This window comes from Bufo gargarizans, chromosome 2, assembly GCF_014858855.1.
Source record: "Bufo gargarizans isolate SCDJY-AF-19 chromosome 2, ASM1485885v1, whole genome shotgun sequence".
NCBI lineage: Eukaryota > Metazoa > Chordata > Amphibia > Anura > Bufonidae > Bufo > Bufo gargarizans.
The window spans coordinates 2,769,436-2,913,614 of record NC_058081.1 but is presented as its reverse complement, the minus strand read 5'-3'; the positions used below and the strand labels follow the sequence as shown (position 1 = coordinate 2,913,614).

Here is a 144,179-nt window from a genome sequence, read left to right as displayed (position 1 = left end):
ACTGTCACATTTAGGCCAGAAAAACATCTTTTTGCTTACTGGGGTGAAAAAACCCTCTGATATACTGCAAACCTGGGATTAGAGGTGCAAAAGTTACTGTGAAATTTAGGCCACAAATACCTCTGTCATATAGAGTTTAAAAAAAAAAATAATTGAGTGCAATACCCTACATCAGGGTTTGTATTGGCGGTTAATTAATTTTAACATACTTAACCACTTTTTACTTTGCTTTGTAAACGCTAAATATGAGGCAAACATCTAATAAGGGAAGTAGTCGTGGTGGTGGTGTTGGTGGAGCCTCTGGTGCAGGGAGAGGACGTGGCCGTTCTGCCACAGCTACACGTCCTACTGAACCTACTACCTCAGGTCCCAGTAGCAGCCAGAATCTACAGCGATATTTGGTCGGGCCTAATGCCGTTCTAAGGATGGTAAGGCCTGAGAAAGTACAGGAGCTAGTCAATTGGGTGGCCGACAGTGGATCCAGCACGTTCACATTATCTCCCACCCAGCCTTCTGCAGAAAGCGCACAGGTGGCGCCTGAAACCCATGCCCATAAGTCTGTCACATCAACCCCGTGCATATCGGGGAACCTGTCTGAGCCTCAAGTCATGCAGCAGTCTCTTATGCTGTTTGAAGACTCTGCTGGCAGGGTTTCCCAAGGGCATCCACCTAGCCCTTCCCCAGGAGTGGAAGACATAGAATGCACTGACGCACAACCACTTATGTTTCCTGATGATGAGGACATGGGAATACCACCTCAGCATGTCTCTGATGATGACGAAACACAGGTGCCAACTGCTGCGTCTTTCTGCAGTGTGCAGATCGAAAAGGAGGTCAGGGAGGAAGACTGGGCGGAAGACAATGCAGGGGACGATGAGGATTCGGAGGAAGAGGCAGTGGTGAGACCGAGCCAACAGCGTAGCAAAAGCGGGAGCAGGGTGCAAAAGCAGAGCAGCCATCGCCAAAACTGTTTGCCTGCTACTGGTCACCGTCACCAGGGATCGGGCATACCAAAGGCCCCTCCTGCTCCCTCTTCTGCTGCTGCCTTGGCCTCTTCCTCCGCCTCTGGAGGAATGTTGGCACCTGCCACCCAGCAAACAGAGGATGTCCCACCAACAACACAACCTCCGTCACCAAGCATCTCCACCATGTCACACGGAAGCGTTCAGCTCTCCATCTCACAAACCTTTGAGAGAAAGCGTAAATTTCTAAACTTTGAAATGCTGTCATTCAGGCTGGTGGAGATGGACAGCTTCAAACAGCTCATGTCGCTTGCTGTCCCACAGTACGTCGTTCCCAGCCGCCACTACTTCTCCAGGAGAGCCGTGCCCTCCCTGCACAACCAAGTATCGGATAAAATCAAGAGTGCACTGCGCAATTCCATCTGTGGCAAGGTCCACCTAACCACAGATACGTGGACCAGTAAGCACGACCAGGGACGCTATATCTCCCTAACTGCACACTGGGTAAATGTATTTGCGGCTGGGCCCCAGGCGGAGAGCTGTTTAGCGCACGTCCTTTCGCCACCAAGGATCGCAGGGCATCATTCTTTGCCTCCTGTTGCCTCCTCTTCCTACTCGGCTTTCTCCTCCTCTTCTACCACCTCCTCATCTGGTCAGTGACAGACCTTCACCACCAACTTCAGCACAGCCAGGGGTAAATGTCAGCAGGCCATTCTGAAACTAAGGTGTTTGGGGGACAGGCCCCACACCGCGCAGGAGTTGTGGCGGGGTATAGAACAGCAGACCGACGAGTGGTTGCTGCCAGTAAGCTTCAAGCCCGGCCTGGTGGTGTGCGGTAATGGGCAAAATCTTGTTGCAGCTCTGGGACTAGCCGGTTTGATGCACATCTTTTGCCTGGCGCATGTGCTGAATTTGGTGGTGCAGAAATTCATTCACAACTACCCCGACATGTCAGAGCTGCTACGTAAAGTCTGTGCGTGCTTCCGGCGTTCTCATCCTGCCGCCGCTCGGCTGTCTGCTCTACAGCGTAACTTCGGCCTTCCCGTTCACTGCCTCATATGCGACGTGCCCACCAGGTGGAACTCCACCTTGCACATGCTGGACAGACTGTGCGAGCAGCAGCAGGCCATAGTGGAGTTTCAGCTGCAGCACGCACGGGTCAGTCGCACTGCGGAACAGCACCACTTCACCACCAATGACTGGGCCTCCATGCGAGACCTGTGTGCTCTGTTGCGCTGTTTCGAGTACTCCACCAACATGGCCAGTGGCGATGACGCCGTTATCAGCGTTACAATACCACTTCTATGTCTCCTTGAAAAAACACTTAGGGCGATGATGGAAGAGGATGCGGCCCAGGACGAGGAGGAGGAGGAAGAGGGGTCATCTCTAACACTTTCAGGTCAGTCTTTTAGAAGTGGCTCAGAAAGAGGATTTTTGCAACAGCAGTGGCCAGGTACAAATTTGGCCAGCCAGGGCCCACTACTGGAGGAGGAGGATGAGGATGAGGAGGAGGAGGATGGGGATGAAGCATGTTCACAGCGGGGTGGCATCCAACGCAGCTCGGGTCCATCACTGGTGCGTAGCTGGGGGGGATACGGAGGACGCAGATGATATGCCTCCCACAGAGGACAGCTTGTCCTTTCCTCTGGGCTGCCTGGCACACATGAGCGACTACATGCTGCAGTGCCTGCGCAACGACAGCAGAGTTGCCCACATTTTAACGTGTGCTGACTACTGGGTGGCCACCCTGCTGGATCCCCGTTACAAAGACAATGTGCCGTCCTTAATTCCCTCACTGGACAGTGATCGGAAGATGCGCGACTACAGGCGCACGCTGGTAGACGTGCTCATGAGAGCATTCCCGACTGATGCCGGGGGACAAGTGGAAGCACAAGGCGAAGGCATGAAGAGGTCGCCAATGCAGCTGTGTCAGCGCCAGCACCTCAGAAGGCAGGGTTAGCATGGCCGACATGTGGAAAAGCTTTGTCATCTCGCCGCAACAACCGGCCCCAACTGCTGATATGGAGCATGTTAGCAGGAGGCAGCATTTCATTAACATGGTGGAACAGTACCTGTGCACACGCCTACACGTACTGACTAATGGTTCTGCCCTATTCAACTTCTGGGTCTCCAAATTGTCCACATGGCCAGAGCATGCCCTGTATGCCTTGTATGCCTTGGAGGTGCTGGCCTGGCCTGCAGCCAGTGTACTCTCTGAACGTGTATTTAGCATGGCAGGAGGCGTCATTACAGACAGACACAGCCGCCTGTCCACAGCCAACGTGGACAAGCTCACGTTCATTAACATGAACCAGGCTTGGATCCCTCAGGACTTGCCTGTACCTTGTGCAGAATAGACAGTTCCAACAGCCTCAACCATCCATCCTTGTACTCAAGTGCGCTTATTCCTTTTTTTATTTTTTTATCTGTCCCAATATTTTGGGGGATACCCTTATGTAAAAATGCTAAATAACACACATCTGTGTTGGCTACCTATTCCTCCTTCGCTGCCTCTAGCTCTTTCCATGACATTTTTACAGCCATTTTAGTGCTCAAAAGTTCGGGTCCCCATTGACTTTAATGGGGTTCGGGTTCAAGTTCGGGTGAAGTTCGGGTCCCGAACATGAATTTTTTTTTCAAGTTCAGCCGAACCTGCCAAACCCGAACATCCAGGTGTCTGCTCAACTCTACTCAGCAAACTATGCTTTGCTGAGACTACTGCCACTCTCTGGATTTTATCTGTCTCACCCATCTGAGGTACCTGAAGTGGGACAACACACCTTCCAGCATTGTTCACATTACCACATATCCCCCCCTCTTCTTCAGACAGGAGGTCTGGGGATTTACCCACATCGTACCATGCCCTCTGGAAGATGTGGTCAGTATCACATATTTCTCTCTATTCTGCCACCCCCAGGCTAGCAGAGCTTGGTTTTTCATAAACACTGACTTTCTACCTAGCAGACAGTGTCTAAGGGACTCCTTTTTCTTAGCTTTCTGGCTTGCTCCTTTTCCAGATTTCTTCTTAGGTCCACGACCTCTAACTTCTGCAATCTTTACAGCTGTGTTTTCCACGGAGAGCTCCCGCCTCCTCCTTTTGTTGGAGATCTGGCTGGTCAGTATTATACCACCCTTTAGCCGCTCTGGTGTCACCTGGTGTTCACACTCGCTTTGTTTCTTTCTTCTATCAACAGATAACACTTCTCTTTTTCTTTACTCCCGACAGGGTTTAGCTCCGGTTTGGCTTCAGTTTCAAAGTCTTCTGCTTCTTCAGTAGCTCTGCCCATTTCGGCAGACTCTTCTTCAGCCTTATCTTTGGTCTCTGGTACATCTGAGAATTTCTCCCACTCCAACTCATCGGCCTTAGCTTCTTCAGCCTTTGAGTCTCTTTTGGAGTCTTCATTCCCTTTGTTGGCCTTCTCATCTTTCTTGGACACTTTCTCCCCTCCTCCTCTTTCTCATCAAGGTTGGAGGTACTGGAGACACCAGGGTCCTCATCAGACTCTTCATCTTCTGGCATTCCCTCCAGAGGGTCACCTAGGATACTGTTCTCCTTTCGGGCAGGCTCTAGGAGAGCCATCTCACAGTAGTAGACAACATCTGTATGCTAGCCGTCTGTCTCCTCATATTTCTTCCCCAGCAGACCGCTGGCTTTCTGGAAGGCATTGACGGTAGAGGGGACATCTTTCATGACCCGGTCCTGGCTACTCACTGCCATGAGTGTCTTGACTTTTGCCTCCACATAAGCTTCATCAACTTGTTCAGAAGAAACTTCTTCCTTCTTCTCTGCCTCAGCCGACAGTGCAGTGCCACCATCTTCAGGCCTATTCCTAACAGGCTCAGAATTTTTGGCATCTTTCAGAGGATTCTCCTCTTCAGGTTTCTCATTTTCCTTTGATTGAGCCAACCTATCATCTCGAGAAGCTCTTGCCTCTAACTCTTCAAGCTTAGTTTTCTCCAACTTATAGACGTTCTTTCCAACGTCATCCTTTGAGCTCATGAGATCCTCCATCTCTGCTCTGAGTTGCTTGTTCAGCCTCCCACATTCTCCTTGCTCCTCCAGCGCTTCTTCAAGGGCTCTAACCAAGGAGAGGGCCATGGTCTCCTTCTCCCGAGCATCAGCCTCAGCTCGCTCACGTTCTTCGGCATATCGGGCCAAGCCGTATTTCTCTATATGAGACATAATTTGCCTCTGGTGGTCCAGGTCCACCATCAGATCATCCAATTCTCGCTGAAGTTTGTTCTTGGTTTTGCGCACAAACGTGTTGGAAGCGCCCCGCTCTTTGGCTTCCTGTTCCAGCTGCTCCCCGCTTTGCTCTGCTGCAGCAGCAGATGTAGGAGTACCACCATTCTCTTTTGGACACCCTGTGGGGGTTCTACCCAGAGTCTCTTTAAGCACATTGTCCGTGTCTACCGCAGTTTTCTGTGCTTCTTTGGAGCCTTTACACCCTGGATATCAGGCAGTAGATCCTTCAGCTCACTCATCTCTTTCTGATTGCAGCTTTACTGACACGTCTGGTCATCTACCACTGCCTCGGTATAGGTCTCAGTCACTAGGCTGACGTCTCCCCACTCAACTCTAATCACGTCAGGTACAACTATCGTCTGATTACTACCCGTAACTACGTCAATTTGGCAAAACCTCGACATGGCAGCCTCTCTCTCTGAGTTGCTATCGGCCACGGCACATTCGTCACTTATATTACTTGTGTCATCATTATCAGCTCTGACCTCTGACCGATGCGCTAATCCCCACTTTGGACACTTCCCCAGCAACCATAAAACTCAGTGGGTAATGCATATCCACCTCTGGTACGTGTGATACACCCTCTGGGCTCACAACATTAACCAGCATTTTTGTATCACATATATTTTTACCAGGAGGGGGCACTTCTCTCCTGATCACATCCTGAAAGGGAAAAGGCATGTCATCATCATATACTTCACATGACCTCACATTTTCATTTTTCACTTCAACTACATCACTGTTTTCAATGGTCCTTTCTCTTACACATTCACTTATTGGGACAGGTACAAGTTCTGCAGGAGTTTTTGCACTCTCTGCAGAAGTGTCACCATTACTCCACAACTCCCAAAACAAGGGGAAATCATGGCCCAAAACTACATCATGCGCAAGCTTGTTTGCAACCCCCCCAAACTTATTAGTTTCAGTTCCCACTGGAGACTCACACTCAGTGAGAGCCACCTGATAGTCCATACTATCCGCATGATTGTTCCTCACTTAGTCCCCAGCTACCAAGCTGGCATGTACCAGGCTCACCTGGCACCTTGCATCCAACAACGCCTGGACTGAACTGCGATTCACCACAATGTTGCACATTTTCGGCGCAGTCTCTAGTCCCAGTGTCTCAACACCTCCTGGCCCAGCATATAGCAACTGCTGCCGGCTCACACCACTGTTCATGGTCTCTAAGGTACCAGGGCCCCGGTCAGTCACATGCCAGAGCCGTGCTCACTGTCACGTGGTCTGCTACTCCAGCAATTACAGGAACGATCTTACCCATTGTCGCCTCAAGTTCGTCCCTCTCACGTGCGATACGTCCATCTCCACAGTAGACATCATCCTTTTCCAGGATATTGGGAACCTCCCATCTTTGATTCCTGGTCATAGGACAACCAGGTGCACACCTTTCCACTTGGCGACATCTCCAGCAGCACTCTCTCTGTTGCCGGACAGCTGCATGCTGTCGAGGTTGGTTGCTCTTAGCAACAGCATTACGGCATCTTCGCACATCCTCTCTAGGACTCTGTACACCAAGGCAGAAAACACTTGAACTCTTGAGACTTGCACTGCTCTCCATCTCACTCTCTTCCTGTCGTTGCCCTTGGCAACGGCATACACCACTGTGAAGATATGTGTATTGTGTGGCCTGTAATTGTACCATGTAATTTGTGTATTGGGTAATTTTCGTGGGTTTATTGTCTGGAGATAGTTAAGTTATACAGTGTCTGGACTAATTATCTCCAGGCAAACAAAGGGAGAGACCAAACTGTAAAGCATGTACTATTGGTTGTTTCTTGCCTCCCCCTGGGAAGGCCCCCCCCTTTCAGGGGGTACAGTATAAATACAAGTTCTGTTCAATAAAGAGAGAGTCTTTTTACAACCTTCATCACGTTTCGGCTGATGTTTGGGTACCTGTGATGTGTATGGGAGTGATACAGCTGAGATTGCTGGCTGTTATACCTTGGGAATCTACCGAACAAGCAACCGAACGGAGGGCTATACTCACTGCGTGCTTTTCCGTTCAGGTAAACCAGACGAACCAGACGCTATTACTACGGGGTTCGTTACTATTGGTGGCAAGCAGAGGGATGTCGTATCCTGAAGGGACGTCCCGAACAGGAGAATAAGTGAATGGCTCAGCAGTACGAGCTACTAAAGAGAACCACATTAAGAGACCTGCTGGAAGCTCGAGGCATTGCGGCAAGTAACAAGTCGAAAGCTACACTAATTGCCGAACTAATGCAGAGTGACGGAGCCAGCAATATGGAGAGAGGGAATACGGAACCAGATGAGCTGGAAAAGAAACTGCAGATGTTTATTCGGCTGCTAGGACCAAATCCCTCGGAAGGGGCTGTGGTACAGGTGATTGCGGACGCCCACAGTGCACATGTAGCGCAGCAATCCAGAACCGGGTCAATGCAAGGGGACTCGCTACATTCCCCTGGATTTACAAATGGATATCCTAAAAAGGTAAATCATGCTGCTTTTAAAAATTTTGATGACAACGGAGCAGATATTGACGGCTTTTTAAAAGACTTTGAACGCCAATGCATGTTAGAGGGAATGGAGGAAGAAAGATGGGTCTTAGTACTCAGCAGCAAGTTAACTGGGTGGGCGGCAGAGGCTTATAGAGCAGTACCGGACGAGGACATTCGCAATTATCAAAAGATAAAGGAGGTACTGTTGTCCCGATTTTCCGTCACCCCAGAGGCGTATTGCCTGAAATTCAGAGAATTAAAAAAGACTGGGAAAGTCTCTTTCACCGAATGGGCCTGTAGGTTAAAGAGGGCAGCACACAACTGGCTGCAGGGATCTCAAGCTTCTACGTTGTAGGATGCTTTACAGCTCCTCACGTTGGAACAATTCTATGATGATCTGGAGAAGGATCTCAGGCATTGGGTGAGAGATAAAAAAAAAAAAAAAAGTAGAAGAAGCAGCAAAATTGGCGGATGAGTATCAGGACACCAGACGGTCGAAAGTCAAAGAGGTATGAGCCAGCTCCAAACCGTTTGTCCCTTTTTCCCCAATACAAAAACCTGTACCCTACCAAGCAATTACAAACCCCAGGCATCAACTCAAAGTGTGTTTTCTGTGCAACCAACCGGAGCACATTAAGCCCCATTGTCCACTAAGAAACAGAGGGGGCTCACCAGCTGCACATCCTTACAAGGTCACCGCTCACTGTTACCAGCATGAGCCTAATGTCAACCCTGCGTCCAGTGAAGAACAGTGGAACATTTTGTACGAGGCCAATACGGCACAGGCGGAAACTTACAACCGGAATCATCACCGACAGTGGGTTACCGTAGATGGGGAGGAGGCCAAAGCTCTACGCAACACTGGGGCCACAATTACACTCATTCAGCCGCACAAAATTCGGCCGTCTGCCCGCACCAACCGCACTGTGGCAGTTTGAGTAGCAGGGGGAACTATCCATAAGCTTCCTACAGCGAGGGTGCTTTTTAATTGGGGCACCGGCAGTAAACAGATGGATGTGGGCATTATGCAAACTTTGCTGGCCGAAGTATTGTTGAGGAATGATGTGGGTTGCCTTACATCCCATTTGGCTGGCAAATCTCCAATGGAAGGGTTACCCGTTACTACCAGGGCTCAAGCACGGAGGGGAGAACCTGCGCACCTGGAGGAACCTCATGTAGGACATTCGTCCCTATTGCCCCCCTTGACCCCTACTCCCTTTTGGGATACCCCAGCAGGGTTTGAGCAGGCTCAGAGGGGGGATTCCACCTTAGCAGGTTACAGGAGGGAGGCAGAGAAACCCATGGAAGAGCAGGGGGGAGAACGGTTTAGTTGGGAAAAGGGGCTGTTGTATAAGATAACGGGGGAGTTGGGAAGGGAGATACCCAAGTAGTTAAACGGCAACTAGCAGTACCCCGGAAGTTTAGGGCGGAACTGCTAAAGCTTAGCCACGATATTGCGTTGGCTGGGCATTTAGGAGTGACCAAAACGAAGGATAGGTTAACGCAGACCTTCTTTTGGCCAAAAATTTCTCAAGATATTAAACTATACTGTAGGACATGTGAGATATGTCAGCGGACAGGTAGGAGGGGGGAATCGCCAGAGGGCTAAACTTCACCCCCTCCCTATTATTGAAGAACCCTTTAGCAGGGTAGCCATTGATTTAGTAGGGCTGCTCCGCAAATCGGCCACATCTGGAAAGAGCTACATCCTCACGGTGGTAGATTTTGCTACTCAGTATCCGGAGGCTGTGGCTCTGTCCAATATAGAGGCTGAAGCCGTGGCTGAAGCTCTAGTAAGGATCTTCACCCGAGTAGGATTCCCGAGGGAAATTCTATCGGACAGAGGGACGCAATTCACGTCCCATCTGACCCAACAATTATGGAAAAGTTGTGGCGTGAAACTCCTGTTCAGTACACCCTATCACCCGCAGACGAATGGACTCTGTGAGCGGTTCAATGGCACTCGGAAACAGATGCTCCGAACCTTCACAGCGTCCAATCCTCACTGGGAAAGATTCCTACCTCACCTCCTGTTTGCTTACCGGGAAGTGCCCCAGGCATCCACTGGGGTTCTCCCCCTTCGAACTTCTTTACGGAAGAAGAGTCCGAGGACCCCTGGATCTCGTACGGGAGCACTGGGAGGGCAATACAGGAGAGGAGGGGGTACCTATCGTCCACTATGTGCTGGAGTTTCGGGACCGGTTGCGGGCGCTCGCCGAATCTGTTCGCGAGCACCTGCAGATGGCTCAGACCCGCCAAAAGAGATGGTACGATAGGGGTGCCAGAGATAGGGTCTTTGACATAGGTCAGCAAGTCTGGGCTCTGAAGCCGGTTAAGCAGGACAAATTACAGGCCTCTTGGCAAGGCCCTTTTAAGGTAGTAGAGAAGCTAAGCGACACTACGTTGTCACGGCTGAGGATGGGGAAAACCCTCAGCCGTGCGTTGCCGGAAAATGGTCGCTGCTCGACCAGGACGACAGGATTAGGGAGCAGGTCACCTCCTAAAGCGTCCCTAACCTGACCCTAACTCCTAGCTGCATGGGCCGACCTTTAAGGTAGGAGGACCCATGCTCAGGAACCTCGGATCCCTAACTCACCCTCCGACCGGTCCCTGGACTAGGAGTCAGGGTAAGACGGCCTGTTCCTTCTGGACATGGAGGAACAGGAGTCTCACTGGCCAAGCTGCAGGGAAAAGGGGAACACCAACAGTCTTATGGATATGGCAGGTGAACAGTACAAGTTCCACCTACCTGCCACAGCCTTGCTGACTGGATCCCTGTGCTGGCAAGCTGATGTCCACACAACCTGAGATGAACCCAGCAACCACACATCCACGCACAGGAACCCAGATCCATAAGCTGCAATAAAGAAGCATAAAGACAAACACATCTTCTAAACACCAAACGACATTATTTTTTATGACCAGAAGGGAGGCCCCCACTGGCAGTTGGTAAATAGCCAGGAGGATGTCTCCAGCAAGCATGGCTGAAGCACCCTCACTGACTACTGCCTTCAACTGATGCTTTATAGGGCCAAGAAGCCACACCCAACAGTCAGACACACCCCGTGACTCACACACACAGAAAGGGAGTTAACCCTTCCAATACCAAAGAAGGGAAAACACAACTTACAGGGAAAGTGTCCAACTAAGAACACACTGTGACTGTTGCCGCAGGCAACGACATGGGTGGCAACCATGTCCTGGGAGTCAGCCCGAAGGCCGGGACACTGCCACCACATGTACACATACAACCAAACGTTGCCACGGGCAACCACAGTGAAGGGAAGGTGTCAGTGCACACCAAACATACAGGGAGTGCAGAATTATTAGGCGAGTTGTATTTTTGAGGATTAATTTTATTATTGAACAACAACCATGTTCTCAATGAACCCAAAAAACTCATTAATATCAAAGCTGAATATTTTTGGAAGTAGTTTTTAGTTTGTTTTTAGTTTTAGCTATTTTAGGGGGATATCTGTGTGTGCAGGTGACTATTACTGTGCATAATTATTAGGCAACTTAACAAAAAACAAATATATACCCATTTCAATTATTTATTTTTACCAGTGAAACCAATATAACATCTCAACATTCACAAATATACATTTCTGACATTCAAAAACAAAACAAAAACAAATCAGTGACCAATATAGCCACCTTTCTTTGCAAGGACACTCAAAAGCCTGCCATCCATGGATTCTGTCAGTGTTTTGATCTGTTCACCATCAACATTGCTGTGCAGCAGCAACCACAGCCTCCCAGACACTGTTCAGAGAGGTGTACTGTTTTCCCTCCTTGTAAATCTCACATTTGATGATGGACCACAGGTTCTCAATGGGGTTCAGATCAGGTGAACAAGGAGGCCATGTCATTAGATTTTCTTCTTTTATACCCTTTCTTGCCAGCCACGCTGTGGAGTACTTGGACGCGTGTGATGGAGCATTGTCCTGCATGAAAATCATGTTTTTCTTGAAGGATGCAGACTTCTTCCTGTACCACTGCTTGAAGAAGGTGTCTTCCAGAAACTGGCAGTAGGACTGGGAGTTGAGCTTGACTCCATCCTCAACCCGAAAAGGCCCCACAAGCTCATCTTTGATGATACCAGCCCAAACCAGTACTCCACCTCCACCTTGCTGGCGTCTGAGTCGGAACTGGAGCTCTCTGCCCTTTACCAATCCAGCCACGGGCCCATCCATCTGGCCCATCAAGACTCACTCTCATTTCATCAGTCCATAAAACCTTAGAAAAATCAGTCTTGAGATATTTCTTGGCCCAGTCTTGACGTTTCAGCTTGTGTGTCTTGTTCAGTGGTGGTCGTCTTTCAGCCTTTCTTACCTTGGCCATGTCTCTGAGTATTGCACACCTTGTGCTTTTGGGCACTCCAGTGATGTTGCAGCTCTGAAATATGGCCAAACTGGTGGCAAGTGGCATCTTGGCAGCTGCACGCTTGACTTTTCTCAGTTCATGGGCAGTTATTTTGCGCCTTGGTTTTTCCACACGCTTCTTGCGACCCTGTTGACTATTTTGAATGAAACGCTTGATTGTTCGATGATCACGCTTCAGAAGCTTTGCAATTTTAAGAGTGCTGCATCCCTCTGCAAGATATCTCACTATTTTTGACTTTTCTGAGCCTGTCAAGTCCTTCTTTTGACCCATTTTGCCAAAGGAAAGGAAGTTGCCTAATAATTATGCACACCTGATATAGGGTGTTGATGTCATTAGACCACACCCCTTCTCATTACAGAGATGCACATCACCTAATATGCTTAATTGGTAGTAGGCTTTCGAGCCTATACAGCTTGGAGTAAGACAACATGCATAAAGAGGATGATGTGGTCAAAATACTAATTTGCCTAATAATTCTGCACTCCCTGTAAAATAGAGTGCACACAGACATACAAAAGTGCATACATACACGCACACAAACTCCAAGGCAACCGCACACATAACTGTTGTCCGCGGCAACCGCACCTGAGGCAAACAGCAAAATGCCTCCAGCTGCGGTTGACACAACAACCCAAAACCGCGGGCAACTGTATGCGGCTCCCAAGGAGTCACGGTCATAAACATGGTCGTGACAACTACATACATAGTGTGCAAGAGTTCAGATGAGAGGTTCAGACGTGCCTTTCATGTGAACATGTTAAAACCATATTACGAACGGGCAGAGGATATAGCGGCGGTGTGCGCGCCAGCAGGGGAAAATAGTGAAAACTTACCCCTGCCAGATTTACTCACCACTGACCCTATCTCTATTGACCAAGTGCAAATAGGCGAGGGGTTAAACCCTGAAGAGAAACAGGCAGCCTCTCAATTACTACAGAGATACAAGGAGATGTTTTCTGCTGTCCCGGGGTATACCTCTGCTGCAGTACACCGAGTAGAGACTCAGGGAGACACCCCCCTGCGACAGCAGCCTTACCGTATTCCTGTAGCTGTTCGAGATAATATGTTAGCGGAGATACAAGAGATGCTGCAGCTAGGGGTGATAGAGCCATCCCAAAGTCCTTGGGCCTCTCCGGTAGTACTGGTGCCAAAGCGAGACGGTACGACTCGGTTTTGCGTAGGCTACCGGAAGCTCAACGACCGCACTATAACAGACGCATACCCCATGCCTAGAATTGACGAGTTACTGGATAAGATGGCTGGGGGTCATTACCTAACCACTCTAGATTTATGCAAAGGCTACTGGCAAATCCCTCTGGAGCCAGCAGCCATTCCCAAGTCGGCATTCGTCACTCCATTTGGGCTATACCAATTCAAGGTTATGCCCCTTGGAATGAAGAATGCGCCGGCTACCTTTCAGAGAATGGCTGACAGACTTCTGGAGGGGTTTCAGGACTTCGCATGTGCGTACTTGGATGACATTGCCATTTATAGTCGCACATGGGAATCCCATCTAGAACACGTAGCCAGGGTCTTAGAGCGCCTCCAGACTGCCGGACTAACGTTGAAACCGGACAAATGTCATCTAGGAATGGCAGAGGTCCAATATTTAGGGCATAGAGTGGGGTCAGGTAAGCAGCGTCCCGAGCCGGCCAAAGTAGAGGCCATTGCTAATTGGCCCCGTCCTACTACCAAGTATTAGCGTTCTTAGGAACGGCGGGGTATTACCGGAAATTTGTCCCAGAATATAGCGCCCTGGCCAAACCCCTGACCGACCTAACCAAAAAAGCCCTTCCCAAGCTCGTAACCTGGTCTCCGGAGTGCGCAGAAGCGTTCCAGCAACTAAAGTTAGCCCTCTGAAAGGCACCTGTGTTGGCAGCACCAGACTATAACAAAACCTTTCTTGTGCACACAGATGCCTCCATGTATGGGCTGGGAGCCGTGCTGAGCCAGGTGGGGGAAGATGGGTTGGAGCACCCAGTGGCGTATCTCAGCAGGAAACTTTTACCCCGGGAGGTCAGCTACGCCACTGTGGAAAAAGAATGCTTAGCTCTGGTGTGAGCCTTAAAGAGGCTCCAACCCTATTTGTATGGTCACCCCTTTACGTTGATGACGGACCACAATCCGCTTGTATGGTTGAACCGCGTTTCAGGGGACAATCTAAGACTATTACGCTGGAGCCTGGCCTTACAACCGTACAATTTTCCTATGCAGTACAGTCCAGGCAAACAACATGGGAATGCGGATGGATTGTCCCGTCAACCGGACTTGGATACATAAAAACTTTCGTTCTTCGGATATCTCTGAGCCAACCCGACAGGGTCTAGGCGGATATGCCGACCCATGGACTTAGGGGGAGCCATGTGAAGATATGTGTATTGTGTGGCCTGTAATTGTACCATGTAATTTGTGTATTGGGTAATTTTCGTGGGGTTTATTGTCTGGAGATAGTTAAGTTATACAGTGTCTGGACTAATTATCTCCAGGCAAACAAACGGAGAGAACAAGCTGTAAAGCATGTACTATTGGTTGTTTCTTGCCTCCCCCTGGGAAGGCCCCCCCCCCCTTTCTGGGGGTACAGTATAAATACAAGTTCTGTTCAATAAAGAGAGAGTCTTTTTACAACCTTCATCACGTTTCGGCTGATGTTTGGGTACCTGTGATGTGTGTGGGAGTGATACCGCTGAGATTGCTGGCTGTTATACCTTGGGAATCTACCGAACAAGCAACCGAACGGAGGGCTATACTCACTGTGTGCTTTTCCGTTCGGGTAAACCAGACGAACCAGACGCTACTACTACGGGGTTCGTTACAACCACCTTCTCTGGAACTCCAGGTACATCACCAACATCTTGGACATTTTCAAAGTGTCCACTCTGCATTGAAGACTTTCTCTCTAGGGCTAACTGCCCTTGCGCCCTCAAAACTTCCCCCTTTGCATCCAACCGCATCCTGAGAACCTGCAGTTCTTGGCTCCTGGTCACGAGGTCAATGCCCAGTTCCTCCGCACAGTGGTTACCATGGGAAACGCCTTGGGTTAAGACGTCTCTTTGTCCAACCCGCACATGAGCTTTTCCTGCTCCTGTTGCCACATCATTTGCCTTTGGCTAGCCTTCAGATTGGCCCGCATAAGCTGCTTGGTGAAATCCTTCATCCACCCCATAGCAACAGATAGTCCTCTAGCAACACAGCAAAAGGGGGGGGGGATTATTATTTTTTTTTTTTCAAACAGCTCAGTCGCTTTCTGGGCTTCTGGCCCTTTAAGTCTCTGCACCACAGCAAAAATAGTCCACAATAGAACGAGCAGCCCCTGCTCCACCGAACAAACAGGCTTCCGGCCCTTTCAACTCCAGCACAGCAGGATTCAGCAGCACCTGCTCTTTCTTGTCATTGCCCCAAGCAACCGACCATTGCCCTTCTCTCTTGGACAACTTGCACGCATCCGACACCATATGTAAGGAGTATCTCTCTTTCAGGGGGTCACACTCACAGACATCTTCATGAACACCAGGATTTAAGGGCCAAAACTGTGTTTTTTTGCGGCACGTCCGCGTAAACATAAACAGTTTTACAAAATAAACTCCTGCCCGTCTGGGCTCTACCTAAACAAATAAGTTTACCTGACTCACCTCTAAGTACCGCTTAGTGTCAGGGTCTCAAGCTCCAAGCCTTAGCAGGTTCCACTCATCAAGCATCAGTCCACCCAGGGGAGAGATCAGGCTTCGCCTAGCCTTGTGGCCCCTCAGTCCTCCTGACTGAGACAACACACAGAGCCTCTGCTCCACTATCACAGACACTTCTTCCTCCTCAGACTGACCTACTAGCAGGCGCTTTATGCCATCCCGATTACAGCAGGCCTCACCTGCGATCACCTCAGGTAGAAAGAAAAACCCGTACTGGAAGGGTGTGGACTGGCATCTCCCTCTACCAAGCCTAGCCACCAGTCCAAGTAAAATCCAGCCCAGAAAATGTATACAAAAATGTCTCAGCAAACTATGCTTTGCTGAGACTACTGCCACTCTCTAGATTTTATCTGTCTCACCCATCTGAGGTACCTGAAATGGGACAACACACCTTCCAGCACTGTTCACATTACCACACCACATAGTAACCATACAGTGTGTATTAATAAACATTTAGTGGTCAGTGTGTATTATTAAGGGGTTCTGCAGTTTTTTTAAACTGATGATCTATATATTCAAGTGAACAGAGCTTAGCTACGCCCAGGCCAGTGATACTAGTCATGACGTCACTGGGCCTGCGGTGAACAGCGAGAAGGCCGCGGCTCTACTGACAGCGCCGCTGCCTTCTCAAACAACTGATTGGCAGGGGTCCTGGATGTCGGACCTCCACTGATCAGATGCTGATAATCTATCCAGAGGATAGATCATCAGTTTGAAAAAACTGCAAAACCCCTTTAACTTACGGACGCAGTTCCATGACCTGACGCAGGAACATCAGCTGGTTACTAAACATATCGGGCCTTTGGTGGGCCCGACCCAATGCAGCCTTAAAGTTGTATTTCCTTGTGGAACTGCTCCCTGCAGCTCCGCCACCAATTCTTGACTTCATCAACTTTGTAATAAAAATACAAGAAAATAAAATTTACCAAACAATACAATCCTACAGAGGACAACGTATGACAACTTATGACATGTGCTATGCTAAGGAGGACAGCGTGTGACATGTGCTATGCTAGAGAGGACAAGGTATCACATGTGTTATGCTAGGGAGGAGAACGTATGACATGTGCTATGCTAGGGAGGAGAACGTATGACATGTGCTATGCTAGAGAGGACAAGGTATCACATGTGTTATGCTAGAGAGGACAACGTATGACATGTGCTATGCTAGGGAGGACAGCGTATGACGTGCTATGCTAGAGAGGACAATGTATGACGTGCTATGCTAGGGTGGACAACGTATCACATGTATTATGTTAGGGAAGACAACCTATGACATGTGCTATGCTAAGGAGGACAGCGTATGACATGTGCTATGCTAGAGAGGACAAGGTATCACATGTCTTATGCTAGGGAGGACAACGTATGACATGTGCTATGCTAGGGAGGACAAGGTATCACATGGGCTATGCTAGAGAGGACAACGTATGACGTGCTATGCTAGGGTGGGCAACGTATCACGTGTATTATGCTAGGGAAGACAACCTATGACATGTGCTATGCTAGAGAGGACAACGTATGACATGTGCTATGCTAGGGAGGACAACGTATGACGTGCTATGCTAGGGAAAATAACGTATGAAATGTGCTATGCTAGGGAGGACAGCGTGTGACAACTTATGACATGTGCTATGCTAAGGAGGACAGCGTGTGACATGTGCTATGCTAGAGAGGACAAGGTATCACATGTGTTATGCTAGGGAGGAGAACGTATGACATGTGCTATGCTAGGGAGGAGAACGTATGACATGTGCTATGCTAGAGAGGACAAGGTATCACATGTGTTATGCTAGAGAGGACAACGTATGACATGTGCTATGCTAGGGAGGACAGCGTATGACGTGCTATGCTAGAGAGGACAATGTATGACGTGCTATGCTAGGGTGGACAACGTATCACATGTATTATGTTAGGGAAGACAACCTATGACATGTGCTATGCTAAGGAGGACAGCGTATGACATGTGCTATGCTAGAGAGGACAAGGTATCACATGTCTTATGCTAGGGAGGACAACGTATGACATGTGCTATGCTAGGGAGGACAAGGTATCACATGGGCTATGCTAGAGAGGACAACGTATGACGTGCTATGCTAGGGTGGGCAACGTATCACGTGTATTATGCTAGGGAAGACAACCTATGACATGTGCTATGCTAGAGAGGACAACGTATGACATGTGCTATGCTAGGGAGGACAACGTATGACGTGCTATGCTAGGGAAAATAACGTATGAAATGTGCTATGCTAGGGAGGACAAAGTATGACATGTGCTATGCTAGCGAGGACAACGTATGAAATGTGCTATGCTGGGGAGGACCACGTATGACATGTGCTATGCTGGGGAGGACAACGTATGACATGTGCTATGCTAGGGAGGACAACCTATGACATGTGCAATGCTAGTGAGGACAGCGTATGACATGTGCTATGCTGGGGAGGACAACGTATGACATGTGCTATGCTAGGGAGGACAACGTATGACATGTGCTATGCTAGGGAGGACAGCGTATGACATGTGCTATGCTAGGGAGGACAAGGTATCACGTGTGTTATGCTAGGGAAGACAACCAATGACATGTGCTATGCTAGAGAGGACAACGTATGACATGTGCTATGCTAGGGAAAATAAAATATGACATGTGCTATGCTAGGGAGTAGGGATGAGCGAACCCGAACTGTATAGTTCGGGTTCGTACCGAATTTTGGGGTGTCCGTGACACGGACCCGAACCCGGACATTTTCTTGGCGCTTTTTGAAAGGCTGCAAAGCAGCCAATCAACAAGCGTCATACGACTTGCCCCAAGAGGCCATAACAGCTATGCCTACTATTGGCATGGCTGTGATTGGCCAGTGCAGCAGTTTTTGTTCTGGTTTGAAATACAATTCCCAACTTAGCAATTCCCTAAATCAGTGGTTTCTGCTGTATCAGGCCTACTTTAAATCTATCCATAAAAGGGTATATTAGATTGAAGGTGCGGATAGGGTCATCCTCAACAACTTCACACGCTACCGTGCATTTCCAAGTCTAATTCTGTCCGTAAACGTATACCTGTCACCCAGCGCCTAAATAATAGGCCTCAAATTTATAGTCAGCTAAATCTGTGGTTATTGCTGTGGCTGGTCAATTCATTTAGTGTCCGCCAAAGCACAGTTTTTGTTCTGGGTTGAAATACAATTCCCAACTTAGCAATTCCCTAAATTAGTGGTTTCTGCTGTATCAGACCTACTTTAAATCTATCCATAAAAGGGTATATTAGATTGAAGGTGCAGATAGGGTCATTCTCAATAACTTCACACGCTACTGTGCATTTCCAAGTCTAATTCTGTCCGTAAACCTATACCTGTCACCCAGCGCCTAAATAATAGGCCTCAAATTTATAGTCAGCTAAATCTGTGGTTACTGCTGTGCCTGTATTAGTGTAATACGGTACCTAAATAGATGCCAGATAGTGTTAGGTGTCTGTAAAAAAAGGCCTGAATTTGAATTCAATACATTGGGCCAAATAATATTTTTCTTATTGTGGTGAACGGTAACAATGAGGAAAACATCTAGTAAGGGACGCGGACGCAGCTCGGGCCCATCACTGGTGCGTGGCTGGGGGGAAACGCAGGACGATGACGATACGCCTCCCACAGTGGACAGCTTGTCCTTACGACTACATGCTGCAGTGCCTGCGCAACGACAGCAGAGTTGCCCACATTTTAACGTGTGCGGACTACTGGGTTGCCACCCTGCTGGATCCACGGTACAGAGACAATGTGCCCACCTTACTTCCTGCACTGGAGCGTGATAGGAAGATGCGCGAGTACAAGCGCACGTTGGTAGACTCGCTACTGAGAGCATTCCCAAATGTCACAGGGGAACAAGTGGAAGCCCAAGGCCAAGGCAGAGGAGGAGCAAGAGGTCGCCAAGGCAGCTGTGTCACGGCCAGCTCCTCTGAGGGCAGGGTTAGCATGGCAGAGATGTGGAAAAGTTTTGTCAACACGCCACAGCTAACTGCACCACCACCTGATACGGAACGTGTTAGCAGGAGGCAACATTTCACTAACATGGTGGAACAGTACGTGTGCACACCCCTTCACATACTGACTGATGGTTCAGCCCCATTCAACTTCTGGGTCTCCAAATTGTCCACGTGGCCAGAGCTAGCCTTTTATGCCTTGGAGGTGCTGGCCTGCCCGGCAACCAGCGTTTTGTCTGAACGTGTATTCAGCATGGCAGGGGGCGTCATTACAGACAAACGCAGCCGCCTGTCTACAGCCAATGTGGACAAGCTGACGTTCATAAAAATGAACCAGGCATGGATCCCACAGGACCTGTCCATCCCTTGTGCAGATTAGACATTAACTACCTCCCCTTAACCATATATTATTGTATTCCAGGGCACTTCCTCATTCAATACTATTTTTATTTTCATTTTACCATTATATTGCGGGGCAACCCAAAGTTGAATGAACCTCTCCTCTGTCTGGGTGCCGGGGCCTAAATATCTGACAATGGACTGTTCCAGTGTTGGACGACGTAAAGTCTGATTCTCTGCTATAACATGAAGACTGATTCTCTGCTGACATGAAGCCAGATTTTCTGTTACGGGACCTCTCTCCTCTGCCTGGGTGCTGGGCCTAAATATATGACAATGGACTGTTACAGTGGTGGCTGACGTGAAGCCTGATTCTCTGCTATGACATGCAGACTGATTCTCTGCTGACATGAAGCCAGATTCTCTGTTACGGGACCTCTCTCCTCTGCCTGGGTGCCTGGGCCTAAATATCTGACAATGGACTGTTCCAGTGTTGGGTGACGTAAAGCATGATTCTCTGCTATGACATGAAGACTGATTCTCTGCTGACATGAAGCCTGAATCTCTGTTATGGGACCTCTCTCCTCTGCCTGGGTGCTGGGGCCTAAAAATATCTGACAATGGACTGTTCCAGTGTTGGGTGACGTGAAGCCTGATTCTCTGCTATGACATAAAGACTGATTCTCTGCTATGGGACCTCTCTCCTCTGTCTGGGTGCCGGCGCCTAAATATACGACAATGGACTGTTCCAGTGTTGGGTGACGTGAAGCCTGATTCTCTGCTATGACATGAAGACTGATTCTCTGCTGACATGAAGCCTGAATCTCTGTCATGGGACCTCTCTCCTCTGCCTGGGTGCCGGGGCCTAAATATCTGACAATGGACTGTTCCAGTGTTGGGTGACGTGAAGCCTGATTCTCTGCTATGACATGAAGACTGATTCTCTGCTGACATGAAGCCTGAATCTCTGTTATGGGACCTCTCTCCTCTGTCTGGGTGCCGGGGCCTAAATATATGACAATGGACTGTTCCAGTGGTGGGTGACGTGAAGCCTGATTCTCTGCTATGACATGAAGACTGATTCTCTGCTGACATGAAGCCTGAATCTCTGTTATGGAACCTCTCTCCTCTGCCTGGGTGCTGGGGCCTAAATATATGACAATGGACTGTTCCAGTGTTGGGTGACGTGAAGCATGATTCTCTGCTATGACATGAAGACTAATTCTCTGCTGACATGAAGCCTGAATCTCTGTTATGGGACCTCTCTCGTCTGCCTGGGTGCCGGGGCCTAAATATATGACAATGGACTGTTCCAGTGTTGGGTGACGTGAAGCATGATTCTCTGCTATGACATGAAGACTGATTCTCTGCTGACATGAAGCCTGAATCTCTGTTATGGGACCTCTCTCCTCTGCCTGGGTGCCGGGGCCTAAATATATGACAATGGACTGTTCCAGTGTTGGGTGACGTGAAGCATGATTCTCTGCTATGACATGAAGACTGATTCTCTGCTGACATGAAGCCTGAATCTCTGTTATAAGACCTCTCTCCTCTGCCTGGGTGCCGGGGCCTAAATATCTGACAATGGACTGTTCCAGTGTTGGGTGACGTGAAGCCTGATTCTCTGCTATGACATGAAGACTGATTCTCTGCTGACATGAAGCCGGAATCTCTGTTATGGGACCTCTCTCCTCTGCCTGGGTGCCGGGGCCTAAATATCTGACAATGGACTGTTCCAGTGTTGGGTGACGTGAAGCCTGATTCTCTGCTATGACATGAAGACTGATTCTCTGCTGACATGAAGCCTGAATCTCTGTTATGGGACCTCTCTCCTCTGTCTGGGTTCCGGGGCCTAAATATATGACAATGGACTGTTCCAGTGGTGGGTGACGTGAAGCCTGATTCTCTGCTATGACATGAAGACTGATTCTCTGCTGACATGAAGCCTGAATCTCTGTTATGGGACCTCTCTCCTCTGCCTGGGTGCTGGGGCCTAAATAAATGACAATGGACTGTTCCAGTGTTGGGTGACGTGAAGCATGATTCTCTGCTATGACATGAAGACTGATTCTCTGCTGACATGAAGCCTGAATCTCTGTTATGAGACCTCTCTCCTCTGCCTGGGTGCCGGGGCCTAAATATCTGACAATGGACTGTTCCAGTGTTGGGTGACGTGAAGCCTGATTCTCTGCTATGACATGAAGACTGATTCTCTGCTGACATGAAGCCTAAATCTCTGTTATGGGACCTTTCTCCTCTGCCTGGGTGCCGGGGCCTAAATATCTGACAATGGACTGTTCCAGTGTTGGGTGACGTGAAGCCTGATTCTCTGCTATGACATGAAGACTGATTCTCTGCTGACATGAAGCCTGAATCTCTGTTATGGGACCTCTCTCCTCTGTCTGGGTGCCGGGGCCTAAATATATGACAATGGACTGTTCCAGTGGTGGGTGACGTGAAGCCTGATTCTCTGCTATGACACGAAGACTGATTCTCTGCTGACATGAAGCCTGAATCTCTGTTATGGGACCTCTCTCCTCTGCCTGGGTGCCAGGGCTTAAATATATGACAATGGACTGTTGCAGTGGTGGGTGATGTGAAGCCTGATTCTCTGCTATGACATGAAGACTGATTCTCTGCTGACATGAAGCCTGAATCTCTGTTATGGGACCTCTCTCCTCTGTCTGGGTGCCGGGGCCTAAATATATGACAATGGACTGTTCCAGTGTTGGGTGACGTGAAGCATGATTCTCTGCTATGACATGAAGACTGATTCTCTGCTGATATGAAGCCTGAATCTCTGTTATGGGACCTCTCTCTTCTGTCTGGGTGCCGGGGCCTAAATATATGACAATGGACTGTTCCAGTGTTGGGTGACGTAAAGCATGATTCTCTGCTATGACATGAAGACTGATTCTCTGCTGACATGAAGCCTGAATCTCTGTTATGGGACCTCTCTCCTCTGTCTGGGTGCCGGGGCCTAAATATATGACAATGGACTGTTCCAGTGTTGGGTGACGTGAAGCCTGATTCTCTGCTATGACATGAAGACTGATTCTCTGCTGACATGAAGCCAGATTCTCTGCTATGGGACCTCTCTCTAATTGATATTGGTTAATTTTTATTTATTTTATTTTTATTTTTATTCATTTCCCTATCCACATTTGTTTGCAGGGGATTTAACTACATTTTGCTGCCTTTTGCAGCCCTCTAGCCCTTTCCTGGGCTGTTTTACGGCCTTTTTAGTGCCGAAAAGTTCGGGTCCCTATTGACTTCAATGGGGTTCGGAACGAAGTTCGGGTCGGGTTCGGATCCCGAACCCGAACATTTCCGGGAAGTTCGGCCGAACTTCTCGAACCCAAACATCCAGGTGTTCGCTCAACTCTACTAGGGAGGACAACGTATGACATGTGCTTTGCTAGCGAGGACAACGTATGACGTGCTATGCTGGGGAGGACAATGTATGACATGTGCTATGCTAGGGAAAACAACGTATGACATGTGCTATGCTAGGGAGGACAACGTATGGCATGTGCTATGCTAGAGAGGACAACGTATGACATGTGCTATGCTAACGAGGACAACGTATGACATTTGCTATTCTAGGGAGGACAGCGTATGACATGTGCTATGCTGGGGAGGACAGCGTATAACATGTGCTATGCTGGGGAGGACAACGTATGACATGTGCTATGCAAGGGAGGACAACGTATGACATGTGTTATGCTACGGAGGACAATGTGTGACATGTGCTATGCTAGGGAGGACAACGTACAACATGTGCTATGCTAGGGAGGACAACGTTTGACATGTGCTATGCTGGGGAAGACAACGTATGACATGTGCTATGCTAGGGAGGACAGCGTATGACATGTGCTATGCTAGGGAGGACAACGTATGACATGTGCTGTGCTATAGAGGACAACGTATGACATGTGCTATGCTAGAGAGAACAATGTATGACATCTGCTATGCTAGAGAGGACAACGTATGACATGTGCTATGCTAGGGAAGACAACGTATGACATGTGCTATGATAGAGAGGACAACGTATGACATGTGCTTTGCTAGGGAGGACAACGTATGACATGTGCTATGCTAGGGAGGACAGCGTATGACATGAGTTATGCTGGGGTGGACAACATATGACATGTGCTATGCTGGGGAGGACAACTTATGACATGTGCTATGCTAGGGAGGACAACGTATGACATATGATATGCTGGGGAGGACAACGTATGACATGTGCTATGCCAGAGAGGACAACTTATCACATGTGCTATGCTAGGGAGGACAACGTATCACATGTGCTATGCTAGGGAGGACAGCTAGGATCACACAAGTATAGATTGGCCACTTACTCAAACTTTGGCGACTCTGGCCTTTAGTTTTTTCCCGTATAGCTGTAAACAACCTGTTGGCTATGTCCACCCATGCTGCCTCCTTTTTGTAGCGGTGATGGTAATCCCCCAACCTTGTGTCCCAAATGCAGGGCCTCTCCTGGACAAAGACAATGAGCCTCTCCACATCCCTGGCTTTAAGTGCCTTCAGCATGGTCCAACTAGCTCCATAAGGGCATTAAACTTGACCAAACACTCCTCTCTCATAGACAAAAAAGAGAAGGGGATGCGCTCACCTGGCTATGAATAATGACGGAAGCATGGAGCACGTCGGGAACATAGCGTGAAGACAATGTCCAAAAAGAAGAGCAGAAGTCCAGCTTCCAATACAAACGTGGCAGCTTTTTTTGAAATAGTGCATTAAAAACCAAAAAAGGAAGTCCATGTCTAACCATAGCATACTGATCCTTACTCATGACAAGGATAGACTACACAGGCTTGGATTTATATAGTGACCAGCTGAGAAAATCAGGTGACCACAATTACCTTAGCCACACATTCATGCAAATAAAGTACACAATGTTCTTAAATTTCAACGTTTTAATAAAAATCAATCCTAAAAACAATGTTGCACAAGGAGTCAATAGTGAAGAATCAAGTCATGTCTGCGATTTAATTCCTTGGGAATGCATGAACCCATACGAAAGATCCAAAAGGATTCCCTATTCAGTCATTTCCTTCTGTGGTCACCTCCTGGAACTGGGGGATTATCTCTTTCAAGTCCCTGAACATGCATCCCTGTAACATCACCTCCATGGACAGCCGCATAGTGTGAACTGACAGCAGACACATTTCTCATTCTAGAATTTGGAATATCCTAAATATGTCTGCAGATTCTAACCTTGAGGCTGTTAGTGGTGCATCCCACATACTGGAGGTGGCACAGGGAGCATGTAATGCAGTAAACCACACAGTTAGTATTACAATTCATGTATTGCTTTAATTCAAAAGATTGTTGATTAGCAATAGAAACAATGTGACACCCAATTTGGATTACCTTGCTGTAGGTACACACCTGATGGCCACATATGAAGTTGCTCTTATGTCTAAACCAAGTGGGTCGACCCCGCTTTGTATGAGAGAACAGGGAAGGACTCACTTTCTGTGCCAGAGTGCGTGCTCGACGAGCTACACATTTAATGTTGGCACTGGCAATGGCAGTCCACTGCTCGGCACAACTAAGGACAGGTAGATGCTTCCTGATTATTTGGCAGATACGTGAGTATTCCAAGCTGTGGCTAGTGGCGAAAACGGGGGCTGACAGATTTTTATGATTTTGGGACTGATTTGCAAGGAAAATCAGGTCAGACCGGGATTTACTGAGGGCATACCCTCTGGCTGATTTTAGTGCATAGCCAGAGAATTTGCGGTCAGAAAGACGGCTAGCAATCAAATCCATTTCTCTGCGGCAGGCTGCATCATTACAGCAATTACGTCTTGCTCGAATAAACTCGCCCTTAGGCCTCATGCACACAACAGTATTTTTTCACGGTCCGCATAAACGGGGTCTATAGGTCTGTGACCGTTTTCTCGTCCATGGGTCTTCCTTGATTTTTGGAGGATCCACGGACATGAAAAAGAAGTCGTTTTGGTGTCCGCCTGGCCGTGCGGAGCCAAACGGATCCGTCCTGAATTACAATGCAAGTCAATGGGGACGGATCCGTTTGACGTTGACACAATATGGTGCAATTGCAAACGGAGCCGTCCCCCATTGACTTTCAATGTAAAGTCTGGAGTCCCTTTATACCATCTGATCGGAGTTTTCTCCAATCCGATGGTATATTTTAACTTGAAGCGTCCCCATCACCATGGGAACGCCTCTATGTTAGAATATACTGTCGGATATGAGTTACATCGTGAAAACTCATATCCGACAGTATATTCTAACACAGAGGCGTTCCCATGGTGATGAGGACGCTTCTAGTTAGAATATACTACAAACTGTGTACATGACTGCCCCCTGCTGCCTGGCAGCACCTGATCTCTTACAGGGGGCCTGATCAGCACAATTAACCCCTCAGGTGCCACTCCTGAAGGGGTTAATTGTGTGTTTCATAGCCCCCTGTAAGAGATCAGGGCTGCCAGGCAGTAGGGGGCAGACCCCCCCTCCCCAGTTTGAATATCATTGGTGGCCAGTGCGCCCCCCCCCCGCCCCCCCTCCCTCCCTCTATTGTGATAATAGCATTGGTGGCACAGTGTGCGGCCACCCCCTCTATTGCATTAACATTGGTGGCAGTGTGCGCCCCCCCCCCACCCTCTATTGTTTTAATACATTGGTGGCAGTGTGCGCGCCCCCCGGCCCCCCCTCCCTCTCTCTATTGCATTAACATTGGTGGCAGTGTGCGCCCCCCCGTCCCCCCTTCCTCCCTCTATTGTTTTAATACATTGGTGGCAGTGTGCGGCCCCCCCCCCCGATCATTGGTGGCAGCGGAGTAGAAGCATCATACTTACCTGCTGGCTGCTGCAATGTCTGTGTCCGGCCGGGAGCTCCTCCTACTGGTAAGTGACAGGTCTGTGCGGCGCATTGCTGTCACTTACCAGTAGGAGGAGCTCCCGGCCGGACACAGACATCGCAGCAGCCAGCAGGTAAGTATGATGCTTCTACTATTGCTAAGTAACCATGGCAACCAGGACTGCAGTAGCGTCCTCGTTGCCATGGTTACCGATCTGAGCCCCAGCGATTAAACTGGGACTCCGATCGGAACTCCGCTGCTACCAATGATCGGGGGGGGGGGGAGAGGGGAGGCCGCACACTGCCACCAATGTATTAAAAGAATAGAGGGAGGAAGGGGGGGCGGGGGGGGGCGCACACTGCCACCAATGTTAATGCAATAGAGGGAGGGAGGGGGGGCTGCACACTGTGCCACCAATGCTATTATTACAATAGAGGGAGGGAGGGGGGCCGCACTGGGCCACCAATGAAATTTAAACTGGGGAGGGGGGTCTGCCCCCTGCTGCCTGGCAGCCCCGAATCTCTTACAGGGGGCTATGATACACGCAATTAATCCCTTCAGGTGCAGCACCTGAGGGGTTAATTGTACGGATCACGGCCCCCTGTAAGAGATCGGGTGCTGCCAGGCAGCAGGGGGCAGTCATGTACACAGTTCGTTGTATATTCTAACTAGAAGCGTCCCCATCACCATGGGAACGCCTCTGTGTTAGAATACACTGTCGGATCTGAGTTTTCACGAAGTGAAAACTCAGCTCTGAAAAAGCTTTTATGCAGACGGATCTTCGGATCAGTCTGTATGAAAGTAACCTACGGCCACGGATCACTGACACGGATGCCAATCTTGTGTGCATCCGTGTTCTTTTACGGACCCATTGACTTGAATGGGTCCGTGAACCGTTGTCCGTCAAAAAATCATAATTTTTTGAGGGACAGGATACACGGATCACGGTCTCGGCTGCAAAACGGTGCATATTCCGATTTTCCCACGGACCCATTGAAAGTCAATGGGTCCGCGAAAAAAAACGGAAAATGGCACAACGGCCACGGATGCACACAACGGTCGTGTGCATGAGGCCTTAGGTATGTTTTGAATGACATGGCGGGGATGGCAGGATGTCGCTAACAGTGTGGTGTTGCCCGCCGTATTCTTCCGGAAGGTGTGGGTAACCAGTGGATTTTTCTACGGAACCTGTTAATAAAAGGTCCAAAAATGGGATGGTGGAGGCATCGTCATTAAGAATAAATTTAAGATTGCATATATTATCATTGAGATAGCCCCCGGAGAGTGGCACGGCCGTCCGATCGCCCGACCATACAAACAGCAGATCGTCGATATAACGGCCGTACCACACCAGGGAGGCCCCCCCCCCATGGATTGCTAGATATTGGCCATAAATGGTGAAAATTTTCGCTCCCATCAAGACACCAGTAAGTTGCAGAAAAAAACGGTGATTGAACATAAACACATTAAGTTTTAGCAAGAAAAGGTCAACTTATCAGATGTATTCCCAAAAATTTACAGAAAAATCTGAGTAAATATTGAGAAACCATTTGAGGGAAATTATAGCTAAATCATGTGGAATCACAGTATAAAGAGCAGTGACATCAGCCCTGATCCAAATAAATTCCGGCTTCCAGGTAAAACAGCTGTGGTGTCACGCAGGAAGCCAGGGATAGTTTGAACCAGGGGTTGTAAAATGCTACCAACCCAAGCAGATAGTTTCTCAGTAAAAGAGCCAATGCCGGACACTATTGGGCGCATGCGGGGGGGGGGGGGGGGGCCTCTTATGAATTTTAGGAAGGGAATGAAAAATAGGGATAACAGGATGGGGAACCTGAATGAAATCAACCTGCTTCTGATCCATGTGCCCTCCCTGTAAGCCCAGAGACAGGAGTGAAAGAAGATCCAGTTGATAGAGGGTCGTGGGGTCATGGGCAAGCTCAAGATATGTGCTGGAATCCTCCAGCATTTTAAGATTTTGAGAATCATACATGAGCTTGTCCATGACAACAGCCCCCCCTTTGTCAGCCTGTTTTATCACTCTATCAGGCCACTGCTCCAATTCCTGCAAAGCGGTGCGCTCTGAGAACAATAAATTATTAGCAGGCGCACTCCGATTGGAAGAATGGATAGACGCATGAAGATCCAACAAATCCCGCTCTACCAGATCCTGAAACCGATCCAATGCAAACGAGCATGATTGGATTTGGTAAGAATCAGGGTTATAGGTGACAAAATGATGTGAAAAATCATTAGAAAAATTGACATCTGAAATGGTGCGGGATTGTTGCATGTTTGATATATTAGTAATTTCCTGAAAAGAAAAACCGGCTACACACATAGAAGAAGAAAAACCAGATTGTGTAGGAATCAATATTGGTGTGTCATTCAGAACATCAGGAGTTGAGAAATGTTTGTTTAGAGTTAAATTCCGAGCCACTCTGTTAACATCCATGATATGGGATCGATATATATCAAAGTGACACACAGGTGAGAAGGTAAGTCCTCTAGCCAACACATTCATTTGTGGTTGTGTGAGTATTTTGAATGAGAGATTTACAACCTGAAGAATATTTATTGTCTGGGGGTGAAGAACAGAACTGGATCGCACATCCACAATGTTATGCTTTGATCTAACTGGCTACTCAGCTCTATATTAAAGTGTACAGCCCCCCATACTGCATGCTGTACAAGAGGCATTCGTGTACATTTTGATCAAAAGGCATAAGCCCACTCACCACGCCAAGGTCACCTCTTTGAGTGGGACCTACTCTGAAAAAGGCTCAGCGACCATGCGGTGATGAGGCGGCACTGCCCTAGTAGGCGGCGGGACCCAGGGGTCAAACAGCACCTCTTCTGTCTGATTATGCCACCCATGGCACTGGGTCCCACCAACCCACCAGCACAGCACCACAAAAACAAAGGCCACCACGCAGTACTGCACCATGTGAACAGTTGTCTAACACAACATGTCCATTACTATCAGAAGCTCCAGGTCAATGACCACTATATGCAGACCCATGTGATTAAAACCACCTGTGCCGAATGGGAGTAGTTCTGTTCTTCACCCCCAGACAATGAAGAATATTTATGTTCTCTTGTTTTGGGATAGATACCGACCACCTCTTTGTATGTTTGTGCCTGGCACGGCGTTTTTTTAAGATTTTGAATTAGAGGCATTATCGCTGGCAATGCCGCTTGATGAAGCTGCCCCTCTATTGGCCGGAATTACCGCTGATAGTTCCGATGCGGAGTCCAAAGAGTCAGGTTCTGTAGAGCTAAAAAACACTTTTGCATTTCTGTTTCTTTTATTACGATTCATTCTCTTCATGATGGAACGTGGAGTATTTACTTTTATATCAGTCCAAGTATATACAGCATGGCTTTTATAATCCTGTAGGTCACGGTTGAACTTGTCTTGTTTGGCAGAAATCTGGCTATTTTCTATTTTACTCAGATTTTCCTGAAGTTTAGTGTCCATGTCAGAAAAAGCCTGTAGATTAGAAAAAGGAGTGATTTAATCCGGGATGACTTTTATTTCTTCCCTCAAATTAGAGAGAGTGTCCACTTTGTAGATGATATATTAATTCCATAAGTTTAAGGGAACATTCAGACAGAATATTCTGCCATTGGGAGACAAAAATATCGGAATAGAGGGTGGTGGGTTCGCAAACCTTGTGGTATCATATTCTTTTCAACATACTGTATTTTTTTGGGGTTGTTAAATCCCACCAGGTACAGTTGTGTTCAAAATAATAGCAGTGTGTTTAAAAAAGTGAATAAAGCTCAAAATCCTTCTAATAGATTTTACTTCCATACACACAGATGCATTGGGAACACCACACATTCTATTCGAAGAAAAATATATCAAATTTGTGTTGTTCCTCTAAAAAAATTGCAGTGTTTGTCTCCTTCTTTACAAACTCAAACATTCACTATATAAACTGAAAAATGTTTGAAGATTTTCTTTCCTCTGAATCACTTCACTAATATCTAGTTGTATAACCGCTGTTTCTGAGAACTGCTGGACATCTGTGCTGCATGGAGTCAACCAACTTCTGGCCCCTGTGAACAGGTATTCCAGCCCAGGATGATTGGACTACAATCCACAGTTCTTCTCTATTTCTTGGTTTTGCCTCAGAAACTGCATTTTTTATGTCACCCCACAGGTTTTCTATTGGATTAATATCCGGGGATCGGACCGGCCGCTCCATAACGTTAATCTTGTTGGTCTGGAACCAAGATGTTGCCCCTTTACTGGTGTGTGTTGGGGTCATTGTCTTGTTGGAACACCCATTTCAAGGACATTTCCTCTTCAGCATAAGGCAGCATGACCTCTTCCAGTATTCTGATGGATTCAGACTGATCCATGATCCCTGGTCTGCGATAAATAGGCCCCACACTGTAGTCTGAGACACCTCCCCATATCATGATGCTTGCCCACCATGCTTCCCTGTCTTCACAGTGCACTGGGGCTGAATTCAGTGTTTGGGGGTCGTCTGACAAACTGTCTCCAGCCACTAGACCCAAAAAGAACAATCTTACTTTCATCAGTCCACAGAATGTCTCTTTAGGCCGGTCAATGTCTCTTTGGCCGATTGTCACCTCTTCAGCACACGTCTTTATTCCAGCAGTGGGACTTTGCGGGGGCTTCTTGCAGATAGCTCGGCTTCACATAGGCGTCTTCTCATTGTAACAGTACTCACAGGTAACTTTAGACCTTCTTTGATCTTCCTGGAGCTGATTGTTGGCCGAGTCCTCGCCATTTTGGCTATTCTTCTATCAATTTGAATGGTAGTTTTTCGCTTTCTTCCACGTCTTTCAGGTTTTGGTTGCCATTTTAAACCATTTGCGATTATTTTAGCTGAGAAGCCGATCATTTTCTGCACTTCTTTATATGTTTTCCCCTCTCCAATCAACTTTTTAATCAAGGTACGCTGTTCTTCTGAACAATGTCTGGAACGACCCATTTTCCTCAGAATTTCAGAGAGAAATGCACTGTAACCAGCAGGTACAACATTTGCTGCCTTCCTTCCTTAAATAAGGGCAATAATTGCCACCTGTTTTTCACAGAATGAATGATCTCACTCATTGAACTCCACACTGCTATAATTTTTAACATACCCCTTTCAATTAGTTATTCAATTACAGAGTATCAGCATCATGCATGTAATGACTGTTAAGTCTGTTGGGTTTCTATTACTCTACTACACCTGCTAGTAAATTATTTGCCATGTAGAAATATCATTTCTACCAAAAACAGTGATGTATCCGGTTAGTGATGTCTGACTGCTATCATTTTGAAGACAGCTGTATGTGTCTCTTTAATAAGAAGCTTTTTAAGAGAAGCCATGTGGGTCTTAAGGTCCAGCCTATCCTGCGAATCTTTGTTATCCATGTCAAAAATTGCGTTCATTTTTTGCAGTCTCTCTTGACAATCTTCAATGACTCTTAGCAAAGTGTGTGACATGGCATAAAAATCCAATTGGTTCTTTAGTATGGTGCACTAATAAAACACTTGTTTAAAGTGCCAGACAGGGAGCTACACACCAGTTCCCACAGGGTAAAAAGACAAAAAAGAGAAGGGGGTGCGCTCACCTGGCTATGAATAATGACGGATACACGGAGCACGCCGGGAACATAGCGTGAAGACAATGTCCAAGAAGAAGAGCAGAAGTCCAGCTTCCAATACAAACTTGGCAGCTTTTATTGAAATAGTGCATTAAAAAACAAAAAAGAAGTCCATGTCTACGCGTTTCGGATCATAGCATACTGATCCTTACTTATGACAAGGATAGACTACATTTGATTTGATTTGATTGCTAGCCGTCTTTCTGAACACAAATTATCTGGCCATGTACTAAAATCAGCCAGAGGGTATGCTCTCAGTAAATCCCGGTCTGACCTGATTTTCCTTGCAAATCAGTGCCAAAATCATAAAAATCGTCAGTCCCCGTTTTCGCCACTAGCTACAGCTTGGAATACTCACGTATCTGCCAAATAATCAGGAAGCATCTACCTGTCCTTAGTTGTGCCGAGCAGTGGACTGCCATTGCCAGTGCCAACATTAAATGTGTAGCTCGTCGAGCACGCACTCTGGCACAGAAAGTGAGTCCTTCCCTGTTCTCTGATACAAAGCGGGGTCGACCCACTTGGTTGAGACATAAGGGCAACTTCAGATGTGGCCATCAGGTATGTACCTGCAGCAAGGTAATCCAAATTGGGTGTCACATTGTTTCTATTGCTAATCAACAATCTTTTGAATTAAAGCAATACATGAATTGTAATACTAACTGTGTGGTTTACTGCATTACATGCTCTCTGTGCCACCTCCAGTATGTGGGATGCACCACTAACAGCCTCAAGGTTAGAACCTGCAGACATATTTCGGATATTCCAAATTCTAGAATGAGAAATGTGTCTGCGGTCAGTTCACACTATGCGGCTGTCCATGGAGGTGATGTTACAGGGATGCATGTTCAGGGACTTGAAAGAGATAATCCCCCAGTTCGAGGAGGTGACCACAGGGGGAAATTACTGAATAGGGAATCCTTTTGGATCTTTCGTATGGGTTCGTGCATTCCCAAGGGATTAAATCGCAGACATGACTTGATTCTTTACTATTAACTCCTGGTGCAACATTGTTTTTAGGATTGTTTTTTATTGAAACGTTGAAATTTAAGAACATTGTGTATTTTATGTGCATGAATGTGTGGCTAAGGTAATTGTGGTCACCTGATTTTCTCAGCTGGTCACTCGGTCACATGAGTGGGGATCAGTATGCTACTTCCTTTTTGGTTTTTAATGCACTATTTCAATAAAAGCTGCCATGTTTGTACTGGAAGCTGGACTTCTGCTCTTCTTTCTGGACTCCTCTCTCATACACTGCCTGGAGCCACACGCTGAGTAACGCAACTTCCGGTCTAAAATCCCTTCAACTGTTGCTAAGTTACTTGAGTTTACAATGCAACGCAGTGCATCCGGATGTAATGCGTTTGTCACGCATCTCCATTCACTTCTATAGGGCCAGGGCTGCGTGAAAAACGCAAAATATAGGAAATGCTGCGATTTTCACGCAATGCACAAGTGATGCATGAAAAACAACGCTTATCTACACAGAATCATTGAAATGAATGGGTCAGGATTCAGTGCAGGTGCTATGCGTTCACGTCACGCATTGCACCAGCGCGGAAAACTCGCTTGTGTGAAAGGGGCCTAATACTGTGTCTCAGCTCATTCTCATTCGGTTTTCCACAATTGTCATCTTCTGCTTGTCTGCATACATGTAGGAACACAATGCCAATAAATGAGTCTGAGCGGTCTCTCACCAGAAAGATGGCCATTTAAAGTAACAGACAACTCGTGAACAGATTTGCGGCAGTCCACTGTCTGCATGAGGACATAAAGTTCAGCTTTTCTATACTTCATCTGATAGGGTGGCCACTGCCTTCACCCAAGAATGCTGGACCCCACAGGCCACGCACCCAAACTGGTTTGTGATGAGGAGCTTACGTAACTGGAGTTATTGTTTGTGACAAGTTTAGAAGCAGTGTGAAGTCATCACTGTCCAGAGGTTGGTGTGAAGTCATCACTGTCCAGAGGTTGGTGTGAAGTCATCACTGTCCAGAGGTTGGTGTGAAGTCATCACTGTCCAGAGGTTCGTGTGAAGTCATTATTGTATAGAGGTTGGTGTGAAGTCATTACTGTATAGAGGTTGGTGTGAAGTTATTACTGTATAGAGGTTGGTGTGAAGTCATCACTGTCCAGAGGTGGGTGTGAAGTCATTACTGTATAGAGGTTGGTGTGAAGTCATTACTGTATAGAAGTTGGTGTGAAGTCATCACTGTTCAGAGGTTGGTGTGAAGTCATTACTGTATAGAGGTTGGTGTGAAGTCATCACTGTCCAGAGGTTGGTGTGAAGTCATTACTGTATGGAGGTTGGTGTGAAGTCATTACTGTATAGAGGTTGGTGTGAAGTCAATACTGTATAGAGGTTGGTGTGAAGTCATCACTGTCCAGAGGTTGGTGTGAAGTCATTACTGTATGGAGGTTGGTGTGAAGTCATTACTGTATAGAGGTTGGTGTGAAGTCATCACTGTTCAGAGGTTGGTGTGAAGTCATCACTGTCCAGAGGTTGGTCTGAAGTCATTACTGTATAGAGGTTGGTGTGAAGTCGTGTGCGCCTGAGCTCTGCTTGGATAATGCTTCTCTACAGCGGCTTACTTTAGCCCCCGGACACGAAAATGGGCAAAATCGGTCAGCAAAAGACCGGGGATTCATCCCAGCATCACAAGTCCTCTACAAATAGCGGGGACATGGATCGTTTCATTAAGAAAGCGGCCGCTATATACGCGGCTAAAGAGCCCAAGATGGCACCGGCCCCTAGCAGGGAGACAGAAGAAATCGACCCAGAAGAAGACACAAGCGATACTGAAGGAGCCAATAGTCGCAATTGCCTCCCGATCTCAAGGAAGTACCTGGATTTGGCCCTCCGGAAAGCTTTGGACCCGCTAGTGGGTGAGATCTCCTCCCTGAGAGAAGACATCAGACATGTGGGGGGCAGGGCAGAAGCCCTGGAAGACGCACAGGCCGCCATGCTGGATTTCCAGGCCGCGACCTCCACTACTATACAGAAATGTCAGACTCACTTTAACACAGTCTATGCCGCCTTGGAGGACCAAGAAAATCGCGGCAGAAGAAACAACTTACGATTCAGAGGCGTCACGGAAGCAGATCCCACGCTTGAGTCTTCCGAAATCGTCAAAGCCATCTGCTCTGATCTCTTAGGCCCGGATCGCTCCGATTCCATAATAATCGAAAGGGCCCACCGTGGCCTCCGTCCAAAACCGAGCGCCAACGATCCTCCCAGGGATTTCATATGTCGCTTCCTCCACTACCAAGACAAGGAAGCCGTCCTGAATAAGGCTCGCAGATCTGAGGGTGTGAAGTACAAAGGAAAAGACATAAGCATTTTCCAAGACCTTGCTCCTATCACCCTTCTAAAAAGAAAAGCCCTGAAGCCCCTCACGGACTGGCTTAGGAATAATAAAACCCTTTATAGATGGAACTTCCCATTCGGCTTATCCTTCTCTTTCAACGGCAGAAGAATTACCATCAAAACCCACTCTGATCTAGGCCCAGTGTATGATCTACTGGACATTTCTCCTCTAGCTATAGAAGATTTGGACATTGTCCAAGATCTGACATCCTTACCGGAGATACCGAAGATCGTTCCCTTTGAATCCAGAGACACTCCTAGATCCAGACACCAGAAAAGAAGGAACCAGCCTCTGACTCCAAGACGCATTGCCTCAGAGGATCGCTGATCTCCTCTCTTAGCTCCTCCTAGTACAATATCTATCAGTCTTCCCAGATCTTTTAGGAGAAATTTTAGTCCGCCCATCCACACAATCTATGGGTTAAGGAGGGAAGCTGTTTTTAGCCCTCTTTAGTTATAGGGCCTGGGCTCTCGTTCAATCCCCACATCCCACAGGTACCAAACCCCCTGGGGATATTCATGACACCCTTGGTCTTATACCTCCAGTCTAACAGGCTTTCTCTATCCTTTTCTCCCTGGCCGCTTCAAGTTGAGAGCACCCTAGAATTCTGTCCCTCCCACCCCTCCTCCAACCTCCTTTTTACTCCATGATACTACATGATACTACTTTCCTATCCCCCGTCCTAACCCCTCCCCCCCCCCCCACCCCCTCTCCTCCTCATACCCTCCTGTCTACTTTTATTGTCTCTCTTCTTGAATTCTTATAGGCCCACATTATTCCGTCCCAGGCCAATAGTTAGCTTATATCTTTCATATTAACTATACAGGTCTATCTAGCTACTCTTTTTGTAGAGTTGCTGCCACCTACTGGTGACACACCATCTCTCCCCCCCCTTTCCTCCATGGGCATTACTGTGCCGAGTCTTTACTCTTATTTTCATGTTACCTTTGTTCATCATGTTTTTCTCATGTTCTTTATTTTTTGGTTTTTCATCAGGTCATTTGGTCTCCGACTGAGGCGATTGGGTCATCTCTGGTACCGGCGATCTGTCCTTGGTCTGTTGCCTCTGAGGGATAAGTATCACTTAGTCTTCTTCCAACATGCTTTTTACATTAGGGTTATAATTCAGCTTATCATCTTCACAAAAAATTTGTATGATGGTTCTTAGAGTGACATCATTTAATGTACGAGGTTGCAATTCACCATCAAAGAGGAGCCACATCTTTGGGGTTCTGAAGAGGGACAAAACTAATGTTGTCTTTCTTCAGGAGACCCATTTCAAAATTGACCACTTTCCCAACCTTTCATTTTCCGCTTTCCCTAAATGGTTCCATTGTGGCTCCCCTACCTCTAATTCAAGAGGTGTGAGTATTGGATTCCATAAAAAAGTCCCCTTCCTTTTAGCAGACCAACTATGTGACACAGACGGTAGGTATATAATGATAAAAGGCACAATAGGCCAGCATCTGTACACTTTTATAAACGTATACGCACCTAACAATAATCAAACACGGTGGCTAAACAACACTTTGAAGATAGCTAACTCCTTCAAGGAAGGGATTGTCATCGTCGGAGGGGATCTTAATCTAATTCTGAACCCGTTTTTAGACTCTTCTTCACAAAGGTCTGCCCAATCTCAGAAAGCCCTCCGCTCTCTATTACATAATTTGGCCAAAAACCATCTTATAGATGTTTGGCGTACCTTACACCCCTACGCTAGGGACTACACCTTTTACTCCCAGGTACAAGGCTCATATCAACGCTTAGACCACCTGTTTGTGTCCAAAGAGCACCTCCAGCACTGCTCTGAAGCTGAGATAGGGTCTATTACCATATCAGACCATGCCCCGATCTTCATAAGCATCTCAACTCCTCCGAATCGCCGCCCTACCAGAAATTGGCGCTTAAATGAGCAGTTATTGGGTCTTTTTGATACTAAACTCCATTTGAAGTGCCTATTGGAGGACTATTTTGTCTCTAACTGTACTCCAGACGTTACTCCGCAAACAGTATGGGATGCCCATAAGGCATTTATCAGAGGTCATTGCATAAGTCTGAGCGCACATATAAAAAAAAGAGAGAATGAAGCAAATAGATGACTTACATGAGAAAATACGCTCCCTGGAAAGCACACACAAAAGTTCTCTACTCCAATCTCATTTAGAAGAGCTATCTGCTTGCAGGGCCTCTCTTAAAAATCTTTTAAACGCATCATCAGCGAAATATTTTCTGCACTCCCAGCAGAAGATTTTTGCACATGGCAATAAGGCATCCAGATTCATGATGCAAAGGCTTAAGAGTAGGAAACTTAATAACTATGTTCATAAACTGAAGACCCCAGAAGGTCCATTGACATTCGATTCTAGCCAAATAGCCTCCCTTTTTAGAGACTTTTACGAATCTCTCTATAACTTGTATCCCTCACATAAGTTCACTGATGACACAGAAGCTGGCCTTTTACATAAGTCCTTCCTAGAAGGCCTTGGCCTCCCAAAGTTATCAGAACAAGACAAACAGCAGCTTTCTACCCCCTTCACCTCTGAGGAACTCCTGGGAGTCATTAGAAATTCCCCCAAGGGTAAATGTCCAGGCCCTGATGGACTATCTATCCCTTATTACAATACCTTCCACGAGATACTAATTCCCCACCTTCTACCGATTTTCAACACAACTCTGCAGGGCACTCCTCTAACTGGGGACATGACCAAAGCTCATATCACTCTGATCCCAAAAGAAGGAAAAGATCACACTATTTGCTCTAATTTTAGACCTATTTCCCTACTCAACACGGACCTAAAACTCTTAGCTAAACTGTTAGCCAACAGATTGGCAAAGATCCTTCCGACCCTGATCTATAGAGACCAGGTAGGCTTTGTTAAGAACAGAGAAGGCAAAGATAACACCGCTAGAGTTCTTAATATCCTACACCATGTCAAAAAGCAGGCCATGCCCTTGGTTCTTCTCAGCACGGACGCTGAGAAGGCTTTTGATAGGATTAATTGGTCTTTTATGTACTCAGTCTTAAGGTCTAACAACTTTCCTAATACCTTTGTCCAAGCAGTTAAAGCCATGTATTTGAATGCCTCAGCCTCCATAATGGTCAATGACACCATATCAGCTCCTTTTCTGATTAGTAATGGCACCCGTCAAGGATGCCCACTGTCGTCCCTTCTCTTTGTTCTGACACTAGAGCCTTTTTTGCAGACCATTAGGTTGGAAGGAGATGTCCAAGGGATAACTCTGGGAGACCAACAGCACAAAATAGCTGCGTTTGCTGATGACATGTTGATAATGGTAAGCAGTTGTGGCTCTTCCCAAGATTTATAAACACCTAGAAATATTTGGTTCCCATTCCAACCTCAAAATCAATCATAATAAGTCATTCATTATCTCCACTGGTATCTCAAATACTCAAAAAAGGCACCTAGAACAAAATTCACCCTTTAACTGGTCCTCCCCTCATTTGACGTACCTTGGAGTAAAAATTTGCTCTGACCCTAACCAGCTCTTTAATCTTAACTACCTCCCCCTCTTTACGACCAATCTCAACTCCTTGGACATTCCAATCCTTTCGTGGTTTGGGAGAAAAAATATCCTGATGTCTTTATTCATACCTAAATTGACCTACCTTCAACAGGTACTTCCAATTGGGATTCCCTCCACTTATTCCCTCCACTTATTACACTACTTTGTGATCCCTTTTTAGATCCTTCATTTGGTCCTTGAAGAAAGCAAGGATGTCTTATAGGACCTTATCCTACCCGAAAGAGAAAGGAGGAATATCACTGCCGGACCCCGAACTCTATGGCAGAGCGGTCCTCCTGGCGAGAATAGTAGATTGGTTGAGATGTCCCCCACATAAGTCTTGGGTTGCAATGGAGCAAACTCTTCTTGAGTCCTCTTTTAAAGACTTCTTATTAGGCCAACTGGCACCCTCTCCCCCCAGTGGTAATATTTCCCCTGTCATGAAAGCTACTCTTCGAGCTTGGAGTGCCCTGCAGAGTTCCTGTCTGGGAATCCCCCTTCCATCCCCGCTGCTTTATATCAGAGATATATTTAATCTGGCCCCTCAGGCCTTAAGAGACAGCGTCCCACCCAACGTTAGAATTGCTGAAATGAAGGTCTTGGATCTCTATCAAGATGAAGCTCTAATTTCCATATAAAAAATGTATGAACTTTTAAAAGTCGCCCCAGCACGCTTTAATCTGAAATATTTTCTTAGAGCTTATATGTCTCAACACGTCTAGACACTCTAATTAGGCCACTCACATGGTTTGAGTCTTATCTCCCAAACCCACCCCCCCTGAAATTGATTTCCCAACTCTACAAAAAATTGAGAGATCCTCCTAACTCGCTAGTTCCTGCCTTCATCCGCCTTTGGGAAAAAGATTTAAATAAATCCTTTCACAGAGACGAGATACACAGTATCTACATCGCACCACATATAGCATCAAGGTGTGTGAAAACTCAAGAGAACGGGTACAAAATAATCACTAGGTGGTATAAAACACCAGACAAAACCTGTCTTTACACTGCTTCGGCGTCGGATGTGTGCTGGAGGTGCTTGATGGATAGGGGTACATACCTTCACATTTGGTGGAGCTGCCCAAAAATATTGCATTGGTGGAAGGAAATTTTCAAAATTGGAAACCAAGTATGTAGTGCCACATTCCCCCCTCCCCAGAAATCGCCCTCCTGAGTTTATTTCCCCGCGATACGAAATGTCCTAATTTAAGATTGTTTAAACATTTACTAAACGCAGCCAAACTCCTGATTCCGACTTTGTGGTTGTCCTCAGAAGTCCCTTCCTTTGAACAATGGTACCTTAAAATTGACCAAATTTATAGACTGGAGGAGATATCTTCATGGGAGTCGAGATCGCATCATAATTTTATCAAGATATGGAAGGGGTGGGTGTCCTTCAGAGGTTACAAGACCTAATGCCTCCAACAATTTTTTCACACCTCAATGCACGGGCTACTTGCTCGGGTGGTTGTTGTGTTCATTTTCCCGCTTGTCACCTGTCGAAGCTTTCGGAGATACTATACCCAATCCTCCTCAGACCCTTGACCAAGGTAACCTAGTTTTATTATCTAGAATGCATATGTTTTGCCTTAGAGACTGAACTCAATATGTCACCTGATGACCTTTCATCTAATGATAATTTATCCATTGTAAACTCAATGTTATCCATTGGAGACCCGTTGCCTCCACCTCTGAAATGTATCTACGTTGCTATGTATTTTAATTCTGCCCAATAAAATAGTTAAAATAAAAAATAAATAAAAAACACCCATTTTTGGCAATACCCTAAAAAAAAAAAAAAAAAAAAAAAAAAAAAGCAGACACAGACTTCTGACCTGCAGCCGAATCCCTGTAACAACCTGAACGGCTTTCATGGACCTGGCATGTACTAGTAAGGCAACATTGGAATTTTGCTCCTAAGAGGTAAGCTTACCTTTACTCACGCGACGTGGGACGCCACGGACTGGACATCACCGCTGTGCGTGAGTATTAAATCACCGTATGATATCTAAATATTGCTGGATATCTGATCTGGAAATCCTCTGTTAGAAAACTACGGCTAACTTGCAGTATTGTATCTAAATCCCCTGGATTGCAACAGTTCAGCAACAGTTTCTCTTCCAGGGAAGCGGCTACGAGCGAGATAGAATCTTCGCATTGATAATATTGAGCCCATACAGACCGAGGGCAGTATATGATCTAGGACTCTGACCGAATATTGTATATATTTTTTTACCACAATAAGGCCTCATGCACACGACAGTTTTTTTTTAAGGTCCGCAAAAACGGGGTCCGTAGGTCCGTGATCCGTGACCGTTTTTTCGTCCGTGGGTCTTCCTTGATTTTTGGAGGATCCACGGACATGAAAAATGAAGAAATGAAAAAAATATCTAAGTCAAGTTTGCCATTGAAATGATACTAAAAAACGGACACGGATCACGGACACGGATCACGGACGCGGGTGACAATCTTGTGTGCATCCGTGTTTTTTCACTGACCCATTGACTTGAATGAGTCCGTGAACCGTTGGCCGTGAAAAAAATAGGACAGGTCATATTTTTTTCACGGCCAGGAAACACGGATCACGGATGCGGCTGCCAAACGGTGCATTTTCCGATTTTTCCACGGACCTATTGAAAGTCAATGGGTCCGCGAAAAAAAAACCGGTCGTGTGCATGAGGCCTAACACATAATATTTTTACGATTGGATTTATATGCACGTTAACAAATCATTTTTGTTTCAGCTCGATTATACACGGATGGACTTTGTTTTATCACCGGTGATTATTTGCACTACCAATATTTTTTGATAATTACTTCACCTATAGGATTCTATTTGATTGACTTTTATTCGGCCACCATCCTATACTATTACGTTGCAGTGGGAGCATTTGTATTCATTTCTACCTTGCGGACTGGATGGAGTTGGCCAACTTGAAATATTCATCTGATCGATCTAGCTAGCCACTTCATCCGTCTAAACTAGGATTGGAACTCACTGTGTATTCCCGTACGCCTGGAACATATTTTCATTGCATTTTTTTTGTATTTTTATTTATGGTATTTTTAATCACTTACTAGATATAGCAGGAAGACTATCCATATATCTTGATTCGGATTCCTGTGCCATTTTATATAGTAATAAATATAGATATTGGCACTACACTACTTCTATCTCTATGTTCCGGATATAACAGTGCCCATTAATTTCTTTGATATAATTTTTCCAGGTGATCTGAGTGCAACATCAGATTGGTACACCTTGCTATCACCAATCGGAGGCAGAGCCGTCCTATACCTCCCTTTCAAATTTATGAAGACACCAGATCAGCCCCCAAATTTATACAGGCCACTGTCATCCTGCTGCTCCCAATTAGTGATGAGCAGCATAGGCAATATTCGAATTTGCAATATTTTGGACGAATATTCGCCATAAATTCAAGAATTTGAGAATTCGTAATCTCCAGTCATTGTTTACTTAATTGTGAAAACTGGCAAAGTAATATATTCATGATAAATTCACGATAAATTTGAGGTTAGAATATTCAACCCTATTCGCGAATACGAATATATAGCACTATATTCTAGTTGTTCGCGAATTCTCAAAGTGGCGATATTCACGATCAAAATACGCTCAACACTACTCCCAATACTGTGTCTGCTGTTCTCCCCAAGTCCACAAACACTACACTGTCAGAGATAACAGTGCCATCCAGATAGTCCGCCCATAATAATAGTGCTCCAAATAGTGATAATACCCAGAGTGTCCCAATTAGTAGCAATGTCCTCCATATTGTGCCTAATAATAATTCCCCTACAGTACCTCCAGTAGTAATAATATAACCATGGTGCCCCCAGTATTTAAAAAGCCTCTCCTGCAGTTCCCCTTGTAGTTTTACTGCCCCCTGCGTTATAACTCCCCTGCAGTGCCCCCTGTATCATAATTCCTCCTTGTAGTTCCAATATATATACAGTACAGACCAAAAGTTTGGACACACCTTCTCATTCAAAGAGTTTTCTTTATTTTCATGACTATGAAAATTGTAGATTCACACTGAAGGCATCAAAACTATGAATTATCACATGTGGAATTATATACATAACAAAAAAGTGTGAAACAACTGAAAATATGTCATATTCTAGGTTCTTCAAAGTAGCCACCTTTTGCTTTGATTACTGCTTTGCACACTCTTGGCATTCTCTTGATGAGCTTCAAGAGGTAGTCACCTGAAATGGTCTTCACTTCACAGGTGTGCCCTGTCAGGTTTAATAAGTGGGATTTCTTGCCTTATAAATGGGGTTGGGACCATCAGTTGCGTTGTGGAGAAGTCAGGTGGATGCACAGCTGATAGTCCTACTGAATAGACTGTTAGAATTTGTATTATGGCAATAAAAATGCAGCTAAGTAAAGAAAAATGAGTGGCCATCGTTACTTTAAGAAATGAAGGTCGGTCAGTCCCAAAAAATTGGGAAAACTTTGAAAGTGTCCCCAAGTGCAGTCACAAAAACCATCAAGCGCTACAAAGAAACTGGCTCACATTTGACCGCCCCAGGAAAGGAAGACCAAGAGTCACCTCTGCTGCGGAGGATAAGTTTATCCGAGTCACCAGCCTCAGAAATCGCAGGTTAACAGCAGCTCAGATTAGAGACCAGGTCAATGCCACACAGAGTTCTAGCAGCAGACACATCTCTAGAACAACTGTTAAGAGGAGACTGTGTGAATCAGGCCTTCATGGTAGAATATCTGCTAGGAAACCACTGCTAAGGACAGGCAACAAGCAGAAGAGACTTGTTTGGGCTAAAGAACACAAGGAATGGACATTAGACCAGTGGAAATCTGTGCTTTGGTCTGATGAGTCCAAATTTGAGATCTTTGGTTCCAACCACCCTGTCTTTGTGCGACGCAGAAAAGGTGAACGGATGGACTCTACATGCCTGGTTCCCACCGTGAAGCATGGAGGAGGAGGTGTGATGTGTGGGGGTGCTTTGCTGGTGACACTGTTGGGGATTTATTCAAAATTGAAGGCATACTGAACCAGCATGGCTACCACAGCATCTTGCAGCGGCATGATATTCCATCCGGTTTGTGTTTAGTTGGACCATCATTTATTTTTCAACAGGACAATGACCCCAAACACACCTCCAGGCTGTGTAAGGGCTATTTGACCATGAAGGAGAGTGATGGGGTGCTGCACCAGATGACCTGGCCTCCACAGTCACCAGACTTGAACTCAATCGAAATGGTTTGGGGTGAGCTGGACCGCAGCGTGACGGCAAAAGGGCCAACAAGTGCTAAGCATCTCTGGGAACTCCTTCAAGACTGTTGGAAGACCATTTCAGGTGACTATCTCTTGAAGCTCATCAAGAAAATTCCAAGAGTGTGCAAAGCAGTAATCAAAGCAAAAGGTGGCTACTTTGAAGAACCTAGAATATGACATATTTTCAGTTGTTTCACACTTTTTTGTTATGTATATAATTCCACATGTGTTAATTCATAGTTTTGATGCCTTCAGTGTGAATCTACAATTTTCATAGTCATGAAAATAAAGAAAACTCTTTGAATGAGAAGGTGTGTCCAAACTTTTGGTCTGTACTGTGTATATATATATATATTTATATGCTCCTCCCTGTAATGCCACTAGATAATGAGCCCCCGGTAAGGTCAATTATATATAATGCTCTCCCTCCTTTGTGCCCCAAGTAGATGATGACCCCTCTTTAGTGCCATATATATATACAAACCGGATTCCCAAAAAGTTGGGACACTATACAAATCGTGAATAAAAACTGAATGCAATGATGTGGAGATGGCAACTTCTAATATTTTATTCAGAATAGAACATAAATCACAGAACAAAAGTTTAAACTGAGAAAATGTACCATTTTAAGGGAAAAATATGTTGAATCAGAATTTCATGGTGGGACAAGGCCATTTTCACCGCTGTGTGGCATCTCCCCTTCTTCTTACAACACTCAACAGACGTCTGGGGACCGAGGAGACCAGTTTCTCAAGTTTAGAAATAGGAATGCTCTCCCATTCTTGTCTAATACAGGCCTCTAACTGTTCCATCGTCTTGGGCCTTCTTTGTTGCACCTTCCTCTTTATGATGCGCCAAATGTTCTCTATAGGTGAAAGATCTGGACTGCAGACCGGCCATTTCAGTACCCGGATCCTTCTCCTACGCAGCCATGATGTTGTGATTGATGCAGAATGTGGTCTGGCATTATCTTGTTGAAAAATGCAGGGTCTTCCCTGAAAGAGATGACGTCTGGATGGGAGCAGATGTTGTTCTAGAACCTGAATATATTTTTCTGCATTGATGGTGCCTTTCCAGACATGCAAGCTGCCCATGCCACACGCACTCATGAACCCCATACCATCAGAGATGCAGGCTTCTGAACTGAGCGTTGATAACAACTTGGGTTGTCCTTGCCCTCTTTGGTCCGGATTACATGGCGTCCCAGATTTCCAAAAATAACTTTGAATCGTGACTCGTCTGACCACAGAACAGTCTTCCATTTTGCCACACTCCATTTTAAATGATCCCTGGCCCAGTGAAAACGCCTGAGCTTGTGGATCTTGCTTAGAAATGGCTTCTTCTTTGCACTGTAGAGTTTCAGCTGGCAGCGGCGGATGGCGCGGTGGATTGTGGTCACTGACCATGGTTTCTGGAAGTATTCCTGAGCCCATTCTGGGATTTCCTTTACAGTAGCATTCCTGTTTGTGGTGCAGTGTCGTGTAAGGGCCCGGAGATCACGGGCATCCAGTATGGTTTTACGGCCTTGACCCTTACGCACAGAGATTGTTCCAGATTCTCTGAATATTCGGATGATGTTATGCACAGTTGATGATGATAGATGCAAAGTCTTTGCAATTTTTCGCTGGGTAACACCTTTCTGATATTGCTCCACTATCTTTCTGCACAACATTGTGGGAATTGGTGATCCTCTACCCATCTTGGCTTCTGAGAGACACTGCCGCTCTGAGAAGCTCTTTTTATACCCAATCATGTTGCCAATTGACCTAATTAGCGTTAATTGGTCTTCCAGCTCTTCGTTATGCTCAAATTTACTTTTTCCAGCCTCTTATTGCTACTTGTCCCAACTTTTTGGGGATTTGTTGACACCGTGAAAATTTGAATCAACGTATTTTTCCTTTAAAATGATACATTTAGTCGGATTAAACGTTTGATCTGTCATCTACGTTCTATTACAAATAACATATTGCCATTTGCCATCTCCACATCATTGCATTCAGTTTTTATTCACAATTTGTTTAGTGTCTCAACTTTTTTGGAATCCGGTTTGTATATATATATATATATATATATATATATAAAAACCCTCCTTGTTGCCTCCAACAGATGATTCCTACCTCTTTAGTGCCAGATATATATATAATCCCCCTCTTGCTGCCGCAATATATGATGCCCCCTTCTTTAGTGACAGTTATATATAATCCCCCCTTGGTTCCCCCAGTAGATGATTCCCCCCTCTTCAGTGCCAGATATATATAATTCTATAACCCCCAACCCTACTTGGTGCCCCCAATAGATGATGATCCGCTCTTTATTGCCAATTATATGTAATGCTCCCCCCTTGGTGTCCCCAGTAGATGATGACCCTTCTTTAGTGGCAATAATATATAATGCCCTCCTTTGGTGTCACCAGTAGATGATTAGATGATGACCCTTGTTTAGTGCCAGTTATACATAATGCTCCCCCCTGGTGCCCCCAGGAGATGATGCCCCCTATTTAGTGCCAGATATATATAATGTTCCCCCCTGGTGCCCCCAGGAGATGATGCCCCCTATTTAGTGCCAGTTATGTATAATGCTCCCCCCTCACTTGGTGCCCTCAGTAGATGATGCCCCCTCTTTAGTGCCAGTTATATATAATGCTTCCTCTCCACTTGGTGCCCTCAGGAGATGATGACCCCCTCTTTAGTACCAGTTATATATAAAGCTCCCACCCCAACCTTGGTGTCCCCAGTAGATGATGATCCCCCTCTTTAGTGCCAATTATGTATAATTCTTCCCCCCTTGGTGCCCTCAGGAGATGATGACCCCTCTTTAGTACTGACCCCCTCTTTAGTTCCAGTTATATATAATGTTCCCACCCCCTTGGTGTCCTCAGTAGAATACTGACCCCCTCTTTAGTTCCAGTTATATATAATGTTCCCACCCCCTTGGTGTCCCCAGTAGATGACCCCATCTTTAGTGCCTGTTATATATAATGCCCCCTCCCCCTAACCTTGGTGTCCCCAGTAGATGATGACCCCCTCTTTAGTGCCAATTATGTATAATGCTTTCCCCCCCCTTGGTGCTCCAGTAGATGATGCCCCCTATCCCTCACCACTCAGCTCCCCGCGCTCCTCCACTTCTTCAGGATGGCAGCACACAGAACAGTGAAGCAGGAAGACTTCTCCCCACTCCGCCATTCAGCCTGCAGACACAGGTCGCGCTGCCAGCATGTGTGGGTGGAGCCTGAAGCCTGGAAATCGGCATAAGCTCCGCCCACACTGTGCTGCAGAGCCGTCTGTGCCTGCAGGGAAGAGAGGTATGTGAGCTTCAGGAACGGGACAAGGTGACTACTTACTGTATCTGTAAAGAACAAATCAAGGCAACTGGACTTACTGTAGATTTCTTGAAAACGTTTCACTCGTTCTTCCAACGAGCTTTCTCAATTCTGAGTGACTGTACAAGAATTCTCTGACTTATTCTTTACAGATAGACCATGACCTGGATAAATGAGAACCTTCACAGACAGTAGTTACTGTGTTCTTTTTTTTCATACAGAGGAGCACAGAGGGCTTTATTACTATGGAGGGGGCACAGAGGGCTTTATTACTATGCAGTGGGCACAGATGGCTTTATTACTATGGAGGGGCACAGAGGGCTTTATTACTATGAAGGGGGCGCAGAGGACTTTATTCCAATGGAGGGGGCACACAGGACTTTATTACTATAAAGGGGGCCCAGATGATTTTATTACTATGGAGGGGGCACAGAGGACTTTATTACTATGGAGGGGGCACAGAGGACTTTATTACTATGGAGGGGGCACAGAGGACTTTATTACTATGAAGGGGGCGCAGAGGACTTTATTACTATGGAGGGGGCACAGAGGACTTTATTACTATGGAGGGGGCACAATGGACTTTATTTCTATGGAGGGGGCACAATGGACTTTATTACTATGGAAGGGGCACAGAGGGCTTTATTATTATCGAGGGGGCACAGAGGGCTTTATTACTATGAAGGGGGCACAGAGGGCTTTATTACTATGGAGGGGGCACAAAGCACTTTATTACTATGAAGGGGGCACAGAGGACTTTATTACTAAAGAGGGGGCACAGAGGGCTTTATTACTATGGAGGGGGGCACAGAGGACTTTATTACTACGGAGGGGGCACAAAGGGACTTTATTGCTATAAAGTGGGCACAGATGATTTTATTACTATGAAGGGGGCACAGAGGACTTTATTACTATGGAAGGGGCACAAAGTACTTTATTACTATGGAGGGGGCACAGAGGACTTTATTACTATGGAGGGGGCACAAAGGATTTTATTACTATTGAGGGGGCACAGAGGACTTTATTACTATAGAGGGGGCACAAAGGACTTTATTACTATAAAGGGGGCCCAGATGATTTTATTACTATGGAGGGGGCACAGAGGGCTTTATTACTATGGAGGGGGCACAAAGGACTTTATTACTATGGAGGGGGCACAGAGGGCTTTATTACTATGGAGGGGGCACAGAGGACTTTATTACTATGGAGGGGGCACAGACGGCTTTACTACTATGGAGGGGGCACAAAGGACTTTATTAATATGGAGGGGGCACAAAGGACTTTATTACTATGGAGGGGGCACAGAGGGCTTCATTACTATGGAGGGGGCACAAAGGACTTTATTACTATGGAGGGGGCACAGAGGGCTTTATTACTATGGAGGGGACACAGAGGACTTTATTACTATGGAGGGGGCACAGAGGGCTTTATTACTATGGAGGGGGAACAAAGGACTTTATTACTATGGAGGGGGCACAGAGGACTTTATTAATATGCAGGGGGCACAGAGGGCTTTATTACTATGGAAGGGACACAGAGGGCTTTATTACTATGGAAGGGGCACAGAGGGCTTTATTACTATAGAGGGGGCACAGATGATTTTATTACTATAGAGGGGGCACAGATGATTTTATTACTATAGAGGGGGCACAGATGATTTTATTACTATAAAGGGGCACAGAAGACTTTATTACTATGGAGGGGGAACAGAGGACTTTATTTCTATGGAGGTGGCACAGAGGACTTTATTACTATGCAGGGGGCACAGAGGTCTTTATTACTATGGAGGGGGCACAGTGGACTTTATTACTATAGAGGGGGCACAGAGGACTTTATTACTATGGAGGGGGGCACTGAGGGCTTTATTACTATGGAGGGGGCACAGAGGGCTTTATTACTATGGAGGGGGCACAGAGGGCTTTATTACTATGGAGGGGGAACAGAGGACTTTATTACTATGGAGGGGGCACAGAGGGCTTTATTACTATGGAGGGGGCACAGAGGGCTTTATTACTATGGAGGGGGAACAAAGGACTATTTTACTATGGAGGGGGCACAGAGGACTTTATTACTATAGAGGGGGCACAGATGATTTTATTACTATAAAGGGGCACAGAGGGCTTTATTACTATGAAGGGGGCACAGAGGACTTTATTAATATGGAGGGGGCACAGAGGGCTTTATTACAATGGAGGGGGAACAAAGGACTATTTTACTATGGAGGGGGCACAGAGGACTTTATTACTATAGAGGGGGCACAGATGATTTTATTGCTATAAAGTGGCACAGAAGACTTTATTACTATGGAGGGGGAACAGAGGACTTTATTAATATGGAGGGGGCACAGAGGTCTTTATTACTATGGAGGGGGCACAGTGGACTTTATTACTATAGAGTGGGCACAGATGATTTTATTACTATGAAGGGGCACAGAGGGCTTTATTACTATGGAGGGGGCACAGAGGACTTTATTACTATGGAGGGGGCACAGAGGGCTTTATTACTATGGAGGGGGCACAGATGGCTTTATTACTATGCAGTGGGCACAGAAGGCTTTATTACTATGCAGTGGGCACAGAGTTCTTTATTACTATGGAGGGGGCACAGAGGGCTTTATTACTATGGAGGGGGCACAAAGGACTTTATTACTATGAAGGGGGCACAGAGGACTTTATTACTATGGAGGGGGCACAGAGGGCTTTATTACTATGGAGGGGGGCACAGAGGACTTTATTACTACGGAGGGGGCACAAAGGACTTTATTGCTATAAAGTGGGCACAGATGATTTTATTACTATGAAGGGGGCACAGAGAACTTTAATACTATGGAAGGGGCACAAAGGACTTTATTACTATGGAGGGAGCACAGAGGACTTTATTACTATGGAGGGGGCACAGAGGATTTTATTACTACTGAGGGGGCACAGAGGACTTTATTACTATGGAGGGGGCACAAAGGACTTTATTACTATAAAGGGGGCCCAGATGATTTTATTACTATGGAGGGGGCACAAAGGACTTTATTACTATGGAGGGGGCACAAAGGACTTTATTACTATGGAGGGGGCACAGAGGGCTTTATTACTATGGAGGGGGCACAAAGGACTTTATTACTATGGAGGGGGCACAGAGGGCTTTATTACTATGGAGGGGGCACAGAGGACTTTATTACTATGGAGTGGGAACAGAGGACTTTATTACTATGGGGGGGGGGGGGCACAGAGGACTTTATTACTATAGAGGGGGCACAAAGGACTTTATTACTATAAAGGGGGCCCAGATGATTTTATTACTATGGAGGGGGCACAGAGGGCTTTATTACTATGGAGGGGGCACAAAGGACTTTATTACTATGGAGGGGGCACAGAGGGCTTTATTACTATGGAGGGGGCACAGAGGACTTTATTACTATGGAGGGGGCACAGACGGCTTTACTACTATGGAGGGGGCACAAAGGACTTTATTAATATGGAGGGGGCACAAAGGACTTTATTACTATGGAGGGGGCACAGAGGGCTTAATTACTATGGAGGGGGCACAAAGGACTTTATTACTATGGAGGGGGCACAGAGGGCTTTATTACTATGGAGGGGACACAGAGGACTTTATTACTATGGAGGGGGCACAGAGGGCTTTATTACTATGGAGGGGGAACAAAGGACTTTATTACTATGGAGGGGGCACAGAGGACTTTATTAATATGCAGGGGGCACAGAGGGCTTTATTACTATGGAAGGGGCACAGAGGGCTTTATTACTATAGAGGGGGCACAGATGATTTTATTACTATAGAGGGGGCACAGATGATTTTATTACTATAGAGGGGGCACAGATGATTTTATTACTATAAAGGGGCACAGAAGACTTTATTACTATGGAGGGGGAACAGAGGACTTTATTTCTATGGAGGTGGCACAGAGGACTTTATTACTATGAAGGGGGCACAGAGGTCTTTATTACTATGGAGGGGGCACAGTGGACTTTATTACTATAGAGTGGGCACAGATGATTTTATTACTATGAAGGGGCACAGAGGGCTTTATTACTATGGAGGGGGCACAGAGGGCTTTATTACTATGGAGGGGGCACAGAGGGCTTTATTACTATGGAGGGGGAACAGAGGACTTTATTACTATGGAGGGGGCACAGAGGGCTTTATTACTATGGAGGGGGCACAGAGGGCTTTATTACTATGGAGGGGGAACAAAGGACTATTTTACTATGGAGGGGGCACAGAGGACTTTATTACTATAGAGGGGGCACAGATGATTTTATTACTATAAAGGGGCACAGAGGGCTTTATTACTATGAAGGGGGCACAGAGGACTTTATTAATATGGAGGGGGCACAGAGGGCTTTATTACAATGGAGGGGGAACAAAGGACTATTTTACTATGGAGGGGGCACAGAGGACTTTATTACTATAGAGGGGGCACAGATGATTTTATTGCTATAAAGTGGCACAGAAGACTTTATTACTATGGAGGGGGAACAGAGGACTTTATTTCTATGGAGGGGGCACAGAGGGCTTTATTAATATGGAGGGGGCACAGAGGTCTTTATTACTATGGAGGGGGCACAGTGGACTTTATTACTATAGAGTGGGCACAGATGATTTTATTACTATGAAGGGGCACAGAGGGCTTTATTACTATGGAGGGGGCACAGAGGACTTTATTACTATGGAGGGGGCACAGAGGGCTTTATTACTATGGAGGGGGCACAGATGGCTTTATTACTATGCAGTGGGCACAGAAGGCTTTATTACTATGCAGTGGGCACAGAGTTCTTTATTACTATGGAGGGGGCACAGAGGGCTTTATTACTATGGAGGGGGCACAAAGGACTTTATTACTATGAAGGGGGCACAGAGGACTTTATTACTATGGAGGGGGCACAGAGGGCTTTATTACTATGGAGGGGGGCACAGAGGACTTTATTACTACGGAGGGGGCACAAAGGACTTTATTGCTATAAAGTGGGCACAGATGATTTTATTACTATGAAGGGGGCACAGAGAACTTTAATACTATGGAAGGGGCACAAAGGACTTTATTACTATGGAGGGAGCACAGAGGACTTTATTACTATGGAGGGGGCACAGAGGATTTTATTACTACTGAGGGGGCACAGAGGACTTTATTACTATGGAGGGGGCACAAAGGACTTTATTACTATAAAGGGGGCCCAGATGATTTTATTACTATGGAGGGGGCACAGAGGGCTTTATTACTATGGAGGGGGCACAAAGGACTTTATTACTATGGAGGGGGCACAGAGGGCTTTATTACTATGGAGGGGGCACAGAGGACTTTATTACTATGGAGGGGGCACAGACGGCTTTATTACTTTGGAGGGGGCACAAAGGACTTTATTACTATGGAGGGGGCACAGAGGGCTTTATTACTATGGAGGGGGCACAAAGGACTTTATTACTATGGAGGGGGCACAGAGGGCTTTATTACTATGGAGGGGGCACAGAGGACTTTATTACTATGGAGGGGGCACAGAGGACTTTATTACTATGGAGTGGGAACAGAGGACTTTATTACTATGGGGGGGGGGGCACAGAGGACTTTATTACTATGGATGGGGCACAGAGGGCTTTATTACTATGGAAGGGGAACAAAGGACTTTATTACTATGGAGGGGGCACAGAGGACTTTATTAATATGCAGGGGGCACAGAGGGCTTTATTACTATGGAAGGGGCACAGAGGACTTTATTACTATGGAGGGAGCACAGAGGACTTTATTACTATGGAGAGGGCACAGAGGACTTTATTACTATGGAGGGAGCACAAAGGACTTTATTACTATGGAGGGGGCACAGATGATGTTATTACTATGAAGGGGCACAGACGGCTTTATTACTATAGAGGGGGCACAAAGGACTTTATTACTATATAGTGGGCACAGAGGTCTTTATTAATATGGAGGGGGAACAGAGGACTTTATTTCTATGGAGGGGGCACAGATGTTTTTATTATTATGAAGGGGCACAGAAGCCTGTATTACTATGGAGGGGGAACAGAGGACTTTATTTCTATGGAGGGGGCACAGAGGACTTTATTACTATGGAGGGGGCACATAGGACTTTATTACTATGGAGGGGGCACAGAGGTCTTTATTACTATGGAGGGGGAACAGAGGACTTTATTTCTATGGAGGGGGCACAGAGGACTTTATTACTATGGAGGGGGCACAGAGGTCTTTATTACTATGGAGGGGGAACAAAGGACTTTATTACTATGGAGTGGGCACAGAGGACTTTATTACTATGGAGGGGGCACAGAGGACTTTATTACTATGGAGGGGGCACAGAGGACTTTATTACTATGGAGGGGGCACTGAGGGCTTTATTTCAATGGAGGGGGCACAGAGGTCTTTATTACTACGGAGGGCGCACAGAGGACTTTATAACTATGGAGGGGGCACAGAGGACTTTATTATTGTGGAGTGGGCACAGAAGACTTTATTACTATGGAGGGGGCACAGATGATTTTATTACTATGGAGGTGGCACAGAGAATTTTATTTCTTTAGAGGTGGCACAGAGAACTTTATTTCTTTGGAGGGGGCACAGAGGACTTTATTACTATGGAGTGGGCACAGAGGACTTTATTACTATGTCTAGTCTAGAGTACTCCAGTACAGGGAGTTCCACAAGTCCTTTCAACCACATCTCATTTACTTTTTTCCACCTACATTTGAATGGAAGGTATTTCCTCAGAATTGTCCTGTAAATGTCACGTAACCTAGAAGCTGCCTGACGATGAAGAGGAGGAGGAAGAGGAAAAAGCCTCTAAAGGTGCAGCGAGGAGAGTGTCAGGCGTCACATAACAATTTTCTGCTGAACAATCACTAGTCTTTATTTTCTGTCAGAAAGCAGAACCCTCCGTGCCTCGCAGTCAGTCACAAGGTCACATATACGCTGGTGCCCTTCAGAATTTTAAACATTTTTGCATAAATCAGAATTTCAGTCCTAACAGTAGATAAAGAACCAAATCAAACAAATGAGTCACAAATATTAGACTTGGTCATTTATTTATTGAGGCAAATTTATGAAGACACCAGATCAGCCCCCAAATTTATACAGGCCACTGTCATCCTGCTGCTCCCAATTAGTGATGAGCAGCATATGCAATATTCGAATTTGCAATATTTTGGACAAATATTCGCCATAAATTCGAGAATTTGAGAATTCGTGATCTCCAGTCATTGTTTACTTAATTGTGAAAATTGGCAAAGTAATATATTCATGATAAATTCACGATAAATTTACGATTAGAATATTCAACCCTATTCGCGAATACGAATATATAGCACTATATTCTAAATGTTCGCGAATTCTCAAAGTGGCGATATTCGTGATTAAAATGCACTCAACACTACTCCCAATACTGTGTCTGCTGTTCCCCCTTAAGTCCACAAACACTACACTGTCAGAAATAACAGTGCCATCCAGATAGTCCGCCCATAATACTAGTGCTCCTAATAGTGATAATACCCAGAGTGTCCCAATTAGTAGCAATGTCCTCCATATTGTGCCTAATAATAATTCCCCTACAGTACCCCCAGTGGTAATAATATAACCATGGTGCCCCCAGTATTTAAAAAGCCTCTCCTGCAGTTCCCCTTGTAGTTTTACTGCCCCCTGCGTTATAACTCCCCTGCAGTGCCCCCTGTATCATAATTCCTCCTTGTAGTTCCAATATATATATATACAAACCGGATTCCAAAAAAGTTGGGACACTGTACAAATCGTGAATAAATACTGAATGCAATGATGTGGAGGCGCCAACTTCTAATATTTTATTTAGAATAGAACATAAATCACGGAACAAAAGTTTTAAACTGAGAAAATGTACCATTTTAAGGGAAAAATATGTTGAATCAGAATTTCATGGTGTCAACAAATCCCCAAAAAGTTGGGACAAGGCCATTTTCACCGCTGTGTGGCATCTCCCCTTCTTCTTACAACACTCAACAGACGTCTGGGGACCGAGGAGACCAGTTTCTCAGGTTTAGAAATAGGAATGCTCTCCCATTCCTGTCTAATACAGGCCTCTAACTGTTCCATCGTCTTGGGCCTTCTTTGTTGCACCTTCCTCTTTATGATGCGCCAAATGTTCTCTATAGGTGAAAGATCTGGACTGCAGACCGGCCATTTCAGTGCCCGGATCCTTCTCCTATGCAGCCATGATGTTGTGATTGATGCAGAATGTGGTCTGGCATTATCTTGTTGAAAAATGCAGGGTCTTCCCTGAAAGAGATGACGTCTGGATGGGAGCAGATGTTGTTCTAGAACCTGAATATATTTTTCTGCATTGATGGTGCCTTTCCAGACATGCAAGCTGCCCATGCCACACGCACTCATGCCACCCCATACCATCAGAGATGCAGGCTTCTGAACTGAGCGTTGATAACAACTTGGGTTGTCCTTGTCCGCTTTGGTCCGGATGACATGGCGTCCCAGATTTCCAAAAAGAACTTCGAATCGTGACTCGTCTGACCACAGAACAGTCTTCCATTTTGCCACACTCCATTGTAAATGATCCCTGGCCCAGTGAAAACGCCTGAGCTTGTGGATCTTGCTTAGAAATGGCTTCTTCTTTGCACTGTAGAGTTTCAGCTGGCAACGGCGGATGGCACGGTGGATTGTGGTCACTGACAATGGTTTCTGGAAGTATTCCTGAGCCCATTCTGTGATTTCCTTTACAGTAGCATTCCTGTTTGTGGTGCAGTGTCGTTTAAGGGCCCGGAGATCACGGGCATCCAGTATGGTTTTACGGCCTTGACCCTTACGCATAGAGATTGTTCTAGATTCTCTGAATCTTCGGATGATGTTTTGCACAGTTGATGATGATAGATGCAAAGTCTTTGCAATGTTTCGCTGGGTAACACCTTTCTGATATTGCTCCACTATCTTTCTGCGCAACATTGTGGGAATTGGTGATCCTCTACCCATCTTGGCTTCTGAGAGACACTGCCGCTCTGAGAAGCTCTTTTTATACCCAATCATGTTGCCAATTGACCTAATTAGTGTTAATTGGTCTTCCAGCTCTTCGTTATTCTCAAATTTACTTTTTCCAGCCTCTTATTGCTACTTGTCCCAACTTTTTGGGGATTTGTTGACACCGTGAAAATTTGAATCAACGTATTTTTCCTTTAAAATGATACATTTACTCGGATTAAACGTTTGATCTGTCATCTACGTTCTATTACAAATAAAATATTGACATTTGCCATCTCCACATCATTGCATTCAGTTTTTATTCACAATTTGTTTAGTGTCTCAACTTTTTTGGAATTAGGTTTGTATCTACATATATATAACCCCCCTTGTTGCCTCCAACAGATGATTCCTACCTCTTTAGTGCCACATATATATAATCCCCCTCTTGCTGCCCCAAAATATGATGCCCCCTTCTTTAGTGACAGTTATATATAATCCACCTTGGTTCCCCCAGGAGATTCTACAACCCCCAACCCTACTGTCACGGATGAAGTTGCAGATAGCTGGAACTTATAAATAAACGTCCGACTGGCTTGATCCCAAACTAAGGAGCATATAGGTGAGCCCTTTGAAAAACTAAGAGCTCTCCCTGACTGCTATGCACATGCAAGGGTCTCAATGGTAGACGATTGCATGCCCACGTACCTAAGAATGTGTGACACCTGAAAACCCTATAATAGTGAGGGGACATGACCACCGGCTTCCTGCACTTAATACGGACGGAGTCAGGGTCACCTATAATCGAGCCAGGAAGGAAACACAATAAAGGAAAATACCTATCTGAGCAAGCAGCAGCAGCAGCCTCCAGCAGTGAACACTTCATCCAGGAAGTAGTATTAGACGAAAAGTGAGGCAGTATGGGAGGGAATATAAAGGAAGATGATTAGTCTAAATAAGTGACACCTGGCAGAAGGAAAGGAGATGACGAAGTGAAACCAAAACAAAGAACGTCATACAAGAGGTAGAGAAGAACGTCTGCCAGACCTTCTCACAGAACTGGCGGTGACACCTACTTGGTGCCCCCAATAGATGATGACCCTCTCTTTAGTGCCAATTATATGTAATGCTCCCCCCCTTGGTGTCCCCAGTAGATGATGACCCTTCTTTAGTGGCAGTTATATATAATGCCCTCCTTTGGTATCACCAGTAGATGATTAGATGATAACCCTTGTTTAGTGCCAGTTATACATAATGCTCCCCCCTGGTGTCCCCAGGAGATGATGCCTCCTCTTTAGTGCAAGTTATATATAATGCTCCCCCACCACTTGGTGCCCCAGTAGATGATGACCCCTCTTTAGTGCCAGTTATATATAATGCTTCCTCTCCACTTGGTGCCCTCAGGAGATGATAGCCCTCTCTTTAGTACCAGTTATATATAAAGCTCCCACCCCATTGGTGTCCCCAGTAGATGATGACCCCCATTTTAGTGCCTGTTATATATAATGCCCCCTCTCCCCAACCTTGGTGTCCCCAGTAGATGATGATCCCCCTCTTTAGTGCCAATTATGTATAATTCTTCCCCCCTTGGTGCCCTCAGGAGATGATGACCCCTCTTTAGTGCCAGTAATATATAATGTTCCCACCCCCTTGGTGTCCCCAGTAGAATACTGACCCCCTCTTTAGTTCCAGTTATATATAATGTTCCCACCCCCTTGGTGTCCCCAGTAGATGACCCCCTCTTTAGTGCCTGTTATATATAATGCCCCCTCCCCCCAACCTTGGAGTCCCCAGTAGATGATGACCCCCTCTTTAGTGCCAATTATGTATAATGCTTCCCCCCCCTTGGTGCTCCAGTAGATGATGCCCCCTATCCCTCACCACTCAGCTCCCCGCGCTCCTCCACTTCTTCAGGATGGCAGCACACAGAACAGTGAAGCAGGAAGACTTCTCCCCACTCCGCCATTCAGCCTGCAGACACAGGTCGCGCTGCCAGCATGTGTGGGTGGAGCCTGAAGCCTGGAAATCTGCATAAGCTCCGCCCACACTGTGCTGCAGAGCCGTCTGTGCCTGCAGGGAAGAGAGGTATGTGAGCTTCAGGAACGGGACAAGGTGACTACTTACTGTATCTGTAAAGAACAAATCAAGGCAACTGGACTTACTGTAGATTTCTTGAAAACGTTTCACTCGTTCTTCCAACGAACTTTCTCAATTCTGAGTGACTGTACAAGAATTCTCTGACTTATTCTTTTACAGATATACCATGACCTGGGTGAATGAGAACCTTCACAGACAGTAGTTACTGTGTTCTTTTTTTTTCATACAGAGGGGGCACAGAGGGCTTTATTACTATGCAGTGGGCACAGAGGGCTTTATTACTATGGAGGGGGCACAGAGGGCTTTATTACTATGGAGGGAGCACAGAGGGCTTTATTACTATGGAGGGGGCACAGAGGGCTTTATTACTATGGAGGGGGCACAGATGACTTTATTACTATGGAGAGGGCACAGAGGGCTTCATTACTATGGAGGGAGCACAGAGGACTTTATTACTATGCAGTGGGCACAGAGGGCTTTATTACTATGGAGGGGACACAGAGGGCTTTATTACTATGGAGGGGGCACAGAGGGCTTTATTACTATGGAGGGGGCACAGATGACTTTATTACTATGGAGAGGGCACAGAGGGCTTCATTACTATGGAGGGAGCACAGAGGACTTTATTACTATGCAGTGGGCACAGAGGGCTTTATTACTATGGAGGGGACACAGAGGGCTTTATTACTATGCAGTGGGCACAGAGGGCTTTATTACTATGCAGTGGGCACAGAGGGCTTTATTACTATGGAGGGGGCACAGAGGGCTTTATTACTATGGAGGGGGCACAGAGGGCTTTATTACTATGGAGAGGGCACAGACGGCTTTATTACTATGGAGGGGGCACAGATGACTTTATTACTATGGAGAGGGCACAGAGTACTTTATTACTATGGAGGGAGCACAGAGGGCTTTATTACTATGGAGAGGGCACAGAGGGCTGTATTACTATGGAGGGGGCACAGATGACTTTATTACTATGGAGAGGGCACAGAGGACTTTATTACTATGGAGAGGGCACAGAGGGCTTTATTACTATGGAGGGGGCACAGATGACTTTATTACTATGGAGGGGGCACAGAGGACTTTATTACTATGGAGGGGGCACAGAGGGCTTTATTACTATGGAGGGAGCACAGAGGGCTTTATTACTATGGAGAGGGCACAGAGGGCTTTATTACTATGAAGGGAGCACAGATGACTTTATTACTATGGAGAGGGCACAGAGGACTTTATTACTAGGGAGGGGGCACAGAGGACTTTATTACTATGGAGGGGGCACAGAGGACTTTATTACTATGGAGGGGGCACAGAGGGCTTTATTACTATGCAGTAGGCACAGAGGGCTTTATTACTATGGAGGGGGCACAGAGGGCTTTATCACTATGGAGGGGGCACAGAGGGCTTTATTACTATAGAGGGGGCACAGAGGGCTTTATTACTATGGAGGGGGCACAGAGGACTTTATTACTATGGAGTGGGCACAGAGGGCATTATTACTATGGAGGGGGCACAGAGGGCTTTATTACTATGGGAGGGCACAGAGGACTTTATTACTATGGAGGGGGCTCAGAGGACTTTATTACTATGGAGGGGGCACAGAGGTCTTTATTACTATGGAGGGGGCACAGAGGACTTTATTAATATGGAATGGGCATAGATGACTTTATTACTATGGAGGGGGCACAGAGGGCTTTATTACTATGGAGAGGGCACAGAGGGCTTTATTACTATGGAGGGGGCACAGATGACTTTATTACTATAGAGAGGGCACAGAGGACTTTATTACTATGGAGGGGGCACAGAGGACTTTATTACTATGGAGGGGGCACAGATGATTTTATTACTTTGCAGGGGGCACAGAAGACTTTATTACTATGGAGGGGGCACACAGGGCTTTATTACTATGGAGGGGGAACAGAGGACTTTAGTAATATGGAGGGGACACAGAGGACTTTATTACTATGGAGGGGGCATAGATGACTTTATTAATATGGGGGGGCACAGAGGGCTTTATTACTATGGAGGGGGCACCGAGGGCTTTATTACTATGGAGGGGGCACAGATGACTTTATTACTATGGAGGGGGCGCAGAGGACTTTATTACTATGGAGGGGGCACAGAGGGCTTTATTACTATGGAGAGGGCACAGAGGACTTTAGTAATATGGAGGGGGCACAGAGGACTTTATTACTATGGAGGGGCATAGATGACTTTATTAATATGGAGGGGGCACAGAGGGCTTTATTACTATGCAGTGGGCACAGAGGGCTTTATTACTATAGAGGGGGCACAGAGGACTTTATTACTATGGAGGGGGCACAGAGGGCTTTATTACTATGGAGAGGGCACAGAGGGCTTTATTACTATGGAGGGGGCACAGATGACTTTATTACTATGGAGAGGGCACAGAGGACTTTATTACTATGGAGGGGGCACAGAGGGCTTTATTACTATGGAGAGGGCACAGAGGACTTTATTACTATGGAGGGGGCACAGAGGGCTTTATTACTATGGAGAGGGCACAGAGGGCTTTATTACTATGGAGGGGGCACAGATGACTTTATTACTATGGAGAGGGCACAGAGGACTTTATTACTATGGAGGGGGCACAGAGGGCTTTATTACTATGGAGGGGGCACAGATGACTTTATTACTATGGAGGGGGCACAGATGACTTTATTACTATGGAGGGGGCGCAGAGGACTTTATTACTATGGAGGGGGCACAGAGGGCTTTATTACTATGGAGAGGGCACAGAGGACTTTAGTAATATGGAGGGGGCACAGAGGACTTTATTACTATGGAGGGGCATAGATGACTTTATTAATATGGAGGGGGCACAGAGGGCTTTATTACTATGGAGGGGGCACAGAGGACTTTATTACTATGGAGGGGGCACAGAGGGCTTTATTACTATGGAGGGGGCACAGAGGGCTTTATTACTATGGAGGGGGCATAGATGACTTTATTACTATGGAGGGGGCACAGATGACTTTATTACTATGGAGAGGGCACAGAGGGCTTCATTACTATGGAGGGAGCACAGAGGGCTTTATTACTATGCAGTGGGCACAGAGGGCTTTATTACTATGGAGGGGGCACAGAGGGCTTTATTACTATGGAGGGGGCACAGAGGGCTTTATTACTATGGAGAGGGCACAGACGGCTTTATTACTATGGAGGGGGCACAGATGACTTTATTACTATGGAGAGGGCACAGAGTACTTTATTACTATGGAGGGAGCACAGAGGGCTTTATTACTATGGAGAGGGCACAGAGGGCTTTATTACTATGGAGGGGGCACAGATGACTTTATTACTATGAAGAGGGCACAGAGGACTTTATTACTATGGAGAGGGCACAGAGGGCTTTATTACTATGGAGGGGGCACAGATGACTTTATTACTATGGAGGGGGCACAGAGGACTTTATTACTATGGAGGGGGCACAGAGGGCTTTATTACTATGGAGAGTGCACAGAGGGCTTAATTACTATGAAGGGAGCACAGATGACTTTATTACTATGGAGAGGGCACAGAGGACTTTATTACTAGGGAGGGGGCACAGAGGACTTTATTACTATGGAGGGGGCACAGAGGACTTTATTACTATGGAGGGGGCACAGAGGGCTTTATTACTATGCAGTGGGCACAGAGGGCTTTATTACTATGGAGGGGGCACAGAGGGCTTTATCACTATGGAGGGGGCACAGAGGGCTTTATTACTATGGAGGGGGCACAGAGGGCTTTATTACTATGGAGGGGGCACAGAGGGCTTTATTACTATGGAGGGGGCACAGAGGACTTTATTACTATGGAGTGGGCACAGAGGGCATTATTACTATGGAGGGGGCACAGAGGGCTTTATTACTATGGGAGGGCACAGAGGACTTTATTACTATGGAGGGGGCTCAGATGACTTTATTACTATGGAGGGGGCACAGAGGTCTTTATTACTATGGAGGGGGCACAGAGGACTTTATTAATATGGAAGGGGCATAGATGACTTTATTACTATGGAGGGGGCACAGAGGGCTTTATTACTATGGAGAGGGCACAGAGGGCTTTATTACTATGGAGGGGGCACAGATGACTTTATTACTATAGAGAGGGCACAGAGGACTTTATTACTATGGAGGGGGCACAGAGGACTTTATTACTATGGAGGGGGCACAAATGATTTTATTACTTTGCAGGGGGCACAGAAGACTTTATTACTATGGAGGGGGCACAGAGGGCTTTATTACTATGGAGGGGGAACAGAGGACTTTAGTAATATGGAGGGGACATAGAGGACTTTATTACTATGGAGGGGGCACAGAGGACTTTATTACTATGGAGGGGGAACAGAGGACTTTAGTAATATGGAGGGGACACAGAGGACTTTATTACTATGGAGGGGGCATAGATGACTTTATTAATATGGGGGGGCACAGAGGGCTTTATTACTATGGAGGGGGCACCGAGGGCTTTATTACTATGGAGGGGGCACAGATGACTTTATTACTATGGAGGGGGCGCAGAGGACTTTATTACTATGGAGGGGGCACAGAGGGCTTTATTACTATGGAGAGGGCACAGAGGACTTTAGTAATATGGAGGGGGCACAGAGGACTTTATTACTATGGAGGGGCATAGATGACTTTATTAATATGGAGGGGGCACAGAGGGCTTTATTACTATGCAGTGGGCACAGAGGGCTTTATTACTATAGAGGGGGCACAGAGGACTTTATTACTATGGAGGGGGCACAGAGGGCTTTATTACTATGGAGAGGGCACAGAGGGCTTTATTACTATGGAGGGGGCACAGATGACTTTATTACTATGGAGAGGGCACAGAGGACTTTATTACTATGGAGGGGGCACAGAGGGCTTTATTACTATGGAGAGGGCACAGAGGTTTTTATTACTATGGAGGGGGCACAGAGGGCTTTATTACTATGGAGAGGGCACAGAGGGCTTTATTACTATGGAGGGGGCACAGATGACTTTATTACTATGGAGAGGGCACAGAGGACTTTATTACTATGGAGGGGGCACAGAGGGCTTTATTACTATGGAGGGGGCACAGATGACTTTATTACTATGGAGGGGGCACAGATGACTTTATTACTATGGAGGGGGCGCAGAGGACTTTATTACTATGGAGGGGGCACAGAGGGCTTTATTACTATGGAGAGGGCACAGAGGACTTTAGTAATATGGAGGGGGCACAGAGGACTTTATTACTATGGAGGGGCATAGATGACTTTATTAATATGGAGGGGGCACAGAGGGCTTTATTACTATGGAGGGGGCACAGAGGACTTTATTACTATGGAGGGGACACAGAGGGCTTTATTACTATGGAGAGGGCACAGAGGGCTTTATTACTATGGAGGGGGCACAGAGGACTTTATTACTATGGAGGGGGCACAGAGGACTTTATTACTATGGAGGGGGCACAGAGGGCTTTATTACTATGCAGTGGGCACAGAGGGCTTTATTACTATGGAGGGGGCACAGAGGGCTTTATCACTATGGAGGGGGCACAGAGGGCTTTATTACTATGGAGGGGGCACAGAGGGCTTTATTACTATGGAGGGGGCACAGAGGACTTTATTACTATGGAGTGGGCACAGAGGGCATTATTACTATGGAGGGGGCACAGAGGGCTTTATTACTATGGGAGGGCACAGAGGACTTTATTACTATGGAGGGGGCTCAGAGGACTTTATTACTATGGAGGGGGCACAGAGGTCTTTATTACTATGGAGGGGGCACAGAGGACTTTATTAATATGGAATGGGCATAGATGACTTTATTACTATGGAGGGGGCACAGAGGGCTTTATTACTATGGAGAGGGCACAGAGGGCTTTATTACTATGGAGGGGGCACAGATGACTTTATTACTATAGAGAGGGCACAGAGGACTTTATTACTATGGAGGGGGCACAGAGGACTTTATTACTATGGAGGGGGCACACAGGGCTTTATTACTATGGAGGGGGAACAGAGGACTTTAGTAATATGGAGGGGACACAGAGGACTTTATTACTATGGAGGGGGCATAGATGACTTTATTAATATGGGGGGGCACAGAGGACTTTATTACTATGGAGGGGGCACCGAGGGCTTTATTACTATGGAGGGGGCACAGATGACTTTATTACTATGGAGGGGGCGCAGAGGACTTTATTACTATGGAGGGGGCACAGAGGGCTTTATTACTATGGAGAGGGCACAGAGGACTTTAGTAATATGGAGGGGGCACAGAGGACTTTATTACTATGGAGGGGCATAGATGACTTTATTAATATGGAGGGGGCACAGAGGGCTTTATTACTATGCAGTGGGCACAGAGGGCTTTATTACTATAGAGGGGGCACAGAGGACTTTATTACTATGGAGGGGGCACAGAGGGCTTTATTACTATGGAGAGGGCACAGAGGGCTTTATTACTATGGAGGGGGCACAGATGACTTTATTACTATGGAGAGGGCACAGAGGACTTTATTACTATGGAGGGGGCACAGAGGGCTTTATTACTATGGAGAGGGCACAGAGGACTTTATTACTATGGAGGGGGCACAGAGGGCTTTATTACTATGGAGAGGGCACAGAGGGCTTTATTACTATGGAGGGGGCACAGATGACTTTATTACTATGGAGAGGGCACAGAGGGCTTTATTACTATGGAGGGGGCACAGAGGACTTTATTACTATGGAGGGGGCACAGAGGGCTTTATTACTATGGAGGGGGCACAGATGACTTTATTACTATGGAGGGGGCACAGATGACTTTATTACTATGGAGGGGGCGCAGAGGACTTTATTACTATGGAGGGGGCACAGAGGGCTTTATTACTATGGAGAGGGCACAGAGGACTTTAGTAATATGGAGGGGGCACAGAGGACTTTATTACTATGGAGGGGCATAGATGACTTTATTAATATGGAGGGGGCACAGAGGGCTTTATTACTATGGAGGGGGCACAGAGGACTTTATTACTATGGAGGGGGCACAGAGGGCTTTATTACTATGGAGGGGGCACAGAGGGCTTTATTACTATGGAGGGGGAACAGAGGACTTTAGTAATATGGAGGGGACACAGAGGACTTTATTACTATGGAGGGGGCATAGATGACTTTATTAATATGGGGGGGCACAGAGGGCTTTATTACTATGGAGGGGGCACCGAGGGCTTTATTACTATGGAGGGGGCAAAGATGACTTTATTACGATGGAGGGGGCACAGATGACTTTATTACTATGGAGAGGGCACAGAGGGCTTCATTACTATGGAGGGAGCACAGAGGGCTTTATTACTATGCAGTGGGCACAGAGGGCTTTATTACTATGGAGGGGGCACAGAGGGCTTTATTACTATGGAGGGGGCACAGAGGGCTTTATTACTATGGAGAGGGCACAGACGGCTTTATTACTATGGAGGGGGCACAGATGACTTTATTACTATGGAGAGGGCACAGAGTACTTTATTACTATGGAGGGAGCACAGAGGGCTTTATTACTATGGAGAGGGCACAGAGGGCTTTATTACTATGGAGGGGGCACAGATGACTTTATTACTATGGAGAGGGCACAGAGGACTTTATTACTATGGAGAGGGCACAGAGGGCTTTATTACTATGGAGGGGGCACAGATGACTTTATTACTATGGAGGGGGCACAGAGGACTTTATTACTATGGAGGGGGCACAGAGGGCTTTATTACTATGGAGGGAGCACAGAGGGCTTTATTACTATGGAGAGGGCACAGAGGGCTTTATTACTATGAAGGGAGCACAGATGACTTTATTACTATGGAGAGGGCACAGAGGACTTTATTACTAGGGAGGGGGCACAGAGGACTTTATTACTATGGAGGGGGCACAGAGGACTTTATTACTATGGAGGGGGCACAGAGGGCTTTATTACTATGCAGTGGGCACAGAGGGCTTTATTACTATGGAGGGGGCACAGAGGGCTTTATCACTATGGAGGGGGCACAGAGGGCTTTATTACTATGGAGGGGGCACAGAGGGCTTTATTACTATGGAGGGGGCACAGAGGACTTTATTACTATGGAGGGGGCACAGAGGACTTTATTACTATGGAGTGGGCACAGAGGGCATTATTACTATGGAGGGGGCACAGAGGGCTTTATTACTATGGGAGGGCACAGAGGACTTTATTACTATGGAGGGGGCTCAGAGGACTTTATTACTATGGAGGGGGCACAGAGGTCTTTATTACTATGGAGGGGGCACAGAGGACTTTATTAATATGGAAGGGGCATAGATGACTTTATTACTATGGAGGGGGCACAGAGGGCTTTATTACTATGGAGAGGGCACAGAGGGCTTTATTACTATGGAGGGGGCACAGATGACTTTATTACTATAGAGAGGGCACAGAGGACTTTATTACTATGGAGGGGGCACAGAGGACTTTATTACTATGGAGGGGGCACAGATGATTTTATTACTTTGCAGGGGGCACAGAAGACTTTATTACTATGGAGGGGGCACAGAGGGCTTTATTACTATGGAGGGGGAACAGAGGACTTTAGTAATATGGAGGGGACACAGAGGACTTTATTACTATGGAGGGGGCACAGAGGACTTTATTACTATGGAGGGGGAACAGAGGACTTTAGTAATATGGAGGGGACACAGAGGACTTTATTACTATGGAGGGGGCATAGATGACTTTATTAATATGGGGGGGCACAGAGGGCTTTATTACTATGGAGGGGGCACCGAGGGCTTTATTACTATGGAGGGGGCACAGATGACTTTATTACTATGGAGGGGGCGCAGAGGACTTTATTACTATGGAGGGGGCACAGAGGGCTTTATTACTATGGAGAGGGCACAGAGGACTTTAGTAATATGGAGGGGGCACAGAGGACTTTATTACTATGGAGGGGCATAGATGACTTTATTAATATGGAGGGGGCACAGAGGGCTTTATTACTATGCAGTGGGCACAGAGGGCTTTATTACTATAGAGGGGGCACAGAGGACTTTATTACTATGGAGGGGGCACAGAGGGCTTTATTACTATGGAGAGGGCACAGAGGGCTTTATTACTATGGAGGGGGCACAGATGACTTTATTACTATGGAGAGGGCACAGAGGACTTTATTACTATGGAGGGGGCACAGAGGGCTTTATTACTATGGAGAGGGCACAGAGGACTTTATTACTATGGAGGGGGCACAGAGGGCTTTATTACTATGGAGAGGGCACAGAGGGCTTTATTACTATGGAGGGGGCACAGATGACTTTATTACTATGGAGAGGGCACAGAGGACTTTATTACTATGGAGGGGGCACAGAGGGCTTTATTACTATGGAGGGGGCACAGATGACTTTATTACTATGGAGGGGGCACAGATGACTTTATTACTATGGAGGGGGCACAGAGGGCTTTATTACTATGGAGAGGGCACAGAGAACTTTAGTAATATGGAGGGGGCACAGAGGACTTTATTACTATGGAGGGGCATAGATGACTTTATTAATATGGAGGGGGCACAGAGGGCTTTATTACTATGGAGGGGGCACAGAGGACTTTATTACTATGGAGGGGGCACAGAGGGCTTTATTACTATGGAGAGGGCACAGAGGGCTTTATTACTATGGAGGGGGCACAGAGGACTTTATTACTATGGAGGGGGCACAGAGGACTTTATTACTATGGAGGGGGCACAGAGGGCTTTATTACTATGGAGGGGGCATAGATGACTTTATTACTATGGAGGGGGCACAGAGGACTTTATTACTATGGAGGGGGCACAGAGGGCTTTATTACTATGAAGGGGGCACAGAGGACTTTATTACTATGTCTCGTCTAGAGTACTCCAGTACAGGCAGTTTCACAAGTCCTTTCAACCACATCTCATTTACTTTTCTCTACTGACATTTGAATGGAAGGTTTTTCCTCAGAATTGTCCTGTAGATGTCACGGAACCTGGAAGCTGCCTGACGATGAAGAGGAGGAGGAAGAAGCCTCTAAAAGGTGCAGCGAGGAGAGTGTCAGGTGTCAGTCAGGCGAGACCATGAGGCGACGCTGGTGTCTATCTGTCTTCATGCTCATAGGGCTAGTCGTACTGTGCATCAACCTGTACAACAGAACGGAGGTCCGAGAAAGGTAATGTCCGACATGGTCCTAGCATGGTCACATATAGAATTGTCTCTCTTTCTCTTTTTCTCTCTCTCTTTCTCTTTCTCTCTCTCTCTTTCCTAATGGTAGGTGACAGTCATCATTTCTCTTCTCAGGAATGACAGGAATCACGTTCAGGTACAATTATTGTCACCGGCTAAATGTGCTGCCATCAGAAGAATCATCCTAAATAAGAGGCTGAGGAGGTAAGTGTGAACATACAGTGTAACCTCCTGAGAGAGGAAGGATCTCTGCTTGCTTTTCTTGTGGCAGCCTTTGACCACTGATATAAGTCTCCGTTAATGTGCTCTTCCAGCTTTCCCCGCACCCTGAATGGTTTATTAATCTCCATTGATACACATAGATCTATCCCCATTACTACATCCGACTGTTCTTCCTGTGTGTCAGTCTTTACTGTATTTTGGGCATTTTGCTCCTGGATCAGGCGGATCAGGATGGAGAGAGCTGAGCAATCTGCCCTGATTTTTGACCCCCCCACCAGTGTTTGGATGTCATATACTTTGTATGTAGCATAGGATGGTCAGTGCTGGGTTCAGGAGTTACTACAAATGTTACTTTTCACCTCTTTACTGTTTTTGAGCTATTACTTGTATCGTCACTACTAATGTGATGAGCAGCATAGGCAATATTCGTTTTTGCGATATTTCATGAATTTTCGGCCTAATATTCGCCATAAATTTTCAAAATTCTAGAATTCATGTTCTCCAGTCATTATTTTGTTTGCGAAAATTGGCAATGAAATTTGCGCGTATTGTGTGCGCAGTACAGGCGTGGCTCACGTTTGCTACATTTTTCAAGCTGCTAGAAGTTTCCTGAGACTCGAGAACATGGTTGGCAGCAACTTTTGTGACTGTGAGGAAGAACTGATCACTCTAAGTAATTTTACATTACAGCACTGTTTTTGATTACATTAACTTTATATGTTCTATGACCCACTAAGGACCAGGCCTGAGGTATCCCTTGCCCCTTGGGAGGTTTCTACAAAATATGTCCCTCTTATAGAGCAGGTAAACGTGACGCCAGCTGCGGTTAAGCAGCGGAAGCTCAAGGCTCCCTTTGTAGATGGTAATGTTGGTACCCAGGGTAGGAATGCCAGAGTGGTGCAGTCTCTGTTTATGTTATGTACACGTGTCACGGTGTTCCTACCTGGATATCCGTGGATACCAGACGTGGTGTGGTCTGAAGTAGTGCAAAAAGGGTAGGTGAACTTGGATGGTCTAGAACAAAGTTGAGTCCAGACTTAGTAAACAGTTGAACAGTTACTATTCGTTATTCCATACAGTTTCCAGACTTTATCTTTGTCATCAATAGGTTTCAGCAGGCAAATACTCCTCTCTGCTGTATCCTCTCTGTAGCTCTCTCGGCTCAGCTATGTTAAAAGTCAGTTTCTTACTGTAGATAATTCTAGAAACTTCTTGTCCTGGCTATGAGCTACCTCAAGATCTAACTTTAGCTTGGTGTTGCACAACCTCCAGTGATAAGGCTGGAGTAGGACTAACAAAACCAGTCCAGACAGGACCAGGTCTGCTGCCTTCCCCTAGCAGGGGTTAAGTCAGACAATACTCCTCACACAACCTCTCCCCAGGAGGGACGAGAGCCTGCTCCTTCCCCATACAGGGGCTGCTCTCAACTATCTCCCTCACTAGCTAATTCCTCCTCTCGCTAAGAGAGGACTAGAGTCTGGGGGAAAGTTCCGGACTCTCACTAATGCTCTGCCAAGTGTTTGCTTCCACCTTGTGGTACTCCAGTTTATTACACTTGAACATATATAGCTGATATAAATTATCACACGGAAAGTGGTAGCAAGGTGTAGAAGGAGTGGTACTGGCACTCCGGGACATTACTTATGCAGATAGAGTGCTCCAATAGATTCGCAATTGTGCAAATCTGCAGCAATGATGAGCAGACGTCTTGCGTTATACATGAAACTTCACATTTTATCAGGTCTGAGTAGATATTACTGATTGGTGCACTTAGTAGTGATGTGACATCGCAGCACTGTGTCTGTAGCTGTATGTATGTATGTATGTATGTATGGACGTATGTATGTATGTATGTATGTGTGTATGTATGTGTGTATGTCTGTATGTATGTATGTATGTATGTATGTATGTATGTGTGTATGTATGTATGTGTGTATGTATGTATGTATGTATGTATGTGTGTATGTATGTGTATGTATGGACGGCAGAGAAATAGAAATCACATGCACATTGCACATCCATTTTTCTGCCACACACTATATACCACACACTATATACCACACACTATATACCACACACTATATATCCCCACTATATACCGCACACTATATACCACACACTATATACCGTACACTATATACCACACACTATATACCACACACTATATACCACACACTATATACCACACACTATATACCACACACTATATACCACACACTATATACCCCCCACTATATACCACACACTATATACCACACACTATATACCATTTACACACACACACACACATACACTATATACCACACACACACTATATACCACACACACTTTACACCACACACTATATACAATTTACACACACACACTATATACCCCCCACACACACTATATACCACACACTATATACCACACACTATATACCATTTACACACACACTATATACCACACACACACACACACACTATATACCACACACTATATACCATTCACACACACACACGCTATATACCACACACTTTATACAACACACTATATACCATTTACACACACACTATATACCACACACACACACACACTATATACCACACACTATATATCACACACTATATACCAAACACACACATAGTCTATAGATTAGAGTTTGTGTCCCGTTGGTCAGGAGAAGGGAGCACCACGGGGAGGCGAAGCAGCTGTACACCCTATACCATACAGTCACTTCAATAGACAGGTACATCTCTGCTCAGCTGGCCAATATCCGATTGCTCGGACCCCACACACATACAATCTCAATACAATCCGATTTTATGATGGTAACATTAAATCTAATATATACGGGATTCAGAAAAACAGATGGCAAATTACTTCTTTTATTTTTTTTTCAAAGACGAAAGACAAAGACACTAATCCCTATCACAGAACAGTAATCCCTATCACACTACCAAACACCCTGCACTGGAACCTATCAGCTACACTATATCACTATCTAGCCTATGTAGGGATTCGCTCTGGTAGGCAGGGTAAGCGGACGCAGTACAGAGGCAAAAACAAGGTTGTAAAGCAAAAGTCAGTGTTTATTCACACAACAAGGAACAAAATAACACAAACACTTGGCAGAGTCCTGGTGTTAATTCACACCGCAGGAATTCCTCCGTGGTTTTTCACACAGCAAAAAGTCCAGCAAACTCAAACAAACATGTCACCTGGATATCCACAGCAGGCGCCTGGCTTCCAGCTGGTGGCTCTCATGCAGCTCCTAGAAACCCAGAGCCTTCACAGCTCCACTCTCACTTGGAGGAACATACCACACCCAGCTGAGCTTCTGGCTGAGCTTTTAAACCCCAGCCCAAAACCTGGCCTGGACATGGGGAACAGCCACCCACCCTGCTCTTTGGCTGCTCCCAATAAGAACCGGCCCGGATCGGCTTTTCAGCCACACTAAGAATAAACAGTGTCAGCGAGCACTAGCTGCGGCTGACACATAAAATAACCAGTTCTTATCTCACCGAGGCCAGGAACCTCGGTGACACGTACCTTCCGTCAATGACGGACCCTTGCACCTTCCTACATACCTCCCCCCTTTGTTCAACCCTGAGGGGGTGAACACACGCCAGACAGTGTACTCGGGACAGGGCATCCGCGTTTCCCTGTAACCGGCCTGCCCTGTGTTCTACTGTGAACTTGAAGTTTTGCAGCGATAAGAACCACCTGGTGACCCGAGCATTCCTCTCTTTGGCCTGGCTCATCCACTTGAGAGGGGAGTGATCGGTCACCAGACGGAATTTCCTCCCCAACAGATAATAGCGGAGAGACTCGAGTGCCCACTTGATGGCCAGGCACTCTCTCTCCACTATACTGTACCGGGTCTCCGCTGGAGTGAGCTTACGGCTGAGGAAGACAACAGGATGCTCCTCCCCGTTGACTTCCTGAGACAGTACCGCACCGAGGCCTACTTCGGAGGCATCAGTCTGGACCACAAATTCCCTCTTAAAGTCGGGCGTCACCAAAACCGGGGACCCACACAGAGCCGATTTCAAAGCGGAGAAAGCCTCTTCCGCCTGGTCATTCCAGCGAACTATCACGGACTTCCGTCCCTTTAAAAGCCCTGTCAAAGGAGCCGCTAAAGTGGCAAAATGGGGAACGAACCTCATGTAATAGCCCACTATTCCCAGGATTGACCTTACTTGTCTAGAGGTGGCAGGTCGAGGCCAATTCCGTATCGCCTCTATTTTGCTCACTTGGGGTTTAAGGACTCCACGTCCAATGACATACCCAAGGTATTTAGTCTCCTCTAACCCTATTGCACATTTCTTTGGGTTAGCTGTTAGTCCCGCCTTTCGAAGGGAGTCCACTACAGCCTGTACTTTAGGAAGGTGACTTTCCCAGTCGGTGCTATGGACAACTATATCGTCCAGGTACGCCGAAGCGTATCGACGATGTGGACGGAGTACAATATCCATTAGCCTTTGAAACGTGGCGGGAGCGCCATGTAGACCAAAGGGTAATACCTTGTACTGATACAGCCCCTCTGGCGTGACAAAAGCCGTTTTTTCTTTGGCAGCCTCTGTCAAGGGTACCTGCCAGTACCCTTTGGTGAGGTCCAACACAGAAAAATACCGGGCTTGGCCCAACTTCTCAATAAGCTCATCCACTCGGGGCATGGGATACGCGTCAAATTTGGACACCTCATTAAGTTTGCGGAAGTCATTACAGAACCTCAATGTCCCGTCTGGCTTGGGTATTAACACTATTGGAATGGCCCACTCACTTTTAGACTCCTCGATGATATCCAGCCGCAACATAAGTTGCACTTCCTCCGAGATGGCTTTTCGCCGACCCTCGGGTACTCGGTATGCTTTTAACCGGATTTTTGCCTGAGGCTCGGTGACAATGTCATGTTGGATTACGGAAGTGCATCCAGGGAGGTCTGAGAACACATCCGTGTTCCAACTAACAAACTCCCTGGTTTCCTGAGCCTGTTTAGAGGAGAGGCTGTCAGCAATTTTTACTGTGGCAACCGCTTCCCTTGCCTCAGACTTAGGAGCCAGAACCTCTTGTCCAAGAAAGCCTGGTCGCGGGCTGTCTTCCGTACAGGTTTCCCTATCCTTCCAAGGTTTTAGCAAATTAACATGGTAAACCTGCTCCGGCTTTCGCCTCCCCGGCTGGTGTACTTTGTAATTTACCTCTCCTATTTTTTCACGTACCTCGTAGGGCCCCTGCCACCTGGCTAGGAACTTACTGTCCACTGTCGGCACCAGAACCAAAACCCGATCACCCGGGTTAAAGTTCCGGACCCGAGCCTGCCGATTATAGATCTGACTCTGGGCTCGCTGAGCGGCCTCCATATGTTCCCTGACAAGAGGCAAAACGGTCTCTATCCGCTGTTGCATCTTGGTAACATATTCCAGGACGCTTTTATGCGGAGTGGGTTGTTGTTCCCATGCCTCTTTGGCTACGTCCAACAAGCCACGAGGATGTCTGCCATATAGCAATTCGAAGGGCGAGAACCCAGTAGAGGCCTGGGGCACCTCTCGCACTGCGAACATGAGATAGGGCAGAAGAAGGTCCCAATCCTTTCCATCTTTGGTCACCACCCTTTTTAACATGGTTTTTAGAGTTTTATTAAACCTTTCCACTAGTCCATCCGTTTGTGGATGGTACATGGACGTCCGTAACTGTTTTATACGCAGCAACTTGCAGAGTTCCCTCATGACCTTTGACATAAAAGGGGTCCCCTGGTCAGTCAGGACCTCTTTAGGTAGCCCCACTCGGGAGAACATCTCCATTAGCTCTTTAGCTATAAGTTTTGCAGAAGTATGTCGCAGTGGCACTGCCTCCGGGTACCGAGTAGCGTAATCAAGGACAACCAAGATGTGTTGGTGTCCCCGGGCGGACTTTGGTACAGGACCTACCAGGTCCATAGTGATTCGCTCAAACAGTACCTCAATGATCGGGAGGGGTACCAAGGGACTGCGAAAAAGGTGCTGGGGGCTAGTTGCCTGGCAGGTCGGGCAAGACTTCCTGAGTCCAACAGAGCCTCCGCTGGAGTGTCTCCCACTTCAACCCGGCACAGGTGGTTCAGAGACTCCGAAGCACCCACTGCACACAGTTTCCCGGCATATAATGAATGACGGAAGCCACAGTTCGTGTCCATGGGTTCCCCCTGACGTGGACAGTCCGCTCGAACATGACCTGGCTCCCGACACCGCCAGCAGAATATTGGAGCAGGGTCCACAGGGGTTATATCCCGGGCAGGTTTGATGGGCACCAGTTGTTGGGTCCGGGGTGGAGAGTTACGGGACCTGACTGCCCCCCTCCCAACAGAACCCCCCTGTAAGTTCCGGGTAGCCTCATAGCGCTCCACCAGGTTGACCATCTCCAGCGCATTCCCTGGGGAGACCTGGCCAATCCATTGCTGGAGAGGGGGTGGCAGAGCCCTCCAGAACCTGTCTGCTAATAACCGGTCCAATATAGCAGTGGGGCTCAACACGTCAGGTTGTAGCCACTTTTGTAACAGGTTAAGCAAGTCATAATACTGGGGTCTCACGGAGCGACGATCTCAGCCCACTGGTCTTGGGGCCACTGGTCTTGGGGCAGCTTTTCCCTGGTGGCCACTTTTTCTTACATCGCCAGGTAGGTCTCGACGTCGTCTGCGGGGGTCATTTTAGGGATCGCTGCACGTACTGCTTTCCGGGCATCATGTAAGCTTGGGGTTGCTCCTGCTGACTGTAATGCCATTACATGTTGTAGCAGCAACTGGTTGGTCTCCTGCTGCTGCTTATTAGCCTCGCGTTGCTGCAGGTTAGCTTCCATGAGGGCCATCATAACAGCCTCCATTTTGTCTCTTGACACCGGTTTGAATCTAGCCGGTTTGATAAACAACATACAACCGTGAGAAAAAAATATTTTCGTCGTTCACGCCAGCCTCACTGCGCTTGCCCGCATCCTCCACCAATTGTAGGGATTCGCTCTGGTAGGCAGGGTAAGCGGACGCAGTACAGAGGCAAAAACAAGGTTGTAAAGCAAAAGTCAGTGTTTATTCACACAACAAGGAACAAAATAACACAAACACTTGGCAGAGTCCTGGTGTTAATTCACACCGCAGGAATTCCTCCGTGGTTTTTCACACAGCAAAAAGTCCAGCAAACTCAAACAAACATGTCACCTGGATATCCACAGCAGGCTTTTAGGGCGCCTGGCTTCCAGCTGGTGGCTCTCATGCAGCTCCTAGAAACCCAGAGCCTTCACAGCTCCACTCTCACTTGGAGGAACATACCACACCCAGCTGAGCTTCTGCCAAAACCTGGCCTGGACGTGGGGAACAGCCACCCACCCTGCTCTTTGGCTGCTCCCAATAAGAACCGGCACGGATCGGCTTTTCAGCCACACTAAGAATAAACAGTGTTAGCGAGCACTAGCTGCGGCTGACACATAAAATAACCAGTTCTTATCTCACCGAGGCCAGGAACCTCGGTGACACGTACCTTCCGTCAATGACGGACCCTTGCGCCTTCCTACACCTATAACTGACTATCTCCCACTAACTATCTGTATACATACAGTTGCAAGAAAAAGTATGTGAACCCTTTGGAATGATATGGATTTCTGTACAAATTGGTCCTAAAATGTGATCTGATCTTCATCTAAGTCCCAACAATAGACAATCACAGTCGGCTTAAACTAATAACACACAAAGAATTCAATGTTACCAAGTTTTTATTGAATACACTGTGTAAACATTCACAGTGCAGGTGGAAAAAGTATGTGAACCCCTAGACTAATTACATCTCCAAGAGCTAATTGGAGTGAGGTGTCAGCCAACTGGAGTCCAATCAATGAGATGAGATTGGAGGTGTTGGTTACAGCTGCCCTGCCCTATAAAGAACACACACCAGTTCTGGGTTTGCTTTTCACAAGAAGCATTGCCTGATACGAATGATGCCTCGCACAAAAGAGCTCTCAGAAGACCTACGATTAAGAATTGTAGACTTGTATAAAACTGGAAAGTGTTATTACAGATTCAAAGTTCTTTTTGGAAATCTGGGACGCCATGTCATCCGGACCAAAGAGGACAAGGACAACCCAAGTTGTTATCAATGCTCAGTTCAGAAGCCTGCATCTCTGATGGTATGGGGTTGCATGAGTGCGTGTGGCATGGGCAGCTTGCATGTCTGGAAAGACACCATCAATGCAGAAAAATATATTCAGGTTCTAGAACAACATCTGCTCCCATCCAGACCTCATCTCTTTCAGGGAAGACCCTGCATTTTTCAACAAGATAATGCCAGACCACATTCTGCATCAATCACAACATCATGGCTGCGTAGGAGAAGGATCCGGGTACTGAAATGGCCAGTCTGCAGTCCAGATCTTTCACCTATAGAGAACATTGGGCGCATCATAAAGAGGAAGGTTCAACAAAGAAGGCCCAAGACGATTGAACAGTAAGAGGCCTGTATTACACAAGAATGGGAGAGCATTCCTATTTCTAAACTTGAGAAACTGGTCTTCTCGGTCCGCAGACGTCTGTTGAGTGTTGTAAGAAGAAGGGGAGATGCCACACAGTGGTGAAAATGGCCTTGTCCCAACTTTTTGGGGATTTGTTGACTAGAGTTGAGCGAACACCTGGATGTTCGGGTTCGAGAAGTTCGGCCGAACATCCCGGAAATGTTCGGGTTCGGGATCCGAACCCGATCCGAACTTCGTCCCGAACCCGAACCCCATTGAAGTCAATGGGGACCCGAACCTTTCGGCACTAAAAAGGCTGTAAAACAGCCCAGGAAAGGGCTAGAGGGCTGCAAAAGGCAGCAACATGTAGGTAATCCCCTGCAAACAAATGTGGATAGGGAAATGAATTAAAATAAAAATTAAATAAATAAAAATTAACCAAAATCAATTGGAGAGAGGTCCCATAGCAGAGAATCTGGCTTCACGTCACCCACCACTGGAACAGTCCATTCTCAGATATTTAGGCCCCGGCACCCAGGCAGAGGAGAGAGGTCCCGTAACAGAGAATCTGTCTTCATGTCAGCAGAGAATTAGTCTGCATGTCATAGCAGAGAATGAGGCTTCACGTCAGCCACCACTGCAACAGTCCATTGGCATATATTTAGGCCCAGCACCCAGGCAGAGGAGGGAGGTCCCGTAACAGAGAATCTGTCTTCATGTCAGCAGAGAATCAGTCTGCATGTCATAACAGAGAATCAGGCTTCACGTCAGCCACCACTGCAACAGTCCATTGGCAGATATTTAGGCCCAGCACCCAGGCAGAGGAGGGAGGTCCCGTAACAGAGAATCTGGCTTCATGTCAGCAGAGAATTAGTCTGCATGTCATAGCAGAGAATGAGGCTTCACGTCAGCCACCACTGCAACAGTCCATTGGCATATATTTAGGCCCAGCACACACACAGGCAGAGGAAAGAGGTCCCGTAACAGAGAATCTGGCTTCATGTCAGCAGAGAATCAGTCTGCATGTCATAGCAGAGAATCAGGCTTCACGTCAGCCACCACTGCAACAGTCCATTGTCAGATATTTAGGCCACGGCACCCAGACAGAGGAGAGGTTCATTCAACTTTGGGTAGCCTCGCAATATAATGGTAAAATGAAAATAAAAATAGGATTGAATGAGGAAGTGCCCTGGAGTCCAATAATATATGGTTAAGGGGAGGTAGTTAATGTCTAATCTGGACAAGGGACAGACAGATCCTGTGGGATCCATGCCTGGTTCATTTTTATGAACGTCAGCTTGTCCACATTGGCTGTAGACAGGCGGCTGCGTTTGTCTGTAATGACGCCCCCTGCCGTGCTGAATACACGTTCAGACAAAACGCTGGCCGCCGGGCAGGCCAGCACCTCCAAGGCATAAAAGGCTAGCTCTGGCCACGTGGACAATTTAGAGACCCAGAAGTTGAATGGGGCCGAACCATCAGTCAGTACGTGGAGGGGTGTGCACATGTACTGTTCCACCATGTTAGTGAAATGTTGCCTCCTGCTAACACGTTGCGTATCAGGTGGTGGTGCAGTTAGCTGTGGCGTGTTGACAAAACTTTTCCACATCTCTGCCATGCTAACCCTGCCCTCAAAGGAGCTGGCATTGACACAGCTGCCTTGGCGACCTCTTGCTCCTCCTCTGCCTTGGCCTTGGGCTTCCACTTGTTCCCCTGTGACATTTGGGAATGCTCTCAGTAGCGCGTCTACCAACGTGCGCTTGTACTCGCGCATCTTCCTATCACGCTCCAGTGCAGGAAGTAAGGTGGGCACATTGTCTTTGTAGCGTGGATCCAGCAGGGTGGCAACCCAGTAGTCCGCACAGGTTAAAATGTGGGCAACTCTGCTGTCGTTGCGCAGGCACTGCAGCATGTAGTCGCTCATGTGTGCCAGGCTGCCCAGGGGTAAGGACAAGCTGTCCTCTGTGGGAGGCGTATCGTCATCGTCCTGCCTTTCCCCCCAGCCACGCACCAGTGATGGACCCGAGCTGCGTTGGGTGCCACCCCGCTGTGACCATGCTTCATCCTCATCCTCCTCCACCTCCTCCTCATCCTCGTCCTCCTCGTCCTCCAGTAGTGGGCCCTGTCTGGCCACATTTGTACCTGGCCTCTGCTGTTGCCAAAAACCTCCCTCTGAGTCACTTCGAAGAGACTGGCCTGAAAGTGCTAAAAATGACCCCTCTTCCTCCTCCTCCTCCTCCTCCTCCTCCTCCTGGGCCACCTCCTCTTGCATCATCGCCCTAAGTGTTTTCTCAAGGAGACATAGAAGTGGTATTGTAACGCTGATAACGGCGTCATCGCCACTGGCCATGTTGGTGGAGTACTCGAAACAGCGCAACAGGGCACACAGGTCTCGCATGGAGGCCCAGTCATTGGTGGTGAAGTGGTGCTGTTCTGTAGTGCGACTGACCCGTGCGTGCTGCAGCTGAAACTCCACTATGGCCTGCTGCTTCTCGCACAGTCTGTCCAGCATGTGCAAGGTGGAGTTCCACCTGGTGGGCACGTCGCATATGAGGCGGTGAGCGGGAAGGCCGAAGTTACGCTGTAGCGCAGACAGGCGAGCAGCAGCAGGATGTGAACGCCGGAAGCGCGAACAGACGGCCCGCACTTTATGCAGCAGCTCTGACATGTCGGGGTAGTTGTGAATGAACTTCTGCACCACCAAATTCAGCACATGCGCCAAGCAAGGGATGTGCGTCAAATTGGCTAGTCCCAGAGCTGCAACGAGATTTCGCCCATTATCGCACACCACCAGGCCGGGCTTGAGGCTCACCGGCAGCAACCACTCGTCGGTCTGTTGTTCTATACCCCGCCACAACTCCTGAGCGGTGTGGGGCCTGTCCCCCAAACATATGAGTTTCAGAATGGCCTGCTGACGTTTACCCCGGGCTGTGCTGAAGTTGGTGGTGAAGGTGTGTGGCTGACAGGATGAGCAGGTGGAAGAAGAGGAGGAGGAAGCCGAGAAGGAGGAGGTGGCAACAGGAGGCAAAGAATGTTGCCCTGCGATCCTTGGCGGCGGAAGGACGTGCGCCAAACAGCTCTCCGCCTGGGGCCCAGCTGCCACTACATTTACCCAGTGTGCAGTTAGGGAGATATAGCGTCCCTGGCCGTGCTTACTGGTCCACGTATCTGTGGTTAGGTGGACCTTGCTACAGATGGCGTTGCGCAGTGCACACTTGATTTTATCGGATACTTGGTTGTGCAGGGAAGGCACGGCTCTCTTGGAGAAGTAGTGGCGGCTGGGAACAACATACTGTGGGACAGCAAGCGACATGAGCTGTTTGAAGCTGTCTGTGTCCACCAGCCTAAATGACAGCATTTCATAGGCCAGTAGTTTAGAAATGCTGGCATTCAGGGCCAGGGATCGAGGGTGGCTAGGTGGGAATTTACGCTTTCTCTCAAATGTTTGTGAGATGGAGAGCTGAACGCTGGCGTGTGACATGGTTGAGACGCTTGGTGACGGAGGTGGTGGTGGTGGTGTTGGTGGTACATCCCCTGTTTGCTGGGCGGCAGGTGCCAACGTTCCTCCAGAGGCGGAGGAAGAGGCCGAGGCGGCAGCAGCAGAAGAGGCCGAGGCGGCAGCAGCAGAAGAGGTAGCAGAAGAGGTAGCAGTGATTTCCTTGGTTTTAAGGTGTTTACTCCACTGCAGTTCATGCTTTGCATGCAGGTGCCTGGTCATGCAGGTTGTGCTCAGGTTCAGAACGTTAATGCCTCGCTTCAGGCTCTGATGGCACAGTGTGCAAACCACTCGGGTCTTGTCGTCAGCACATTGTTTGAAGAAGTGCCATGCCAGGGAACTCATTGAAGCTGCCTTTGGGGTGCTCGGTCCCAGATGGCGGCGGTCAGTAGCAGGCGGAGTCTCTTGGCGGCGGGTGTTCTGCTTTTGCCCACTGCTCCCTCTTTTGCTACGCTGTTGGCTCGGTCTCACCACTGCCTCTTCCTCCGAACTGTGAAAGTCAGTGGCACGACCTTCATTCCATGTGGGGTCTAGGACCTCATCGTCCCCTGCATCGTCTTCCACCCAGTCTTGATCCCTGACCTCCTGTTCGGTCTGCACACTGCAGAAAGACGCAGCAGTTGGCACCTGTGTTTCGTCATCATCAGAGACATGCTGAGGTGGTATTCCCATGTCCTCATCATCAGGAAACATACGTGGTTGTGCGTCAGTGCATTCTATGTCTTTCACCGCTGGGGAAGGGCTAGGTGGATGCCCTTGGGAAACCCTGCCAGCAGAGTCTTCAAACAGCATAAGAGACTGCTGCATAAGTTGAGGCTGAGACAGTTTCCCTGGTATGCATGGGGGTGATGTGACAGACTGATGGGGTTGGTTTTCAGGCGCCATCTGTGCTCTTTCTGCAGAAGACTGGGTGGGAGATAATGTGAACGTGCTGGATCCACTGTCGGCCACCCAATTGACTAATGCCTGTACCTGCTCAGGCCTTACCATCCTTAGAACGGCATTGGGCCCCACCATATATCGCTGTAAATTCTGGCGGCTACTGGGACCTGAGGTAGTTGGTACACTAGGACGTGTGGATGTGGCAGAACGGCCACGTCCTCTCCCAGCACCAGAGGGTCCACTAACACCACCACGACCATGTCCACGTCCGCGTCCCTTACTAGATGTTTTTCTCATTGTTATGGTTCACCACAACAACAAAAATATTATTTGGCCCAATGTATTGTATTCAAATTCAGCGGGATATAAATTTGAGGCCTAGTATTTAGGCGCTGGGTGACCGGTATGGATTTAGTGACAGAATTAGACTTGGAAATGCACAGTAGCGTGTGTGTGAAGTTATTCTGAATGACCCTATGTGCACCTTCAATATGATCTACCCTTTTAGGGATAGATTTTAAATAGCTCTGATACAGCAGAAACCACTAAATTAGGAAATTGCTAAATTGGGAATTGTATTTCAACCCAGAACAAAAAATGTGCTTTGACGGACACTAAATAACTTTCCCAGCCACAACAGGACAGCGGTAACGACAGATTTAGCGGGATATAAATTTGAGGCCTAGTATTTAGGCGCTGGGTGACCGGTATGGATTTACTGACAGAATTAGACTGGGATATGGCCAAAAAATAACCACACTATTGCTGGTTAAATGCACTTGGTGACGGGCGCAGCTTGCCCCTGATGTAGTATATGGCCAAAAAATAAACAGACTATTGCTGGTTAAATGCACTTGGTGTGACAGCTTCACCCTGATGTAGGCTTTAGCCAAAAAACAACCACACCATTGAGGGTTAAATGCACTTGGTCGCAGCTTGTGCTGGCGCACCACAAGACACAAAATGGCCGCCGATCACCCCAGAAAAATGTGACTGACAAACGGTCTGGGCAGCCTAAAAACAGTGAGCAATTGAGGATCAGCAGCTCAATGACCCACAGCTGCAGATTGATCAATAATCAAGTCCTTTGGAGGAGTTAATCAGCCTAATCTCGCCCTACTGTCGCAGCCGCAACCTATCCCTACGCTAATCAGAGCAGAGTGACGGGCGGCGCTATGTTACTCCAGCTTAAATAGAGGCTGGGTCACATGGTGCTCTGGCCAATCACAGCCATGCCAATAGTAGGCATGGCTGTGACGGCCTCTTGGGGCAAGTAGTATGACGCTTGTTGATTGGCTGCTTTGCAGCCTTTCAAAAAGCGCCAAGAAAGCGTCACAAAAGCGCCAAGAAAGCGACGAACACCGAACCCGAACCCGGACTTTTACGAAAATGTCCGGGTTCGGGTCCGTGTCACGGACACCCCAAAATTCGGTACGAACCCGAACTATACAGTTCGAGTTCGCTCATCCCTATTGTTGACACCATGAAATTCTGATTCAACACATTTTTCCCTTAAAAATGTACATTTTCTCAGTTTAAACTTTTGTTCCGTGATTTATGTTCTATTCTGAATAAAATATTAGAAGTTGGCGCCTCCACATCATTGCATTCAGTTTTTATTCACGATTTGTATAGTGTCCCAACTTTTTGGGAATCCGGTTTGTAATTGGATAAGAAATAGGATCCAGGTGAAAGCACAGAGCACAGCAATGTCACTGGTCTCTCTCTCAGAACTGCAAAAAACAGCAGAAAATGGCTGCTGGGGAGTTTCTTATATAGTAAGGGGTAGGCAACTTTCCTATTGGTTGCTTGTGAGCCTTCTCATTGGTCCACAAGCAAGAAGGAATGTTACTGATGAAAAAAAAAATCTAGATTATTCGTGATTACAAATATACAACACTATATTCTACATCTACCCGAATTCTCAAAGTGCCGATATTAGCGATAAATATTCATGATTAGAATACTAACTACTATGACAAGAGCTGTGGGTGTTATGGCCCCAGCCTGACAGAGGTATCACTCCTATCCTCTATTGAGCTGCAGCAGAAACCTGACGTTCTTGACAACTTAATTACAAAGCAGCACTGTCTCTGACAACTGTCAACTGCACTGTTGTCAAGGACAAGATGTCAAGGACAAGGCTTCAGACAATGCTGGATCATCTAATACTGTGTAGGTGTGGAGGTCCACGTGACTGGAGAAAGGTTGAGTTTTCCATCTCGTGGTACCTTCAGACCTAGCAAACCAGTCGTCTGTTCTTCCTGTCCAACAAATCTGATCCTTAGCTCCAGACGGTCATAGGAAATGATTAGTGTGTCATCTAGGACATTTCTGGAGCTGAGGACCAGAGGTGTTCTCGCTGGGACCAGAACAAGAAGCAAGTGTGAAGACTGAGCCTGGATTTTCAATCACTGTAACAAAGTAATAGAGTTATAATGTATCAGGACGTGTAATAGTGGAGTTATAATTAGAGATGAGCGAATCGAAGTTGACAAATTAGAATTCGATCTGAAGTTCTGGAAAAATTTGATTTGTACTGAATCCGAATTTCCTCACGCTTCGTGGTAACGAATCACATTTTTTCTTAAAATGGCTGCTGCATGTGTGAGAACATGGAGCAAGGAACTCTGGGAAGGCGGGATCACCCATAATGCCATGCATGCAGCCAATCAGCAGCCAGCTAGCCCTGTGATATCACAGCCCTATGACTAGCCTCAGCCATCTTGGATTTAGCCATTTTCCAGTGCACTTAGTGCAGGGAGAGATGTCAGCAGGCACTAGGGACAGTGCTAGGAAAGACTTAATTGTGCTAAATAAACGATTTACAAGTTCAGGGAAAAGATAGGGAGGAATTATTCCACAGTATTGAAGCAGAACAGGGTTCAGTAGTAGGAATGAGCAGACCCGTGGATGTTTGGGTTCACTGGGTTTGGCCAAACTTTGGGTCAAAGTTCGGGCTCGGGACCGAACTTGACCCGAACTCAAACCTGAACCCCATTAAAGTCAATGGGGACCTTAACTTTGGTGCACTAAAATGGCTGTAAAATAGTCATAGTAAGGGCTAGAGGGCTGCGAAAGGAAGCAAAATGGGGGTAAGAGCAGGAGTGTTGCCCTGCAGATAAATGTGGATAGGGAAATGACTTAAAATAACATAGAATAGAAAAAATTAAATAATTGTAATCTTGAACTAGGAGGCGGAGGTTAAAGTGGAGTAGGAGGTTGAGGAGGTGGTGGACGTGTAGGTGAAAGCTGCAGTGAAGCGGGATGAGGAGGTAGCCAACACTGTTTTTGTTGTTTTTTTATTTTATTTATTTCCATTTATTTATTTATTATTCATTTATTTTTTTAATAAATTTGGGAAGACCCCAAAACATTGGGAACAAGAAAAGAGAACGCAAAGAGAAAGGCTGGGTGCGGGCGGTATACTTGTCTACCCAGCACAAGGTACGGACAACTCCTGTGGGATCCATAGTTACATAGTTACATAGTTAATTCGGTTGAAAAAAGACATACGTCTATGAAGTTCAACCAAGGGATAGGTGACGCGAATCCCAGAAGGAAGATCAGACTCAGATTTCTACACGTTTTTCATAAGCATTAATGTTTTTTACTTTTAAGAATCGTCTAAACCCTTTTTGAAACTGTCCACGTCCCGAGGTCTCTATTCCACAGATTCACAGTTCTTACAGTAAAGAAGCTTTGATGCTTTTGGAGACTGAACTTTTTCTTCTTCAGTCGGAGGCAGCGCCCCCTTGTCTTTTGAGCACATTTTACATGGAACAGCTTTTTTGTATGGCCCATTTATATATTTGTATAGGTTAATCATGTCCCCCCTTAGATGTCTCTTCTCAAGACTAAATAAATTAAATTATTTTAATCTTTCTTCATAACTCAGACCCTCCGGGCCCCTTATCATTTTAGTCGCTCTACTCTGTACTTTTTCCAGCTGCAGGGCGTCCTTTCTATGGACTGGTGCCCAGAACTGAACTGCGTATTCCAGATGAGGCCGCACCAACACTTTGTAAAGTGGTAGTATTACATCCCTGCCCAGCGAGTCCATGCCTCGTTTAATGCATGACAATATCCTGGTGGCCTTAGAAGCAGCTGATTGACATTGTATGCTGTAATTTAATCTACCATCCACAAGGACACCCAAACCCTTCTCTATAGGGGACTCTCCCAGTGTTACATCCCCTAGGACATATGAAGCACAGAGATTATTACTACCACGATGCATAACTTTACATTTGTCCAGATTGAACCTCATTTGCCAAGTTGATGCCCAATCACTCAGAGTGTTCAAGTCAGCTTGAAGTGTATGGACATCCTCCATAGACTGTACTAGTTCTACACAGCTTGGTGTCATCTGCAGAAATAGATATGGTGCTATTAATCCTGTCCTCAATATTATTAATAAATAAATTAAATAATAAAGGGCCCAGCACTGAACTTTGGGGTCACCACTTATAACCCGGGACCATTCTGAATAGGAATCATTGACCACAACTCTCTGGACACGGTCCTTCAGCCAGTTTTCAATCCAATTACAAACTATACTTTCCAAGCCAATAGACTTAAATTTACTTAGTAAGCGTCTATGAGGGACAGGATCAAAAGCCATGGTTTATTTCAATGAACGTGAGCTTGTCCACATTGGCTGTGGACAGGCGGCTGCTCTTGTCTGTGATAACCCCCTCCAGTCAGGCTAAACACACGTTCAGACAATACACTGGCTGCAGGGCAGGCCAGCACCTCCAAGGGGTAAAGGGCAAGCTCAGGCCATGTGCCCAATTTGGAGACCCAGAAGTTGAATGGGGCAGACCCATCAGTCAGTCAGTATGTGTGTAATGCCCCAGAGGTGCATTACCACTTCTGCACCCCGCCACTATCTCCTATGGTTAACCTAGTGTCATCCTATGTATTAATTTCCAGGTCCTGTACAATGTGCATTCATAACCTTGTTATGTAACTGTTCACGTGTATTATGCCTGGTTCACCAGCAGGTGGAAGCAAACACGGCAGAGCTATCTCACAGAGAATGGAGTTCTTCTTTCTTGCTTGCTGCAGGGAGGGAGGAGTTTTAGTTTTAGAGTGAGTTCAGTTTACGCCCTGATAGGGGAAGGTTGAGTTTTACCCCCTTCCAAGGAAGGGTGTGCAGCAGGTGCATGTCCCTACTGGATGTGCCTTGCCAAGGCCAACTAAAGCGCCTTTAACTCTGCCGGATGTGGAGTCCACAGTTGGAAGCCTCTGAACACAGTTGGAAGTCTCCTGGACAAAGTTAGAGACAGACCAGACTACAAAGTTAAGTACAGCATAAGGAAGGAGCTGAGTTCTTTAGCTATCCTGTCAGCACAGCAGAGTCAGAGAGCAACAGATGTAGCAGAGAGGAGTATGCCTTGTGGCAGGCGCAGCACTATGAACTGCCTTTTGCGCTGCAGCATTAAAAGAATTTTGATATCTCTGACTTTTAGTCTAACCAGACTCTAGCGCTGTTCTATGGAAACAGTAGTTTTAACGAGCGCACCAAATGTTTGAAATAACTTCTTTATAGTCCATGTACATAACACGTGTTGAATAAAATATCACAAAATGGCGGTATGCATAAGATGGTGGTTCAACTGATTAATCTTGTCATTCAACATAAAATGGTGGATATATTTCTCTCTTCAGTATCTGTACTCTCACTTTACGTTATTTAAGCACTTTATGATCTCTCTGAGAGGTATATCTGAGGTCTAACTAATAGTTCACTTGCTGAATTTGGTCGCAATTTGCAGTTAGCAGTCACTATTTGCAGATTGGTTGAGTATGATCTGGTATGGTTGTATGCAATTTGGATTGCAATATGGAATTTGGATTGTGAACTTTGTAGTTTGCAAGTGGTGGAACTGTAAGTAAACACATATATAACTAGTTCAGTATACAGTTCTAATCACTATATTAACAGTAAGAACATTATATAACTGTTTTAAATGCCTATATTGGCCTCTTGCTTCCATAAAACATAGCTCTTAGTGGAGTGAATGTCTGTTTAGCTTCTCTCTTCTGGTGTAATGATTCTAGCAGCTCCTGCTAGGGGAATTTCCCACACAGGCTGTGTGTGAGGCTGACTGTGATTAGTCAAAACTCCTCCTGTGTGTGAGGCTGGCTGTGATTGGTCAAGACTCCTGACCAGCAACAATAGTTTAACTCTATGCTTTCTGTTGTTTCTGCTGTGTCATTGAGCTTACCTCACATCCATATAATGAATTTTAAAGGCATATTATCTTTTTCTGCTTCTGTGAACACAATATATAACAGTTATATGACCTCCAAACATAAAGTCACTGTAAATAACTCAGCTTTTATCTTTAATACACAAACATAGGAACTGTATTAAGGTTATTGGCAGGTTTAGCTGTTTACATATATCAGCTATATTAGCAACCTAGGACAGGTCTTAGCTGGCCAGCTACACTCCCACCAAAATTACCTATAATTCTATGTTCTTAGTAGTAGGACTTAAATATGAATTTGAGGAATTTTCCATCATGTTCTCAACTTCTAAGTGTTTGTTGTGGTAGTGATCAATAATCAATCTTGTGAAGGTAGAGTTTTTGGGTAGAATTGCTGGATGCTTCACTCTGCTAGGTAACTATGCGTTTCCCTGTCTCCCTCCCACCTTCAGTATACCATCCTGCAGAACAAGATTAAGCTTCTACAATGGGTGGTTGTTTGGAAGCCTTTTAGGTTCTTGACGAAGTCTCTTCAACTCTTCACTGTAGAATCTCTGTTGAATTAGTCTTTTGACTTCAGCTTTAATTTTTTCTTCTACATTCAACAATTCCTTCTTTCTGATTCCCTTTGCCAAACAGTGAATTCGAGCTACTACATTTATGACCGTATTCCATTTTGAACATCTAGCTAGTCTTTCAAGTATGTCATCTTGACACTTTTCAGCAGTGCTCAATGTTTGTACAACTTTTACTTCTGGATCACCCATAGACAATTCTGTGTAATCCTGGGCGTGATTTCCTTTTCCCAAAGGAACTCTGGGCCGGTGACCCAGTTAGAATTTTTCAATTCTGGTAAATTCAGGCCTCTTGAAGCATGATCTGCTGGGTTATGCATTGTGTCAATGTGATTCCAATGTTCCGGATTAGTTATTTCTCGAATTTTCTCAACAAGATATTGAATCTTCGAGCTTCATTGTTTATGTATCCTAGGACAACTTGTGAGTCTGTCCAAAAATATTCTTAATCTATTTTCAATTCCAATTCTTCTCTCAGAAACTTGCTTACTGATGCTGAAACAACAGCTGCTGTCAGTTCAAGTCTTGGTATTGTCTGAATACTGGTAGGTGCAACTCTGGTCTTTCCCATAACAAGGGCACAGTGTATATTTTCCTCTCTTATCACTCTGATGTAGGAGCACTGACCATAACCATAACTACTGGCATCTGAAAAATGATAAAGTTCTATTTTCTTGTACTTTTCCAAAATCATGAGGTACAAAACATCTGGGTATCCAACCTTCTCTCAAGTTTTACAAGTCTCTTATCCAACTCTCCCACCTTGGCCTCAAATTTTCAGGTATGGGTTCATCCCATCCTAACTTCTGTCTGCTTAATTCTTGCAGTATTTATCTTGCTTTGAGGATCACTGGTGCCAAGAATCCCAATGGAACATATATAGAAGCCACTGCGGAAAGAATGGTACATCTAGTTGCAACTTTCTCTTCAATACCTTCTTCAAAGAAGAATGTGTCATTCTCTACATTTCATCCCAACCCAAGTTCATTCTGGACTGGAAGATGATCGTAATTGAGATCTACATTCTTCATTGTTGCTGCACGTCAGAGTCACTGATGGATTCCAGTACCTCTCTGCTGTTTGAGAAAAATTTGTGAAGGCACAGGTTTCCTCTTGCATATAACTCTTGGCTTTCTGTCACTAGTTTGATTGCAGATTCTGTGGACTCTATACTTATGAGACCATCATCTACATAAAAGATTTTCTTCAGCAAATTTGCTGTTGATGGGAAATCCTTTTTATTCTGATTGGCCAGGTACTTCATACCATAATTGGCGCAACCTGGAGACGATGCTGCTCCAAAGTGTACTTTTATTCTGTATTCTGCTGGCTCTGAATCTGTTTCTCCGTCCTCCCACCATAGAAACCTCAGGAAATCTCTATCTTCATTATTCACATAAAACTGGTGGGACATCTTTTCAATGTCACACATGACTGCTACAGGATGCTTTCTGAATCTACAGAGTATTCCAGGCAGAGTGTTTGTAAGATTTGGTCCTTTTAGTAGATGATCATTCAATGCAACACCATCGTACTTTGCTGAGCAATCAAATACTGTGGTAAACACCTTGATGTGGGATGTACCACACTTCTCCTTCTTTAGGTTGGTTATTAACTTTCTCTGTATGTCCTTCTTCAAGGATGTCTTCCTTGAATTTCAAATAATCATTCTTGAGTTTGAGTTCTCTTCCCATCCTTTTCTTCAAAAAATTCAATCTTGCTATGGCAAGATTTCTGTTATTTGGCAGATGAGGTTGTTCTCTAAAAGGTAAGGGCATTTAAAGATGACCTTGTTGATTCTTCTGATTACTTTCTTCTAGAGTGTGTATGTACTTTATGTCTACTTGGGATAAACTATTTTATTTAGAACTTATGTCTAAAAAGTCGGATTCAAGGATCTTGATTACTTTTGCTGGACTTACAATTGGTAACTCTTGGACAGATATTCGATAGTCTTGAGTTTGCGATCTGCTGTTTTCCTCCAACAACACCCCATCCTAGATCAGTTTGAACAGCGTAGGGTTCACCCTTTCCTCCTGTGATTACCTTTCGTGGTACCAAGGCTTCGGGACAATTGTAACCTATCAACAGTCCAACACCAAACTCCTTCAGCAGGGACATTTCATGTGATATGACAGATAGGTGCTCCAATTTATTGGCTGTTTCATAGGTAGGTATGCAATCTCGATCTAGAGGTATATCGTCTTTTGTAAAAGCTTGAGGTAGATCTAATGTGCAGTTTGAATGAAGTGCTTTAACTGTCAGTCCTTTGACCCTTTGACTGTTCACTAATGTGTCTCTCCCTGTTATTGTGGTGAGTTTGAGCTTCACTGGTTCTGTAACCACTTGGAATTTCTTGCAGATTTCTTGATCAATGAAGGTGACGTCACTCTGGGCATCCAGTAGCGCATAGGCGTATACCTTCTTGTTCCTCCTTTTAGGATTTGAAATGCAAACTGGTACAACCATTGATGTGCCGTTGCTTTCTCCTTCCCTCACTCTGTAAGAGAATACCAATACTTTCTTTCCTTCCTCAGTATCTTTAGGTATTGAGGATTTATCTTTCTTTGGACGTTCTTCATGTAGTGGTGTAGGATGGCATCCTTTACAAATGCTGCATGTGACCTTTTCTTACACTCCTTAGTAACATGGCCTTTTCTTAGACAACCAAAACACAGTTGGTTTTCAAGTACAAACTTTTTCTTTTCATCTGGGGACATCTCCTTTAATTGTTGCCACTTGTCAGTTCTGTCTCTCTACTGAACCCAGTATTGAGTTTTAACTTGCTCTCGTAGGTATCTGGATCTTTAGCTGCTGTGTTGGTTGCAAAGCTAGTTGCTCTTGCGCGTCTTATCTCTCTTGCAAGCCTTTCTACTAAGGATTTTAGGACGTAAGATGATGTTACTGTATTACATTCTACAGTTGCAAGAAAAATTATGTAAACCCTTTGGAATGATATGGATTTCTGCACAAATTGGTCATAAAATGTGATCTGATCTTCATCTAAGTCACAACAATAGACAATCACAGTCTGCTAACTAATAACACACACAAAATTTAATGTTACCATGTTTTTATTGAACACACCATGTAAACATTCACAGTGCAGGTGGAAAAAGTATGTGAACCCTTTTATTTAATAACTGGTTGAACCTCCTGTCCTGTAGTTGCAGATCAGACTTGCACAACGGTCAGGAGTAATTCTTGACCATTCCTCTTTACAGAACTGTTTCAGTTCAGCAATATTCTTCGGATGTCTGGTGTGAATCGCTTTCTTGAGGTCCTGCCACAGCATCTCAATCAGGTTGAGGTCAGGACTCTGACTGGGCCACTCCAGAAGGCGTATTTTCTTCTGTTTAAGCCATTCTGTTGTTGATTTACTTCTATGCTTTGGGTCGTGGTCCTGTTGCAACACCCTTCTTCTGTTGAGCTTCAGCTGGTGGACAGATGGCCTTAAGTTCTCCTGCAAAATGTCTTGATAAACTTGGGAATTCATTTTCCCTTTGATGATAGCAATCCATCCAGGCCCTTATGCAGCAAAGCAGCCCCAAACCATGATGCCCCTACCACCATACTTCACAGTTGGGATGAGGTTTTGATGTTGGTGTGTTGTGCCTTTTTTTCTCCACACATAGTGTTGTGTGTTTCTTCCAAACAACTCAACTTTGGTTTTATCTGTCCACAGAATATTTTGCCAGTACTGCTGTGGAACATCCAGGTTTTCTTTTGCAAACTGTAAACGTGCAGCAATGTTTTTTTTGGACAGCAGTGGCTTCCTCTGTGGTATCCTCCCATGAAATCTATTCTTGTTTAGTGTTTTACGTATCGTAGATTCGCTAACCGGGATGTTAGCATATGCCAGAGACTTTTGTAAGTCTTTAGCTGACACTCTAGGATTCTTCTTCACCTCATTGAGCAGTCTGCGCTGTGCTCTTGCAGTCATCTTTACAGGACGGCCACTCCTAGGGAGAGTAGCAGCAGTGCTGAACTGTCTCCATTTATAGACAATTTGTCTTACCGTGGACTAATGAACAGCAAGGCTTTTGGAGATACTTTTATAACCCTTTCCAGCTTTATGCAAGTCAACAATTCTTAATCGTAGGTCTTCTGAGAGCTCTTTTGTGGGAGGCATCATTAACATCAGGCAAAGCTTCTTGCAAAAAGCAAACCCAGAACTGGTGTGTGTTTTTTATAGGTCAGGGCATCTGTAACCAACACCTCCAATCTCATCTCATTGATTGGACTCTAGTTGGCTGACACCTCACTCCAATTATCTCTTGGAGAAGTCATTAGTCTAGGGGTTCACATACTTTTTCCACCTGCACTGTGAATGTTTACATGGTGTGTTCAATAAAAACATGGCAACATTTAATTATTTGTGTGTTATTAGCTTAAGCAGACTGTGATTGTCTATTGTTGTGACTTCGATGAAGATCAGTTCACATTTTATAACCAATTTGTGTAGAAATCCATATCATTCCAAAGGGTTCACATACTTTTTATTGCAACTGTATCTGTGCTTCCTTACTGACAAACTCAGAGAACTCTTTAAAACTTGGGATGTTCTTGCCTAGATCTAACTGTTTAGTCACATAGTGATTCCATCTAGAAGCCACTTCTTCAGGTAGCTTAGTTAGTATCGTGTGGTTTTCTAGATAGTCGTTCAGTACTTCTAGTCCTTGAACATGTGGGAAGGCATTGCTGCATGCTTGCAGGAAGTAACCATACTTTTGGAGTCTGAAGTGTTCTTTAGGACCTATTTTTGGCCAGTTATTTAGTTTCTCTCTAAAGGCTGTTTGTACTAAGAAACTATGACCATATCTTGCATTACATTTTTCCCAAGCTTGCTTGTAGGCTTCTTAGTCTTTTCTATAGAAGTTACCTTCAAGGACTTCCTTGGCCTCCCCACCAACATATCTCTGAAGGTAGAATAACTTGTCAACTGGACTGAAGCAATGATGCTCAATGATCATCTCAAAACTTGCCTTCCACTCTATGAACTTCAGTACATCTCCTGAAAATACAGTAGGTTCCGGAATGGGAATTTTAGCTAGGACTCTGTTCTCTGTGGTCTTGCTGGGACAATGGTTGTAACATTCTACTGAGCATTGCCATGGCATCTAGGAATATAATCATCTGGTTCTATTTTCTCACTTAGTTCTGAATTAGGTGAGTCCTTTTCTTCATCTTTTGCGGTAGAGATAGAGAGATAGAGGGTAAATCCACACACCTTTTTCCTAACACTGGACTAGGCCTCTTTTTGTCTTTCTGTGCAGGGATGGAATAATAATGACTTATTTCCTCACTAAGTGCTGGAGATTTCCTTCCATTCTCCTGGGAGTATGTTGGAAAGTAGGAGTCTGCTTCTTCACTTCTTCAGTACAGATTTAAACCTATGACTACTCTGATTCATATCCCTTTCATGTACTCTAGGTCTAGCTTTTAGGATCTTAACTTATTTTTGCCTTTCCAGACTTTTCAATTCAGTTTCCATCTGATAGCACTGTGCCTCCATTTCAGTTTCCATCTGATGGCATGGGGCATCCTTTTTAGCTTCTTTTTCAGCCATCAGTTGGCGCTGCGCCTCGATGGCAGCTTTCATTTAAATTTCTGCTCTCTTGACAGCAAGTTGTTCAGCTTATTCCTTTCTTTAGTCTGAAGTATTTGAGGACTCTGATATATGGGTGGCACTTTTGCTAGTGAAGGAAGTCACACTTAAGATTGTGGTACCACCTAAGGATTTAGCATAAAAAGCTTGTTCATTCTACTTCTTGCTTTAACTTCATCATAGTTTGATGCAGATGATAGTTCTCTCATGAGCTTTACTAAATCTTTAGTGACTGCAGTACATGTGTCCATGTTTCTTACAATATCCTGGGAAGGTGTCCTAAACGACCGCAGTTTGACATAGACTACCATAAGCTCTGATTCAGATTCTACCATATCACTCAAGTTCCCTTTTATACTTTCTTGCTTTAGCTTTTTACGAATGTCTTTAATGTATAATTTCCACTTATCATACATTCTGGCAAACTTTTTCTCTTTTAATGCTGCTTCTTGCTCCTAAATTTTCCAGCATCTTTAAGGTCGGTCGGACATCTTAGTTCATCTGCTTTGGCTATATTTCTTTGAGGCAAGACTAATGCTGCACCAGACTCTTCTACCTCAGACAGGTTCTCTTGCTCTTCAACTTCTACTCTATTTATCTTTGCATCCTTTAACAGTGGCATGGTAATACTAGGCTCAGACATTTTACTTTAAATGCTATAACAATCAATACGAATATTAAAGGACCTTTCACTTTAAATGCAATATTGACAAATGCAGAAATAAATGACTTTCACGTTAAATGCAATACTGACAAAATGCAGAAATACATGACTTTCACTTTAAATACTTTAGAGTCCATATACTACTACACTACTGTCCTTTGTTTTTACTTTAAAGTCTCTTATTTCTGAACACAAAAAAATTCTCTTTATGCCAAAGCCTATATGCAATGATAAGTAATAAAAGGAAAGCTCTGACCTTATTCTGAAGAGCAGGAACAAATGTCAATCTTAAGAGAGACGTGTCTTTTTTTGATATGATGCGATGCTCTGCACTGACTTGCGATGCTCTGGGTAGACTTGCAATGTTCTGTGCAGACTTGCGATGCTCTGTGATGACTTGCGATGCTCTGTGATGACTTGCGATGCGTTGGCTTGGATACGCTGCTGCAGGCTTTGAGCCTGGTGGCGGGAAACTAACTGGCTGCAGTACGTGGTCTCTCCGTGGATAGCAGTGCCGCACTCTAGCTCTGGACTTTGGCCTCCAACCATGCATCTCTTTCTCTCTCTAGGAATCGCAGGAGGGTTGGCGCTCTTTCTTTGACTATTTTGCCTTTGCCGTTCTGCCACTTTAAGAGTAGGCTGCAGTTTGACTAATGCACATGTTCTATGGCCTCTATGGTAGCTCCGCTGAGGTGTCTGTGCTTGCTCACTCAGAGAACAGTTGCTGCACGGCCGTATATGCTGGCGCTCCGCTGCTCTAATGCACTCTTTACTGTGCAAGTTGAGGAGCGCTATCGCTTCGCCCTCTGAGGGTAATAGTTCCACTGTGGCAGGCGCAGCACTATGAAGTGCCTTTTGCGCTGTGGCATTAGAAGAATTTTGATATCTCTGGCTTTTAGTCTAACCAGACTGTCTATTACTCTGTAATTCCTCTAGCGCCGTTCTATGGAAACAGTAGGTTTAAAGAACACACCAAATTTATTATTGACTTCAACTTTTCTTCATATAACAGTGCCACCTCTGCAGTAGATAGGTACATGCACTAACACGTGTTGCATAAAGATTCATAAAATAGCGGTATGCATAGGATGGTGGTTCAACTGTTCAATCTTGTCATTCAACATAAAATGGTGGATATATTTCTCTCTTCAGTATCTGTACTCTCACTTTAAGTTATTTAAGCACTTTATGATCTCTCTGAGAGATATATCTGAGGTCTAACTAATAGTTCTACTTGCTGAATTTGGTCGTAATTTGCAGTATGCGGTTTGCAGTAACTATGTGCAGATTGGTTGAGTATGATCTGGTATGGTTGTATGCAATTTGGAATGCAATATGAAATTTGATTGGTTGCAATTGTTTGTATGGTATTTGTAGTTTTCAATTGTATGGTATTTGCAATTGGTGGAACTGTAAGTAAACACAAATATAACGGGTTCATTATACAGTTCTAATCACTATATTAACAGTAGGAACATCATATAACTTTTTTAAATACCTATTTTGGCCTCTCTGCATAAAACACAGCTCTTAGTGGAGTGAATGTCTGTTCAGCTTCTCTCCTCAGGTGTAATGACTCTGGAAGCTCCTGCTAGGGGAATTTCCCACACAGGCTGTGTGTGAGGCTGGCTGTGATTGGTCAAAACTCCTGCTATGTGTGAGGCTGGCTGTGATTGGTCAAGACTACTGCCCAGCAGCAACAGTTTAACTCTATGCTTTCTGTTGTTTATGCTGTGTCATTGAGCTTAACTCACATCCATATAATGAATCTTAAAGGCATATTATCTTTTCTGCTTCTGTGAACACAATATATATAACAGTTATATGACATCCAAACATGAAGTCACTGTAAATAACTCTGCTTTTGTCTTTAATACACAAACATAGGAACTGTATTAAGGTTATTGGCAGGTTTAGCTGTATAAACATATAAGCTATATTAGCAACTTAGGACAGGTCTTAGCTGGCCAGTTACATGCCTGCCACAGTTAATGCAAAAGCCTGCTGGAAACAAAGACAAAGCCTGTAAATTGTTTGGAGAAAAGTTTATTCAAGTAAAGCTGTTATCAACTTCATCCCAAGGTCTGGACTCAAATTTGTTCTTTATCCCCTACTACTACTACCCCCTTTTTCTTTCGGAGGGCAATGCCTAGGGTTCCAGCGTATACAGGTAGGAGCTTCGTGACACGTGCACCAAACATTAAGGGACATTTAGGCCACCCCACACCACTCTGACATTTCTACATCTGGGTGCCACCATCCACAGTTTTACTAAAAGGGGCTCTGTGTCCTTGTTGCTTCACTTCAACTGGCGTCACAACAAATATGTACCCCAAGAAGTGCGCCCGATGACTGCACATGTAGGCATGTGCACACGTACTGTTCCACCATATTGCTGAAATGCTGCCTCCTGCTAAGAGGATCCATATCAGCTGGTGGTGCTGGTTGTTGTGGAATGCTGACAAAGCTTTTGCACATTTCGGCCATGCTAACCCTCCTTTCTGAGGTGCTGGCAGTGCCCCAGCTGCGTCGGCAACTTCTTCCTCTTCCTCTTCTCCCTTCTCCTTTAGCTTCAACTGAGTCCCCGCTGTCAGGTGGTAATGCCATCAGCAGCGCATCTACCAGTGTGCACTTGTACTCGCGCATCTCCTGATCACGCTCCAGTGGCGGAATTAAGGACAGCACGTTGTCCTTGTAGCGGGGATAAAGCAGGGTGGCCAGATGCTGAACAGATGCTGATAAATCTGGCTGGTCAGGGGACTGGAGACATGGCTCCTAGATCTCACGGCCACATGAGCCCTGTGGGGGCTGAACTGGAGAAGGAGAAGAAGGACATTGGAGCACAAGCAATGTGTAGCGAAATAGGTGGTTTTTCTACAGAGGTGACAGGAGAGGAGGAGCAGGAGCAGCCAGAGGAGCTACAGGGTGATGAGGAAGATCAGGCAGAGGACCCAGACACACCGTGGCAGTATGCAGTGGAGATGGAGGCAGAGAGTCTCTCCGAGTCACTAGAGCAAACGGCCGGTGCATGCTCACTTGCCTGGGTAGTGATAGCCGAAGTGTTACCCTTCAGCAGAGGGATGACTTCGGACTCTCCACCTTGTTGGACCCTCACTACCGGTCCAAAATGGGGGCCTTTTTTACACCCGCTGAGAGGAGGGACAAACTGAACTACTATAGAAACATCCTATGTAGTCCGTTGGCCACTGCCTATCTGCGCCATTGTCCATCCTCTCGCAGGTCTGACCAGGGGGGGGCCTCTGTGCCCACGTTCCACTGCCGTGGCTGCTGGGAGGGGTGGGGTGGCAGGAGCAGTACCAGCTTCAGCAGCAGCAGCCTGAGTCTACAGTTGCTGATGAGCAGCTTTGTTTACCCGCATAGTGAAGAAACTACTCACCAGCAGCTAGAAGTAGAGCAGAACCTACCCGCCGTCACGGAAGATTCTCTTGACTAATGGGCATCCAAACTGGATTTGTGGCTGCAACTGGCCAAGTTTGCCCTGGAAAAGCTGTCCTGCCCGGCCAGGAGTGTGGCATCAGAGCGGGTGTTGAGTGCGGTGGGGGCCATAGTTACCCCCTGAAGAACTCACCAAAAATGTGGAGATACTGACCTTTGTCAAGATGAATGAGGCATGGATCAGCCATGATTTCCACCCACCAATTCCTGATACATCAGACTAGATAATCCATGGTGCCACATCAACACTTTAACAAAAGAGACTGGTTTCTTCTGGCTACTTGCCTCAGCTACTATTCTGATGCTGCCACCTGCCTGATGCCACACATCACCATCTTCAGCAGGTACTGGTATTGCCACCCACCTCCACACTATGTCACCTTGCCACTCTGCGGCCTCCTGATGCTGCTGCCACCTCCACACTATGTCACCTTGCCACTCTGAGGTCTAATGCTGCCGCCACCTCCACACTCTGTCATTGTGGCACTCTGTGGCCTCCTAAAGCTGCCACCACCTACAGACTCTGTGATTGGGCCACTCTGTGGTCTCCTCATGCTGCTTTTACCTCACCACTATGTCACCTTGCCACTCCGTGGTATCCTTATGCATCTGCCACTTCCACACTATGTCACCTTGCCACTCTGTGGTCTCCGGATGCTGCTGCCACTTTCACACTGTCACCTTGCCACTCTTTGGCCTCCTGATGCTGCCACCACATACAGACTCTGTGATTGGGCAACTCTGTGGTCTCTTCATGCTGCTTCCACCTTACCACTATGTGACCTTGCCACTCTGTGGTCTCCTCATGCTGCTTCCACCTCCACACTATGTCACCTTGCCACTCTGTGGTCTCCTCATGCTGCTGCACTTCAACACTATGTCACCTTGCTACTCTGTGGCCTCCTGATGGTGCCGCCACCTCTAGGAGTGGGTACAAAACACAGAAGACTTGCAAATATTCCATTCATGTGTCATCTCTGTTTTGAATCCAATCCTGTTTTTTTTTGGCTTTAGCAATACTAATGGATTACTGACCAAATGCTGACCGAGTGAAGGCGGATGCTTCACAGACAGGATTAGTTTTTTGGGGGTTATTGTTCTGAAGGATCAATGGAAGGGCAAAATAATCTGTGACGTCAACACAAACTTACTGCTGACACCCTCTCCACTCTTTCGGGGGGCTCTACTTGTATAAGCGTTTAATAGAACAGGTTCTGTAGAACTCTATGTGGGTACGCTTCTTATTAGTGCTAACATTGACCTGTAAGGCTGAGTTCATACTTAAATTATTTGGTCAGTTTTGGCCCCGTGACTGCCGAAATAAGTGAAGTGTGCAGTGATTCCAAGAGCGACGCCTGTCATCTGCATGTCATACTGACTCACAGTATTGTTTCTCTACCACAGCAGACTCCCTATGTGTGTTACTGCAAGGCACAGTGTTCTACACCGCTATACAGTCTCTCTGCAGCCAGGAAATAGCTGTTTTTTAACGTGATTCGCCACAAGCAAATTCGGATTCAACCTAATTTTTGTTTTTTTTTATTCAGCGAACCGGCAAATCAAATATTTGAAAAATTTGCTCATCTCTAGTTATAATTTATCAGTAAGTAAGTGTAATAGTGCAGTTATAATGTATTAGTAAGTGTGAGGCCGAATGCACACGGGCTGGATTCCTGCTGAGAGCAGGCGCGCACGGCGTCATTGGTTGCTATGACGCCATGCACTCCCTGCTGCCGCCACAGTACAGTAATACACTGGTATACAAACTGGATTCCCAAAAAGTTGGGACACTAAACAAATTGTGAATAAAAACTGAATGCAATGATGTGGAGATGGCAAATGTCAATATTTTATTTGTAATAGAACGTAGATGACAGATCAAACGTTTAATCCGAGTAAATGTATCATTTTAAAGGAAAAATACGTTGATTCAAATTTTCACGGTGTCAACAAATCCCAAAAAAGTTGGGACAAGTAGCAATAAGAGGCTGGAAAAAGTAAATTTGAGCATAACGAAGAGCTGGAAGACCAATTACCACTAATTAGGTCAATTGGCAACATGATTGGGTATAAAAATAGCTTCTAAGAGCGGCAGTGTCTCTCAGAAGCCAAGATGGGTAGAGGATCACCAATTCCCACAATGTTGCGCAGAAAGATAGTGGAGCAATATCAGAAAGGTGTTACCCAGCGAAAAATTGCAAAGACTTTGCATCTATCATCATCAACTGTGCATAACATCATCCGAAGATTCAGAGAATCTGGAACAATCTCTGTGCGTAAGGGTCAAGGCCGTAAAACCATACTGGATGCCCGTGATCTCCGGGCCCTTAAACTACACTGCACCACAAACAGGAATGCTACTGTAAAGGAAATCACAGAATGGGCTCAGGAATTGTCAGTGAACACAATCCACCGTGCCATCCGCCGTTGCCAGCTGAAACTCTACAGTGCAAAGAAGAAGCCATTTCTAAGCAAGATCCACAAGCTCAGGCGTTTTCACTGGGCCAGGGATCATTTACAATGGAGTGTGGCAAAATGGAAGACTGTTCTGTGGTCAGAAGAGTCATGATTCAAAGTTCTTTTTGGAAATCTGGGACGCCATGTCATCCGGACCAAAGAGGACAAGGACAACCCAAGTTGTTATCAACACTCAGTTCAGAAGCCTGCATCTCTGATGGTATGGGGTTGCATGAGTGCGTGTGGCATGGAAAGCGTGCATGTCTGGAAAGGCACCATCAATGCAGAAAAATATATTCAGGTTCTAGAACAACATCTGCTCCCATCCAGACGTCATCTCTTTCAGGGAAGACCCTGCATTTTTCAACAAGATAATGCCAGACCACATTCTGCATCAATCACAACATCATGGCTGCGTAGGAGAAGGATCCGGGTACTGAAATGGCCGGTCTGCAGTCCAGATCTGTCACCTATAGAGAACATTTGGCGCATCATAAAGAGGAAGGTGCAACAAAGAAGGCCCAAGACGATGGAACAGTTAGAGGCCTGTATTAGACAAGAATGGGAAAGCATTCCTATTTCTAAACTTGAGAAACTGGTCTCCTCGGTCCCCAGACGTCTGTTGAGTGTTGTAAGAAGAAGGGGAGATGCCACACAGTGGTGAAAATGGCCTTGTCCCAACTTTTTGGGGATTTGTTGACACCATGAAATTCTGATTCAACATATTTTTCCCTTAAAATGGTACATTTTCTCAGTTTAAACTTTTGTTCCGTGATTTATGTTCTATTCTGAATAAAATATTAGAAGTTGTCACCTCCACATCATTGCATTCAGTTTTTATTCACGATTTGTATAGTGGCCCAACTTTTTTGGAATCCGGTTTGTAGATCATACCAGTGTATTACTGTGTTGCGGCGGCAGCAGGGAGCGCACAGCGTCATAGTAACCAATTATGCCTTGCGCTCCTGCTCTCAGCAGGAATCCAGCCTGTGAAACACGGCTGTGTGCATTCGGCCTAATAGTGGAGTTATAATGTATCAGGAGGTGTAATAGTGGAGTAATAATGTATCAGGAGGTGTAATAGTGGAGTTATAATGTATCAGGAGGTGTAATAGTGGAGTTATAATGTATCAGGAGGTGTAATAGTGGAGTAATAATGTATCTGGAGGTGTAATAGTGGAGTTATAATGTATCAGGAGGTGTGATACTGGAGTTATAATGCATTAGGAATATTTGAGGAGTTACCATTTTTTCAGTTCCTAGACCATCCTTTTAGTTTTTTAGTAGTCCAATTTGATAAGAATAAGAGGAACTTGTAATGAGTCTGGACGGAGAAGAATATAGAGGTTTTACCTGGATTGATGACTGCATAGAAATTACCTTTTTATCTTTTTCTTTTTTTCTGTAGCATAAAACCAAATATTTTCAGGAAATACATGAACGACCTCCAGAGATGTCCCTGGACATACAGAAAATCAGAGCATGAACTACAAAGGTAAGCATTCAAAAGTATCAAAAATGTCTATGAAAAAAACTATGATATAAAATAGACTGTGATTCAGGGCGCACACGATTATCTAACAATGTATTCCTGACAGTTCCCAAGTGCATCCAAATACTCTACTGGTTACCATTACCTGGTGAAGCTCCGTCAGCTCCCCTCTGCTAAGCTGATTGCACTGGGCCGGACGCAGTACCGCAATGGGGGGCTATGCTGATGTTAACCCCTTCCCGACCGCAATCTGTATATATACGTGATAGCTGCACATACCCCCGCTACCACGTATATAAACGTTCTGGCAGCTTTTTAATCCAAGCGCTGCAAAGCGCTTGGATTAAAGCTTCTGCCCCTGCCCTGTATGCTGTCACGGACAGCATACAATGCAGTAATGCCGGCAAGGGACCAATCAGAGTGGCCCCTTGCCAGCAATTGATCCGATTGGTTAGTCTGTGCAGACTAACCAATCGTATCGCGGCAGTGCTAAAATGCAAGTTTCAGGCTCTGATCTGCGCTCTGCAGATCAGAGCCTGAAATCAGGTAATGTGTCCTCGTAATACACCCCCCCCGATCTGTGCCCCCGATCTGTGGCTGTGCCCCCCCCCTTGTGCCGCCTGCAGCTCATCACCTAGCTGCCCTGATGCGGTCCGCCCCCTCCCCGCCCCATGCAGTCATTTTGCAGACGCCCCTCCTGCTCCAGCCTCCCTCAATATTGGCCGTACCCCCCCCTTTTCAGCGCTGCCCCCCGATCCCCCTGCTGTGTGCGATGGCGGTGGCTCCATTACTGAGCCGCCGTCATCAGCAGAGAGTGTCAGCTCTATGCTGACACTCTCCTGTAACCCCATAGATGCCGCAGTTGCGGCATCCATGGGGTTAACAGAGGGAGGGAGCTCCCTCTCTCAACCATCGGGGCTGCAGCGCTGTGATTGCAGCACCCAATGGTTGTCATGGAAAGGCGTCCAGTGCTGCCACCTACAGGACATCTGTAAGTATTATACTTTGGAATGCAAGAGCATTGAAAGTATAGTACAACTATCAGCCCCACTGGCTCTTCAAGATCCAAGAGGGAACTGATAAAAAAAAGTGAAAATAATAAAAGTAAAAATTAATGAATAAATAAATAAAAATGTAAATAAAAATAAATTGCCTTTTCCTATAAAAAAATAAAATAAAATACACATATTAGGTGTCACCGCGTCCGTAACGACCGTCTCTATAAATATCTCACATGACAAACCCCGATAAACACCATAAAAATAAAATTAAAAAAACTGTGCCAAAAAAGCTATTTTTGTCACCTTACATCACAAAAAGTGCAACAGCAAGCGATCAAAAAGAAAAAAAAATTATAAAATGGAAAATCTGCCAAAAAAGTGAAATTTAGAAATTTCATCTCCATTTTTCTTTAATTCTTGTGGAACGCCTAAAGGGTTAACAAAGTTAGTAAAATTAGTTTTGAGTAACTTGAGGGGTGTAGTTTCTGCAATGGGGTCATTTATGGGGGTTTCCACTATGTAAGACTCACAAAGTGACTTCAGACCTGAACTGGTCCTTAAAAAGTGCGTTTTGGAAATTTTCTTTAAAATTTTAGGAATTTCTTCTAAACTTCTAAGCCTTCTAACGTCCTAAAAAAATAAAATGACATTTCCAAAATGATGCCAACATAAAGTAGACATATGGGGAATGTTAAGTAATAAATATTTTATTAGGTATGACTTTCTGTTTTAGAAGCAGAGAAATAGAAATTTGGAAAATTGTGAATTTTTCCAAATTTTTGGTAAATTTGGGATTTTGAATTTTTGGGTGAAATATATTGACTCAAATATATGACTATCATGAAGTACAATGTGTCACGAGAAAACAATCTCAGAATGGCGTGGATAAGTAAAAGTGTTCCAAAGCTATTACCAGATAAAGTGACGCATGTCAGATTTGTAAATTTTGACCTGGACACTGGGGCATCAATGACCCTTGGTCATAAATTAAGTATGAGGCTACCTGACTGCTATGTAGGACACTTCTAAACAGTTATATTCCATCATGCCCCTTCTGAACTATAAGAACAAGGTAAAGCCACTTAATGACTACTTTTCCAGCTGAAAAACATTGACAAGTGATGTGCCACCAGGGGCTGGCATGGAGACATGGGGTCCTTGATCCCGAGAGTTGTGAGTCTCTAGATGGGTATGACAATAAAGAGAAGTGACAGAAAGTTTTACAAAATATCTCTTAGCATATCTTTGTTGGCCCATGAATTCCCCATTCCATTGAAGGCTGATGGTTTCCTGTGATCAGAATAGCCCAGATTTTCCATCTATTATGCCCAAAATTTCCCGGTGATCAATATATGCAGAAAATGGGATACTGAAACCATAAGTGTGTGATCAGATCACCCCATCACTGGATACCCCATCATTGCATAGGACACATTCCTCAACCTGGACCTCCAGCCCCGTTTTATATTCTAGATCTAGATCTTTCCATCCAGAATGTTTTTTTTTTTTTTTTTTTTTATTCTTGTCCTATTCTGATTCATTTACAGGTGGAAGTTCAGAAGCTGTTGTAATGCATCTCACATGTTAATAGTCAGCCAACAGAACACTCCTCTTGACCAAAAGCTGCAATATGAGACAAGCTCTAAGAATGTAATGATCAATAAAAACATTTTCCAAATGCTCCCACCGGTAAGTTTCACAGATCAGATGTGTCTCCTGGTAAAGACTCAGCCTTGTTGTGATTCTTATCTGAGAGAAGCGTAGTTGCAGAGTCTAAAGAATGTCACTGTTATTTACTCTAACCCCCACCACCACCACCAACAGAGGTGTGGACTTTTCCGGTTAGCTTACTAGGTCTCGGACCAATGAGTAGTCACCAACTGAGGGCAGGTGATCTGCTAGGAATAAGATAAAGATTTAACCAGAAGTAAAGTGTAGTGTACAGTTTGGACTAGATGACTAATACCAGATTACAGACTCGGAGGAGAAAAACAAGGGCAGAAGTAAATAGCATGGTTAAGGTCAGAGTCAGGGTCAACCACAAGTAACCAGAACAAGAGTATATGAAGAGAGGATTGAGTTAGTCACATACCTAGTTGAGCCTTGATTAGTATTTTTTAATTTTTTTACCAGCCGACTGAGGTTCACTTATGAACACAATGGAGGAGAGAGTGTCACCCATTGAGGCATGAACATTTTCTCAGTAGGAATTCTCACTTCATTCAAGGTGAAGTCACATAAATTGCTGGGCACCAAATATTAGTGTTGACCGAAATTCTAAACTAATCCACATGTTAGAAAGTGAAAGTAAGTGTAGAGGAGAGAAACCCTCGAACATAAGATCACCCATAATGTCGTGCAGCCAGTCAATCCTCAGGTAGCCATCCCCCTGTGATGTCACAGCTAGGGAGAGCCCTATAAAACCCTGATCCCACATGGTTGCCGCCATTCTTCTGTGAGCTAAGCATAGGGAGAGACCACCTGTATGAGCTGAAGAAGGTGGTCAACGATTTCTTAATGCTGCAGACGGACAAATCTACTCCCCGGTGTAATTTCTTAGGCCTGTTTCATACTTGCTTTGTGACTCTATGGTTTTGAGATCTGGTTATGCAGTTAAAAAGTCCAGGGGAAGCAAAGAGAAGGTCAGGGCCATGGTCCATTTCCTCTATAGGTCAGAGAGGAGTGAAAGCTCCAGTGCATCAACCTTTAGAGTCTGTATACTCTGTGCATAGGTAGAGGAATGTCCTTATAATGATACTAGTTGTATTACATGTTCTATGTTACAACAACAGCCCTTATTGTTAACCCTTCTATTACAGACATCTCCATTCACCTCTAAACCCTTCGACACTTGCGCTGTGGTTGGGAATGGAGGAATTTTACAAAACAGCTCTTGTGGGAGAGAAATTGACAAAATGGATTTCGTGTTTAGGTGAGGAACTGGCGCTAGTACAAACTGTATTCTGCTCAGTGGACTGAAGTGTAGTGGCTGCTTCTCTGTCCTACCACAGGGTCTCCAGGGTCCGGATCTGTGAACCGGATGAGGACACCTGGCCAGTATGCAAACTATCCATTCTATCATCTATTCTGAGACTTTTCTCTGGTTTAATGAATGAAATGAACACCCCCTCTAACAGGTGGTCTGTTAAAACCCTGAGGCCATGGGAACAGGTTGCACCATCCTCAAGAGGAGAGTTTACTCATTGTAGTAGCTCATTGCTTTGCCTAAGAAAGGGTTACTATTTAATGATGTCCACATGTCCTACAGAAGGTGACCATGCACATTCAATAGTAATATTTCCCATGTAGTGATGAGCGGCATAGGCAATATTCGAATTCGCAATATTTAGCAATTTTTTTAGCTGAATATTTGCCATAAATTTGCGAATTTGAGATTGCAAAAATTGGCAATGTAATATGCTCGTATTGCGCACGCAATTTTATTACCTATAACATATAACAAACAAACACACAAAGTCTGTATGCCAAAAGCTGGGTATGTGCAAGCTAACAACCTATCCATCAGACAGGTACAGTCAGCATACCTTACAATGGCAGCCTTGTGAACTATGAGAAATACAAAACAAGCTTATATTGTGTACTGTACTGTACTGTATTATACAGACATCAGACCCACTGGATCTTCAAGAACCAAGTGGGTCTGGGTGAAAAAAATGAAAAAAAAATGAAAAAAGTAAAGATAAAAAAACACATTTATCACTAATTAAAAATAGAAAAAATAAAATACACTACACATATTAGGTATCGCCGCGTCCTTAACGACCTGATAAAACGGTCATGTTACTTTCCCCGCACGGTGAACGCCATAAAAAAAATAAAATAAAAACTATGAGAAAATTGAAATTTTGCCCACCTTACTTTCCTAAAAAAGGTAATAAAAGTGATCAAAAAAGTCGCATGTACGCCAAAATAGTACCAATCAAACCGTCATCTCATCCTGCAAAAATCGTACCCTACCCAAGATAATCGCCCAAAAACTGAAAAAACTATGGCTCTTAGACTATGGAAACACTAAAACATGATTTTTTTTTGTTTCAAAAATGAAATCATTGTGTAAAACTTACATAAATAAAAAAAAGTATACATATTAGGTATCGCCACGTCCGTATCGACCGGCTCTATAAAAATATCTCATGACCTAACCCCTCAGGTGACCACCGTAAAAACATAAAAAATAAAAACGGTGTAAAAAAAGCCAGTTTTGGTCATCTTACATCACAAAAAGTGTAATAGCAAGCGATCAAGAAGTCATATGCACCCCAAAATAGTGCCAATCAAACCGTCATCTCATCCCACAAATAATTAGACCCTACCCAAGGTAATTGCCCAAAAACTGAAAAAAATATGGCTCTTAGACTATGGAGACACTAAAACATGATTTTTTTTGTTTCAAAAATGAAATCATTGTGTAAAACTTACATAACTAAGAAAATTGTATACATATTAGGTATTACCGCTTCCGTGACAACCTGCTCTATAAAATACTACATGATCTAACCTGTCAGATGAATTTTGTAAATAACAAAAAAAAAGGTGCCAAAACAGCTATTTCTTGTTATCTTGCATCACAAAAAGTGTAATATAGAACAACCAAAAATCATATGTACCCTAAACTAGTACCAACAAAACTGCCACCCTATCCCGTAGTTTCTAAAATGGGGTCACTTTTATGGAGTTTCTACTCTAGGGGTGCATCAGGGGGGCTTCAAATGGGACATGGTGTCCAAAAAAACAGTCCAGCAATATCTGCCTTCTAAAAACCATACGGCGCACCTTTCCCTCTACGCCCTACTGTGTGCCCGTACAGTAGTTTATGGCCACATATGGGGTGTCCTCTAACCCTCCTTGTTGGCAGCTGGGGCTGGAGCCTGTGCTTGCTTTGCTGGACCCTTGGCTGCTACCGTCTGCGTAGGTCCTGCCCTCTTGGGACAGTCTTTGTACAGATGGGCGGCCTCCTTGCAGTCCTTCATACTGTGGCCCTTCTTGCTGCATTTCCTGCAGATCTGCGGCATATCAGGGTAATAGATGAGTCCCGAAGAGTTGCCCAAAGAAAATGACTTTGGGCAAATGAGGCAGGTGCGGCACACCATCCAGGGGTGTAGAGTATTTGTTTAAGCGGACGATGACAGACCACTTGCCAGTCCAGAAGCTGTTTCTGTCTAAGATGTGGGTGGGGTCCCTCACCACAGTGCAGAAGCGCTTCAGGTAGGTGACGATGTCTTTACCTGGGATGTGTGGGTTCCACAAGGAGACAGTCACTCTCCTTTCTTCTCTCTGGACTTTCTCACAAAGTGATTGAAAGGAGAGTCCGGTCTCACAGCTTTCACCATCTCCCAGTAACACTTGCATATGGCCATGGAAGAAAACATGATGTAGAACATCTCTGTGATGAAAGAATGGATGCTCAACGTTTCTGCTTTGGAGAATTCCTGGTCCAGGACCATCTTCTTGCTGAACACGTCCTGACTCCTGTCCAACACTCTCCCGTCCACCTCCTTCTACTTCAGGACAACTGTCTGCCTCATCCATGGATCCAGAGCTGGGGAGCCGGGGCTGGGTTTCTTTCCGGCCTGTTGCTTGGGGGGAACGGGTGCTGCCGGATTGGAAGCCGGTAAAGTGGAGGCTGAAACGATCATGGTGAGCTTCATCCGTGACCTTTCTCTGTTCTGAAGCTTGTTTTCGTGGGGCCACGCTGGTCATTGTGTGCAGGAAGAGCTTCTTCCGAAGAGGTGGAGCTTCTGAGATTCCTCTGGTTAGCTTCTCCAGATGGCTTGAGCAGCACAGATTCTTCCGCCTAGCTTGTCCTGGTGGGCGGAGCTATGCAGATTCTTCTGGGATCTTCCAGGTGGGCAGAGCTATGCAAATTCTTCAGAGCCACTCCTCCAGTTGGTCAAAGACTTTGCCATAGGAGATTGGAGAGAAGCAAATATCCCGGATCTAAAAGAATCAAAAGAGTTGGGAGGAAGTCAAAGCAAAAGTCCAAAAGAAAGTGGATTTTTGGAAGCTGCGCAAATTAACAATAGAAGGGAAAAATTTGATCATTAAAGCCCTAATAATCCTAATTCTACTGTACTTGAATGTAGTCTTCCCTTCAAGTGATCAGTGTCTGAAATAACTTCAGAAAGTAATCTTTTAGTTTATTTGGAGCTCGAAAATGGAGAAAGTCAAGTCTTTGGAATGTAATTGCGCTTACCCAGTCTCGAACTGTTTAAAAGACTTAGTCTGGATGGTAATGCAGGATTGTCTACCGACGAGATCTGGGCTTCCTAAATCACCAACGAGTAATGTATGGACTTTGTACTGTGCTGCAGACAGGTAAGAAGCAGGTATTATGGACTATGCTGAACTGCTTGAAAAACGCATTATGGAAAGTTTGTAATATTTTGTTGTCCAGGAAAGACTTGATTATTGAAAAAGAATGCATCAAACTTGCTTTAAGTGAGATTTATGTTTTCTATTTACGTGACAGAAATCATTTAGGTGTTAGAGCTGCTACATTGTGGATTATTAATATGTGGAATGCGCTTCTTGAGTAACTTTTGATTAAATTGTTTGATTGTAAGTATTTTAGTTTTATAATAAAAATATAAAGCTGGTCTTGCATGTCTCATAGTGCACAAGGCTGCAATTGTAAGGTATATGCTGACTGCATCTATCTCGTGGATAGGTTGTTGGCTTGCACATACCCGGCTTTTGGCATACAGCCTTTGTGTGATTGTCTGTCATATGTTATTTATTGTGAGTTATAGGTAATTATTTTTTATTTTTTTATAAAAATAATATAGTATCTATAAAAAAATGAATGATAGGTAGGAAAATACGTATAATAAAAGTTAATTAATGATAGGTAATATAATAACTATTAAGAAAAAAAAAGTTATGGATGATAGCAAATTAGGATTACGAGAAGCTATATACAATAAGTCAGAAAAGATTATAGGTTTATCTAGTGCTAAAAAAAATCTAGAATATTTGTTATTACAAAGATATAGCAATATATTCTAGATCTTAGCGAATACTCGAAATGCCAATATTCGCTATAAAAATTTCCGATTCGAATATTCGCGCTCAACACTACTCTCATGTTCCCCATTCACATGTGCCCTTGGTTCCCAGCTGCACCGTATACATCTGGCATTGGTTTATCTCCCCAAGAGCAAAAGGATTGGGTATTGTAAATCCAACTTCCCCATCCTGATGTCCCCTGGCATCTGTCATTTTGGGCCATCTGGAGAACCATAAACACATTAAATGGTCAGCTGGTCCTACCAAAATTGGTGGGTTTGGGTGACAGTTATGTCATGTGTATTGGAAGCTTAGGACATTTAGCGAGGATGTCCAGTTACGACAACTCTTTTAAGACTCAGCTACTAGTTATTTGTCTTCTTTATCTTTTCATCTCTTCTCCCATTGCTGTCTAAAACTATCTCCTTTAAGATCATCCCCTCCTCTTGTTCAAAGTTGTGCCTTCCGTTACAGGTTTAATTTACCACCTATGACCATAGTAGATGATATTGGAAACAAGTCTGATTTTGTGAGTGCAAACCCAAGTATTCTGAATACCAGGTGAGATGGACACTTTTCTGTATATGAAATGAGAAAACAATGGTGTTGGATCATGTGTAGGAGAATGAATGATTGACAATCTTTCATGCCTCTTTTTTGTCTATGTGACAAATTTGGCTTCATAAAAGAGGAAAACATTGCACATTGGCAGGTTAGATCCAGGTTCACAAGATGTGCAAATGTTTTAGGCCGGTGTGCACAAATTCTGCAAAGTAAGAACGCTTTCATAAGGCCTCATGCACACAACCGTTTTTGCGGTTTCACAAAACACGGATGGCGTCTGTCTGTGTTCTGGAATTTGCGGAACGGCATGGACAGCCATTAATATAACTGCCTATTCTTGTCTGCAAAACTGACAAGAATAGGACAGGTTATATTTTCTTTGTGGAACACGGAACGGAGCAACGGATGCGGAAAGCACACGGAATGCTTTCCGCATCTTTTGCTGTCCCATCAAATACGGTGGCTCAGATGCAGACCAAATCAACGGTCGTGTGCATGAGGCCTAAATAGAAGTGTTGATAGTTTATTTTTAATAATTAACAAAATGCAAAGTGTGGAGTGTCTTGTGAAGCAGAGTCCTGGTGAGGCTCTGTGCGAGTGGTCTCAGCCGGGTGTGTTGAGGGGCCACAAGGCTAGGCAATAGCCTGAACTTTGGGGGACGCGGTGACGCCTGTGAAACATGGATCACAAGGCCAGAGTCGGGAGGACTACTGGGCCACAATCCCCCAAAAGGTATTGAAGTGTCACAGCCTGGAGGTTGCTGGAATGAATGGCTGAGGAAAGCCGCATTTGTGTTCCATGTGTGAACAGGGCTCTCTACTTGAGTCAGGGATACGACTATATGTTTAGTTAGAGCCTCGCCGGGCAGGGGTTTGTTATTTTGTGTGGATGTCACACGTGATAAGTTGAAGCTGCGACTTCTTAACCTGTGCTTTGCAAAAGTGTCTGAAATAAAGCAAGAGTTTGGACATTATAGTCGTGTTTGCGAAGATATCGGTGAGTGTGACCCCCTGAAAAAAGACGATCCCTTACAATATATACAGTACAGACCAAAAGTTTGGACACACCTTCTCATTCAAAGAGTTTTCTTTATTTTCATGACTATGAAAATTGTAGATTCACACTGAAGGCATCAAAACTATGAATTAACACATGTGGAATTATATACATAACAAAAAAGTGTGAAACAACTGAAAATATGTCATATTCTAGGTTCTTCAAAGTAGCCACCTTTTGCTTTGATTACTGCTTTGCACACTCTTGGCATTCTCTTGATGAGCTTCAAGAGGTAGTCACCTGACATGGTCTTCACTTCACAGGTGTGCCCTGTCAGGTTTAATAACTGGGATTTCTTGCCTTATACATGGGGTTATGTATGTGAATATATGAATAGATATCTATGTGTTTTATGGATATCTCTTATCAGATCATGGCTTAGACATGTGCAGTATGCAGCCCTGCAAGGTGAGGCGAATGGTGAGGTCACAGGGGTAGTTACTAACCGAGGGTGTTTATAGTACTCACAGTCTTTTATATACCCTAGGCAGACGTACAGCAGTGATGGAGAGGCTGGCACAGGGGTCCTCTGGGGCACTCTCTGTGTATAGGGACCAGGCCTGATAGTAGGTGAGGTGCCCTGGATGTTGCAGGTTTTTAATGTGCCAGTGGCAAGATCCCTTTAAGTTCGTTACGCCAGTGCCGGTAACGGTGGCACACCGATTTATTGTAGGAATAATTAAGGAACACAATGTTGTAGTGAACCAGAACTTTTTTTTACTGAAAACAGTTCAACTATTTACAGTCTTTGGTCAGTTCCACATGTAAACAGTTTGTAACAGGCAGGCTTGATATAAAAATGGCAGGCAGTGTCCTTGCAAGATACTCAGAGGGGATAACACTTACAGATCAGGCTGCACTTTTCCTCAGAATCCTGTCTGTCTTTCTCCAAGGCCCGTATGCCCTATAACTGTCTTTATCCTTGGGTAGGGAAAACTTCCTCTGGTATATATATCCTTGCTGTAAAGTATCCTTCTGCCCTTCAGCTCTCTGTTTGGCCGGGAATACACTTGGCTCTGCACTGCACCTTTAAGGGAACTTGGTTTTCTCAGGAGGTAACCTCTTGTCCTGGTGGCAAGCTAGAAGCCTGGGCTATCTAGCTGCATGTCAGAAGCTCCACTTCAGCTGCTGCCTAGCTAAAGTCCACACTGACTTCTGACTCTACACAGACTGCCTCTCCCTGAGCTGGACCTGACTATAAATACTAAGGGGTTCCCTCTACTGTGTAGGAGGAGGAACTACACCTAACAGGCCTGGCACAGGTGAAAACATGAAAAATACACATAAAAGCATCATATAAAATACAGTGACTCTGTCCCACAGAAGGAGGGGAACAACGTGGCCCAATTGACCCTTGTGTAGTGCCCACATTTACCTAGTGCGACACTACACATGAAACACCCATTGTTCCTCAGACAGACATGTTTAGAGAAACCATTACACTGCCTATAGATAAATCCATGTCTCTAAACAATAATTAAAAGTACAATGTTCTCTATATATTCACTTTCAACACCCTGAACTTGCCATGAACCCATCTTAGGTTTTTTCAGGTTCATACTGATCACATGCTGTTAAAAGCAATGATTATCCATATTGAATATAATATCATTAGATACATTGTACACTTATGAAAATGCACAACAAACTGCACCGCTGAATGGCAAATATATTTTTCTTTTTCCACTTATACACGCCACAAAAGGCTCTAGAACATATAACTGCACCGCTGAATGGCAAATATATTTTACTTTTGCCACTAATACACAACACAAAAGGCTTTCGAACATATAACTGCACCAGTGAACGGCAAATATATTTTTCTTTTTCCACTTATACACACCACAAAAGGCTTTAGAACATATAACTGCACTGCTGAACAGCAAATATATTTTTCTTTAGCCACTAATACACGCCACAAAAGGCTTTAGAACATATAACTGCACTGCTGAACAGCAAATACATTTTTCATTTGCCACTAATATACACCACAAAAGGCTTTAGAGCATCTAACTGCACCGCTAAACGGAAAAATATTTATATTTTTCCACTTATGCACATCACAATAGGATTTGGAACATATAGCTGCAGCGCTGAACGGCAAATACATTTTTCTTTTGCCACTAATACACAAAAAAAAGGCTTTTGAACATATAACTGCACCGCTGAACAGCAAATATATTTTTCTTTTGCCAGTATTACACGACAACAAGGGCTGTAATTTAAGCACTTCACCACACAACAGCTAAGCCCTTTTTCTCCACTAATACAAGGCAAAAAATGCTTTAGAACATATAACTGCACCGCACAAGGGCAAATAAGACATATAAATATTTCCTTGTGATAACCCCTGTTAATGGCTGTATCACAGCACTTGCACCCCAATAACAAGAACGGTTTGCTGGAATTACAGAGCTGTATAATGGCAATTTGGGTCCACAGTCAGTGCAGCAAGGTGTAATAGGATTGTTCCTATTACCCAGGCTGTAACCTCCCCTACTGAGCCCTGTTCTACATAAATGCTGTGAAATGATTCCTCCCTATCCTTTCCTTACACCTTGAATAATCTTTCCCTGCATTTGTAATTCAGTTTTTTAGCACAATGAAGTCTTTCCTAGCACTGTCCCTAGCGCCTGCTGATGTCTCTCCCTGCACTAAGTACACAGAAAAATTACAGAATCCAAGATGGCTGAGGATATTTATAGGGCTGTGACATCACAGGGCTGGCTGGCTGCTGATTGGCTGCATGCATGGGATTATGGGTGATCCCGCCTTCCCAGAGTTCCTTTCTCCATGTCCTCACAAGTGCAGCAGCCATTTTAGGAAAAAATTTGATTTGTTATCATGAAGCGTGAGGAAATTCGGATTTGGTGTGAATCAAATTTTTCCTGAAATTCGGATCGAATTCCACTTTGTCAACTTTGATTCGCTCATCTCTACTCAGAACACCATGGGCCCTCGAGTCTGAGGCATCTGGCCACAATTTCCTGGTGCAATTATTGACCATATCCATCAGTGGTTTTCTCTAGTTCATTTGTCCTTATTAACCAGTACACTTTTACTCAATCCACCTAGAAACATCATAAATGTTAGAATTATATTCTCAATTTGTCATCAACTTAGGGCTCTTTCACACCTGCGTTCTTTTCTTCCGGCATAGAGTTCCGTCGTCGGGGCTCTATGCCGGAAGAATCCTGATCAGTTTTATCCTAATGCATTCTGAATGGAGTGAAATCCGTTCAGGATGCATCAGGATGTCTTCAGTTCAGGACCGGAAAGTTTTTTGGCCAGAGAAAATACCGCAGCATGCTGCGCTTTTTGCTCCGGCCAAAAATCCTGAAGACTTACCGTTTAGGTTTTTCTCAATGGTTACCATGGCTGCCGGGACGCTAAAGTCCTGGCAGCCATGGTAAAGTGTAGCCGGGAGCAGGGGAGCAGCATACTTACCGTCCCTGCGGCTCCCAGGGCGCTCCAGAGTGACGTCAGGGCGCCCCAAGCGCATGGATCACGTGATCGCATGGCACGTCATCCATGCGCATGGGGCGCTCTGACGTCATTCTGGAGCGCCCCGGGAGCCGCACGGACTGTAAGTATACCGCTCCCCCGCTCCCCGCTCCTACCATGGCAACCAGGACTTTAATAGCGTCCTGGCTGCCATAGTAACACTGAAAGCATTTTAAAGACGGATCCGTCTTCAAATGCTTTCAGTACACTTGCGTTTTTCCGGATCTGGCGTGTAATTCCGGCAAGTGGAGTACACGCCGGATCCGGACAACGCAAGTGTGAAAGAGCCCTTAGTCTTTGTATCCATTCTATAGATTGTATTTATTTTTGCCACAGGTCTTGTCTAACAGTATTTCCTATGGCTTCACTTATAGGTTTCAAAAGCTCCTTGAGAGAAGAAAATCATTCATTGAGCTTGTGAAAAGCTATGGCTCTGCAATGATCATCTTACCAGCTTTTTCATACGTAGGCAACATGCATGTTTCTTTCCGAGCATTACATTCGGTACAAGACTTTGATTTGCCAAATAAAATCGCCTTTTTCCATCCTGAATATCTGAAGAATCTCTCAATCTACTGGAAAGAGGAGGGGCTGAAGGTCAAACGTTTGTCTTCTGGGCTCATGCTGGTCAGTGCTGCTATTGAGCTCTGCGATAAGGTGACCCTTTATGGATTTTGGCCATTTCCTCAAGATCCAGAAGGACACACGATTTCTCACCACTATTATGATAACAAAATGCCCAAACCCGGTTTCCATTCAATGCCTGAAGAATTTTATTTCTATACACAGATGCATTTGAAGGGAGTGTTACATCTCAAAGTTGGACAGTGTTCTTTGGGTGGGTCATAACTGGAAACTCTTCTAAGCTGAAGATCCAAAAACTTGAATTTGACCTACAACAGAGTTGATAATTGAGTGTCATCACCATCCACAGTCTACCTCATGTTGTTCATCTCAGCTGTGGTGATAAAGAAGGACGTTGAATAATATAGGAGTATTTTTATCATTTATAAAACTAAAGTGCTTAAAAGCTGATTCTGAAGATTATTACAACAAAGACCTTTATACAGATCTGCAGAACATTGTTTTGTACCCTCAACCTCCTGACAGATATATAGTCATACATTATGCAGATTATTACATTTATTATGATTTTTAGGTAGACAGCATTCTTCACATTTCCCAAATTGGGCTTCTGGCAACATCTGCCTCTTCTGTAGAGCAGCAAGGTGTCTTCAGATCCAAATTTGACAATACTTATAGGATAATTTATTCCTGTTCCTCTATTTTCATTCATTAACCTGAAAATATTTTATATTATTATATTATGTGTGTAGATTTTACTTTTTATTGGGTTATTGCAAATTTTCAACTGACATTACTAAACATGTGTCAATGGTAGTGTTGGGCGAGCATGCTTGACCAAACAGCAGTTTGGCTCAAGCATCGCTAGGCTTGAATCAGTGTATTTAAATATATTTTAGCATATACAGTCAGGTCCATAAATATTGGGACATTGACACAATTCTAACATTTTTGGCTCTATACACCACCACAGTGGATTTGAAATTAAACAAACAAGATGTGCTTTAACTGCAGACTGTCAGCTGTAATTTGAGGGTATTTACATCCAAATCAGGTAAACGGTGAAGGAATTACAACAGTTCGCATATGTGTCTCCCACTTGTTAAGGGATCAAAAGTAATGGGACAATTGGCTTCTCAGCTGTTCCACGGCCAGGTGTGTGTTATTCCCTCATTATCCAAATTACAATGAGCAGATAAAAGGTCCAGAGTTAATTTTCAGTCTGCTATCTGCATTTGGAATCTGTTGCTGTCAACTCTCAAGATGAAATCCAAAGAGCTGTCACTATCAGTGAAGCCATCATTAGGCTGAAAAACACAACAAACCCATCAGAGAGATAGCAAATACATTAGGCCTGGCCAAAACAACTGTTTGGAACATTCTTAAAAAGAAGGAACGCACCGGTGAGCTCAGCAACACCAAAAGACCCGGAAGACCACAGAAACAACTGTGGTGGATGACATGAAGAATTCTTTCCCTGGTGAAGAAAACACTCTTCACAACAGTTGGCCAGATTAAGAACACTCTTCAATAGGTAGGTGTATGTTTGTCAAAGTAAAAAATCAAGAGAAGACTTCACCAGAGTGAATACAGAGGGTTCACCACAAGATGGAAACCATTGGTGAGCCTCAAAGACAGGAAGGCCAGATTAGAGTTTGACAATCGACATCTAAAAAAGCCTTCACAGTTCTAAAACAACATCCTATGGACAGATGAGACCAAGATCAACTTGTACCAGAGTGATGGGAAGAGAAGAGTATGGAGAAGGAAAGGAACTGCTCGTGATCCTAAGCATACCACCTCATCAGTGAAGCATGGTGGTGGTAGTGTGATGGATACTAATGGAACTGGTTCTCTTGTATTTATTGATGATGTGACTGCTGACAAAAGTAGAAGGATGAATTCTGAAGGGTTTCAGGCAATATTATCTGCTCATATTCAGCAAAATGCTTCAGAACTCATTGGGCGGCGCTTCACAGTGCAGATGGACAATGACCCAAAGCATACTGCAAAAGCAACCAAAGGGTTTTTTTTTAAGGAAAAGAAGTAGAATGTTATGCAATGGCCAAGTCAATCACCGGACCTGAATCCAATTGAGCATTTCACTTGCTGAAGACAAAACTGAAGGGAAAATGCCCCAAGAACAAGCAGAAACTAAAGACAGTGGCAGTAGAGGCCGGGCAGAGCGTCACCAGGGATGAGACCAGCGTCTGGTGATGTCTATGTGTTTCAGACTTCAGGCTGTAATTGACTGCAAATGATTTGCAACCAAGTATTAAAAAGTGAAAGTTTGATTTATGATTTGGTCCCTTAACAAGTGGGAGGCACATATGCAAACTGATGTAATTCCTGCACCGTTCACTTGATTTGGATGTAAATACCCTCAAATTAACCACTTCAACCCCCCTAGCTGAAACACCCTTAATGACCAGGCCACTTTTTACACTTCTGCACTACACTACTTTCACCGTTTTGTCGCTCGGTCATGCAACTTACCACCCAAATGAATTTTACCTTCTTTTCTTCTCACTAATGGAGCTTTCATTTGGTGGTATTTTATTGCTGCTGACATTTTTACTTTTTTTTGTTATTAATTGAAATGTAACGACATTTTTAAAAAAAAACGACATCCATATATAAATTTTTCGCTAAATTTATTGTTCTACATGTCTTTCATAAAAAAAAAATGTTTGGGTAAAAAAAAATGGTTTGGGTAAAAGTTATAGCGTTTACAAACTATGGTACAAAAATGTGAATTTCCGCTTTTTGAAGCAGCTCTGACTTTCTGAGCACCTGTCATGTTTCCTGAGGTTCTACAATGCCCAAACAGTAGAAAACCCCCACAAATAACCCCATTTCGGAAAGTAGACACCCTAAGGTATTCGCTGATGGGCATAGTGAGTTCATAGAACTTTTTATTTTTTGTCACAAGTTAGTGGAAAATGATGATTTTTTATATATTTTTTTTCCTTACAAAGTCTCATATTCCACTAACTTGTGACAAAAAATAAAAACTTCCATGAACTCACTATGCCCATCATGAAATACCTTGGGGTGTCTTCTTTCCAAAATGGGGTCACTTGTGGGGTAGTTATACTGCCCTGGCAATTTAGGGGCCCAAATGTGTGGGAAGTAGTTTGAAATCAAAATCTGTAAAAAATGGCCTGTGAAATCCAAAAGGTGCTCTTTGGAATGTGGACCCCTTTGCCCACCTAGGCTGCAATAAAGTGTCACACATCTGGTATCGCCGTACTCAGGAGAAGTAGGGAAATGTGTTTTGGGGTGTCTTTTTACATATACCCATGCTGGGTGAGAGAAATATTTCAGCAAAAGACAACTTTTCCCATTTTTTTATACAAAGTTGGAATTTGACTAAGATATTTATCTCACCCAGCATGGGTATATGTAAAAAGACACCCCAAAACACATTCCCCAACTTCTACTGAGTACGGAGATACCACATGTGTGACACTTTTTTGCAGCCTAGGTGGGCAAAGGGGCCCACATTCCAAAGAGCACCTTTCGGATTTTACCGGCCATTTTTTACACATTTTGATTGCAAATAGAGTTGAGCGGACACCTGGATGTTCGGGTTCGAGAAGTTCGGCCGAACTTCCCGGAAATGTTCGGGTTCGGGATCCGAACCCGATCCGAACTTTGTCCTGAACCCGAACCCCATTGAAGTCAATGGGGACCCGAACTTTTCGGCACTAAAAAGGCTGTAAAACAGCCCAGGAAAGAGCTAGAGGGCTGCAAAAGGCAGCAACATGTAGGTAAATCCCCTGCAAACAAATGTGGATAGGGAAATGAATAAAAATAAAAATAAAATAAATAAAAATTAACCAATATCAATTGGAGAGAGATCCCATAGCAGAGAATCTGGCTTCACGTCACCCACCACTGGAACAGTCCATTCTCAGATATTTAGGCCCCGGCACCCAGGCAGAGGAGAGAGGTCCTGTAACAGAGAATCTGGCTTCATGTCAGCAGAGAATCAGTCTGAATGTCATAGCAGAGAATCAGGCTTCACGTCAGCCACCACTGCAACAGTCCATTGTCATATATTTAGGCCCAGCACCTAGGGAGGAGAGAGGTCCCGTAACAGAGAATCTGGCTTCATGTCAGCAGAGAATCAGTCTGCATGTCATAGCAGAGAATCAGGCTTCACGTCAGCCCCAACTGCAACAGTCCATTGTCATATATTTAGGCCCAGCACCTAGGCAGAGGAGAGAGGTCCCGTAACAGAGAATCTGGCTTCATGTCAGCAGAGAATCAGTCTGCATGTCATAGCAGAGAATCAGGCTTCACGTCAGCCACCACTGCAACAGTCCATTGGCATATTTTTAGACCCCGGCACCCAGACAGAGGAGAGGTTCATTCAACTTTGGGTAGCCTCGCAATATAATGGTAAAATGAAAATAAAAATAGGATTGAATGAGGAAGTGCCCTGGAGTCCAATAATATATGGTTAAGGGGAGGTAGTTAATGTCTAATCTGCACAAGGGACGGACAGGTCCTGTGGGATCCATGCCTGGTTCATTTTTATGAACGTCAGCTTGTCCACATTGGCTGTAGACAGGCGGCTGCGTTTGTCTGTAATGACGCCCCCTGCCGTGCTGAATACACGTTCAGACAAAACGCTGGCCGCCGGACAGGCCAGCACCTCCAAGGCATAAAATGCTAGCTCTGGCCACGTGGACAATTTAGAGACCCAGAAGTTGAATGGGGCCGAACCATCAGTCAGTACGTGGAGGAGTGTGCACACGTACTGTTCCACCATGTTAGTGAAATGTTGCCTCCTGCTAACACGTTGCGTATCAGGTGGTGGTGCAGTTAGCTGTGGCGTGTTGACAAAACTTTTCCACATCTCTGCCATGCTAACCCTGCCCTCAGAGGAGCTGGCCGTGACACAGCTGCCTTGGCGACCTCTTGCTCCTCCTCTGCCTTGGCCTTGGGCTTCCACTTGTTCCCCTGTGACATTTGGGAATGCTCTCAGTAGCGCGTCTACCAACGTGCGCTTGTACTCGCGCATCTTATTATCACGCTCCAGTGCAGGAAGTAAGGTGGGCACATTGTCTTTGTACCGTGGATCCAGCAGGGTGGCAACCCAGTAGTCCGCACACGTTAAAATGTGGGCAACTCTGCTGTCGTTGCGCAGGCACTGCAGCATGTAGTCGCTCATGTGTGCCAGGCTGCCCAGGGGTAAGGACAAGCTGTCCTCTGTGGGAGGTGTATCGTCATCGTCCTGCCTTTCCCCCAGCCACGCACCAGTGATGGGCCCGAGCTGCGTTGGGTGCCACCCCGCTGTGACCATGCTTCATCCTCATCCTCCTCCACCTCCTCCTCATCCTCGTCCTCCTCGTCCTCCAGTAGTGGGCCCTGGCTAGCCACATTTGTACCTGGCCTCTGCTGTTGCAAAAAACCTCCCTCTGAGTCACTTCGAAGAGACTGGCCTGAAAGTGCTAAAAATGACCCCTCTTCCTCCTCCTCCTCCTCCTCCTCCTGGGCCACCTCCTCTTGCATCATCGCCCTAAGTGTTTTCTCAAGGAGACATAGAAGTGGTATTGTAACGCTGATAACGGCGTCATCGCCACTGGCCATGTTGGTGGAGTACTCGAAACAGCGCAACAGGGCACACAGGTCTCGCATGGAGGCCCAGTCATTGGTGGTGAAGTGGTGCTGTTCCGTAGTGCGACTGACCCGTGCGTGCTGCAGCTGAAACTCCACTATAGCCTGCTGCTGCTCGCACAGTCTGTCCAGCATGTGCAAGGTGGAGTTCCACCTGGTGGGCACGTCGCATATGAGGCGGTGAGCGGGAAGGCCGAAGTTACGCTGTAGCGAATACAGGCGAGCAGCGGCAGGATGTGAACGCCGGAAGCGCGAACAGACGGCCCGCACTTTATGCAGCAGCTCTGACATGTCGGGGAAGTTGTGAATGAACTTCTGCACCACCAAATTCAGCACATGCGCCAAGCAAGGGATGTGCGTAAAACCGGCTAGTCCCAGAGCTGCAACGAGATTTCGCCCATTATCGCACACCACCAGGACGGGCTTGAGGCTCACCGGCAGCAACCACTCGTCGCTCTGTTGTTCTATACCCCGCCACAACTCCTGTGCGGTGTGGGGCCTGTCCCCCAAACATATGAGTTTCAGAATGGCCTGCTGACGTTTACCCCGGGCTGTGCTAAAGTTGGTGGTGAAGGTGTGTGGCTGACTGGATGAGCAGGTGGAAGAAGAGAAGGAGGAAGCCGAGAAGGAGGAGGTGGCAACAGGAGGCAAAGAATGTTGCCCTGCGATCCTCGGCAGCGGAAAGACGTGCGCCAAACGGCTCTCCGCCTGGGGCCCAGCTGCCACTACATTTACCCAGTGTGCAGTTAGGGAGATATAGCGTCCCTGGCCGTGCTTACTGGTCCACGTATCTGTGGTTAGGTGGACCTTGCCACAGATGGCGTTGCGCAGTGCACACTTGATTTTATCGGATACTTGGTTGTGCAGGGAAGGCACGGCTCTCTTGGAGAAGTAGTGCCGGCTAGGAACAACATACTGTGGGACAGCAAGCGACATGAGCTGTTTGAAGCTGTCTGTGTCCACCAGCCTGAATGACAGCATTTCATAGGCCAGTAGTTTAGAAATGCTGGCATTCAGGGCCAGGGATCGAGGGTGGCTAGGTGGGAATTTACGCTTTCTCTCAAATGTTTGTGAGATGGAGAGCTGAACGCTGCCGTGTGACATGGTTGAGATGCTTGGTGACGGAGGTGGTGGTGGTGTTGGTGGTACATCCCCTGTTTGCTGGGCGGCAGGTGCCAACGTTCCTCCAGAGGCGGAGGAAGAGGCCGAGGCGGCAGCAGCAGAAGAGGTGGCAGGGGGAGCCTGAGTGACTTCCTTGGTTTTAAGGTGTTTACTCCACTGCAGTTCATGCTTTGCATGCAGGTGCCTGGTCATGCAGGTTGTGCTAAGGTTCAGAACGTTAATGCCTCGCTTCAGGCTCTGATGGCACAGCGTGCAAACCACTCGGGTCTTGTCGTCAGCACATTGTTTAAAGAAGTGCCATGCCAGGGAACTCCTTGAAGCTGCCTTTGGGGTGCTCGGTCCAAGATGGCGGCGGTCAGTAGCAGGCGGAGTCTCTTGGCGGCGGGTGTTCTGCTTTTGCCCACTGCTCCCTCTTTTGCTACGCTGTTGGCTCGGTCTCACCACTGCCTCTTCCTCCGAACTGTGAAAGTCAGTGGCACGACCTTCATTCCATGTGGGGTCTAGGACCTCATCGTACCCTGCATCGTCTTCCACCCAGTCTTGATCCCTGACCTCCTGTTCAGTCTGCACAATGCAGAAAGACGCAGCAGTTGGCACCTGTGTTTCGTCATCAGAGACATGCTGAGGTGGTATTCCCATGTCCTCATCATCAGGAAACATAAGTGGTTGTGCGTCAGTGCATTCTATGTCTTCAACCGCTGGGGAAGGGCTAGGTGGATGCCCTTGGGAAACCCTGCCAGCGGAGTCTTCAAACAGCATAAGAGACTGCTGCATAACTTGAGGCTGAGACAGTTTCCCTGGTATGCATGGGGGTGATGTGACAGACTGATGGGGTTGGTTTTCAGGCGCCATCTGTGCGCTTTCTGCAGAAGACTGGGTGGGAGATAATGTGAACGTGCTGGATCCACTGTCGGCCACCCAATTGACTAATGCCTGTACCTGCTCAGGCCTTACCATCCTTAGAACGGCATTGGGCCCCACCATATATCGCTGTAAATTCTGGCGGCTACTGGGACCTGAGGTAGTTGGTACACTAGGACGTGTGGATGTGGCAGAACGGCCACGTCCTCTCCCAGCACCAGAGGGTCCACTAACACCACCACGACCATGTCCACGTCCGCGTCCCTTACTAGATGTTTTCCTCATTGTTATCGTTCACCACAACAACAAAAATATTATTTGGCCAAATGTATTGTATTCAAATTCAGCTGAATATAAATTTGAGGCCTAGTATTTAGGCGCTGGGTGACAGGTATAGATTTACTGACGGAATTAGACTTGGAAATGCACAGTAGCGTGTGTGTGAAGTTATTCTGAATGACCCTATGTGCACCTTGAATATTATATACCCTTTTAGGAATAGATTTCAAATAGCTCTGATACAGCAGAAACCACTAAATTAGGAAATTGCTAAATTGGGAATTGTATTTCAACCCAGAACAAAAAATTTGCTTTGACGGACACTAAATAACTTGCCCAGCCAGAACAGTACAGCAGTAACGACAGATTTAGCGGGATATAAATTTGAGGCCATTGAGGGTTAAATGCACTTGGTGACGGGCGCAGCTTGCCCCTGATGTAGTTTATGGCCAAAAAATAACCACACTATTGCTGGTTAAATGCACTTGCTGTGACAACTTCACCCTGATGTAGGCTTTAGCCAAAAAACAACCACACCATTGAGGGTTAAATGCACTTGGTCGCAGCTTGTGCTGGCGCACTACAAGACACAAAATGGCCGCCGATCACCCCAGAAAAAAGTGACTGACAAACGGTCTGGGCAGCCTAAAAACAGTGAGCAATTGAGTATAAGCAGCTCAATGACTCACAGCTGCAGATCGATCAATAATCAAGTCCTTTGGAGGCGTTAATCTGCCTAATCTCGCCCTACTGTCGCAGCTGCAACCTCTCCCTACGCTAATCAGAGCAGAGTGACGGGCGGCGCTATGTGACTTCAGCTTAAATAGAGGCTGGGTCACATGGTGCTCTGGCCAATCACAGCCATGCCAATAGTAGGCATGGCTGTGATGGCCTCTTGGGGCAAGTAGTATGACGCTTGTTGATTGGCTGCTTTGCAGCCTTTCAAAAAGCGCCAAGAAAGCGTCACAAAAGCGCCAAGAAAGCGACGAACACCGAACCCGAACTTTTACGAAAATGTCCGGGTTCGGGTCCGTGTCACGGACACCCCAAAATTCGGTACGAACCCGAACTATACAGTTCGAGTTCGCTCATCCCTACAGGCGACTGACAAATAACAGGGCCTCCTCAAAGAGTTTGAGCAAAGGGCAGGTGTCACACATGAGCTGCCACTGGCTGACTTCGAAGTGGTGGAGTACTCCTGTCCGCTTGGATCATCAAAAAATAATTAATGGCCTTTCTTTGTTTGTATAGCTGGTTTAACATATGGAAGGTGGAATTGCGACGGGTGGAAACGTCGCATATCAGCCTATGTTGGGGAATGCCGTTCTGCCACTGCAGCTCAATCTTTCCTGGCCATTTTTAGAATGTCTTGCAGATGAGTGGAAGACTCCAGAAACCGCTTAACAACCAGATTAACCTGTTAGGGACATAGGGCGTACAGGTACGCCCTGATATCCTGGTACTTAAGGACACAGGGCGTCCCTGTACGTCCTGTGTATCTCCGATCACCGCCGCCCGGCGGGCGGTGATCGGAACAAGGTGCCTGCTCAAATCATTAAGCAGGCCCCTTTGGGTTAATGCACGGGGGGGTCAATTCATACCTGCGGTTTGCGGCTTTTACTGGAGGTTGCGGTGGTGGTGGGAAGTGCCATAGGGTCTCTGTGCGGCTGTAAGGGGGACCCGATGGCATGAAAGGCAGCGCGATGACGAGCTTGTGCGATCCAGCCCCCTGGATCTCACAGGCCGGAAGCTGTATGAGTAATACACACTGTATTACAAACCGGATTCCCAAAAAGTTGGGACACTATACAAATTGTGAATAAAAACTGAATGCAATGATGTGAAGGTGCCAACTTCTAATATTTTATTCAGAATAGAACATAAATCACTGAACAAAAGTTTAAACTGAGAAAATGTACCATTTTAAGGGAAAAATATGTTGAATCAGAATTTCATGGTGTCAACAAATCCCCAAAATGTTGGGACAAGGCCATTTTCACCACTGTGTGGCATCTCCCCTTCTTCTTACAACACTCAGCAGACGTCTGGGGACCGAGGAGACCAGTTTCTCCAGTTTAGAAATAGGAATGCTCTCCCATTCTTGTCTAATACAGGCCTCTAACTGTTCCATCGTCTTGGGCCTTCTTTGTTGCACCTTCCTCTTTATGATGCGCCAAATGTTCTCTATAGGTGAAAGATCTGGACTGCAGACTGGCCATTTCAGTACCCGTATCCTTCTCCTACGCAGCCATGATGTTGTGATTGATGCAGAATGTGGTCTGGCATTATCTTGTTGGAAAATGCAGGGTCTTCCCTGAAAGAGATGACGTCTGGATGGGAGCAGATGTTGTTCTAGAACCTGAATATATGTTTCTGCATTGATGGTGCCTTTCCAGACATGCAAGCTGCCCATGCCACACGCACTCATGCAACCCCATACCATCAGAGATGCAGGCTTCTGAACTGAGTGTTGATAACAACTTGGGTTGTCCTTGTCCTCTTTGGTCCGGATGACATGGCGTCCCAGATTTCCAAAAATAACTTTGAATCGTGACTCGTCTGACCACAGAACAGTCTTCCATTTTGCCACACTCCATTTTAAATGATCCCTGGCCCAGTGAAAACGCCTGAGCTTGTGGATCTTGCTTAGAAATGGCTTCTTCTTTGCACTGTAGAGTTTCAGCTGGCAATGGCGGATGGCACGATGGATCGTGTTCACTGACAATGGTTTCTGGAAGTATTTCTGAGCCCATTCTGTGATTTCCTTTACAGTAGCATTCCTGTTTGTGGTGCAGTGTCGTTTAACGGCCCGGAGATCACGGGCATCCAGTCTGGTTTTACGGCCTTGACCCTTACGCACAGAGATTGTTCCAGATTCTCGGAATCTTCGGATGATGTTATGCACAGTTGATGATGATAGATGCAAAGTCTTTGCCATGTTTCGCTGGGTAACACCTTTCTGATATTGCTCCACTATCTTTCTGCGCAACATTGTGGGAATTGTTGATCCTCTACCCATCTTGGCTTCTGAGGGACACTGCCACTCTGAGAAGCTCTTTTTATACCCAATCATGTTGCCAATTGACCTAATTAGTGTTAATTGGTCTTCCAGCTGTTCGTTATGCTCAAATTTACTTTTTCCAGCCTCTTATTGCTACTTGTCCCAACTTTTTTGGGATTTGTTGACACCGTGAAAATTTGAATCAACGTATTTTTCCTTTAAAATGATACATTTCCTCGGATTAAACGTTTGATCTGTCATCTACGTTCTATTACAAATAAAATATTGACATTTGCCACCTCCACATCATTGCATTCAGTTTTTATTCACAATTTGTTTAGTGTCCCAACTTTTTTGGAATCCGGTTTGTACTTATACAGCCAATGCATTGTAAAGGGGATCAGACCCCAAAAGTTGAAGTCCCAAAGTGGGACAAAAAATAAAGTTAAAAACAAAACTTGAAAAAATAAAGTTTTCCCCTCAAAAAATTAAAAGTTTCAAGTAAAAAACAAAAAACAAAACATCATTTCCCCCAAATAAAGTAAAAAAAAAAAATTGGTAAAAAATAGGCAATTTTTTTGGACATATTTGGTATCGCCGAGTCCGTATTGACCGGCTCTATAAACATCACATGACCTAACCCCTCAGATGAACACCGTAAAAAAATAAGAATGAAAACTGTGCTAAATAAACAATTTTTTTGTCACCTTACATCACAAAAAGTACAACAGTAAGCGATCAAAAAGGCGTATGCCCACCAAAATAGTACCAATCTAACCGTCACCTCATCCCGCAAAAAATGAGCCCCTACCTAAGACAATCACCTAAAAAATAAAAAAAATATGGCTCAGAATATGGAGACAAAAAACAACATTTATTTTGTTTTAAAAAAGCTGTTATTGTGTAAAACTTAAGTTAATTTAAAAAAGTATACATATTAGTTATCTCCGCGTCCGTAATAACCTGCTCTATAAAAATACCACATGACCTAACCCCTCAGGTAAACGCTGTAAATTTTTTTTAATAAATACGGTGTAAAAAAATCCATTTTTTGTCACCTTACATCACAAAAAGTGTAATAGCAAGCGATCAAAAAGTCATACGCACCCCAAAATAGTGCCAATAAAACCATCATCTCATCCCGTAAAAATCATACCCAACACAAGATAATCGTCCAAAAACTGAAAAAATTATGGCTCTCAGACTAAGGAAACACTAAAACATGATTTTTTTTTGTTTAAAAAATGAAATCATTGTGAAAAACTTACATAAATAAAAAAAAATTATGCATATTAGGTTTCGCCGCGTCCGTGACAACCTGCTCTATAAAAATACCACATAATCTAAACTGTCAGATGAATGTTGTAAATAACAAAAAAAAACGGTGCCAAAATAGCTATTTCTTGTTATCTTGCCTCACAAAAAGTGTAATATAGAGCAACTAAAAATCATATGTACCCTAAACTAGTACCAACAAAACTGCCACCCTATCCCATAGTTTTAAAAATAGCATCACTTTTTTGGAGTTTCTACTCTAGGGGTGCATCAGGGGGTCTTCAAATGGGACATGGTGTCAAAAAAACCAGACCAGCAAAATCTGCCTTCCAAAAACCGTATGGCGTTCCTTTCCTTCTGCGCCCTGCCGTGTGCCCGTACAGCGGTTTACGACCACATATGAGGTGAGCGAAACTCCATTGTGTTTCTTTAGTGCTACGTTTGTGCTGTTTTGTGCCGCAAAAATTAACATTTGTGCTGCTTTTATTTTAAAGATAATAGCAACTGTTTGTTTCAAAATGATGACATCACCAGCCCCCCTACAACAGAAAAAAGACATGAAACTTGCTGGATGGTTTGTGCTGGTTTGTGCCGTTTAAATCTCCATTCTACCTCCTTTCGTTTTCGAGTTATTAACAATTTATTGAAAGGTCACCAAAGGTCACCTAGCCCCCCATCACAGCCAAAAGACACGAAACTGGGCTAGTTGGTTAGTGCTACGTTTGTGCTGGTTTGTACTGTAGAAATTAACATTTGTGCTGGTTTTATTTCTAAGATAATAACAAAACTGGGCTGGTTGGTTAGTGCAGCATTTGTGCTGTAAAAGTGATCATTTGTGCTGCTTAATTTTATGAACTCCATTAACAGGGCTGAAGCCGACTCACTTTACACAGGTAGTAAGACAAGTTAATGTGGACTGACATCACTTGAAGTAAGAATGATTATAGCTACAGCCAAAAAAATAAACACTATCAAGAAGTAGAATAGTAAAATGTGTCTCAAACATTTTTATTTTACAAATCATTTTACAAACTAAAGATCATAAAGTTTTCATGAAAATCAATGACAAATAAAGAACAAATAAACCCAAACATAGAGATATCCATATTAAGTCCTGATTTTTTCGCAGTCTTCATTAAATGGTAACTGCACTTGTCCATGGGAATTGCATAAAAAAGTAGATTATCTCAAGCTAAAACCTTTGCTACCTATGCTTAACAAATAGTAACTTGGAACTACAAGCAGCTAATAATACAAAATCAGCAGCACTCCATACAGTGTACACACCTTGAGTAAGAGGTTGGTGCTTGAAGTGACAACATCGATGGCGCTGTGCAGGCCCGTCACTACCCATCAGGCAAAACAAGCAATTGCTTGGGGCCCCGAGCTGGCCCGGGGCCAAGCAGAGCCGGTGCCGATGGTATATTCTAACCCCCAGGCGTTCCCATGGTGACGGGGACGCTTGCCTGTGGGTTAGAATATACCATCGGATCTGAGTTTTACGAGCTCAGTGAGATCGTAAAAACTCAAATCCGATGGTATATTCTAACCCCCAGGCGTTCCCATGGTGACGGGGACGCTTGCCTGTGGGTTAGAATATACCATCGGATCTGAGTTTTACGAGCTCAGTGAGATCGTAAAAACTCAAATCCGATGGTATATTCTAACCCCCAGGCGTTCCCATGGTGACGGGGACGCTTGCCTGTGGGTTTGAATATACCATCGGATCTGAGTTTTACGAGCTCAGTGAGATCGTAAAAACTCAAATCCGATGGTATATTCTAACCCCCAGGCGTTCCCATGGTGACGGGGACGCTTGCCTGGGGGTTAGAATATACAGGGCCACGCCGCTCACAGCAGTATATTTATAAACTAACTAATCAGTAACTACTTTAACTTTAATCATTGCTCATTGCTGAGCTCTTTACTTGGATTTTTTGGATATCTTACTTTGTCTTAGCTCCGGTAACAGCAGGCAGTGCGGGGGGCGGCGCTCACTCACCGACCGACGTCACACGCCTGCTCCTCCCACTAGGCGGCGCAGGCGCGTGACGTCAGTGAGTGAGCGCCGCCTGCACTGCCTGCTGTTACCGGAGCTAAGGCAAAGTAAGATATCCAAATAATCCAAGTAAAGAGCTCAGCAATGAGCAATGATTAAAGTTAAAGTAGTTACTGATTAGTTTATAAATATACTGCTGTGAGCGTCGGGGAGGGGGATCTGTGGATGGCACTGTAGGGGGATCTGTGGATGGCAGTGCCATCCACAGATCCCCCTACAGTGCCATCCACAGATCCCCCCCTCCCCTAAACAGTGCCATCCACAGATCCCCCTACAGTGCCATCCACAGATCCCCCTACAGTGCCATCCACAGATCCCCCTACAGTGCCATCCACAGATCCCCCCTCCCCTAAACAGTGCCATCCACAGATCTCCCCCCTAAACAGTGCCATCCACAGATCCCCCCTAAACAGTGCCATCCACAGATCCCCCCTAAACAGTGCCATCCACAGATCCCCCCTACCCTAAACAGTGCCATCATGGCACTGTTTAGGGGAGGGGGATCTGTGGAAGGCACTGTTTAGGGGGGATCTGTGGATGGCACTGTTTAGGGGAGGAGAGATCTTTGGATGGCACTGTTTAGGGGAGGGGGGATCTGTGGATGGCACTGTTTAGGTGGATCTGTGGATGGCACTGTTTAGGGGAGGGGGATCTGTGGAAGGCACTGTTTAGGGGGGATCTGTGGATGGCACTGTTTAGGGGAGGAGAGATCTTTGGATGGCACTGTTTAGGGGAGGGGGGATCTGTGGATGGCACTGTTTAGGTGGATCTGTGGATGGCACTGTTTAGGGGGGAGATCTGTGGATAGCACTGTTTAGGGGGGGATCTGTGGATGGCACTGTTTAGGGGAGGGGGATCTGTGGATGGCACTGTAGGGGGATCTGTGGATGGCACTGTTTAGGGGGGATCTGTGGATGGCACTGTTCAAATTTCATGCACATTAAATGCAACAGCAGTATTTGCACTGTAAACCTCCTTTTTTATTTATATAAAGTGTGGGAGAACTTAAACTGTATGGCTATACTGTGGTTCATGTAGGCTTTGCATGCGTAAGGTGTGGATGGGGGGGGGGGCCTCCATGTCTATTTTGCTTGGGCCCCCCAAATTCCTTCAAACGGCCCTGGCGCTGTGTCAGTGAAACAGCCAACATTTGGGGGCCATACAGGGTCCCTTCTTCTGGGCGACATAGTGACCGTCACTATGTTGGCCAAAAGAAGGGACCCTGCATGGCCCCGAAATGTTGGCTGTTTGATGTATGTGTCAAATAAAAAGTGCTTTACTTCTGGTACATATTGTCCAGTGCTGGTGTCTTCTATTGTGGACTACAAGCAGCTACCTCTTGCGTACAGAACAGTATGGGGGAAGATCTTGGTATGTGAATTTACTACTGCCATACCATTTGTCAAATCATCATATTTTTCCCATGAGTAATCAGACCTTTTACAGTAGGCTATGTAATGGCCTAGAGAGCTTCTGGTAGCTGGTTGGCAAAATGCAGCAACAGCTCTTAAAGTGAACCTGTTCTCATTTAATTCAAGGTAGGCTGGAAATTCAGAGAGTTCTGCTTCAAGAAATCTTTCTTGTGAACCTCTGCTTCGTGTTTCACAAGCTGCCCAGAGTCCTATGTCAGTGTCAATCCAAAGGTGCTGTCCTGTTTTGAAGGTGTGTCCTACTGTACCATTACAAAGAACATTTCCAGAAACTGAAGGGTCAAAAAACTGCATTTCCATGGGTGTATGTTGCACATCATGGATGCGTGACAGGCATTTTGAAGGTGGTAAGGTAATGTGTTTGTTGACTGCATCTTGTAGAGCTGAAACTCCTCTGGATTTTAATGTGTCTTGGTCAACTGATACACATGCAATATTTCTTGATGCTCCAAAATGTCGTGAGCATGGTTCTGAAGAACATTTGCTCTCAGCCACTATACTGGGCACTGTTGAGAACACATTTGAAATTATTGATGATATGTTGCACTCGGCTTTAACCAGCTGGAGTCCTGCTTTTATTTGTTCTGCTCCAAATATGTCCCTTTAGGATTTTACCTCTCAGCATGTAAATTTCTTTTTGTGCACCTTTTTCTGCCATGGCTTTCACAAGCTGAAAACATTCTACATTGCTTATTTCTTGAGTCACATAATTACTGTAGGATGTGCTGTCACAAAAGGCACTGACAAAATGCATCAAATGCACATGTGTTTGTGACTCTCACTGTGTGTCCGCACACCTTTACAGGTTGCAGGTCTCTGATGTTGCCATTCCTTATTAAACCTATTTTTGCCTTTTTCATTGAGACTGATGTGTCTGCATGCTATAATCATTCTTACTTCAAGTGATGTCAGTCCACATTAACTTGTCTTACTACCTGTGTAAAGTGAGTCTGCTTCAGCCCTGTTAATGGAGTTCATAAAATTAAGCAGCACAAATGCTGCACTAACCAACCAGCCCGGTTTTGTTATTATCTTACAAATAAAACCAGCACAAATGTTAATTTCTACAGTACAAACCAGCACAAACGTAGCACTAACCAACTAGCCCAGTTTCGTTTCTTTTGGCTGTGATGGGGGGCTAGGTGACCTTTGGTGACCTTTCAATAAATGGTTAATAACTCGAAAACGAAATGAGGCAGAATGTAGATTTAAATGGCACAAACCAGCACAAACCATCCAGCAAGTTTCATGTCTTTTTTCTGTTGTAGGGGGGCTGGTGATGTCATCATGTTGAAACAAACAGTTGCTATTATCTTTAAAATAAAAGCAGCACAAATGTTAATTTTTGCGGCACAAAACAGCACAAACGTAGCACTAAAGAAACACAATGGAGTTTTTGTTTGTGCTGATTGAAGGGGGGCCAGCTTCGCTCACCTCCACATATGGGGTGTTTCTGTAAACTACAGAATCAGGGCCATAAATATTGAGTTTTGTTTGGCTGTTAACCCTTGCTTTGTAACTGGAAATAAAATATAAAAATGGAAAATCTGCCCAAAAAGTGAAATTTTTAAATTGTATCTCTAATTTCCATTCATTTTTGTGGAACACCTAAAGGGTTAACAAAGTTTGTAAAATCAGTTTTGAATACCTTGAGGGGTTTAGTTTCTAAAATGTGTTCACTTTTTTGGAGTTTCTACTCTAGGGATGCATCAGGGGGGCTTCAAATGGGACATGGTGTCAAAAAACCAGTCTAGCAAAATCTGCTTTCCAAAAACCTGTATGGCGTTCCTTTCCTTCTGCGCCCTGCCGTGTGCCCGTACAGCAGTTTACGACCACATATGGGGTGTTTCTGTAAACTACAGAATCAGGGCCATAAATATTGAGTTTTGTTTGGCTGTTAACCCTTGCTTTGTAACTGGAAAAAAATATTAAAATGGAAAATCTGCCCAAAAAGTTAAATTTTGAAATTGTATCTCTATTTCCCATTAATTCTTGTGGAACACCTAAAGGGTTAACAAAGTTTGTAAAATCAGTTTTGAATACCTTGAGGGGTGTAGTTTCTAGAATGGGTCATTTTTGGGTGGTTTATATTATGTAAGCCTCACAAAGTGACTTCAGACCTGAACTGGTACTTAAAAATTGGCTTTTTGAAAATTTCTGAAAAATTTCAAGATTTGCTTCTAAACCTCTAAGCCTAGTAACATCCCCAAAAAATAAAATATAATTCCCAAAATGATCCAAACATGAAGTAGACATATGGGGAATGTAAAGCAATAACTATTTTTTTTCTCCTGTTGCAAATTTAACCCCCAATGGAAGGTCTTGGAATTTGGTGGGGTTCAACATAAGGTCACTTCTCTCATTACATGCAAAAGTAGGTATGTTGTATATCTCCTGAAATGCAGTTGTGGTAGGTTTTATATAGGAAAGACGATTAGGGGCCTTCATGAGAGAATTAGAGAACACCTAAATTTACTGTCTTCAGGGAGAGGCTGCATGCGTTTAATCGCACATATGAGAGAAGAGCATGCAGGGGACAGCGCAGGGGACAGCGCAGGGGACAGCGCAGCGTTAAGTTTTGCAGGTATAGAAATATTACGTAACTTACCACAGGGGGGTGATAAGCAAAAAGAACTCCTTAGACGGGAGAGTAGATGGATATTGCGCTCCAACGCAATGGGACCCCTAGGGTTAAATGATAAGATTGACATGAGCATATTCCTGTAATACCCGATGCCCATTCAGTATGTGCTACATATGGCTACAGCATTGAAACATTGTTTTTAATTGTTACATGTGATTTACTCACTCAGTTGTGACGTGGCTGGCAATGACGCACACCGGTAAGTGCCGCTCAGGTGTAATGCCGGTCAGGCGCATGCAATCCCACGTCATTCACCTGATTGTTTTAAAAGGACCAGGTGAATTGAGCATATGATCACGGGCCAGAGGAAGCACTTCGGTGCGAAACGGCCGTCGCCCATTCACCCGGTTGCATTCCGTTGTTTATGTCCGCTTACCACTGCAAATAAAGAAGTCTTGATTCAGCGCAAAGAAGGGGTGAGTGCCGTCCTTTACTCTCATTTGTATCGACATTCACTGAAAGTAACTTGCTAGTTACATGTCGGACAGAGCACCGCCGGCCAGCGCTCTCAATTAGTGATGAGCGAACTTCTGTTTTAAGTTCGGCATCTAAAGTTCGGCTTCCGGTTAGCGGAGAATCCCGATATGGTTCCCGATATGGATTCCGACTTCCGTTGTGGTCCGTGGTAGCGGAATCAATAATCGGCCATTATTGATTCCGCTACCACGGACCACAACGGAAGTCGGAATCCATATCGGGAACCATATCGGGATTCTTCGCTAACCGGAAGCCGAACTTTAGACGCCGAACTTAAAACAGAAGTTCGCTCATCACTACTCTCAATTACACAGCAGGCACACTTGATCTTTTCCTCACTGACCTGCCCGTGACACTAGAGATTAAAGGGGTGTGTTCTCAGCACTGCAGTGCCACTCCGCTTCTTTTCCTTTGTATACAATAACTATTTTTAAAGGTATCACTATGTATTATAGAAGTAGAGAAATTGAAACTTAAAAATTTGCAAGTTTTTCCAAATTTTTGGTAAATTTAGTATTTTTTTATAAATAAAAATGATATTTTTTTACTCCATTTTACCAGTGTCATGAAATACAATATGTGACGAAAAAACAATATCAGAATGGCCTGGATAAGTCAAAGCGTTTTAATGTTATCACCATATAAAGTGACACTGGTCAGATTTGCAAAAAATAGTCTGGTCTTTAAGGTAAAATATGGCCGTGTCCTTAAGGGGTTAAACACGTGTGCCATGCAGGGCCACCACTTGGAAAGGGAAGGACTGCAGCACTAGCAACTTGGATAGGAGCTTATTCAGCTTCTGCGTCGTTGGATGTGTGCAAGCATACTGTTGTCTTTTGGCAATCGCTTCAGTGATTGATTGCTGACAGAATGACTTATGAGTAGTAGGAGGGCTAGGAGCAGGAGCATCAGGACCAACAGATGATGGGAAGGACAGACAGATCCCTTCGGCTGAGGTGGTGGAGCCTTGACTGCCTTAAATCAGCTACATGCCACTGGGTGATACAGCGGTTTCTGCGACAGGATGGACCACCACATCGGAGCAAGGGTTCTGCCAGGCCACTTTATGATGACCCTGGATATGTTGACGTAGGGCCTTGGTGCCAACATTGGCAACCTGGCCCCGCCTCACCTTCTGCCCACATATTCTACATATGGCCATGTTCACCTCCTCTGGCGGCTTACCAAAAACTGTCACACCCCCAAAAGTACACACTGACTGACTGCTACTGCCGCTGCCTTCATGAACCAGTGCACCACTACTTCCCGGGCAGGTAGGCTCCTGCGAAGTGGGTGGTCTACCCCTGCATGTTTGGCTCCTGAGTCCTGACCTCCCACTGCTGCCACCCTGCTGACTCCCAGCCACGCTAGCAACTTGCTGGCTCCGATGCTGCCTCATGTGCAAGCTGCCACCCTCTTCTCCCAATGATGATGAAGTCCCTTTGTCACCCGGCTCCCAAGTGCGATCAGCTATATCATCATCATAGAGTACAGTCTGCACATCACTGATGTCCTCCTCAACCGTCTCTGGGTCAGGAGCCTGACTGCTCCCAACACCAGCTCCCACGCCACTCTCCTCATCACTACTTGCCCGCCTTGTGGAGGAGGCGGCGGATGTCTCCTCAAGATCTTGGCTTGCCAGTAGCTGCTGACTGTCTTCTAGTAGCTCATCCTCGCTGTATAGTGGAACTGAGCACACAGCAAACAATACTTCTCTGGCTGAGGGAACAGAAAAGGACAGAGGCAGGTTAAGGACAGGTGAGGGCACAGGTCCTGCTCCTGGGCCATGCCAACTAAGTGTTGTGTCTGACGAGCCCACTGACTCTTGGCTGGGGGTGTCTGATGTCACTTGTGTCGAAGATTGAGTCAACCATTCAAGAACCGCTCGGTTGCTGGTTAAGACATGACCGCTAGCTGACACTGGGAGCTCAGGCCTCTTGAAGTGACCCCTGCTGCCACGGCCCCTTACTCTGCTGGGATCTCTGCCTGCTCCAGAAACATTTAGACCTCTGCCATTCCCCTGTGCAGGGCATTGGCACTTCTCTGACTGACATACTGTTAGATCAAATCTAATATATAAAGCTGAGTGTATGTGTGTGTGTGTGTGTGTGTACAGTACAGACCAAAAGTTTGGACACACCTTCTCATTCAAAGAGTTTTCTTTATTTTCATGACTATGAAAATTGTAGATTCACACTGAAGGCATCAAAACTATGAATTAACACATGTGGAATTATATACATAACAAAATAGTGTGAAACAACTGAAAATATGTCATATTCTAGGTTCTTCAAAGTAGCCACCTTTTGCTTTGATTACTGCTTTGCACACTCTTGGCATTCTCTTGATGAGATTCAAGAGGTAGTCACCTGAAATGGTTTTCACTTCACAGGTGTGCCCTGTCAGGTTTAATAAGTGGGATTTCTTGCCTTATAAATGGGGTTGGGACCATCAGTTGCGTTGTGGAGAAGTCAGGTGGTTACACAGCTGATAGTCCTACTGAATAGACTGTTAGAATTTGTATTATGGCAAGAAAAAGCAGCTAAGTAAAGAAAAACGAGTGGCCATCATTACTTTAAGAAATGAAGGTCAGTCAGTCCGAAAAATTGGGAAAACTTTGAAAGTGTCCCCAAGTGCAGTCACAAAAACCATCAAACGCTACAAAGAAACTGGCTCACATGAGGACCGCCCCAGGAAAGGAAGACCAAGAGTCACCTCTTCTGCGGAGGATAAGTTCATCCGAGTCACCAGCCTCAGAGATCGCAGGTTAACAGCAGCTCAGATTAGAGACCAGGTCAATGCCACACAGAGTTCTAGCAGCAGACACATCTCTAGAACAACTGTTAAGAGGAGACTGTGTGAATCAGGCCTTCATGGTAGAATATCTGCTAGGAAACCACTGCTAAGGACAGGCAACAAGCAGAAGAGACTTGTTTGGGCTAAAGAACACAAGGAATGGACATTAGACCAGTGGAAATCTGTGCTTTGGTCTGATGAGTCCAAATTTGAGATCTTTGGTTCCAACCACCGTGTCTTTGTGCGACGCAGAAAAGGTGAACGGATGGACTCTACATGCCTGGTTCCCACCATGAAGCATGGAGGAGGAGGTGTGATGGTGTGGGGGTGCTTTGCTGGTGACACTGTTGGGGATTTATTCAAAATTGAAGGCATACTGAACCAGCATGGCTACCACAGCATCTTGCAGCGGCATGCTATTCCATACGGTTTGCGTTTAGTTGGACCATCATTTATTTTTCAACAGGACAATGACCCCAAACACACCTCCGGGCTGTGTAAGGGCTATTTGACCATGAAGGAGAGTGATGGGGTGCTGCGCTAAATGACCTGGCCTCCACAGTCACCGGACCGGAACCCAATCGAGATGGTTTGGGGTGAGCTGGACCGCAGAGTGAAGGCAAAAGGGCCAACAAGTGCTAAGCATCTCTAGGAACTCCTTTAAGACTGTTGGAAGACCATTTCAGGTGACTACCTCTTGAAGCTCATCAAGAGAATGCCAAGAGTGTGTAAAGCAGTAATCAAAGCAAAAGGTGGCTACTTTGAAGAACCTAGAATATGACATATTTTCAGTTGTTTCACACTTTTTTGTTATGTATATAATTCCACATGTGTTAATTCATAGTTTTGATGCCTTCAGTTTGAATCTACAATTTTCATAGTCATGAAAATAAAGAAAACTCTTTGAATGAGAAGGTGTGTCCAAACTTTTGGTCTCTACTGTATGTCCGCTAAAGGAATCCACATTTTTGCATTTACAATCACAAAATTTGGCACACAGCTACATCAGGTGTCCGGGAAGGTTTTAGACCAGGTCTCAGCTCTCTAGGACATACCGTTCCTGAGATAGTCCCAAAAAAATGCATCAGCCAATAGAAGCTTGGTCACATGACCCTTATCAGCCAGTAGAAGCTCGCAGGCCGTTAGACTCCACATACACAGTTTTACTCCAGGTTTCCATAACAACCCAGCGATTTTTCTTCACTGCTGTAGGTCAGCTTTAAAGGAAATCTGTCATCAGGATAATCACTATTAAAGTAAAGCCATGGCCTATTAGCATTTAGTACCTATTTCAAGATGTGCCTTTGTTCCATCAATAGATGTTTTTATCCTATGAAAATCCAGTTTTTTTGGTATGCAAATAAGCCAGTAAGGTGCCCAGAGGGGCGTCACTCTTGCAGGAAGGAACCCAGACATGCCCCCTGCCACAATATGTCCATCAACAAAAGATGAACTTAAAAACACGCCCCCAGGTCCCGCTAAGCTACGCCCCTGATCCAGTTAGGCCACACCTCCTCCCACTCATCAGCCGACAGGGATTGAAGAAATGAAGTTAAAAATCAACTTCTAGGTCCCTCTAAGCCACGCCCTGGTTCGGTTAGGCCACACCCTCTCCCATTCCTTAGCCGAGAGGTAATTGAAAAAATGAAGTTAAAAATCAACTTCTAGGCCCCGCTAAGCCACGCCCTGATCTGGTTAGGCCATGCCCCCCTCCCACTCCTCAGCAGACAGGGATTGAAAAAATGAAGCTAAAAATCAATTTCTATCAGCTGCAGGGGTGGGAGGGACGGTGACTTTCTTCCTGCAGCTCACACTCAGAAAGCACAGTGCTGCTGTCTGAGAGTGAGCTGTTCAAAAGGACATCCTTTTGTCCGTCTAGGTCCTGCGCCAGATGGAGGACAGGGAGTCTGAAAGCCTAAAGTCTGTCCGGCCTAAAACTGGACCTTTGGCCACCCTAGTAGCAGGCTGTTGTGGCGGTCACAGTTTAGGATACTTTCACACTGGCGTTTCTGGGTCCGCCTGTGAGATCCGTTTCAGGGCTCTCACAAGCGGCCCAAAACGGATCAGTTCAGCCCCAATGCATTCTGAATGGATAAGGATCCGTTCAGAATGCATCAGTTTGCCTCCGTTCAACCTCCATTCCGCTCTGGAGGCGGACAGCAAAACGCAGCTTGCAGCGTTTTGATGTCCGTCTGACGAAACTGAGCCAAACGGATCCGTCCTGATTTACAATGTAAGTCAATGGGGACGGATCCGTTTTTACTAACACAATATGGTGCAATTGAAAACGGATCCGCCTCCCATTGACTTTCAATGTAAGTCAAAACGGATCCGTTTGCATTATCATGAACAAAAAAAAATAAAAAATTTCTTGTTCATGGTAATGCAAACGGATCCGTTCTGAATGGATACAAGCGTTTGCATTATAGGTGCGGATCCGTCTGTGCAGATACCAGACGGATCTGCACCTACGCAGGTGTGAAAGTAGCATTAGGGGTTCGCTTCTGTAGAGGTCCAATTTTAAGGGACGGGGCACTGTGGGAGGGAGTCAGTGTTAAGGGATGGGGGGCTGTGGAGGTCACTGTAAGGGGGGGGGGGGTGCTGTAGATGTCATTGTTATAGTGGAAAGTGTTGATATCTTTTAACGACACACACAAACATGAAATAGATATAAACATCCCCAAAAAGTCTGTAATTTTCTAACTTCACCACACAACGGCTTATAAGCCCTTTTTTTTCACACTAATACACACAAAAAAGGGCTTTAGAACATAATAACTGCACCACTGAACGGCAGATATATTTTTCTTTTTCCACTTATACACGCCACAAAAGGCTTTAGAATATTTAACTGCACCGCTGGACGGCAAATATATTTTTCATTTGTCACTAATACATGCCATAAAAGGCTTTAGAATATATAATTGCACCGCTGAACAGCAAATATGTTTTTATTTTTCCACTTATACACACCACAAATGGATTTAGAACATATAACTGCACCGCTGAACGGCAAACATATTTTAATTTTGCCACTAATACACGCCATAAAAGGCTTTAGAACATACAACTACACCGCTAAGCGGCAAATATATTTTCTTTTGCTGCTAATAAACGCCACAAAACGCTTTAGAACATATAACTGCACCGCTGAACGGCAAATATATTTTACTTTTGCCAGTTATACACACCACAAAAGGCTTTACAACATATAACTTGTCGAATTATCTTCTATATAAAATTAATCTTCATATAAAAGAGAGGATCCTAGAAAAATAAAATATAAAATGATCGGATCCTCTAGGCTGACATATCACCTCTAATCTCTTTGATAAGGAATCTTAATTTGTTTTGTGTGATCAATGAAACAAGGGATAGATATTTATGTAAAAATATATGTGATTATTTATAAATGAGTAAAATCCAATACAAAACTGACAAATTGACGCGCTACCAACAAACCATCACTAGATGGTGGTGTAACCCAGTATTATTTTCTCACTAGCACAAAATTTATCAGACATACAAAATTGAAGATAAAAAGGATAAACACGGATCAATTCAGGAAGAATAACTGATCCACTGTCTCCTTATGACCAATCAAAATATATATGATATTAATATGATATTATACCCCACTGGGCAATCAGAATATGGAAATATAATTTCCCAAGGGTTTTTCCTCTACTCAGATAATCGTTAATTTCTAACGATAATTTGTTTTCCCTTAGTCCTAACAGCAGCACAGATGGGGTTAACTGCCCCTGTGGACTGGTAGGACCGGCGGAATTTTAATGAGCCCAAGAACCAATAAACGATCTTCAGCTCCCTGAAAGGGAGGAGATCACCCCCCAGCCCACCGTGTCTTTAACAAGTATGATGTAAATTAGGGAGGGATATTTGTGTGCTGCTGTTAGGACTAAGGGAAAACAAATTATCGTTAGAAATTAACGATTCCCTTACGTCCTACCAGCAGCACAGATGGGGAGATAGCAAGATAAAACCCCTAGGGAGGGTCCTCATGCCTGGCAGAAGTAAGAACTGTCTGCCCGAAAGCCGAAAACTCTGCCATCCTAGCATCTATCCTATAATGGGAGATGAAGGTTGACTCAGAGCTCCAGGAGGCCGCCTTACAGATCAACTCTAAGGGGAGAAGGCTTCTTTCCGCAACCGAGGTGGAGACCGCCCTAGTAGAGTGGGCTCTCACAAACTCGGGAGGATCTAAGGTTTGGGAGACAAAAGCTTCCTTAATGGCCTCCTTGATCCAGCGACTAATGGTGGCTTTAGACGCTTTACGGCCTTTAGACTTACCGGCAAACAGGATAAGGAGATTCTCATCTATCCTGAACTCTCTGGATCTATCCACATAGATCTGGAGGCATCTAGAAATATCCAGCGGATCTCTAGCTGGAGTATCAGAGGAGGAGGCTGTAAACAAAACTGGTAAGGAGATTACCTGGTTGATATTCTGAAAAGTAGGCACCTTAGGTCTGAAGTATGGCAGAAACTTCAGGAGTACTCTGTCCTGTAGAAAAATAATATATGGATGAATTGCAGAGAAAGCCTGCAATTCAGAAACTCTTTTGGCTGAGGCTATAGCCAGAAGAAAAACCATCTTTAAAGTCAAATATTTGAAATCAACCTCCTCCAAAGGCTCGAAGGGGGAAGATGCTAGACCCCTGAGCACTACTGAAAGATCCCACTGGGGAATGGGTTTCAGTATAGTAGGCTTTAGTCTTTCCGCCCCTTTCAGGAAGCGTTTGATGAGTGGATCCCGAGAGTATGGCCTGTTGAGACAGGCCGAGATGGCACACATTTGTACCTTCAAGGTAGCTGGAGATAGGCCTCTATCTAATCCGTCCTGAAGGAAATGTAGTATCGCAGGAAGGGGCGGATCTGCAGACGCCACCTGTTTGGAATCACACCATGCCACGAAGATTCTCATGATCCTGGAGTAGGCCTTGTTTGTAGACTCTGCTCGGGAATGCGACAAAGTTCTCAGGACCGACTCGGAAAGCCCTTCTATGTTGGGAAGGGACTGATCAACCTCCAGGCTGTCAGGTTGAACCTGTGCAGATCTGGGCAGAGGTGAGTGTCCCACGACACCAGGGTCTGCTCCGGGGGGAGTCTCCAGTATTGTCCCCGACTCATCTGAATGAGCTGGGTAAACCAGGATCTTTTGGGCCAAAACGGTATGATGGCTATTACCGAGGCCTGATCCTGACGGATTTTCATCAATACCCTCGGTATCATGGAAAAAGGAGGGAAGATGTAAGCCAGCCTGAACCTCCACGGTATCGACAGAGCATCTATCGCCAGGGGGTTGTCTTCCCGGTACAGGGAACAGAACCTCAGCACCTTGGCGTTGAACCTGGTTGCCATGAGATCCACCTCTGGCATACCCCAACTGTGAACTAGCTGCCTGAAGACCTCCGGATGCAGAGACCACTCCATGGTCGGTAATCCTCGACTTAAGCGGTCTGCTATCATATTGAGGGAACCTCGGATATGAACGGCAGATAGATGGGAAAGGTTCAGCTCTGCCCACCGAAGAATCACCCCGATCTCTGATAGAAGGGGTAATGACCTTGTGCCTCCCTGCTTGTTTATATAGAGAACCGCAGTCATATTGTCTGACTGGACTTTCACCGCTTTGCCCCGAATTTGAGGGGCGAAGTGAAGGAGGGCTAGCCGGATAGCTCGCATCTCGCGAAGATTGGAGGAAAGATGCCGCTCCAAGGGGGACCAAGATCCCTGCACTTGGGATCCGTCCAGGTGAGCGCCCCAGCCTACAAGGGACGCGTCTGTAGTCAATATGACCCAAACTGGTTGGGTCATAGACTTCCCTGCTGGCAGTCGAAACCACCATCTGAGGGAATTCCGGGTTTGACCGGACAGGGAGCACAGGGAATCTAGCCCCGCAGGGCTGCCGTTCCATAAGTGTAAGACCTCCGACTGAAGAGGACGGAGGTGCCATAGCGCCCAAGGGACTGCGTCCGCAGCCGCTGACATGAGCCCCACCATCTTCATGAGAGTCCGAATAGAGACTCGACGAGGGACATGAAGGACCTTTGCCAGGTCCTGAATCCGCGCTTTCCTTTCTTGAGTCAACCGGAGGGACATCTCCACAGAGTCG

The 144,179-nt window shown here is 45.5% G+C and overlaps 1 protein-coding gene across 1 annotated transcript; it reads left to right on the top strand.

Moving 5' to 3' along the window:
* The first annotated feature begins 38,609 nt into the window (after nt 1-38,609).
* Nucleotides 38,610-116,735, top strand: LOC122929179 (alpha-2,8-sialyltransferase 8E-like). The gene is made up of 4 exons (XM_044282687.1): nt 38,610-39,203; nt 106,556-106,668; nt 111,237-111,323; nt 116,261-116,735. The coding sequence occupies exons 1-4, from the start codon at nt 38,610-38,612 to the stop codon at nt 116,733-116,735; spliced, it is 1,269 nt and encodes a 422-aa protein (XP_044138622.1).
* Nucleotides 116,736-144,179: the final 27,444 nt, after the last annotated feature.

Coding starts and splice junctions, on each gene's coding strand:
- LOC122929179 (XM_044282687.1), top strand. CDS start 38,610: ATGACCAAAGCTCATATCACTCTGATCCCAAAAGAAGGAAAAGATCAC. Junction 39,204..106,555: donor CTGATGACATGTTGATAATG/GTAAGCAGTTGT, acceptor CTTCTATTACAG/ACATCTCCATTCACCTCTAA. Junction 106,669..111,236: donor AAAATGGATTTCGTGTTTAG/GTGAGGAACTGG, acceptor CTTCCGTTACAG/GTTTAATTTACCACCTATGA.